This window comes from Helianthus annuus, chromosome 6 (assembly GCF_002127325.2).
Source record: "Helianthus annuus cultivar XRQ/B chromosome 6, HanXRQr2.0-SUNRISE, whole genome shotgun sequence".
Taxonomy (NCBI): domain Eukaryota; kingdom Viridiplantae; phylum Streptophyta; class Magnoliopsida; order Asterales; family Asteraceae; genus Helianthus; species Helianthus annuus.
The window spans coordinates 30920971-31035024 of record NC_035438.2 but is presented as its reverse complement, the minus strand read 5'-3'; the positions used below and the strand labels follow the sequence as shown (position 1 = coordinate 31035024).

At 39.1% G+C, this 114054-nt stretch overlaps 4 protein-coding genes, 3 long non-coding RNA genes and 1 other non-coding gene across 9 annotated transcripts; 5 read left to right on the top strand and 3 right to left on the bottom strand.

Annotated features, from left to right (window-relative positions):
* Positions 1-25435: 25435 nt before the first annotated feature.
* On the bottom strand, positions 25436-29172 carry LOC110865135 (protein trichome birefringence-like 2). Its single transcript, XM_022114355.2, has 5 exons — positions 28233-29172; positions 27009-27201; positions 26545-26735; positions 26245-26403; positions 25436-25984 (listed from the first exon to the last, which is right to left on the bottom strand). The coding sequence occupies exons 1-5, from the start codon at positions 28979-28981 to the stop codon at positions 25645-25647; spliced, it is 1632 nt and encodes a 543-aa protein (XP_021970047.1). The 5' UTR covers positions 28982-29172; the 3' UTR covers positions 25436-25644.
* An 805-nt stretch (positions 29173-29977) lies between these two features.
* Positions 29978-31370, top strand: LOC118479754. The gene is made up of 2 exons (XR_004860413.1): positions 29978-30191; positions 30777-31370. It is a non-coding gene; the product is annotated as an uncharacterized LOC118479754 (long non-coding RNA).
* A 9871-nt stretch (positions 31371-41241) lies between these two features.
* On the top strand, positions 41242-43577 carry LOC110863893. 2 transcript variants are annotated; one of them, XR_004860410.1, is made up of 6 exons: positions 41242-41537; positions 41756-41813; positions 42129-42380; positions 42536-42581; positions 42736-42810; positions 43431-43577. It is a non-coding gene; the product is annotated as an uncharacterized LOC110863893 (long non-coding RNA). The 2 variants fall into 2 exon arrangements; XR_004860412.1 differs by having other exon boundaries at positions 41363-41537; positions 42112-42380.
* Positions 43578-44951: 1374 nt separating this feature from the next.
* Positions 44952-46420, top strand: LOC118479753. The gene is made up of 4 exons (XR_004860409.1): positions 44952-45197; positions 45459-45561; positions 45720-46174; positions 46305-46420. It is a non-coding gene; the product is annotated as an uncharacterized LOC118479753 (long non-coding RNA).
* A 4550-nt stretch (positions 46421-50970) lies between these two features.
* Positions 50971-55313, top strand: LOC118479534. The gene is made up of 2 exons (XM_035974093.1): positions 50971-51433; positions 54823-55313. Exons 1-2 carry the CDS (start codon positions 50971-50973, stop codon positions 55311-55313), a joined length of 954 nt encoding a protein of 317 aa, XP_035829986.1.
* A 14272-nt stretch (positions 55314-69585) lies between these two features.
* On the bottom strand, positions 69586-70737 carry LOC110944559 (F-box/kelch-repeat protein At1g23390). The gene has a single exon (XM_022186219.1). It carries the CDS (start codon positions 70735-70737, stop codon positions 69586-69588), a length of 1152 nt encoding a protein of 383 aa, XP_022041911.1.
* Positions 70738-82009: 11272 nt separating this feature from the next.
* Positions 82010-83635, bottom strand: LOC118479752. Its single transcript, XM_035974482.1, has 2 exons — positions 82357-83635; positions 82010-82120 (listed from the first exon to the last, which is right to left on the bottom strand). Exons 1-2 carry the CDS (start codon positions 83525-83527, stop codon positions 82083-82085), a joined length of 1209 nt encoding a protein of 402 aa, XP_035830375.1. The 5' UTR covers positions 83528-83635; the 3' UTR covers positions 82010-82082.
* Positions 83636-113682: 30047 nt separating this feature from the next.
* On the top strand, positions 113683-113789 carry LOC118480005. The gene has a single exon (XR_004861646.1). It is a non-coding gene; the product is annotated as a small nucleolar RNA R71 (small nucleolar RNA).
* The last annotated feature ends 265 nt before the right edge of the window (positions 113790-114054 follow it).

Below are 114054 nucleotides of genomic sequence, written 5' to 3'. Positions count from 1 at the left end.
ATTTGAAAACAAGCCCTATGTGATATAATCACTTATTGATGAGGAACTTGATTTTCATATGCATGAGGGCACAGGAGCAAGTCCGTGAACAGGTCAGTACTTTCGTACAGCAGAGAGACGAACTTGACTCCCGGATAGATGTGATATTTTATCACTTATTTGTTTGGACATGTGATTGTTTATCACTTATTGAGGTCGAATGCAGTATGTAATATGTACACGTATGTATAGTATCATGGAAGATCTAGACTTGCGTCCCCGTTATTTTTCGGTAAAAGATACAACCATGATACCCAGATGATAAGCAGCATAAAGACCGAATATCTCAGAACCTCGGCAATCTATCAAACGAAATTTCGGTACTAAGACCATATGCCAATGAATAGTTCCCACCTGGTCTTCAGTCGATTAAGATTTATATCACCTTGCACACTTTAAAATGATTGTGAGCCTATCGATACATCTTATATAGAGCTGCTTATCGTTTTTCATTTAAGATTTAAAGAGGTTTGAATAGACCACTGATGTACTATCATTTTCTCTTTTGCTCTCCAGGAAACTCATTTTTGTTTTTCTATTGTTTTTGTGTTTTTGAAATTTTTCGATGTTTTTGGATTTTCAGATTTTTGGATTTACTCCCCCTAAAATCAACAAACTAAGATAAATTTAAAACACAAAGATATTTACAAAAATGATTTTCCGATGTTGGTTTACTCTTGCTTGACCTTGATGCCGTTTACCAAAATTAAGTTTTAATCAGAAAAGATTTATCGAATTTTGGAAAAGTGAGTTGGCATGTCGGTAAGCGGTGCGGACCATGACAACATTGATGAGTTTCATATTGAAACAATCACGTGTGAGGTGATATACGAGATCAACGTGTCAGGCCAAAGAGTGATGTACGAGATAATAATAATTCAAAAAGCAGCTTAAATATCGACAAGTACAGGAGAGATTAGAAATTTAAAATACGTATCCTGCAAACGTTTCGTGCATTGCAAGGAATCTAAGCACTCTCCCAACTGGATATCCACCCGGTGTGGACTTCAAAGTCGAATTTGCAGCTACTGAGAAATCTCTTGACAGCAACAAGATCATAAATCTCCGGGTCCGGCTGGTCTTCAACATTGCACCAGCGAAGGTCTCTGTCTTTCTCTTTCAGAAATGGTGTGCGGATGTTCAATCTATCCCAAGGCTTCTGCACACATTTCATTGTATTCTTTCCTGAGGACCCGATCAAAAACCATAATGACCAAAATTTTTTGGCACGTTCTCCATTTGGTCGAATTTTGCAACTTCATTCAAACATATTCTTCTATCAGACATTTTTGTCTTCTTTTCTTCTTCCCTCTCTCCACCCAAAGGCAACAATTTCTTCTGTCGCCTATCTTGTGCAAGGACGCTCCACTATCAACAATCCTATGGCTATCGATAGTTCCTCCTGGAACTTCCTGCACACTCACTCAGAGATTAGTTGGAGAGGGGGACCCAAGCCTTCATAGACTTGGGTTGCCCCTGAGAATCAAGAAATGTAATTTCAATCTCTTGATGATTTGGAAATTTAACGCCTCCCCCTGAACCTTCACCTGTTTTCGGTTTCCAAGCTTGTTTCTGTTTACCAGATTGTGTATTATGTACAATTTCTGGTTTTAAAGGTTGTGACAAACTAGGTTTCCTTTTAACAGTTTCCGGTTTTAAAGCCTTTTCGATCACCTTTACATTTTTACGTCGTTGTTTTGTTTCTTGTTCTTTAATAGTGCGTTTATCATGTTTTGGAGAAACAGGACGACGTTGTGAGTGACCTTGTTCAGAGGGGGTTCTTTCAACAAAATTTGGTTTGGGCGAGTTTGTGCAGTCTTTAATGATGTGCCCAAACTTCCCACATTTGAAACAAGTTCTCCTTTCAACAAACTTAGGAGAATTTGTTCGACTAGCAGATGTCGAACCTGTAGAACCTCAGGTACTTGCTCTTTCATCACACCCGTTTGTGTGTTGGGTGTAATTGTTATCGCTATTACGTTTCAAAATCTTGACTTGTTGTACAAAATCGGTGTTTGATTTGTTTTCAAAAGTCTCAATTTTGTCCATTGTGACACCCCGTTGAATCACGCTAGCTTGGCAGTGACTGCTTCAACTTTCGGGACGAAAGTTCTTAAAACTTGGGGATAATGTGACACTCGAGGTTTTTCCGAACGATCACCTTGTAATATTTTGTGTGTATATAAATATTATTAAATGGAAACGTGATTTTTACTTGATATGTGTTGTGTATGTATTATATATATTTATATGAGAGCCGAAACCACGACCCGAGACCATGACTCGCAACCGGGCGGTTGCGAGTGGGCCACTCGGTCTCGAGTGGGCCTTTGGGCCGTAACCGGTTTGGGTCGAAACCCCAAGCCCAACCCGAAACATCCCCTTGTATATATATCCCACCTTTCCCCCACTTCTTCCATTTTACACACACAAACACTCCTCAAACTCTCTCTCTACTAGAAACCCTCAACAACACACCCCAATCCCTTCCTATTTTCGGTTCAAGCAAAGATCCCGGACAAGAAACTCGGTCAAGACTATCACTCGGACATTCCATCTTCTCGGTTCTCTTTTCTTTGTTTTCGGCTCCTCCTTTCATAACCGGTTAGTGCTATCTTTTGTGTTATCTTTTGTGTATAAGATTTATATGGGTTAAAGGAACTAGAAATGCTTGGTTAGTAGTTTTTGGTATGACTTTTAGGTTGATTTGTAAAAGTTTGACACTATGTGGTTACATGTTTAGAAATGGTAGTGTAGGAATGTTCATGCCAACCAAAACTATGTTCAAGATTATAAAATGAATGCTTCATTGTTCTTGCAAAATGATGTTGTTAAATATGAGATTTCGGATATATAATGCATGATTTCTTATTTTGCATCATGATCTTGTTGTAAATATGTAATTTTTGGTTCATAAATGTGTGATTTGTTATGGTGAAAACCCTAGAAAAATATGAAGATAGGATGAACTTGTTTGAATATGACTTGAAGATGTAAAATGGCAAAGTTTGATCTATCTTTACTAGTATTCAGCTTTGGCAAAGTGTTAGTGAAACCTTATTGGTAGTTTCCTAAAATGGGCCTGAATTCTTGGTACAAAAGGGACTGATGCATCTGCATCATCACGTGTACATGAAAGTGACAGGTTACGACTCGCAACGACAGCCTTCCGACTCGAAACCGCACCGTTGCGACTCGCAACCAAAGCATGACAAGTCGAAACCACGTGATTGCGACTCGAGACTACGTCGGTTGCGACTCGCAACCACAGCATGATGACTCGAGACCACGGTTACGACTCGCAACCACAGCGTGGCAGGCCGAAACCACCTGGTTGCGACTCGAGACCAGCTGGTTGCGAGTGGGCTGTCCATTTTAGTTATTGGGCCATTCTGTGTTAACTTGGGCTATCTGTTAAGTGGACTATGTGTTGCTGTTTGACGGTGTTACTGTTAGGGCCGGCCCAATAACCCCATGACTATTACTTGTATGCATGTTATGTGCCTGTATATGTTTTTACGTGATTGCTTGTACACCGAACCTGACCTATACCGGTAACCATGTTAGGACGTGGTGACCAACGTGATTGACAAGTAACCTAAACCTACCGAGCAACCCAAGGTGAGTTCACAACTTAAAAGCATGCGTCCCGGTGGTTTGGGACACGAGACTAACAACCCTATCCCCTGGTAAAAGGGGATACCATTTACATACCTTCCCTAGTTATTGGGAACAAAACTTACTTTTCCTTCCCGGGTATTGGGAAACCTTTTGGTTAATTACTGTTTATACGGATTGCAACTAACGGCACTAAACGAAACTCTATCACTCAAGTCCCTACTACAAATACCGATTAGTCGCCGGGTTAGGCGAACGGGTTATTAGTTGATAGCGCTATTTAGGTGTTTACCAGCCTCACACCGTGCCCTGGTTTGGGACGGGCGTGAACTAATGTACTCAGAAATTCGTCAATGATGATAGAACATTGACATCGGGGCATCCTGCGGATACGCAACGGTTACCTAGTGTTCGGTATTGGAAAATCAGTTTAGTCGCTAACTTTTGGGGTAGCTCCCCAGGGCATGTATAAACGGATAAATTAACCGGTGAAACAATGTTTTTGGTAATTAAAACTGGACAACTAGTGGACTCACTCAGCATTATTGTTGACCCCTTACTGCATGCTTTGCAGGTAACCCGTGACGATGGAGCTTGCTGCTTGGGAACGTGTAGTGTTTGTTCACCCTTGTGTTGGGTGTTACCTTAATTTGAAATATGAACTTTGTTTTACTTATGCTTCCGCTACTTATTAACTGTTTGAACTTAAAACCTTAAACTCTGAACTTGATATTTGCTATGCTTATGAATAGTAAGTATTACTTTTAATATCAACTCAAGTATTCGGTATAATTGGTGGCTGGATCCTGGTCGGTCACGCCCTCGAAGCGGGTGCTATCCGCAGGTGGATTTTGGGGGTGTGACAGATTGGTATCAGAGCCATTGGTTATAGTGAACTTGGTTTTTAAAAAGGGGAAAATCTTTTTGGAGAAAACCAGACTATAACCCGTGACTCGTAACGACACTACACTCCAAGTGCAAGGCTCGACACATTTGACCTCATAGCTCGGACCAGTGTTTACTTGTTTGCTTACTTTATGTTTCCTGATTTGCTATACGTACTAGTATGCTTAAACTAGATAGATACACCTCTCTCTTCTATCTCATTCTCGCTACACTACGACATCACACTCATACTGTGTTTTCTGGTTATGAAGACAATGAGTGGACGCGGAAGAGGAAACATTAACATGACGCAGGCTCAGTTCACTAACCTGCTCAACACAGTGGCTGCGGCTTTTGCAGCTCACCCTTTAGGTAAGCTCGTTGTTTTAGGATGTTTAGGTCCTACCGCCACATCGACTTTTCGCCTCTAAACCTATACGCTTCGCTTCTCACGAACAGGTCAGCATGCACCTGCGCAACCACCAGTGTGTACTTTCAAAACTTTCATGGATTGCAAGCCTCTCCCTTTCAACGGCACTGAGGGTGCCATAGGTCTTCTGCATTGGATTGAGAAAATCGAAGCTGTCTTTGCTGTTTGCGAGTGTCCCCCTGCAAATTGGGTGAAGTTTGCTACTGCTACGCTTGAAGGAAGCGCGCTTTCTTGGTGGAAGGCGCAGATTCAGATGTTTGGGTTGGAAACTGCTAATGCTACCGCATGGGAGGATTTCAAGGATATGATTAAGGATGAATACTGTCACCGGGATGACATCCACAAGCTTGAAAACGAGTACTATGAGCTCAAGATGGTTGGGTCGGAAATTGAAACCTACACTAAGCTGTCTAACGACTATGCTGCTCTTTGCCCAAACATGTCACGACCAATGTACCGAAGGATCGAACTGTACATCAAAGGTTTGGCTCCAGAGATTCGAAGCCATGTCACTTCAGCTAACCACACTACCATTCAGCCAATTGTTCGGCTTGCTCACAAACTTACTGATCAGGCTGTAGAGGAGGGCAGGTTGCCCAAAAGGATCAGTGCTACGGTCGGAACTTCTAGTGACAGCAAGCGTAAGTGGGAAGGAAGTCAAAGCAAGGATGCTAACCCCACTCAGGCCCCAGCGCAGCAAAGGAAAACCGAAAACAACAAAGGCACCCAGCAACAGGGTGGCTATCGTGGAAACCACCCCAAGTGCAACAAGTGCAATCGACACCACAGCGGGCAGTGTGTGAAGGGCCAGTGTCAGCGATGTAACAAAATGGGGCATGAGGCCAAGGATTGTCGAAGTCAGTTCCCAGCTAGACAGAATCAGCAACAACCCCAACAGCAACAGCAGCAGGGAAACAACCGGGCATGTTTTAAGTGTGGAGCTGAGGGGCACTTTAAGAAGGATTGTCCTGAACTGAATCAGAACCGCAACAACAATCAAGGAGCTGGGAACAACAATCAGAACAACAATGCTGGGAATGGCGCTAGAGGAAGAGCATTCGTGATTGGAGCTGGTGAAGCAAGGAATGACCCCAATGTCGTGGCGGGTAAGTTCCTACTCGATGATCGTTATGTTTCTGTGTTATTTGATTCCGGTGCCGATGCTAGTTATGTATCCCTACGTATTAGTAAGAAGCTTAAGCGTCCGCTTTCGTTACTAAGTTCTCCTCATATCGTCGAGTTAGCTAATGGTAGAAACATCGAGGCCTCACATGTTGTCAAAGGCTGCAAACTAGAGTTGTCTGGTCAGACATTTAGTATCGACCTTTTCCCTGTTACTCTTGGAAGCTTCGACGTCGTTATTGGTATGGATTGGTTATCCAAGCATCGCGCTGAGATCCTCTGTCAAGAGAAAGCAGTTCGTATTCCTCGCCGTTCTGGCAAACCCCTCATTGTACAAGGTGGCAAAGGTGGAGAAGTCTCCGGCATTATCTCGTTCTTGAAGGCCCAGAAGTGTTTACGAAAAGGGCACACCGCTATCTTAGCACTTGTTACCAACACGCAGGAAAAGGAAAAGAGGATTGAAGACTTTCCAGTAGTACGTGACTACCCCGAGGTATTTCCTGAGGAATTACCTGGACTCCCTCCCCATCGTCAGGTCGAATTCCAAATCGAGCTAGCTCCCGGAGCAGCGCCTATAGCTCGTGCACCTTATCGACTAGCCCCCGCAGAATTGAAGGAACTCTCGACGCAACTACAAGAACTTTTGGATAAAGGATTTATCCGTCCTAGTTCATCACCCTGGGGAGCACCGGTACTCTTTGTTAAGAAGAAGGATGGCACGTTCCGAATGTGCATAGACTATCGTGAGTTGAACAAGGTTACCATCAAGAATCGTTACCCTCTCCCGCGAATCGACGATTTGTTTGATCAATTGCAAGGATCAAGCTACTATTCTAAGATTGACCTGCGATCAGGCTACCATCAGTTAAGGGTCCGTAGCGAAGACATTCCCAAAACCGCATTCAGAACTCGTTATGGTCATTATGAATTCCTCGTTATGCCCTTTGGAATGACCAACGCCCCTGCAGTGTTCATGGATCTTATGAACCGAGTATGCAAACCCTACCTCGACAAATTTGTGATCGTGTTTATAGACGACATCTTGATCTACTCGAAAAGTCAGGAAGAGCACGAACAGCACCTACGCCTTATCCTCGAACTCCTTCGCAATGAGCAACTGTATGCCAAGTTCTCGAAATGCGACTTCTGGCTTCAAGAAGTCCATTTCCTTGGGCACGTGGTTAACAAGGACGGAATCCACGTCGACCCAGCTAAGATCGACTCTATAAAGAATTGGCCTACCCCTAAGACTCCGACTGAAGTTCGCCAATTCTTGGGATTGGCAGGTTACTACCGCAGATTCATTCAGGGATTCTCAAAGATCGCTCAACCCCTCACTACACTCACTCAGAAAGGCGTCACCTACAAGTGGAACGAAGCGCAGGAATCTGCTTTTCAGAAATTAAAGGATAACCTCTGCAGCGCTCCTATTCTATCGTTACCTGAAGGAACGGACGACTTTGTGGTTTACTGCGATGCGTCTATTCATGGGCTCGGTTGTGTGTTGATGCAACGCGAGAAAGTTATTGCTTACGCCTCTCGACAACTTAAGACACATGAAAGGAACTACACAACACACGACTTGGAACTGGGAGCAGTGATATTTGCGCTTAAGATATGGAGACATTACTTGTACGGTACCAAGTGCACCATTTACACCGATCACAGGAGTCTCGAGCATATCTTTAAGCAGAAGGAATTAAACATGCGTCAACGTCGATGGGTTGAACTTCTGAATGACTACGAGTGCGCCATCAAGTATCATCCGGGCAAGGCCAATGTCGTGGCAGACGCCCTCAGCCGAAAGGACACTATACCACGGCGCGTGCGAGCATTACAACTTACTATCCAGTCTAGTCTCCCTACCCAGATTCGAAATGCTCAGGTTGAAGCTCTGAAGCCGGAAAACATCAGGGCTGAGTCCCTGCGAGGATCGAGACAGCAACTAGAACAGAAAGAAGACGGCGCCTACTATGTGGCAGGGCGCATTTGGGTCCCACTTTACGGAGATCTACGAGAGCTTGTGATGGACGAAGCTCATAAGTCCCGTTATTCAGTACATCCTGGTTCAGATAAGATGTACCACGACTTGAAGACCACCTACTGGTGGCCTGGCATGAAAGCCCACATAGCGGCCTATGTTGGCAAATGTTTGACCTGCGCAAGAGTCAAGATCGAGTATCAGAAACCAGCAGGCCTACTACAGCAACCCGAAATCCCGAAATGGAAATGGGAACAGATTTCCATGGATTTTGTTACAGGGCTACCTAGATCTCAACGCGGGAATGATACTATCTGGGTGATAGTAGATCGATTGACTAAGTCTGCACACTTTCTGGCCATTAAGGAAACAGACAAGTTTTCTACCTTGGCAGAAATCTATTTGAAGGAAGTAGTCTCCAGGCACGGGGTGCCAACTTCTATTATTTCTGACCGAGACGCTCGTTTTACTTCCGAATTGTGGCAAGCTATGCACAAATCCTTTGGCTCACGTTTGGACATGAGCACCGCTTATCACCCGCAAACGGATGGGCAGTCTGAACGCACCATCCAAACCCTGGAAGACATGCTTAGAGCATGTGTGATCGATTTTGGCAAGAACTGGGAGAAGCATCTGCCGCTGGTGGAATTCTCCTACAACAACAGCTATCACACTAGTATTCAGGCGGCACCTTTTGAGGCATTGTACGGTCGTAAATGCCGATCACCTCTTTGCTGGGCGGAAATAGGTGACAGTCAGCTCACAGGCCCAGAACTAGTGGTAGATACAACGGAAAAGATTTCCCAGATCAGGCAACGCATGGCGGCAGCTCGTGACCGTCAGAAAAGCTACGCTGACAAGCGTAAGAGACCGTTAGAATTCCAGGTCGGGGACCGGGTTCTACTAAAAGTCTCACCCTGGAAGGGTGTGGTCCGTTTCGGTAAACGGGGCAAGCTGAATCCACGGTATGTTGGACCATTCGAAATTACCGAGAAAATCGGTAAGGTTGCTTATAGATTGAACCTGCCTGCGGAGCTGAGTGCAGTGCACAACGTTTTTCACGTATCTAACCTGAAGAAGTGTTTGTCGGATGAGACACTTGTGATTCCTTTTAAGGAACTGACGATTGATGAACAGCTACACTTTACTGAGGAACCGATTGAGATCATGGATCGAGAGATCAAAACCCTCAAACGTAGCCAGATACCCCTTGTGCGAGTTCGTTGGAACTCACGGCGCGGCCCAGAGTTTACCTGGGAGCGGGAGGACCAGATGAAGTCCAAGTATCCCCAGTTATTCCCAAACGAAAACCCCAGCACTGAAGCTACAACCGAATTTCGGGACGAAATTCCAAACTAACGGGGGGATGATGTGACACCCCGTTGAATCACGCTAGCTTGGCAGTGACTGCTTCAACTTTCGGGACGAAAGTTCTTAAAACTTGGGGATAATGTGACACTCGAGGTTTTTCCGAACGATCACCTTGTAATATTTTGTGTGTATATAAATATTATTAAATGGAAACGTGATTTTTACTTGATATGTGTTGTGTATGTATTATATATATTTATATGAGAGCCGAAACCACGACCCGAGACCATGACTCGCAACCGGGCGGTTGCGAGTGGGCCACTCGGTCTCGAGTGGGCCTTTGGGCCGTAACCGGTTTGGGTCGAAACCCCAAGCCCAACCCGAAACATCCCCTTGTATATATATCCCACCTTTCCCCCACTTCTTCCATTTTACACACACAAACACTCCTCAAACTCTCTCTCTACTAGAAACCCTCAACAACACACCCCAATCCCTTCCTATTTTCGGTTCAAGCAAAGATCCCGGACAAGAAACTCGGTCAAGACTATCACTCGGACATTCCATCTTCTCGGTTCTCTTTTCTTTGTTTTCGGCTCCTCCTTTCATAACCGGTTAGTGCTATCTTTTGTGTTATCTTTTGTGTATAAGATTTATATGGGTTAAAGGAACTAGAAATGCTTGGTTAGTAGTTTTTGGTATGACTTTTAGGTTGATTTGTAAAAGTTTGACACTATGTGGTTACATGTTTAGAAATGGTAGTGTAGGAATGTTCATGCCAACCAAAACTATGTTCAAGATTATAAAATGAATGCTTCATTGTTCTTGCAAAATGATGTTGTTAAATATGAGATTTCGGATATATAATGCATGATTTCTTATTTTGCATCATGATCTTGTTGTAAATATGTAATTTTTGGTTCATAAATGTGTGATTTGTTATGGTGAAAACCCTAGAAAAATATGAAGATAGGATGAACTTGTTTGAATATGACTTGAAGATGTAAAATGGCAAAGTTTGATCTATCTTTACTAGTATTCAGCTTTGGCAAAGTGTTAGTGAAACCTTATTGGTAGTTTCCTAAAATGGGCCTGAATTCTTGGTACAAAAGGGACTGATGCATCTGCATCATCACGTGTACATGAAAGTGACAGGTTACGACTCGCAACGACAGCCTTCCGACTCGAAACCGCACCGTTGCGACTCGCAACCAAAGCATGACAAGTCGAAACCACGTGATTGCGACTCGAGACTACGTCGGTTGCGACTCGCAACCACAGCATGATGACTCGAGACCACGGTTACGACTCGCAACCACAGCGTGGCAGGCCGAAACCACCTGGTTGCGACTCGAGACCAGCTGGTTGCGAGTGGGCTGTCCATTTTAGTTATTGGGCCATTCTGTGTTAACTTGGGCTATCTGTTAAGTGGACTATGTGTTGCTGTTTGACGGTGTTACTGTTAGGGCCGGCCCAATAACCCCATGACTATTACTTGTATGCATGTTATGTGCCTGTATATGTTTTTACGTGATTGCTTGTACACCGAACCTGACCTATACCGGTAACCATGTTAGGACGTGGTGACCAACGTGATTGACAAGTAACCTAAACCTACCGAGCAACCCAAGGTGAGTTCACAACTTAAAAGCATGCGTCCCGGTGGTTTGGGACACGAGACTAACAACCCTATCCCCTGGTAAAAGGGGATACCATTTACATACCTTCCCTAGTTATTGGGAACAAAACTTACTTTTCCTTCCCGGGTATTGGGAAACCTTTTGGTTAATTACTGTTTATACGGATTGCAACTAACGGCACTAAACGAAACTCTATCACTCAAGTCCCTACTACAAATACCGATTAGTCGCCGGGTTAGGCGAACGGGTTATTAGTTGATAGCGCTATTTAGGTGTTTACCAGCCTCACACCGTGCCCTGGTTTGGGACGGGCGTGAACTAATGTACTCAGAAATTCGTCAATGATGATAGAACATTGACATCGGGGCATCCTGCGGATACGCAACGGTTACCTAGTGTTCGGTATTGGAAAATCAGTTTAGTCGCTAACTTTTGGGGTAGCTCCCCAGGGCATGTATAAACGGATAAATTAACCGGTGAAACAATGTTTTTGGTAATTAAAACTGGACAACTAGTGGACTCACTCAGCATTATTGTTGACCCCTTACTGCATGCTTTGCAGGTAACCCGTGACGATGGAGCTTGCTGCTTGGGAACGTGTAGTGTTTGTTCACCCTTGTGTTGGGTGTTACCTTAATTTGAAATATGAACTTTGTTTTACTTATGCTTCCGCTACTTATTAACTGTTTGAACTTAAAACCTTAAACTCTGAACTTGATATTTGCTATGCTTATGAATAGTAAGTATTACTTTTAATATCAACTCAAGTATTCGGTATAATTGGTGGCTGGATCCTGGTCGGTCACGCCCTCGAAGCGGGTGCTATCCGCAGGTGGATTTTGGGGGTGTGACATCCATACCCTTTGATGCTACAAATTTAACATCCTTGCTTCTCTTCTGATAACAAGCTCCTTTTGTTTCAGCCTTAGCCTTTGGCTTTGGAGCTTGCTTTGGAGCTCGTTGTTGTTGTTGTTTACCCTTAAAAGCAATTGGTTGTTGCTTTGTCGGTGATTTCTGATTTCCAAATTGTTTTCTGATTTCAGCCTTTGGAATTGGATCACATTGAGTTACAGTAACTCCAGGGATCGTCTTTCCCAAAAACTTGCTTGTGTTATCTTCAAAAACTTTATCAATCAAGGATGGATTGACATTTTTAATTGGAAAATCATTGTTTGAATAAATTTTAACATCTCCGACCAAAGTGTACAACAAATTATTGCTTTTAACAGCAAACACACTTTCTTTGTCATTCTTGACATCTTTGACAGGATTTATCACTTTCTTGGCAACAGGTTGCACGGCAGGAGTAGGAGGATCACAAAGAATATGATTCTCTATTGGAATTTCTACTCCTTTCGTCACATCAAGTGATTCATCCTGGTCACTTACATCTGATTCATCATCTGTAGAATCATAGTCCTCAATGGTTGGAGGACTTTGATTTGAAGCACATGATGACTTTTCTTTGTTATCAGATGAGCCCTCCGATGAATTGTCCGGTTTGAACCCTAGGCCAGTAACAAATTCCTCAACATCAAGAGGCACACTGGGTTCATACCGAGGCATTTCCTCTTCATCGGGCATTTTGGTATAGTTGTGTCTCAAAGGGGGTGGACACGCCTTATACCCTACGCCTTTCACATTACCTTTCAGTTTTTGAACGTCTATGATGTGATCGAGCACAAATCGGGAGTTAGAATAACTCTCCAACTTTTGCTTGATAGCATCATGCTCGCATTTGGCAATGGCTAACTCCTTTTTGGTTTCCTCAACAAGATTAATATAATCGTTAATACTAACTTGTTTATGATAAACAACTTTGTTCAATTCGGAAACACTTTTCTTTAGGGTTTCAATTACAGATTTAAAATCCTTTTCGTTTCGAGTTAACACCATGTTTGCCTCTTGGCACTTGGACAGTTCAATAACTAAACTTTGATTGTGACTATGAACCGTTTCAGATTCACGTTTCAATTCATCACATTTAAGTTTCATATCGGCACAATCACTACATATGCTAGGAGTTTTAGCTTGAACCTGACTTGTAGAATCTGTGACATTAGCCACAAACTGAGAAGAGAAAGATCCATCTTCAGTGAGAATCTTCTCCATTTCGCTCGATGTAGCATCAGCTTTCTTGATCAAGTCAGATTTTTGACCTTTTGTCTCCTTGGCATCATCCGACAAATTATCAGCTTCCGAATCAGTTCTTTCATTTAAATCTGATTCTTCATCCGAACTGCCACTATATCCTGAACTGTCATCATTTCCCAAAGATTCACCATCATTGACATTCTTGACAATTTCAGCATAGAACGCAGTTCTTGTTTGATCACCGTTTCCCAACTGTATGTCCGGACCACAATCGACACTTGGATCAAATTGAGGCTGTGTTGGGGAAACTTGGGCTTGTAGTTGGGTTTGATTGAACTGTGGACACGGAGAAGAGCTTGTATTGGATACAAACGCCGTTTGAAGCTTCGGTTGCTGAACAGAACTAGAACTAGCTGAAGGACCAAAACCAGGCAAATACATTTCTGTGTTTTGAGTAGGTGTAATCCTTTTAGCTTTCCGAATTTCCTCTTCGTTCTTGTGCTCCAACTTCTGAATGAATTCATAGATATTAACATTGACAGCATCTAAAACGCCCGTATGCTTTAAAAGCTCAATGAATGGGCTCCACTTTGGAGGTAGAGCATCAGCAAACCGTGCTACCATTTCCTGTTGAGAGACAAGAACACCACCAGAATACATCTCACACATCAAATGATAATAACGAGTAGTTATATCATTTAGGGTTTCATTCTCTAAGAAGTGAAATGATTCAAACTTCTTCTTCAACAAATCATGATGTGTCTTTCTGGTAGCTGCATATCCTTCTCCTCTCGCTACCACAAGATTCTGTATGTTTTGATTTTGATTCGACAGCAATGCCCATTGACTAGCACTTATTGATGGCTGTGGAAACATACTCTTTGCCCAAGCTGCAGCGGAGGTTAGCTCTTGACTAGATTGTGAGTCAATACTCCAGTCCCAAGGACTTGTACAACTCATTTTGATGAGATACTAATTGAAAACCTTCACAAATGCAAACTGTTAAATTCAAACAGACAAGAATCAAAAGATCAAGACTTGTTCGAAGGATCAACAGTGTTCGAAAGATCACTGTTGAGTTTCGAACAAAGACTTCGAAAGATTGACTTCGAAAGATTGACCACACGAAGGATCCTTATCTTTCGAAAGATGATTTCGAAAGATTCTCCTTATCTTTCGAACACAGATCTCGAAAGATTCACCAACACGAAGGATCCTTATCTTTCGAAGAGTAACAGTAGCTTGAACGATGTATCCTTCGAAAAGATTCCTTGGCTCGAAAGATAGAACACAGGCTTCGAAAGATGTTCGAAGGATGGGTATCTGTCGAACCTCCTTGATCGAAAGATGATCTTTCGACTTCGAAGGATGTCTTTCGATGAGCTCTGACACACTGACACGAAGTAGACGGGTAGGTGAAAAAGGTGATGGGTTGGTGAAGCAACTTTCGGCAGAAGGGATGTCCTGACACAACTTTTCTACCAACTTTGAAAATATTACCCAAAATGGACAACCCTATCCAGAAACCGGTCACCGGAATTATGACCGGAATTTGGCCGGAAATCACCAAAAGCCTTAAAAACAAGTTTTTAAGTTACCCAACCCAAACTTGAACACTCCCGAAAGGTTTAGAACGCGTTTTTCAGTTTAAAGATGCAGGAAAACCACCAAAAACAGGTGCTAAACCAAGTGTCCAAACACACCAAGAACTTGAACAAACCCGGTTTTAAACAAGGTAAAGAGCCACGGCTCTGATACCACTTGTAGGTCCCTCTCGGAGGATGACGAACCTAAACCTTGTTATACAAACCCACTAGCGAGTGCGGAATCCAAGCTAGCAAGCAAACCGGGATGAAGCAAGTAGAAAGACAAACACACAAGGTTCACCGATTAACACCACTGTATTAATACGTATGAAGGTTCTGGTTACAAGCACAATGTTCACAAATATGTATTGCAAACTCTCACTATGTGTGTGTGTGTTTCGGACAGAATGCTCTCAACTATCTATCTCTCTATGTGCATCTGTCTTCTAACATACACTGCATGGGTATATATATACCCAGCAAAGGTTGTCTTGGCCGAAGGATCCGATAGATGGTCGAAGGATCATCTATCGATGACAAACCTGTCGAAGGATCAGCATTCATCTCGAAGGATGATCTGTCGAGCATCCATCGAAGGTTCATCTTTCGAGGAGATCGAAGGATCCACATCATCCTTCGATCTCTTATCCTTCGAGACAGACAACCAGTTTACTAACTGTTGGCCAAGTCAAACCAGGAGGACGGTTGACTTGGTCAACTTACAGGACTGACAAGGACATCGTTTACATCGTGACCGAATACAGACAAAGTACAGACACAAGTGCACCAACAGTTACTATATCTGACGATAAAAACTATGTGTTATATAAGATTTTCGATAATTAAGGCTAATACTCTTTTTATAGACAAAAATTCTTTTATAAAAAGTTTTAATTAACTAACTTTTATAAATCTTATGTCTTTAGAACTTGATTTTAGGGTTATTATTTGTTTTTTTCATTGATCATACATCTAGAGTCAAAGTATATCTTTCCTCGGGATCGATCAACTTGTGATCAATCGATCTGTGTATGGACCACGTGCTTTCTGTTGTGAGAATTCTTCCATGGAGTTTGGTAAATACTTGATCCATGGTGTGGCATCGATCATAAAGCTTATATATTGATTTCTATCTTTTGTTTGAATTAGTTGAACATGCCTTTTGTCTTTTAGACATTGTTGGAGCAGATTTTGAGCATGTGATCGTTTGTAGTTTAGTATTTAAGTTACACACCGATATTCTTCATAATCATAAAATTATGCATTTTAATATGTGAACATGTATGCAGAAATAATATCGAGTATTGCTTGCTTCATAACCTCCTATGATGCAGACTAGAGAGGTTGTTTAGATACACATCATTTGGCATTTAACTATTGTGTGTTATTAGAAGATAACTTATTATCTTAGTTCTCAAAAACCCCAAGTTATATATTCTATCTAGATCAAGTGTTTGAAGCAAAATAATATGAGGTAAGTAGTGACATAGAAACGCTAGCTTGTAATCTACGCTTCAATATGTGTTACTTCGCACAATCATAATTAACTGTGGAACTCCAACGCGATTTACATTTCGCCAACTCAGCTCAACATTAACGTAACAAAGAAAATTGTGATCAATATTCATTTGGTCCGATAAAAAGTTTCCATGGTTAGTTTCAAGTCGTCGACCTTTCATATGTTGATATCTTCATAAAGGTTTTACGTTAAACAATCATGTTTCCTCCCAATATAATTGCATGGGAGTAATAATATAAGTAGTATACTTTAGGTTAGACATTAATTAGCTATTAGACTATTAAGTACTAGAGTTTCTTATGGTTAAATGACTTCATTGTCAATATATAATTCCACTGTATATATGAGTTTGATTCATCAATAAATATCGTGAGTTTTACTCTTTTCCCCTTCATTGGGTTGGTTGAGCCTATTCAAACAATATATTGTTAAAAAAGGATTTTACAAAATTATGTAATTGCTAACATTTTTACATTTAGTCATATGATATCTTAAAAAATTCAGTATTGGAGTGGGGGATGGTCTATAAAGGGAATGAAGTCCCACCAACACATGCACATGAAAAGAAGAGAACAGAATCATGAGAAAGAATGGTTCATACATCAAAGTGATTGTTTTCACAACCAAATGGACACCAAATCTTTAGGGAGTTTGGACAACAGTCCATTTGACAAAAATGCCCTTAGGCTAGAGGGTGTGGGATACCCCCCTTGGGCTTTATAAGGACACCTCAGCGCCACGTAGGCGCCACGTCAGCCAAGGGGGCTTTATAAACCCCCCCCCCCCTTTAACATGGAGAGTGTGGTGATAACCCCTAGGGGCGCTATAGAGCAAAAAAAAAAATTGATTGGTGCAAACAAATGGGCCCCACCTAATAACCCCCTCCTCCTCGTTACCATGTTCGCGAGTGATGTATAGTGCCCCATGTTAATTGGCTGGGTGTGGGTGTATAGCGTCGGGGGCGCTATAGCCTCTAACGTGGCGAGGGTGGCGCCCCCCACACCCTCCGGCCTTAGGGCTTAGGCCCCACATATTACAAATTCTATATGATCATATTTACATATCTTTATATCTATAGGTAGTACTATGTGGGAATTTCATGAGTATATTGGTATGTTTTTACATGCATATTTGGAAATGGAGCTATAAAAAAATAGTAATAATAACAAAAACACAAAATCGGATGACCATGAAACTATGAAAGTAGAATGTTAAAAAGTAATGATTATGTCCAAATAGCTCCCCCACTTTTTCTTTTTAGCTTGTAACCTGAATACGCTAGAAAGGCTCCCATCTAAGTTATATTATTTTATGTAACTAAAAAAGAGTTTAAACAAGTGGTCGAGTGACGAAGAGAATCAAACTAGAAAATTGTATTAAATTACACTAATGTAATTAGAGTTACATAAGGTGTTGTTTATATAGACCATGTTATTACACTTTGAGTTTTTATACTACTATCTAGACTAGACTGGTCTAATGTTTTTAGAGGTTTTAAGCGAACTACAAAATATGGGCCTTTTCAGAAAACTTTTCAATATAAACTCATCTTTTACGCCGGCTTGAGACTGACAACTATAAACTAAAAAAAGTTATAGTTTGCGTTGTTAATTTTATAGTTTATATGTTGTGTGTATAAATATAATATATGTTTATATTAAATTTATTGATGCGAATTATATAATGAGGTCATGAGAAATGAGGATCGTAGCAGAGGATGCGTTGAAAGTAGACGACAGTGTTCAAGTAAAAAGGGTTCTTGGCCATTAATTCTTCGGGTTTGGGCCTAGATGTTTTATTTGTTTGGGTCATGATGTCTTTACTTTGTTTATTCATTTAGACTAAATACACATGTAATACATATATTAAAAAAATTATGGACACCTATTTTTTGAAAGCCCTAAGCCATTGTATAAACTACTAAGCCTACAGGGGCTCTGACTATCATTAAACATCATCTTATTCTAGTAAAGAGAATATCATACATGTAACCTTTCATACAATTAGAGCATCGATGATATTATCTCCTTAACTTGGTCATTACCAAGGTCATATTATGTCACGTACACAACTTATTGTTAAGGACAAACTCAATCAATGCACTTATCCTTACAACTATTATTACATTTTACCTAATATGTATTTAATAATAAAGATTTTGAATAAATTGGCTTACGTGGCATCCAACGATATCCTTGCACAAGGAGACATTTTTCTTTGAGATCACTAATTAATGCAATAGTACATTCAAGTGAAAAACGTCACTCTATTACCACTTTTTACTTGACTCCTTGACTCCTTGTTTGGATGCAATAGTACAATTTCATGAAAAACGTCACCTTATTGTCATCTTTTTTTCCTAAATTCCTCATGGTGCTATATGTTTCTCTCTCCTTTCTTGAGCATCATGCAAGTCTCTCTCTTCTCATAAGCATCAAATGAGACTTTTTTTCCATCTCATTCTTTTAATATACTAAGGTGTCATTGAGTGTCTAGTGTTGATCAATTCTGTTAAAACATAATTGAAAATATGTAAATAATACTTGTTACAGGCTTACAACAGACATGTCAACAGATAGTCCAGATACAGATACAACCATGGAGTTCGACATGCTAATCAGCGTGATCTGGTTCCCGTTTAGAGTGTATGTTCTTGATGGTAGTACTGAATTCTTAAGGGTAGAGAATTCGTGAATGGTGAGAGAGAGAAGGGGAAGAATTTGATGTTAATGTTATGAATGCCTAATCCTAAACCCACTCTAGTAATCTTCTTAAATACACCCAAGGGGAAATCTTATTAGTTAATAAGGGTAAATCGGTCCATCAACCATTACCAACTAATATATTATAAGGTTTTAATATATTTTGATCAATATTATGATAAATGATAATGATAAATACATATTTAATCTTCCATCTAGTTTTATGAAATATACGTACAAACACATAAAACTCAAACATATAAAAATATATGTACATATGCATGTATGTATTGCACATCACATAATATACATTTTGTTTATCACCCCTTGATATCTTAATTGTAAAATCCTCATCAAACATTAGATATTATGTTCTGACCAGTCAAATACAAAGAAATATGAGCCGGAAGAAAATAGTATAAGTAATCCTAGTTGTATACATAAGTGATTAAGACTTTTTGAAATACTATACATGACCTAGAATTTGTTGTTTTCATATTTTTTAAGTTGCCCAGTATGATTATGGACAAAGGCATGCATATAATATGAATATACATAAGCTAAAGCAACTGAGCAAGTGGAGATTTATGTAATTCATAAACCATGATTTAGATTGGGGTTGGAATGTTCCCCTTTCCACTATCGCATGCTTAAGGAATTATGTCCATGGACCATCTACATATATAGCATTGCATTACATGATGATGATGATAATGATGCACATAATGGTGTCTCTCTGGTCAACTAACACAACTAATTGTTTCACCTTCCTTAAATTTTGCAATAGGGACATCCCCACAATCATAAACTAAGTTCTTAATGAGTTGCAAATAGTTTCTAAATCTTTCTAATTATATAATTGCCAAACTTTCATATATTTTAGCATACACTTATGACATTAGCCAAAAGGTGGTTTAATTAATTTAGTATGTTAAAACTTTTACTTTTTATGGTTTTAACATTTTAAATGTATCCAGAAGATGCTATGATCATACCATAAAAACAAGAGATCTATGTTCACATTTTGTGTCTTATATTTGTCTCACTGGTATTTTACGGTTGTAATATATGTGTGTATACACACTATATGATAATGATATAAGGAGGATAAGAAGGTAATTTAATACATTTTTAAGACTTTAAGTAATTATAAATATTAAAGCATACGGTACAATCAATTAAAGTTAAATCTTCTTAGCACATGCAAATTTTCTCACGATTTTTAAACAGCTATAACTTCTTAATATGTTAATATATATTTTTTTTTTAAATTACACCATAAAAACGATAACTTTTTTCTTTAATTTGAGTATGTTGTTACTATAGTTTTAATGTTGTACTTCTCATATAAAATGTGTATGTTTATGAACAATAAAGCTGTCAAACTAATTTTTTATATGTATTTAAATTTTTAATCGTTTATCTACATATCTATATGGGGAAAGTGAATACGGTGCTGTTAGACACCTAAGCTTTTACGCAAATCCCATCAAAACTATGTAGTTTTGATTAAAAATATCCTTTTTATAAGTTCTCAATTAGAAAACATGTTATACCCGGTTCATAAATCACGTCACTGTTCCGTGCTTTCGAATTTCTAGGGCGGCCCTCAAATCTTATTCATTTGTTCATGGGTGTATTTCAAAGGTATAATGACAAGTCATGTATCATTCGTCAACTTTTAAATTTGTTGATAGTGTTGGAAATTTGTGAAAATAGCATTTTTCACAAATATAGGAAAATGATTTTTTCCTATTTTGGACTAGAAATAAATATAATAAAATGAGCGGGTTTTATGTATTTATTTGTGGATTTGTGTTCTATATCGGAAGAGCTTCGCAACGAACTAAACCACGTCCAAAACGGAGCTAAGATGAATGAGATATCGATGCTCAAAAGTTGGTGTTTGAAACTTGAATGCTGAAATAAGTGGGAAAGTGGCACCTTGTCCCACATCGGATGAGAGATGAAACTTAAAGGGGTATTTAAGTGGGAACTCTCCATCCTTCTTGTTTCATGGAATCACTCACTAAGTGTACTCGCGAAGGGTGCGGAGGGTGCTCCACCCTAACTCGCACTCGCACACGCGCGTGGCGTGGCGATGAGGCGCAATGTGGCGCTTTGATGGCGCACTTTGCACTTCGCCCGCTTGAGAGCCGCCTTTGTATTTTTGACCACGTGCGCGTGGTGGATCACAGAGGCTGCAAGGACCAAGTGGTGAAGTGGCGTGCAGGTTCGAGGGACGTGGCAGTCCGCGCGCGAGTACACGTGGCACGAAGTCGCATGGTGGATGGGCCCTGATGTGACGTGCGCGGCGCACCAGCGTGAGCCAAAACGGCGCGACTATGTGGCGTGCTCGTATAGGCTCACAGGTGACGTGGCACACGCGCGCAGGCGCGCATGGACCTGAGTCAGTGTGACGCACGCGCGCATGGCAGTGAGCCAAAAGGACGCAGCGCGTATGAGGATGCAGACCTGCGCACACACCAGTGTGTCTTGCGCGCGCGCGCGGAGATGCTTTCAGTAGCAGTTAATGCCAGTGCAGTTACGTTTCAGCATTCGAAACTGACGAAGTTAATGCGTTTGACTGGGAATTAAATGACGAATTAAAGTGCATTGAAGACGTTTAATGCAATTCAATTCTCCCATTTAATTCTTTTTCAGTTTCGACTTCAGATTTGCAGTATAAATACGAGGTTCCTGTGGCAAATCAGATACACCGAATTACACAGCAATACAATCCTTCTCTCTGAATATTCTTCTCTCATCTTCAAGAATCAAGGTGCTCGTTCGGGTTGGAGTCAAGACCGGCAGTGCAACTGCTCACGCTGTTGTATCCAGGAAACAAACGTGTTCTCCTGGGAGACACGAAATTTGTTTTAAGGGACCCGTGTCTAACACACTGATCTAAATTTTGCAGAACCTTGAATATTCTTTTAAGATGCTGTCAATCTGCCTTGTAAGTAGTTTCACACGTCTTGGTTGCAATACGATTGAAAGAAAAAGATAATTGAATTGTTAGATCATGGTAGGATTTTGGGGTATTTTGTTGCCATCGAGTGTTCTAATCAAAACTACGTAGTTTTGATGGGTTTTACGTACAAACTTAGGTGTCTAACAGCACCGTATTCACTTTCCCCTATCTATATATAGGTTATGGGTAGGTAATGTAATTACTTACACATTAATAGGTTACAACATAAATTTTGTTTAGGAATCTCATGAGAAATATACGTTGCATCTCTATCAATTTCTTTTATTTAAAAAATAATAATTGAAAATGAATGACTTAGTTTGTTTTATGTATTCTCACAATATTTAAAACTTTCTTTTTTGGGCAATTGGATTTTAACACCTCAAATTTTGAAGAATTGGCCGATAACACCCGCAACTAACACTTTGATCTATGACACCCAAAACTTTTAGTTTTGTTTGTCATTTCACCACTCAGTTAAAAAATGAGTAACTGAGTTAGTCTTCCATCCTAGCTGGCATCATTAATCCTACATGGCACCCATGACGTGGCAAACACATGGAAGTTTGTTAGTGTTTACGCCTATGTGTCAAGACTTATCCTACGTGGACTTATTGACATGGAAGTTACGTGGCAAAGCTCATTTCATCTCCCCTTTAACAATGAAACACTCAGTTACACCTTGCATGTCTCTCTTTACATCAGAAACACCAACCACCACCAGTTTCACCACCTTTCACCACCAACACAGCCACCCATCCTCATGTTCATCTCTCTCTCTCTCTCTCTCTCTCTCTCTCTCTCTCTCTCTTTCTTAAATACTACCACCACAACAGCATCACATCACCTTCATCGTCGCCGGCATACCTCCACCCCCGCCACCATCACATCTTCAAACAACCCTAACTCTTATCGCTCGTTTTCCAGTTAATGTTCAAACAACCCCAACCGGTGAGAGATGTACCCCGACGAGGAAGGTTGTAGAGTTGGGGTTCGATTTCGACGAACACATCCACCGATGAGAGTTCTTTGGGTTCGATCCCGACTGACAGATCCAGCGATGAGAGTTAATTTCATTCTATTCCGACTAACAAGGGTTCCGGTGATGGTGAAACCCTAGTTGTTGTACATAGGCGACATTTTGGTTGAAATCGGAGACAGAGATCGGGTTTCCGGTGATCATTTTATTCATAGATCTAACAGGTATATCGATTTCTCTATAGAGGAGGCGTTTGTTTGAGTGCTCGATTTTTCAGATGGGTTTGCTTTTCCGGTACCTCATGACGGCGATGATAATGGTTGTGGAGGGAGGGTGGGTGGTTGATGAAGAGGGTGGGGTAACGGCGGATGAAACAGAGGGTGGGGATGGTGATTCCGAGGAGTTTTTGAGTGTCGAAGAGTGATTTTGCAGTGAGGAATTGGGTGGGGTGGTGGATTATGGCTTCGTTGAGGATACCTGCGGCTTTGTGGTTGATGAAGACGGTGGATTTTGCAGTGATGTTAGTTGTTATCATTTGTTGTGTTATCATTTTTTTTTAATATTGTCAAAAATAGTCCACGTAGGATGCCGCGTAGGATGGAAGACTAACTCAGTTACTCATTTTTTAACTGAGTGATGAAATGACAAACAAAATTAAAAGTTTGGGGTGTCACAGATCAAAGTGTTAGTTGCGGGTGTTATCGGCCAATTCTTCAAAGTTTGAGGTGTTAAAATTCAATTGCCCTTCTTTTTTGAATATGTTTTAAAAAATAATAATTGAAAATGAATGACTTAGTTTGTTTTATGTATTCTCACAATATTTAAAACTTTCTTTTTTGAATATGTTAAATGATCACATTATATCCTCAATTATTCTCAATCACTCAAATAACGTTTTTTACAAAATGATAATTCTACTCAGTTAGAAACATGTTAATAGTTTGGGTTAGAGGTGCACAAAATAATTGGTTAACAATTGTAACTGGTTATTAATCGAAACCGTAACCGGTTAATAACCTTTTGAGGAATAACCGATTATTTTTAACCATAGATTAGTAACCGGCTAAAGATTTCTTTAGAAATAACTAAACCGGTTTTTAACCAATGTATCGGTTAACCGAAAAAAAAAACCTAAAAAGTGATAAAATTTGAAAATAACCGGTTAATTAACCGAAAATAATTGGTTATTAACCGAACTAATTAAAGTGAATAATCGAACTGATTAAAGTGAATAACCGGTTATCATAATAACTGGTTAAAGCAATAACCTGTTATAGTAAAAATGAGAAAATAACCGCCAAACCAGTTAACCGAACCGGTTACTAAAATTAACCGAAACGTACACCTCTAGTTTGGGTTATAACTCAGCAATCAACCATCCATGAGAATCAATATTTCAAGATATTGGGTCTGTAGATTTAATAAAAATGTGAATCTAATGACAATGTGTTAATGGCCCATTTCAGTGTTGGCCCATGTGGTAGTGTAGTTCAGCACTAGAGAACTCGTCCGTTTGAGTATAAAAACAAGGCCCAACCCATCCATGCATTTTTCGACAATATTTATGATCTTAGCAATCTGAGTTTCAGTGGCGGACCTAGAAATTATTTGATGGGGGTGCGGATGAGTGGTTCAAGCATATTTTCAGAGGGTGCGATCAAGTTTTTTGCCTAAAAAATACACTAAATTTGTTTTTTCAAGGGGTGCGCCCGCCCACCCTGGGCTTAATGTAGGTCCGCCCATGCTGAGTTTAATGATATCATTTAATTGATTTGACATCATGCTAAGATTTCATTAACATTACTTCTATATATGAAGTGCCAAAACATCGGTTTAGCATTAATCAACCAAACAGAGTCTTGTCCATGAACATCGGTTTAGCATTAAACTTGTTCACGAACACATATCGAACGGAAAATTCTTGCATGCTCGTTCATCAAGGAATTAAACTTTTTCACGAAGTGAAGTTTCTAACGACTGTACATAAACTAAGCAAATCAAAACGACCATGAACGGATGTTAACAAACATATTACTGAATTAATCGAACGCAATTGAATGCATACGACATGTGTTCATGTTCGTTAATATAAATAATCGAACAAAATTCCTTTGTTGTTCGTCTTCTTTCATTTACTAAACAAACAAACGAACGTAAACAAACTTCCTGCCGAATGGTTCACGAACGGGTGAAATAAGATAAGCAGTAAAAAAAGAATCTTCGGCACACAAAATTGTGACACTTGACGCAAAAGTTACTTATTTAATAGATATAGATGAACCATTTTTAGTCCATTTTAAGCAAGGATCTATTGACAAGCTTTTCGATTATATATGATCCTATGTGCTTCTTCTTAGAGCATTTTCAATGGGGTCTTCACCAACGAGGACACGCAGGCGCTGCGAGGACGAACCCCATAAACGCACCCCTTTTCCTCTCCTCTCAATCTCCAACGGATGCATTCATCCGCACATATGGTGCTTCTCTCCCTCTTCTCCACATCCGCCGCAATAAGCCGACACATCCCTCACTCTACTCACGTGGGCTCTGTTAGATAAAAGATCAAATGCAGCATCTATTTTCAAGATTAAAAAAAAAAAGATGAAGATTCAAACTCCCTTTGAGCCTATTATCACACTAAAAGCCACCTACCATACAAGCTACCCCTAACATGTTAACAAACCCAACATGAACTGAAGCTCCTAATTCTCTCAACCTTGCAAACGAAAAAGCCCTAAACTTTCTACTATATTCGCACTATATTTCATCTTTTCCAAGATCCTCTTCCGACTTTCAACAGAGACGCATATAACAACTCATTCCAAGTGTCCGGTACACCAGGCAAACACCAATGGCTGCAATCTTGTGCAGCGATTCGTTGCTCGGGTGACAAGCTTTTGTAAACCGTTCTGTATATCGACGGGTGACCGTCTTTCCTGTAATCCGTTAGTCTGCTAATGTTGAGATATATCACAGGAGTTTTAATCACGCGCAACACGTTGTCAAAAGCTCGCATCTTTGATGGGTAACTGGTCAAATGACTTGTATTGAAGATCGGTTCGGTTTCTTTGTGACACTGCCCTCCTGAATTCCACTGACCTCCCCTGCAAACAATGGTATCACATGCTTAGTAACTTTGACTTAGTCAAACCTAGTATCCGTTACACCGCTAAATTGTTGTGAATTTTCTTATTGAACTTAAACCATCATTTTCTTTGTGAAGTAAACGCCGTACACTTTAAATGCAGTCGTCAATATTCGGTCGAACTTGTTAGGTTTCACATAAATTTTGAAGCTCAAACCTAACCAATTCGACCGCATTTATAAATAAACATAACTATTGTTGAAGAAAATATTAAAATACCTAAAATGAGTGAGTGAATAGCCTCTAAAGATAACTTGAGTTTTCCGCGTGTCAATGTTCTTATCTACCCATTTGGCCCATGTGGAAAGAGCCCTTGTGTATGCGTCAAGAGCCTTGAGTCTCGGGTAAACATGGTTACCTTCCTGGTAATAATCTTCCCTGTTAGCATGAAACAAAAGTTAGTTAGACTGTTACGAATTTACAAAAGCAGTCCTCAAACTTATTACAGTTGTCTAGTAACGACTAAAGTAGTTATTATTACATGTGACAGATATAGTTATTGAAGGTATTGATTCTCACCCTCGGGAAGTTTTCTCGTGTGTCCACCAATGTCCCGTGTTGAAGATCAAAATATCAGCATCTTGATACATGGAAGTCGTGCGATCCATCAAATCTAATCGTAGCGTCTCAAAGGAACCGTTTTTACCTTTGAAAGACCATTCCCTCACTAGAAATGGAGAGCACACAAAATCCACCGTACAATTATAGTCCTACACAATTTATCATTTCTTGACTCACTACACAAAGTCCAAAAGCAATTTGACTTTCAAGGTCAAATGCTCAAAGTTCCAAACTGCAAACTGGTATAAAATTTCAAAAACTTTCAAGAAAAAATCAATATCACGTCAAAATTTAATTCGACATTTCATTTAGAAAACGATTGGAGCTAAAATCCAATAGAAATCAATGCCAATCTGAAGTTGAATGTTTGTAGATTTGAACTCAAAAGTCAAAGTTTTCAAATTTGTAGCAGCAAAGCTTACCTCAAATCTAAAGGCATAAAATCCCTTTTTCTTGAATTCTTTTCTTCCTGATATTTCATACACCGCTTTCTTGTTGTTGAGAGAATGTCGGAGTATGCAAACAAGTGATTCCCACATGTTCCTATTCAAGGAGTCCCCGACGAAAACCATTTTCTTACCTCTGAGTCTTTCCAAAAAATCGGTTGCATTTAAACTGCCAAATCATCATTAAAAGGACATGAAGTTAGGACATAGTTCAAAATGTGATACATTGATTAGTAATCACAAGTTTTAAAAGTTAAATACTCTTTAATTAAACATAAAGTAAATCTTTTACTTTTAAGAATCAAAAATGATTTCTCTTAAACTAAAATCTGATAACTACTACTGATTGATTACTATTGCTATTTGCACCTACAAAAAAACATATATAATTGTCAATTATGAACTTGTAAAATATCATTTTACCTTTTTATTAAAAAGAAAACTTCTTGTTATGGAAATAAAGAGAGTGTCTTCTTATTGCCATTGAGTATATAATGCTATAATGGGGTGTGAAAAAGCGTCAAAACCGACTAAATAGTCCAAACTGGAGAGAGTCTATCAGTTTGACGGGTTTGAGATTCAAACGGTTTAGTTGGGCTAAGTTTAAAAATTTTCAATTTCAAAACCTAGAAAAGAAAGACATTTATTTTTCAAAAAAGGTTGTATGATACTAGTTGCAATTACAAATTTGACATGTTATCCTACTTTTGTATACAACCATTTTAGTCTAACAAATAATTAACTGCCTACTACAGTCAAAGTTTTCTTTTTTTTTTTGAACAGCCTACTAAATCACCGGATACGCATCCTGGGATGCCCTCAATCTAGCAAATGCATCCCCTCCTCCATAACAATCAGAGTTGGATGCATACCCGAGCCACCAGTTTCGGGGAAAACCCGCCCTCCCGAAAGCCCACTCCGGTAAAACCCGGTTCGGCTCGGTCTCAAACTGACGACCTCTAGAGAGGACTTGCCAAGTGTTGCTAGTGGGAGTTGAACTTGAGACCTCAAGGAGAGAAACCAAGTGACTAACCACTAGACCAGTTTGTGAGGACAAAGTCAAAGATTTCTAAAGATTAAACACAAAACCAAAATTATACATCAAACCCCAAGAAAATTAGCATGCAAGTTGCAGTTTTTAAGCATTTAACATCATAATCATGCAATTAAGAAGCATTTAACAAAAATCATGATCATTACCTTGGGATTTCACATCCAAATGGCTGCCACCTCCATTTGACAAACTCATCATCTGGTCTCCTATTAAGATAGCAATTAAAATCTCTGTCTACATAAGGGCATGAACCAGCTGGATAATATGGTTGTGAATCATCTCTCACCCATCTTCCATCAAAGATATCACAATCTTCAAAAGATCTTGAAACCTTACCACCATCTTGATCTAAACCATCTGATTTAACACTCCCATTACCAAAATCTTGAAAAACTTTCACTTTCCCTTCAATTGGGTTCATACTAATTGCACCAAAAGTCCCATTTTTCACATCATCTTTAAGTTTTACCACATGGGTATTCTTAAAGTCAACAACTTTAGTAGTAATTTCATCAAAGCTTCCATTTTTCACATTGTTAGTGACATTCCCTAAATGGGTATTCCCTTTTCCATCAATACCCAATAATCTTAATCTAATATCAAGATTAGAACCATTAGAATCATTAGATTCAGCCCTATTTTCACCAACCATAGGTTTAGGGTTTTGTTCAAATTGGGTAGAATTTTTTATAAAAATTCTATCATTGCTGGTATTAAACCCTTGGAAGAAAAGCTTATCTGAATTGGGATTCTTGAAAGAAAAAGTGGAAAATAATATAAATAACAAAATAAAAATTGAAACAAACCCTAACCCAAATCCAGAAATAAGCTTCTTTCTTGGAGATGCACTATTTGGAAAGTGATCTGAGATTGCAACAAGTTTCTTTAGGTTCATGGTTGACCAAAAAACATATATGAACAATTGAAAAAGGTTTTAAAAAATCACATAGAGTGGCTGGATTTGTGAGTGAAGATGGTGTTTAGGGATATGAAAATAATAAGTAAATAAAATGTTGTTATTAAAAACTCGAAATGAAATGAGTGTTTGAAAGAAAGTATGAAAAAGAGTTGTGTGTTTGTGTTGGAGACATTTTGCAGATTGCAGGAGCAGAGATAGGTTGCATGCAAAAATGGGAGCAGGGTGAAATTACAATATTACCCCAAAGTAGATACGTACAAAGAGGGTTACTTAACAATAAAATCTTTATTTACGGCGTGTTTTTTGATTATTTGGCACGTTAAATTCAAATCAAACCGAAGAAAGATCATAATTCTTAATTATGATAATTTATGTTTATTTATTATACCGGAGGTGTAGCGTTTCAAACTAAACTGAGATGATTGATTTGAGATCTAAATAGTTTGATTTTTGTAATTTGATACTTTAGTGGCTCTGTCCGGTTTGAAACTTGAAAATAGACGTGTAAACCGAAATGGCTATTTAACATTTATTGTTTATATATTTCTTTTCATCTCCGAATATAAAAATAAATTAAAGCTAATGGAACCATTCAAACAAAAATAGATTGGTTGGTTTGAAATCCAAACAGAATGGTCTAAGTTTAGTTTTCACAACATGCTCCGGTATGAAATTCGAACCATCAGTATGGACAGGGGCGGATCTACATTGAAGGTTACGGGTTCGCCCGAACCCACTCGGTTTCAAATTATTAGTAGAAATGGTAAAAGAGAATTCTGGCTGAACCCATAAATAAAATTTGCGATGAACCCATTCATAAAATTGTCTGATAGCTGAGTGGTCAGCGCGCCTCCTTTCAAGGGAAAGGTCACCGGTTCGACTCCTCCTGTTGGAGTTATTCTTTGTTTTTTTCGCAGTTTTTTTTTTTAAATCCAAAAAAGGACTAGGGTTTTCTAAACTTTATACCAGCGCCCCATACCCCTTTTTTGAAACTTGCTGCTCTCCTTCTCGCATATCAGACCCCAAATGCCCCCATTCTCTTTCTTTTGTGACTTCCAAATCCGAATCCCTTAGACCCTCACTAAAATTCATCCGAAATCCTTCATAAAACTCGCTGCTTGCACATTGGTTCTGAAACGAGGAGACGGTTTGACTTCAATTTCTAACCATTCTTGAAGAATGAACGGTAAACTGATATTTCTTGCAATTTGTGTACTTTCTTTCGTTTTCTTGATAGTTTCATTGAATGTATGATGTTAAATCTTAATATGTTGTTGAACTTGAATGATTATGTAAACTTAAATGATTTTGTGAAGATTCTTGAACTTGAATCAATGATTTTAAATTGTTGAACTTGAATGATTATGTGAAGATTATTGAACTTGAATGATTTCAAATTGTTGAACTTGGATGCTTATGCGAAGATATGAATATGAATTAGACATTTAGTGATGTTGGTTTGTAATTTGTTGAAACTTGAATTCGATATTTAGGTATGAAGAAAATTGACAAGTTTTTACAAAGAAAACCATCAAACCTTGAATCAAATGATACTCAGGTAGTAAACCGTCGAAAATAGATTTAAAATGATGTTACATTGGGATCCTTCCGAAAGAAAACCAAACTGTCGAACCGACCCGAATTTTACCCGAGCCAAACCATCGAACCGACCCAATTTTTTTACATATGGTCCTATGACATTAGAGTATCTAAAAACAATGAACCCACTGAAAAAAATTTCTGGATCCGCCACTGAGTATGGATGACATAGGTGCTTGGAAGCTCCTACTAAACTAAGCTGAAATAATAACAAAGCTACACCAGTGACTAGAAGCTGGAAGTTGGATGCTCATATTACTGTACATAAATCAGGTCTTGAACCTGCAAGGTGAAAGTGATGAGACCTTGCTCAAAAGTGAATAAAGTAACATTAAGACAAGCAATCTGACATTTCTCAAAAAGGCAAGGCTGCTCGTGCAAGCAACATCACCTGGAGATAAGACTTACAATGACTAGAAGGTATGAGTTGTAAAGGAGGCTTCTTGGGCAGACCCCTCTGCCTATAAAAAGAGGCCTCCTTCAACTCTAAGAGTATGCTCACTTCTCTCTCTCTCTCTCTCTCTAAAACTATTCTCTCGCATTCATGCTTAACTCTAAGAGATCTCGTTATTGATTCTCACGCCAGAGTCAAAATTCGGAAGGTCACCTCTCATGTTAAGGCTAACAGTATTCTTTGTGTGTAGATTCTGATCAAGAAGCCATTTGTCGGAGTGGATCCTGAACCTTCCCCTTACCATACTCTTATTGTTTTAACAAGTATAAACCAAACCGACTATATAACCTTTATTATTTATATTTTTTTTAATTCGGTATATGTGTTTCTTTCTATATATGTGTTACAACTAGTAGATGCTGCGGGCCAATTGCCGAATAATTCTCAATCAATTAAAAAGAAGACTACTATAATTTTGCTATGAAAAAAACGATGATAAGACCGTAATTTTGGGCTCAGGGCAAAACTGTAATTTTTCAGAACTAATGAGCCAGTGTTAGGCAGCCAGAGTTATGCGCCGCCCGCGTTGCGGGGCGCTAAACCGAGTATTTCTTAGGTTAATAGCATGTACGCCTTTATGTCAGTTAGTTATACATGCTACCTATAGCACGATATCAAAAAAGATACATCAAGTTAACCAATTAAAGAAAACCAGTAGCATAGTTATGATAAAAAAAATTAACTAAAACAAAGACAAACGTGTAATTTAAAGTTGGGGGCAAAACAATAACTTGTCAGGACCAATTAGCGAGTGCTTGGCAGCTATTTGGCATAAATAAAAACAAAATTAAGTCAACAAAGTAAAATAAAACACTACCATGGTTTTGCCAAAGGAAAAAAACGATGGCATGATTGCAACTTTTAGCGGAGGTAAAATCATAATTTTAAAATGGATGCAAAATAATATTTTGAATTGAGGGCAAAACCATTTTTTTTATTTTGAAATGGGGCGAAATCGTAATATTTTAGCTGCGGGAAAAATCGTAAGTTTTAGCTGGGGGCAAAATCATATTTTTAAACTAGAAATGAGGGCAAAACCATAAGTTTATTTTGAACTGAGGGCAAAATTGTTTTTTTTTAACTGAGGGCAAAATCGTAAATTTAAGCAAGGGGCAAAGGCGAAATGTTATTTTGAGTCGAGGGCGAAATCGTAATTTTATACCTGGGATAAAATTGTAATTTGGCATCACCTATAAATAACTATTATATGAAGAGAATCCTGTTCCCCGCCTACGTCAGCAGCTTCTAAATGTTGTAGATAAAATTATTAAGTATCTTTATCATTTCAAAGACTATTATACAAACTAATTATTTTGAAAGAATTGATAGGTATACAACATAACATCTATTATCTATATTATTATTCATATATATGTATTATTATTATTATTATTAATTATTATTATTACTAGGTTAGAACCCCATGTATTACACGGGTTGAATAAATGTAAATTTATATGCTAAGTAATTAAAAAAGTTATATGGTTAAATAACTCTTGTATTGCATAAGTTGAAAAATATAATGTAATCAGCTAAAACATATAGTCGCCAACTATGTGTTTAAAAATAAACTTTGATATACTATTTACTTATTATAACATTTACTTTATATTTATTTATTTTAAGTTAGAAACCCGTGTATAAGACGGGGTTAGATTAATGAAATATTAAATGATAAATAGTACGTGTAGATTTTATTTGATACATTATTATATCCAAAGAATACATTTTATATTATTAAGCTATTATGCTCGGGTCAAATTGTCGATGTTTTTTTGCTTGGGTTATTATTTTCTATAAAAATAGAAATATACGAAGAAAAATTAAATAGTAACAAAGTTAAAATACATAAGAATTTGTTATTTAACTAATGTATCTAGGTATCGTTCAGCTAAATTTATATTTTTTCGTTTTTAATGTCGTAACATAATAATTCACCACTTACAACAATTTTATCTACATTTTATAATTTAATATTGTCCATTACTATATGTTATTCTAATCTACAATATTTGTGAGATTCTTCTTTGAATACATTCATCTCATACTTTTTAAACCGATTAAAAATCAAAACCAAATTATAGTAATATTGTCCATTACTATATATTATTCTAATCTACAATATTTGTGAGATTCTCCTTTGAATACATTCATCTCATACTTTTTAAACCGATTAAAAATCAAAACCAAATGATATTTTATTATTTTTAATATGTTAATCAACTGTATAAATAAAAGTATTATTTATAGTATAAAAATAGAAATATATGAAGAAAGATTAAAAAGTAACGAAGTTAAAATATTTAAGAATTTATTATTTAATTAACATATCTAGGTGTCATTAAGCTTTTTTTTTTTTTCGTTTTTAATGTTGTAACATAATAATTCATCATTTACGACTATTTTATCTATAATTTATAATTTAAACTAAAATAATAATTATCTATAAAAGATGTCCTAATATGATGACAAGTGTCTATAAAGTGGTTTCTTTTATTATATAGTATAGATTATTATTATTATTAATTATTAATTATTAATTAATTAATTATTAATTAATTTCTAAAACAATGAGAAATAGTAATTTTCTTTGTTTTTGTTTCGGCCGCAACTTTTCAAACCACTTAATTTTTTGGCCCATATTAGTAAAAGTAACATTTGTGTTTGTCTTTTGTGGTTTTGTTTTGATTTTTTTCTTTACAGGCTAAACTTTAGAGTCTTTTTGTTTTTTTAGTTTTGTAATAAAACTTTGATTCTATTATATATTTGTCATAAGTTAAATGAGTTTAGTTTTATATTAGTTTTTTTATGTCTTTTTGTGAATTTGGTCATTTAGTTGCTACTTAGCATGATTTTTGTTGGTCATATTTGGTCCCTCAGGTTTTCTGTTACTTCGGTTAATTACTATTTAGCACGGTGTTTGATAGTCTTATTTAGTCCCTTGGTTTTTTACCTCTTCGGCTTTGTAATACGTGTCGGTATAAATTCGAATTCCTCTACTTTTTACATCACATTGTGTTTTTATTTCACCTTTTTCCCGGTTTTGGTCATTATTGAGCTGCTACTTAGCATGGTTTTACACCTCCCAATCCCGCAACGTTGGTTGCACGGTTTTACGACCCGCAACGCTGGGGGCTTAAGACTAGTTATTTACCCATTATAAATTAACAACATTGTGATGCATAGAGTAGTTGTACTCTTTGCTTAGGGAGGGTTTCAAAAAAGTTTAATATAATTACAATTTTAATCTAAAACTATTTTGATTTTTTACTTTTAACCCCAAAGCTTTCTATCTTTGTCAATTTAACCTTATAATTTTTTTACTTTCTATTTTGGTACCCTATACTCTACGTATTTCACAAAAATTCCGTTTTACGTTTTGTTTTAAATTTTGCGATTTAACACAACGCAACGTTCATGTGTGGTTCAACGTTTTTACCTTTTGTTGCTTCGTTCTAAATTTTGCGAGTTAACATTACGCAATGTGCATGTGTTGTTCAACGTTTTTATGGTTGTCTAATTTTTCCCGCTTGACAGGTTCATCGTGACGCACGGGTCCTAAATCAACTTAGTTATTATTTTCTATGTTTTATGTTTCGGTCTAATTTCTCCGCATTAACACGTCGCAACTTCAGTGTTGGTGGTAGTTGGTGGTGTTGTGGCCTTAGTGCTATTGTCACGGTTTTACGCCTCCACCGCAATGTGGGGATTAATACTAGTTATTATTATTATTTTAAAGAAAACAAAATGAAAGGGGTGTTTTGACAACTAAATTCGGTGACCTTATGTGGGGACGACACGTGGATGTTAGGACGATGAAGGTACAGACATATGCTAACGAGTGCACGGGCCATCGTGTGCACAACAAAACATGCTTGGTTCAGTTCCATCGATTGTCGGTCGCAACCTTTTTCTTCACCTATGTTACCTGCAATTGCATAAAGTCCTTCAGTTATTCTATATGTTACATCTTTTCCCACTCAAGTTTCAGAAGTTGCAAATGATATACATCAGAAAAGATTTATTCATAAGTTTCACCATTATTTAGTTTTTTGTTTCTCTCCATATATCAAGGGCTAGAGATTTAGGAGATTTTTCCTAAATGAGTTTGGTTGTTTTACTCTAATGCAGTTTTATATATAACATTTTTACCCCTGTTGTTATTATTATTAAACAGAATTTGAGAAAAACCATCAAACTAGTTGTTGGAGTCTGTTCTCCCTTAAGGTTAACAGAAGGTCTGATTAGGCTGAAGGGTATGGGGACGTTCATGGTTCGCCACATAGGACCATTAATAAGTGCTACACCGCCCCTATAATGATTTATGGTGGTTGATAAGAATGGGTTGTAAAAGCAGAAACAGGCTTGATTTTATTAGAAACAAAAGTGATAGTGGCCCGATTCGAGAGGGGCAAAGTCTACGATTACAAAGGTAAAATGAACATAAACAACTTGAATAAAAAAGTGATGAACAAGCCTGGATTTATAATATCCAATTTCTAAATTAAGGTAGTGATCTGCTCCCTAATTTCCTGTGATTGATTTGACCGAGTATAATCAGCCAATTTACCATCAATTGTCTTGACTGAGTGGATTCAACCAATTCCCAAAAATAACATCCAGCTGTCCCATATTGCCAGCTGTAACCCGATTCCTTTTTCTTGAATACACTTTCAGTGGGCCTTTATCATTACTTCCCTCCTGGTAAAACGCCTTGTCCTCAAGGCGAAATGCAGGAAATTGCTCAGCTACCAGATCATAGGTTTCCCATGTAGACTCTTCTACCGGACGGTAACACCAAGTGATCAACAGTTCCAGGTTGGGGTGGTCAGCTTCATAGACCCAGCGGTAAGTTATGACGGAGCTTGGTTGCAAGTCAATTTCCCAGTCTTTGGTGATGGGTATTGGTGCAGTTGGAACCGAGGAAAAAGAACCATGGGCAGGTTTAAGCATTGAAACGTGGAAGACTGAATGGATTTTAGCTTCGGGTGGTAATTCCAACTCATAGGCAACTGGACCAACTATTCGTTTAATACGATATGGTCCAAAAAATCTTGGGGAGAGCTTCTCGTACCGACGTTTGGCCAGACTTTTTTGACGATAAGGTTGAATCTTCAAGAAGGCATAATCGCCAACCTGAAACGTGAGTTCCCGACGCTTCAAATTTGCTTGGTTTCGCATTCGATCTTGGGCCTTTTGGAGGTTTTGTCGTAGCAGCTTCAGCATATCATCTCGATCGATTAACTGCTGTTCCAGTTCTGCATTTTTAGTTTCCCCTAGAACATAAGGAAACAATGAAGGTGGTTCCCTCCCATAGACAACAGAAAATGGGGTTGTACCGGTAGATGTGTGATATCCGGTGTTATATGAATATTCGGCCCATGGTAAGTAAGTACTCCATTTGGTTGGTTGTTCACTAGCAAAGCAACGTAGGTAAGCTTCTAAGCAACGATTTAGAACTTCGGTTTGGCCGTCCGTTTGAGGGTGGTAACTTGTGCTCAGTTTTAACTTAGTCTGGCTCAATCAAAACAGTTCTTGCCAAAAGTTGCTAAGGAAGACCACATCTCGGTCTGAAACGATGGAACGGGGAAAACCATGCAACCTGATTATTTCCTTACAGAATAACGCAGCTACTCCTTTGGCCGTGAAAGGATGAGATAAACAAAGGAAATGACCATATTTGCTTAGACGATCCACCACAGCTAGAATAGTATCGAAACGACTTGATGGGGGTAAACCGACAATAAAGTCCATGGAAATATCCTCCCAAATTCGATTGGGGATGGGTAAGGGCTGAAGCAAACCGACTGGAGACAGAGTTTGGTATTTCTGTTGTTGACATATCACACATTGTTGGACAAACAGCCTAACATCTTGTTTCATCCTGGGCCAATAATAACGAGAAGAAAGACATTTATAAGTTTTTAAAAAACCCCCATGGCCACCACTTGGGGTGTCATGCACTTCTTGTAACAGCTTATGTCTGAGGGAAGACACCTCTGGTATTACCAAACGCCCTTGATAAAACAGAAATTGGTCCACAAAAGAGAAATCAGTGGGTGACAAAGGATCCTCCAGTAACTTCTTGATCAGATCCCTTGTAAATGGGTCGGCTTTCAGCCCTGCTTTGATATCAGCCACCTCAACACAGTAAGGAACAATGATTGTCAATAACTCTCCAAGATGGGGTCGACGAGACATAGCATCCGCCCCCTTGTTCTCTTTTCCAGCCTTGTGAACAATGGAAAAATCGTAAGGCATGAGCTTAAGTAGCAATCTTTGTTGCTCGGTAGTGGTAATACGCTGCTCTAGTAAAAACTTAAGGGTGTAGTGATCAGTGCGGATGAGAAAATGCCGACCCAACAAGTAGTGGCTCCATTTTTGTACCGCCAGGACTAATGCCATCAGCTCCCTATCGTAAGCCGATTTAAATCGGTTAGATGGGGAAAACCCTTTGCTGAAATAGGCCACAGGGTGGTCCTCTTGAGATAATATTGCTCCTACTCCATCTGATGATGCATCACATTCGATAACAAAGGGTTTTGAGAAGTTTGGTAACCTCAAAACAGGTGTAGTCAGCAGCGCCTGTTTCAGGTCATTAAAGGCCTTAAGGGCTGCCTCCGACCAAAGAAACCCGTCCTTCTTGGTCAATGCAGTAAGCGGTCGAGCTATAAGTCCATAATTTCGGACAAAGCGCCGATAATAGCCTGTTAACCCGAGGAAACCTCTCACCTCTTTTACTGATGAGGGAATGGGCCATGACTTAACAGCTGAAATCTTTTCTTCCTCCACACTAACTCCTTCCGAGCTGATTACATGTCCCAGAAACACCACTTGTTCTTGCCCAAAACAACACTTCGAAAATTTTGCAAAGAATCGGTTGTCATGCAGTAATTTTAGGGCCTGTTCTAGGTGGAACTTGTGCTGCTCCATACTTGAGCTGTAAATTAAAATATCATCAAAGAACACAAGTATAAAACGTCGTAAATAAGGACGAAATAAATCGTTCATAACAGCCTGAAATGTGGAGGGAGCGTTAGTTAAGCCAAAAGGCATAACCTTAAACTCGTAATGACCTGAATGGGTACGAAAAGCTGTCTTTTCAATATCCGGGGTCGTCACTCTGATTTGATAATAGCCCGAACGCAAATCGAGTTTTGAAAATACCTTAGCACCATACAATTCATCAAGTAACTCGTCAATGTTAGGTATAGGGTATTTATCGGCTATAGTTATCTTGTTAAGGGCCCGGTAATCGACGCACAATCGCCACGTATTGTCCTTCTCCTTCACTAGTAAAACTGGGCTTGAGAAAGGACTGGTGCTTGGTTGTATAAAGCCAGCTGCCATTAATTGCTCTACTTGTTTCTCTATCTCAGTTTTTTGAGAGTAGGGGTAACGGTAAGGGCGAATATTAGGTGGAGTTGAATTTGGCAGGAGAGGGATTGAATGATCTTGTGATCTAGCCAGGGGTAGGTCTTGAGGCTCTTCAAAAACAGCAGTGTATTGTGTGACAATAGGCTGTAGTGGGGCTGGTATGCAAGGTAAAATTTCTGGATCAATGGCTAGGTGTTGAAAGCTAGATGATTTTTGGGGCCCATATGCGACACCTTGTAATTTGTATCGCTTCCCATCTATTGAAAAAATCATGAACAACTCTTTCCAATTAGCTTGAATTGTATTTAATGTGGCTAACCATTGAATACCCAAAACCAGATCCGCTCCACCAAGGGAGAAAGGATGGAAGTCTTGAGTGATCTTGAGATCATTAACCTGCACAGCAAGATCTTTGCAAATATGGCCACATCAGATTACATCCCCATTACCGATTTGGACACCAAAAGGTTCTACCGGTTGAGAAGCCAGCTTAAGTTCACTCACCAATACTTCGGAAATAAAATTGTGTGTAGAACCACCATCAACTAAAATTAAAACTTCAGTAGAATGAAGCATACCTTGGACCTTCATCGTAGTAGGGTGTGGCTTGCCCAAGATAGCATGTAGACTGATTTCAGCAGTCTCTTCCTGGTCAGAATCAGGGCTGGTTGGAATAGTTATAGGTGATTCATCAACATCATCTGCTTCCAGAGCCTTGAAGGTACCGATTTTGCAACGATGACCCGGCCCGTATTTATCGCCACATCTGAAGCATTCACCTTTTAAGAATCGGGTTTGTTTCTCTGTCTCAGAGATTCGGTAAGTATTTTTTGGTTGGGTTGAGGTTTGGGCTGAAGTGAAGGTCATTGGCTTGGAATCCGGCTGTGAGGATTTCGAGGATGGGGTCCAAGAGGTGCTTTTTCCCGGGCGGTGAGGGTTGAGTTTAGATTCAAACTCCAAGGCCAGGCTCATAGCATTATATACTGTACGGGGCTTGTGAATTCTTACATCGGCTTTTAATTCATCTTTAAGACCATTTAAGAATACCCCCAAAAGACAATGATCGGGCCAATTTGAAACCCGAGAGGATTTCTTAGCAAACTCCTGCCGATATTCTTGGACCGACCCAGTTTGTTTGATGTTACAAAGGAACTCATCTGGGTTTTGGAACTCTGCGGACCAAAATTTGTGGTAAACGCTTGAACCAATTCTTCCCAGAAAGTGACAGGTTGGTCGTTAGAGAGCCAAGAAAAGAGGTCCAGGGCATCACCTTCTAAGTTCATTGAAGCCACTTCAACTTTCTCCTCATCAGGTATTTGATAATACCTGAAATATTTGTCATCCTTCAACAGCCATCCGCGAGGGTCTCCTCCGCTAAAGATCGGGAAATCGATTTTGTTGTAGGGCCTATATGGCTGTCGACCCCTCCAAGAGTTTTCCCCTTCATCATTCTTGCTGCCTCGAGGTCGTTCTCCTGCCTTCAGGGCTGCTATATCTTCCTTCATCGTTTCAAATGACTCCAACTTCGCGGCTAGGGCAGCCAATTGAGCTGCAATGGGGTCGAGTGGGTTTCCTTCGCCTGAGCTATTCCTGGTTTGCACCATTTCTAATTCCCGACAATGGAACCAAATGATAAGAATGGGTTGTAAAAGCAGAAACAGGCTTGATTTTATTAGAAACAAAAGTGATAGTGGCCCGATTCGAGAGGGGCAAAGTCTCCGATTACAAAGGTAAAATGAACATAAACAACTTGAATAAAAAAGTGATGGACAAGCCTGGATTTATAATATCCAATTTCTAAATTAAGGTAGTGATCTGCTCCCTAATTTCCTGTGATTGATTTGACCGAGTATAATCAGCCAATTTACCATCAATTGTCTTGACTGAGTGGATTCAACCAATTCCCAAAAATAACATCCAGCAGCTGTCCCATATTGCCAGCTGTAACCCGATTCCTTTTTCTTGAATACACTTTCAGTGGGCCTTTATCAGTGGTTCGTGTGGATTAAATTTTGGCAACCGCGGACCACCTATTTACATGGTGGTTCGTGTGGATAAAATCATGGCAACCGCAGACCACCTATTTACATTTTTCTAGATTTTGACAATTTAAAAAATAAATTAAAATAAATAAGGGGATAGTGATTTGGGTCATGATCACACTCTTAGAATAGTGGTTTTAGATGGTGGATTAGAGGTAGATGACATGGTGGTCTTGAAGATCATGACCACAACCTTCAGTGTTATCAAAGTCTGCTATGGTCTTTGCTTGTCTAAAGGGTTGTCGGAAATTGACTAAGTTTTAGTGGAGTATGCATGGGATGATCTCGGTTTGTGACCAACATTACAAGTTTTGACAAAAAACCTACTTGAATACCTTGTTTCTTGTCAGTCAAATACTCCATACACTTGTAAAGAAAATTGCCTCCATTTCTTTTTTTTTTTTAATTATAGATTTCATTTGCTTTATTCAACATAAACCAATACAATACACCAGGTTGCAATGGTAATTCACACCAAGATATTACCTTCCATCTAGCCACATCACAGTTAACCAGAAGGTGGTTAGGGTCTTCAATGAAATTACCGCACATAGACCACGATATTGACACCAGTGGGATTCCTCTATTTGAAAACGAGACCAAGGTGGGGATTATACCCAAACATACAAACAACATGAATGCTAAATGTTATTTGCACCATATCCCGCTCTTTAAAATATTAAACATCATATATTAAACTTTATAAAATAAAAACAAAATAATCTATCTCTTATATTAAAGCAAAATAATGTTGACTTTTTGACCTGTGGCAATGCTCTTTGGCCAGAGAATTGATTTTTGAGCGCCATTTATCTCAATTCTCATTCAATTCTCTTTCAATTCATATATGCGCCTCCTTCCTCGTACGCCACTTCCTTCCACAATACGATTCACAAACCCTAATTCATCAATCGTCGCTCTTTTCCTCCCTAGGTTTCTTCCTCTGCCAGTTTGTTCTTCATTAATCGCCGCTCTTTTCCTCCCAGCAGTCCCTCCATAACAACAATCGTTACTCGAATTCGTCTCGATTTGTTCTCCTATTCTGATGTTTGGCATCCAGGTAACAATCATTGTATCATTTATTTTGAATATGCGATCTTAATTCCATGTTCTGTTTGGAACCCTAATTTCATGTTGTTATTGTACGATTATCTCAATCCCTTAGAACCCTAACTTACATCTCATCAGTCTATGTTAGATGACACGTATTTTAACATGTATGTTGTAGATTTGATAGCTTTGTTCTGTTTTCATCCCTTCATTGGCAATGCGTTTCAGGTAACGGATTTTGCGTTTTCTCTGGGTGTTGTCGATCTCCGCTTCCTGATTTATACAGGTATGGTTGGTCTCTTTCATGCATTATCCCTTTATTAGGTGGTAGTTTTTTTACTTTTATGATTTCAATCCCTTGATCTCTATTACAGAACAACCCGATTTCAGGGTTTTAGGGTTTAGTTTATAGCTTTTTTAAGTGTTTCAATATGGTGATATATGATGTTGTGCTTTCCGGATTGTAGTGTTTTAGGGTTTTAGTTTTTAAAATGATTAATTGATATGTTTAAACTCCAACATGTTTAAGAATAAATTTCATTGTCGTTATTACAGGCAAACTGATTTTGTATTATGTTGACAAGATCATTTTATGTTATAGGAGAGAGAAAGAGATGTGTTAAGAATCTCTGAGCCACCACAGCTAACATCGAAATTGTCGGCGAACTCTATCTCATCCAGTAAGTGAGGATAAACGATGGCCGCAATGGTGGCTGCATTACGGTTCCTACGATGATGATGATGTTTATTGGTTGAATGTTTGAAGCTTATTTGAGCGTGGTAATCATCGGAAGAATCGGCCCCACTGCCTCGGTGTCATATCCGCCGTATCTCCTTTCTTTGCCGCCTTTTGGTAATAATATTCTTTCGCCAATTTGTTGAATTAGGTCATTTATTTTTTCATATGACGGGTATGCAGTTTGTTTTGTGATTAAAGTAGATTGGTAATACTGTTCAGTTAGTGTTTTTTTTGTGTTTCATTCCAAATATTTTCTTATTTTGCTTCAGGCTACACGAATGTTGCAAATCTTTATTTTGAGATAGCCTATAGCAGGTAATAAATGCAATGCTTTCCATAGCCAGTGCATTAGTTTTTCTTTCTTAAATTTCATATAGTTTTGGGTTTTGTTTCTCTACTCTTATATTGTTAATTTTTTCCCTTCGTGTAACAGTCTCTTTGGCAGGTAATTAACCATGTTTTTATACAGGCTTATCTTAGTGGAATTATTGTATACCTTTCTACTCATGGTTTCAAGCAAGCAATGTTGCAACTACTGTTATCGGTAAGTTCACTTTTTATGTCTATAAACGTATGTATCAATTATTTTAGTGGTTGGGTAGCTTGGTTATTTCAATTATTTTAGAGGCGGTTTCGTTTGAAGCTGATCGTCTTTTTACGGGTCGAGATAGGCTTTGTTGGACAACCCTGAAGAACTTCTAATAATTATTGTGTTATTTTCTTGACTTACACAAATTGGTGTCTATTTTGACAATCATATATTTACGTAATATAGATATGGTTATATGGTTTTTAATATAAAACCATTACTTGCATAAACGTCCTGATTTGTGTTTACCAGGTCAAACAAATAAAATCAACTAATTAGTCGAACGTGTATCCAAATACATAAACCCCCTCAGATAAATTTATTTGGTTGAAAATAGATTATTCTTAGTAATAGTATATTCTTAATAAGTATATTTCAACACATTTGTTATTCATAAGATAAAAAATGTAGCCAATAAAGTTTTGCAAGTTATCATCAATAAAATTTATCCGTTATCTAATTTATTCATCCTTATTTATAGATAATTAATTTTATTGAAATGTAATAATGAAATACTGATTTGTGTTTGCTTGGAGTGAAGAGGAACCACTAATATAGACAAATTCTTGAAGCAGGTGATATTTTGGATTGTTGATTCGCATGGTCAAGTCTTTGATATTGAGAATATTGTTCGCTATGGATTGCGAGTTGAAGGAAGAGATAGTGTACGGACCATGAGAGTTGAATATCATTAAATTAAGTATGTTCATCTATATTTTCTATCAGTCAAAGGTGGTAAAATCGACAGACCATACATATAGGGTATCATTAAAGTTGGTAAATATATGGTACGTGCCAAAACGGGTTGAGTTAGGTTGGCCTAAAACACTTTTTGCCCAAAACTTTACTATCTTTTAATAATATTAGGCCGCAGTTTCATTTTCCCGTTTTGACCCATTAGTGATAAAATATGATCTTGAATCGATCCGTACATTAAACACCTCATATGGGCACTTTTGTATCAAATCGATAACAACCGCCCATTTTTAGTCATTTTTGTAAGTCCACTAATCATCATTTTGATATGTTAGATATGTTGGGTTGCACCATGGCTCATGCTACTTGGAATATCTAAACTTTTTAGGCATCGTCAAGGCAACGTTATTTTGATGTCATGGTTTGTACGGCTCAACTATATGTTTCAACGTTATGCTTTAACACCAAGTTGGCTTTGTTTTACTATGATGTATAATACTCATATAAAAACGCTGACATTGTTTACTATGATGTAATAATACTCATATAAAATCACACAATCCGCATTTGACGTTACACTCTTTGGTTTTAACGAGTCTAAAATTTAGTTTGAGAAAAGTAGTATCTATATATTATACTTACATACTTATTAACATTTTGTTTTTGTGCAGTTCGCTGTTGTTGGGGTGCATTCTGCCAAGTCTGATAATTATTGGGCTGGTTGTCAGGCCTTTCGTGGCCCAGTAATAGTCCGATAATTAATTGTTGTTGGGTTTCCTTGGAGTTGGTGTCTGTGGATTTGACACCGGGTATGGAAAAAACGAGAATTGACCATAACTGGGTCGGGTTTGGGTATTGACTTGAGGCGCCCCTTTGAGCGTGCGTCACTTAAGGAATTTTTTATATGCCGATAGATTGTCAAGATTTTAGGATTGTTAGCATTCTTATAAAGGGCTTTTTAGTTTTACCGCTCTTTGTTAGAGGGAAAGAAAGTGAAGTAATAAAAAGTTATCTTTTTTCCTTTATTATCTCTATAGAAGCTACCGAGTTGAAAAAATTGTCATTGGGATCTCAATCCCAGACTTAGCCTGATAAGAAGGTGAGAATTAACTTTATGTTATAATATGTGCTAATTTTCCTGTTAATTGGTAATTATTTGTTTTACTGTATTACTAATCATGCGGTTAATGTACCTTTGCAGCCTTCTGTTGAGTCAGGGGACAATGGGAATAGTGCAAGTCAACCTGTTAATCGGTCTCTTACCGCTTTGATCCCGGATGTTATGGATCCAGCAGTTGCTTATTTTCCCCATGGTTATGCTTCTTCTACATATTACTACGAAGGTAATTTTATGGAAATTTAAATTATTGAAAGCTAAAACATGTTATTGTATAATGCTATTAAAAATTGGGCAACAAAAGTTTTAGAATTTGATCAAGAAACGTCGGTTTTTGAGCAAAAGAAAGAAGAAGCTTGCAGTTTGTCACATGATCAACAAATAGAAATTGCAGCTGTTCATCCCAAAGAAGAACCTTCTCTGGGACTCGAATGCTCTAAAAGTAACGGATTTTCTGCTGAACTTTTAAACATTGGATCTATAGCTTTCGGAAAACTTTGGTGCAATAAGCAGGCGATATTCCCAAAAGGTGTTGTGGTTTCTTAATCTGCTTTTAGTTTTTTTTTAAATTAGGTAGATGTGGTAACATTCATGGGTTGGATAACGTACTTTATGGGTCAGGTTGACCTGAATCTTTTTTTGCTGAATATAATTGTAATAATTACTGTATTTTAAAATGATTGGAACTATCAACTAAAATGATTTTAAGGTGTTATAAAACATTAGGACCTGTTTAAACTATTTTTCTTTCTTTTTTTCCATAGTTTGTGACTCTTGTGAACGTTTGCAGGATACTGAAGCCGAGTAAAATATTACAGCTATCTGAACCCTTCGGTGATGAGTAGCTACATAGTAGAATTCATGATGTCGGGCTTACTGGACATCTATTTAAGGTATGGGCTCGATGTCATTTATGTCTCTTCCTTTTGCGTCTTTTAATCGATTCAAAAATTAACAAATTAACCATTAAGTATATTTTCTAGTAATTATCAAATTCATTTTATGATTTACCACTCATTAATATCTCTATTGTTTTAAACTAAAATTTCAGGTTTTCTTGGAAGAATTTCCCGATGAGAGCTTTGTGGACGTGTCAGCAGAAAAATGTTGGAAACTTGTGCTGCACGTGCTTAATCAAGAAATCGCAAAGCTGGCTAGGGATGAGCAATTGGTATAAAATACCGTCCCGATCCCGATCCCGAACTTTTTCGGTACCGGAAACGGTATCCACTTTTTGGCATTTTCGGTATCGGTACGGTACAGTATCGGTAAAATACCGAATTTTACCCTCGAAATACCGATACCGTACCGTACCGACATATTTCGGTATCAGTATCGGTACCAAGTTTACACAAAATTCGGGATCGGTAGTTTTCGGGATCGAGACGGTATTGGGACGTTATCGGTATTTGCTCATCTCTAAAGCTGGCTAATCGGGCCTTAAAGCCTCTTTATAGCATCAATGGACTTGAAATGTTTGGGTTATCTTCTCCCCCCATTATGAAGGTATATGGTTTTTTGAAACACTTATATGTCCACATTTTGGAAGCTTTAAATGAATAATTAGTTTTGAAAATGATAACAAAAATTGTGTTATTTCACTAATATTGTTGTTCAATAACGTTGTTTGTTTCAGGCGATTAAGGCTCTCGATCCATAGCACAGATGTTTGGAGTACTGGAGCAGCAAAGGTAAAGATCCTATAAATTGAAGTTATAGGATCTTTACCTTTTCTGTTTAGAAAAATTTCTAGCATACATCTTTGGTTCTTTTTTTTACATTTATTAAACAAAAAAAATAAAGGTTTTTTTTTTAAAAATTACATATGGGATTCTGAGAAAAGTGTACATATCAGTTTTGATTGATTATTTGTTTTAACCCAAGCCCATTACAATAATTTCCTATGTATGTATATGTATGTAAAAGATACAAGGCATATCTACATTGTGTATGTAATTATGTATGTATGTATGCATTGAATCGGATGTTATAGTTCCATTTATGTGACCTAAGACGGATCAATAGACAATCTGACCCCCATTTAGGCCCATTGGGCCAATGTATAAAAATTAAATCTTTTGCCCCTTTTTTTATTTTTCGAGCAAGTACCAGAACTACAACAAAGAATCTCAATTATTTGGTGTACTCTCTATCATTTTCCTTAATATTTCAACGTACATATAATTAAAATATTTACGTCAACAATGTTAAAGTAGTTATTTTCTTATTAGCCACCCGTGTAACACACGGGTACTTAGACTAGTATTACTAATAAAACCAAATAAGAATTTAGAGTCAATACATAATGTACATGAAGAAACACCAATCTAATCTGATTAGATTAGATGGATGTTCAATTGGGTATGGGTTAATCCGATCTTCATAAGCTCTAAACCTTGAGTAATCTGCTATACAAACAAGATCGCAAGACTTGTTACAAGAAGGAATGGTTAGGGGTTCTTCTCGTAACCACCGTCCGGCTTGAGAACAAGTATTTTCTCTAGAGAGAGAAATAAGTGTAAGTATGAATGAGAGTCGAGAGAATGTAGAGTGATTTCACCTTGATGGAGTGTGGTATTTATAGCCGGAATGATGGAAGAGGATTGGTCGAGACGTCGCTATCAGGAATATCCATTTGGTCCCTTCTCCGATGACAGTTAGCGTTCGCAGAGGTGGAAGGACGTCCAACGAGCTTTGGTTGACCACGCGTCGCTTTCAGGATGTCCTTATTGTCTCTTCTGTGTCAATCGTAGTGGAGATTCTGAAAGATGTGAATTCGTGGCGTGTGATTGGCCAAAGTTGCTTTCACCTACACCTCTTGTCTCCTCTGCGATAATTACTAGTGGGAGATCACCTGGTACAGCGATCTGCGGACAACCATTGGCTACACGTCGCCTTCAACTTCTTTCTCTCATACTTGCGGGCATGCGGATGGAGTACTGGACGTATTTTGTGTTTTGTATCTTCGTACATGATGTTTGCAGGTGGGGACCCGTGAGTTTGAAGGGACTTGTTTCTTCATCATTTTGCTGCGGATTGTTTTCTTTCAGATGGCCGTTTGAATTTTTTAAAAGATTCCCTGAGGATAAAGGGTTGGTAAGAATTAATGGGACACCTGACTAACAAAACAACCATACGAGCAAACAGAGTGAAAGTCTTCCAATATATCCTAAGGCTCTTAATTGAAAATAAAACGCTAAAAAGGGTAAAATGGAAACAGAGAATAAATAAATCTTTAAATTTTATAATTTTTTAACTTCAATGAGTTGTTACTATAAGACCATCCGTAATGGTTAATACTCTCTAAGGGGCATTTTCTATCACATCAGTATCATAACTTCACTTTAAAAGATGTGTAATGTTAAGGCCTCTTAATACTCTTTCAGTTATTACTTTCTAATTTTTTTTTCTTCTCATTTGGCGTTATACTAGAAATCCACTCCCTCTTCATGCCCCCTATGACACCTAGAGAGCGGTATTGAGGGAGTTATTAACCTCATTCACGTCCCTATAAGGCTATGGGGTATACTTTCACGCCCCTTAACTACACGTAAACGTCACATCACCTATTTGACCCTCTTTCACTTCACCTCACAACAAGGAAATGGTTTAACCCTCATTAACGCCCCTTAAATTAATTAAAATACATATATATAGCATGTTGTGTGAAGAAACACTGACCTTAACAGCACCAATGACTTCGATGATTAGTGACTTGAACGAGTGGCTGCAAAACAGAAACACCGTTAGGACTCGTTACAGGAATGGGGTTATTCCTGTAACCACCCTCCGGCGTGAGAATAAGTATTGGTTCTTGAGAGAAGTATTGGAGAGGAAGATATATGGGAATTAGATGATCATACCTTATGCATTCGTCTCTATTTATAGGTTTTCCATTAGGGTTTCCCTTATTCCAGGATACGTTCCGATAAACTGGAGATTTACACGATCTTCCCAAAAAGTGGGAGATTTAGTTGTGTACCTTCCATGTAGATATGGAAGGTTCTAGAATAAATGTTTGTATTCACATTAATATAAAAGGTTGTAACCGGGTCGGGTGACCGATGCGGGTCACACCTCGTCATGTCCCCCCAGTCCGAGCTCATGGAGGGAGTCCATTAGGTCGGACTAAGAGAAAAAGAAAAAGTGAACTCATGATGATTTTTACAACGACCTTTGGAAAATACGGCGAAAATACAGGATGTGACAGTTGGGTCACCATGTTAGTGACAGCTGTCTTTTCCCTTGGTGGACACGTGTGTCGGTTCGCACACATTTTTGAATTTGAAAAGTTTCCGTAGCTTATAAAGAACGATGCCTTACGTAGGAGTTCAAAAATCCTTCCCCAAATCACTCCATCGTCACTCTCTCTACTCCATGGCTTCGAAAACGAACGAATCGTCTTCCACCACTGCCACCCCTACGGACATACTATTTTGCAAATGGGGCGTAACATCCTTCAACAATCTTGTTCATGATTACGGTATTAGGGCCGAGTGGAATCCTGTTTTGCCGTCGAAAACCGACACTGCCTTCCCCCTGAAGGTGGGTAAAATCACTTTATTCAGTGATTTTTTCAAATTTTGCAATTTCCGGCTACCCATCACCAAATTTTTGAAATTGGTGCTTGATTTTTACCGTATCCACATTTCTCAAGTACATCCCCTTGGCTTGGTAAAACTTCGACAATTCGAGTATGCCTGCATAGCGCTGGGCCATATCCCAGAACTAGTTGTTTTTAGGGCTTTCTTTGTGCTTGTGTGGAAATCCCCTTTCTTTACTTTTGATCGGAGGGATACAGACGCATCATGCCTAAGGGAGATTCCCACTAGCTCTAGGGACAAGGATTGGAAGAAAAAGTTCTTCTATCTGGACGCCGTTGCCATTCCTGGGGAGATGCACTGGCAAGAGAAAGGACCGAAAGATAAAGTGAAGGATGATGCTCCTTCTGAGGATTTGTACGCATCGAACGCGCTATATGTGAAGTTATGTGGCCGCCCCTTTGAGTGCACCATCATTCCAGAAGGTGCACTGGTGATGGCCGGCATGAGTCTGTTATGGCCGGATATAAAGCGTTATCCCTCATTTCAACGGGACGATGGAGGTATGCTGACATCATCGTGCCTTGTTAACCTTTACAGTTTGTTTTTTGTGTATTTATTATTATTATTATTTTTTTTAAAATCACTTACTTCGCGCAGGGGAGTGGGGTATGTTTGACTTTATTGACCCACCACGGCACCTCGCGTTGAAGTCTGCCGACCGTATGTTGGACGAAGGGGAGCCTGATGTGCTGAAAGTGCATCTGGAGCAATTTCTTCTACCCGCTGTACCAGCGGACCCCTTGGCGTACATTGCTCCCCTGTCGGGTATGACGAACTGTCGTGGCGTCGTCGGAGAAAAAACCTGCCCGAATAAAACTGTCCGGGAAAAAACACACAGCAACTCACGGGAGTGTGCCCACAATGGAGGAAACGTCCAGTATGGGGCGTGATGTTCCCTTGGTCTCCGACCTGACCAGTCCCGGTCGTGTCTCGAAGAAAAGAAAAACCTTCGTCGCGCCTACTCTGAGCGCGTTTAAAGCGGTGCAGGCTGCGTGTGCTTTTTCACCAGGTATCTATTGCTAACTACCCTTATAGCGTATTGGCGCTCATGTTACTAACGTCCTTCTATGCTTATGGTGTAGGTACCTCCGTGGGAGTGTCATCCGGAGTTGTGACATCCACTATTGTGCCGACCGTAGCGGCGTCATGCCCTGGTATTAATGTTAGCATGTCTACGGGCCCGCAATCCTTAGCCTCCGTTGCTCCCGCTGTGAGCTGTGTCATGCCTCTCCCTAGTCCTACAGTATCGGTAGCTGTATCTGTTGATCCGCTATCGTCGCTTCGATCAGGCGGTCCTGACACACCCTTACTTGACTCGCCCAAGGGCATTTTTGTTGGTGTTGACACGAATGCTGCTGCCACGTCGACCGCGCATGAGGCGACTAGCGTGGGTGGTGGTGACAATCGAGGGTCAAGCAGCGGTATTGCTGACGACGGTGCTCGTTTGATTGACGACCTATTTATACCCACCGTTTGCTGGGATCCTCATGCTCAGGATAAACGTTACAACCTCAATGGAAAATTGCTGAATCCTCCCGGCTGATCTTTCCTCCTGTGGTTCAACATTGGATCGAGAGGGCGTATCCACCTGCCGAAGCGGCGTACGTTGAGGGGTTAAATAATGAAGATTTGATGAATTCTTCCATATCAGATTCTGTGACCTTACCACGAAGGTTGGTAGAGATTCGACGTCGGTGGATGCGTGATAACACCCAACTTCATGAGGCTCGGGCGACTATTCAAGAACTGAGGGACGACAAGGATCGCCTCGAAAGTCAACTGCAAACTGCGGGTTTAAAGGAGGCCCGATTTTTGTCGGAGAAAAACAAAGCCGAAGAAGATTTGCGAAGGGTGACCAAACATCTTGCTGAGGAACGGATCTTATGGGCCCGCGATATGGCGGAAAAAGATCGGGTTTTGGCTCAGGCGAAAAATGTGCAAGAGGAGTTGGAACGTAAGGCTGTAGCGGAGGCTCATAAGGTGAGACACGAGTTGTCAGCCCAATTGGAAAAATTTCGTGTTGACACCGATTTTGTGTCCCAGGTTCAGGAGCGATACCAGGATTTGACAGCTGAAGTAGAAGCTTGCCATACCAAAATCCGACTGATGCAAGGAGAGCTGGAGGAGCGTGAAGAAAAACTCAAGGAGATGCAGGATCATTGTGTCACACCCCGATTTCCACGTGTCTCACCGGTGGGCCCGGTGGGGGATTACCGTGACGATGTTGGCAACAATATAGTCAAACCACACAATTATATAATGCACAGCGGAAGCATAAGATAAATATAAATTTCAACCTCTGATTGAAATATCAAAATGTATTACAGGGGTTGGATATATCCACAGCGGATCGTAAATAAAAGTAAAGTATTGTTCCATTAGATACTGCAATCAAGCTTGCGAGGCTTATCCCGACGCTAGGGAGCTAATACCAGCCAATTACGTTTAGGTACCTGCACTTAATCTTTTTGGGGAAAATACGTCAGTTTACACTGGTAAATACATTCAACTGACACATTTGAAAATGTTTATTAAAATTGATTTGAATGCACAAGGCACAAACTCTTTTATAACTTGGGAAAATTCATAATGATCTTGTGAACGTTTTACATGTTCTTTTATGCGTTCAGTAGCCCGGGTCGTGCCGGGTTAAAGATTTATAGACACACCACGTTTGCGTAAAACCGTAGTACAGAAACCAACGGCTACGTCTTTTAGTTTTAATGTCGACACTTTATACCGGGTGTACGCCTACACCGGGATGTCGATGGTCGTGGCCATTTCGTAAAATGATGCCGAGGATATCCGGGACAACGGTCATTAAACCCCCCAAAGGCTTATAAGCAACAAAACTGTTTAAATGAGCCAATCATATTTAATCAATTAACCACCTAAGCGATGGAAGTATATAATGCTCAATCAAGCGGTATTAATATACCGTAACCCAAGCCCATATAGGGGAAATAAGTCAAAAGTATTTACCTTTGCAAGTATTAATCCTTAATTTAGATCAAGTCACCAATAGCTTTTACTGGGGCTCCTAATCTGGAACGAAGGTTTTAATTAACCTCTTAGAATCCTAACGGTCCTTATAGTAGCCGTAGCTTAAACCGGTTGATTCCGATATATAGATATGGTTAATTCGCACGAAAAGGCGAAAACCGAGAATGGAGTATGATTTGGACCCAACAAGTTCAGAGACTTGTTTTATTTGGGTTTATTGTTCATACTCTGGATTTTGGGGTTCAAATAATATAATTTGACCCATATCGGCTATTGCACGAAAACTAGTTCCATGAGCCGTACCGTGTGCGCAAATAGGCGAAACGGTTAACCATAAGAGTCGTACGCTTATTTCCTAAGTCAATATGCCTTAAAAGTATTCTGGTATCAGTAGGATACCTTCCGTAATGCCCGTAACGAGTTTAAGTTTATATTATGCCCCGTAGGGGCTTTTCGGTCATTTTAAAGACTTTAAAAGGGATTTTCGAGTTCTACAGGAAATCTGAGTTTCCCGAACAGCTTACAAAGCTTAAAATACTTTATTTATTATTTAAAACTAGTAGCAACTGGAATCGGGTCAAAAGACCTTGTAGAACTCCCGTTTTGGCCAAAAAGGGCATATTCGGTATTTACCGAACCGTAGCCATAACCGCAGGTTATGAGCAAGGTAAAAATTATTAAAAATCTTTAAAATTCCCAAAATATTCTTTTACCACAGTGGGTAAAAGTTTTGGTGACGAAAACTTGGGTTAGATGGGCGTTATGCTAATTGCGCCGTTAATTACAAAACTTTCTTAAAAGTGCGCCTTTTAGCATAACTCTCATTCTAGACCTCGGATTGACGTGAAACTTTAAGGACATGCTTATAATTTAACAAGCAAGGTTTTGGTCCGTTCACGTGTCCGAAATACTCGTTTAAAATTTTAAAAGGTCGTTACGGTCAACTTTTAGGCGAATGACGGAAATACGTAAAAGACTCGGATAACTCATGAACCGACCACAGAGGCGTATACCAACATGTGACCTGGTCCTAAGAGAGTCCTAAGGTATCTTTATACCTCACTAAAACGGGTCAGAACTGAAGTCAAAGCAAAAGTCAAACTTTTGCGACTTTCGGCTCCGAACCGGTTCTATATAGTAAATGATCGATTCAAACGAGCGCAAACATGTTTATATACTTATTATCATGTTTTATGATTGTCAAAACAGGTTCCATAACATATACATTACAGATTATGCTTAGATCGCTAAAATAGCTTTCTGTTGACTTTTTAACCGCACGTTTGACTCGATAATTGACATAGTTAGAGTGGTGATCAGGAGGAACCATTTTAGAGGTTTAATACCCACATAAATACCAACTCATAACCATTTTTGATTCGTCATAAGACTGAACCATTTGCAAGATATTGCAATGACAACCGTTAGTTACGACGGTTGCGTTTATAGGCTATAACTATGGAAATGTGAAACCACAAAGGTTGAATTACTTACAGAAGCTTAAGAGAAGACTTAAGAACACAGGGGAAAGCTTTAGAGCTCTTGGAATGATCAGAGAAGTGAGTTTTGATGTTGTGAATGTTATGAGCACAATGGTGCTATTTATAGCCAAGAACAAGGCCCTAAATCATTACACAACATGCTACTACTAATCATGATGATGGGTAGATGTCCCCTGAGTGATATGGGTCAATTGTAGGGTGCCCATGCCTCTTTGATTAAGGTTTGATCGTTCACATGGTCCAAAAGCCAAGTAGTTACCATATTTCTGCATCTGGGCACTTTACGCGGCCCGCATGGGACTTTCCATGCTTTTTAACGCGGGTCGCCTAAAGTTCAAATAACAGACGCGAATTAGAGGAGGCTCGCGGCCCGCCTCAACTTATGTTGAAACTTCACGCGGGTCGCCTAAGGTTATATTTTCTGAATTTTTCAAATCTTTTATAATGATTACAGAATCGGGCCATTAATAACGAAATCTTTCGTAATGATTCGCCTGACCTTTCGGATTTGAAGGGGTAACTTTGCGGTTTGGCCCTCGGTTATTTACCGATAGGGGCCTCGTGTTAATTACCCGCATTATTAAGTCCCCGGTTTATTTATTAATTATATTGGAAAGCCTTAACTTTCACTGTTTACGCTTTTAACCCTTCTTTTACGAATTCGATCGTAACTTTCTCGTTTCATATCGAAACCTCGCGAAATTCATATATATTATTTTAGTGAGGGTATAATACCGTTACAAAGTCTTGGGAACGTTAAAGGGTCACTCAGAGGTATTATTAAACATGTTGACACAGTTAACCCCTGTAGTTTGTAATCTCTCACTTTCTTCCGCGTTTTAGTTTTGTACGATCTATAATTTATTTGTTTGAAGGTTTAAGCATTATTTAGGGATACTATACAGTATATTCACCCTTGTTGACATTTATAACCCTCGAATTTACATATTTTCAAGGTTTGTCAAAATTAGTCCTTTATTTATTATAGATGCCACGTGTAAACAATTGACACGTGTTAACACATCATTGGACACAAAATTTCGAGGTGTTACACATTGTGACTCCCTTGTCACTCAAAACAACAAACTTGCTGCATCGTCGTCTTCGAAGTTAAAAGAGGTGGAGAACGCGCTGGCACAATCCAATGCAGAAATCGATGATTTGACCAGCCAGCTAGCGGCTATGCGGGGAGACAGGAATTGGTTGATAACTAATGGGCTTGTGGGGGCGTTCGAGTATCTGCGTGAATCGTCCCATTTTACTAGCCTGATTGACCGTCTCTCCGCAGCTGCCTACCAATCGGGGCATCATGACGGTGTTCATAAAGGCTACATGGATTGCCAGCAAGTGGAGCGAGTGCCGCTGGATTTTCAAGCTATCAAAGATAAGTTGCAGGCTGATATGGCGAGTGCCCTTGAAGCGGCGTATACCGAGCCTCTACCGTGCTATGGCGACCTAATGGATAAAGTCAATGAGGATGGAATAGAATCGCTGCGTCTGATGCTGGACCCCGCGGATGAATCCGAAGAAGAATGACTACTCCGTTATTCGTTTTGTTGCTTGTTGTGTACTCTTGTTGCCTTGTTAATGACACTGTTTGAATTGGGTTTAGTGCCCATTTTCTGTTTTGATTTGACAGCTAAATTAATGCAGATGTCATGATTTCTGACACCGCCGGCTTGTAAAATATGGCTCTGTGACTTGTGATGATTACTTTTAATTAATACATCTGATGTCACCACTGTCAAAACTTTTTAACTACTGCTATAAATTCACCCCTCGTTTCCATTTTTGGTTATGTTTGTGTAATGGAAAGAAAACGGTACAGGCAAAGACTTTCCGAAATCTTCCGGGTGCTTGATGCTGCTGATGGCCTGCTGATGCTGCAACATCCGGTAACAAAATCGATGCTTAGGGGGAGAAGACCCATCCCAAATGCTGCTCCGGTTCGTGCCAACCGAGCATGTCAGAGCCTTGTTATTTTGGATCCTCAACCGGTGGATCCCGGAGTGCAGCTATCGGCTGATGTGCTGACTGGTTTAATTCCGGTGGACCCTGAACGGCGATATCGTCTGACCTACCAGCGCCAGTCCGGTGGTCGGACGAGGAGGCAGCAGATGGATGGCTCTGGCATGGTACCCCCAATGGTTGGTGGCTCAACTGATCATTTGGCCGTCAACCTTGTGGTGGTGGTGGATGATGAGGTGGGAGTGCGTACCCCTGCAGTGGTGATGGCACCCAGCCTTCCTCAGTAGGTGTTTGTGAACATGTTTTGTATTTTGGTTCCCTTATGTTTGGTTTTTAGAAACAGGGACAAGTACTTGGTTTTTAATTTTTTTTTTTTTTTGAGATAGGTCATGTATATGTGATGATGCCTATCTATTTTTGAGGCGGTTTATGTATCTATTACCAAGATACCCGCCGTAAGCGCTTGTTGTGGTTAACCCTATGACTTATAATGAAAGATATTTCGTGTTTAGGGGTTTTGTTTTTGTTTTTACCGGTTAATGCATTCATCGTGCGGTGGTAACTTTTGTAGTAAATGAACTTAAATCTTTATTAAACTTGCATGAAGCAAAAAAGAAAAACAGAAAAAAGTCCCATCACGGGTTACAAGTGTGAGTTGGAGGAGATAATTAACTCTTGCTGTTAGGAGCAAGGCATTACAGGTAGCATTTCTTCAACTGGGCGATGTTCCAACTGCGCGGGACCGGCGTGCCATCTAGTCGGGACAGGCGATAGGCCCCTTTACCCAGGTCTTCATGGATGACATAGGGGCCTTCCCAGTTTGGGCCCAGTTTTCCCGCTGGTTCCATTCGGCTTGCTTCGTTATCGCGCATGACGTAATCGCCTACCTTGAAACTTAGTTTAGCCACCCGTTTGTTGTAATATTTTTCCAGCGCTTTTTTGTATCGTGCCTCGCTGATGGCGGCCGCCTCGCGCCTCTCTTCCAACAAATCTAGGCCCTCTCTCAGCGATTGATCATTGTTGTTGTTTACCTTGAGACGGCGTAATGACGGCAACCCTGCTTCAGCAGGTATCATCGCCTCCATTCCGTAGGTAAGGCTGAATGGGGTTTCGTTGTTGCTAGTCTTGGGCATTGTTCGATGTGCCCAAAGGACATGTGGTAACTCTTCCACCCACGAGCTTCCCTCGTGTCCTAACCGCTTTTTAATACCCTCTAGCAAGCTCCTGTTCGTCCGCTCCACCTGCCCGTTACCCTGTGGGTGTGCTACCGACGTGAAGATCTGCTGGATGTGGAGGTCGGCGCACCATTCCTGGAAAATTCTATCCGTGAACTGCGTCCCATTGTCACTTACCAGGTAGAGCGGTAAGCCGAACCTGCATACAATGTGTTCCCAGAGAAACTTTTTGGCGTTTTCCGCCGTTATCTTAGCCAAAGGTTTTGCTTCCACCCATTTGGTGAAGTAATCAACCGCCACGATTAAATATCTTAACTTCCCGGGAGCTGGCGGGAAAGGTCCCACGATATCTACGGCCCATTTCTAAAAAGGCCATGCTGATGTCACCGGTACCAGGCTATTTTTGGGCCGAATTGTTTGAGGAGCAAACTTCTGACAGCTAAGGCATCTTCGAATTCTCTTACAGCGTCTTCGTGCATCCCGGGCCAGTAATACCCTCCGCTACGAATTTTGGCCACCACTGCTCGAGGTCCGGCGTGTATGCCGCATATACCCTCATGTATTTCGCTGATGAGGTATTTCGCTTCTACTGGGGAAACACATCGCAGCAGCGGACCTAAGTAAGATTTTCGATACAGGACGCCATCGTTGACTTCATATGGCAGCGCTTTCGTTTGTACCTTTCGTGCTTCGCCCTTGGCGGGGGGTAGCTCGCCTGTTTTAAGAAAAAGTAGGATTGGGGTATACCAACAGGGTTCTTCTATTGTGACAGCGGAAACGCTTCGTGGTTCGATTGAAGGCGTCTGTAATGTTTCAACTTTGACTTCCCTTTCCATGCCGGAGGTGGCGAGTTTGCTTAAGGCGTCTGCTATCTGATTCTTCCCTCTGTGCATGTGGTTAAGTGTGACTTTGTCGAAGGAATTCATGAGCTCTTTGGTTTTTGCCAGATATTTTGCCATTGCCTCGTCTTTTGCTTCATATGTTTCGTTGACTTGATTGTTGACCAGCAGCGAGTCGACGTACGCGTCTACCCTGGCTGCCCCCATGGATTTTGCCATTCGCAACCCTGCCAGTAATGCCTCATATTCCGCTTCGTTATTAGAGCACTCGAAGTCAAAACGTAAGGCGTACATTAGCCTGATTTGATCTGGACTTATCAGCATCAGGCCTGCCCCGGATCCCTTTCCACTAGATGATCCATCTGTGTATAACTTCCAAGTCTGCCTCGCGGTGCTGGACTCTGGTATATCTTGGATGACCGGGTCTGTAACAACCTCTCCTTCCGGTATTTCGGCTAAGAACTCAGCAATTACTTGCCCCTTAACCGTCGTTCGTTTCTGATATTCGATATCTAGGGCTCCCAGCTTGATAGCCCACTTGGCCAACCTACCCGAGACCTCCGGTTTGTGCAGGACCTGCTGTAGCGGATAGTTGGTTAAGATCTGTACGCGATGTGCCTGAAAGTACCTTCTTAATCGCCTCGTGGCGTGTACCAATGCTAAAACTAGCTTTTCCAGCGTAGGGTAGCGCGTTTCAGGCCCTGCTAATACCCGGCTTATGTAGTATATTGGTGTTTGTTTTCCTTCCCGCTCAACCATGAGCACGGCGCTCACTGCTGTGTGGGCTGCCGCTAGATACATTTTTAGCACTTCACCGTGTCTAGGCGCAGTCAGCGTGGGTAGCCTTTCTATGAAACGCTTCATTTCCTGCAGAGCTCGTTCCGCTTCGCTGGTTCATTTGAAATTCTTTTTGTCGAGGCAATCTTTTAGCGTTATTATGAATGGTAACGATTTCTCAGCATGCCTTGCTAAGAACCTGTTGATTGCTACCAGTCGTCCATTTAGGGCTTGAGCTTCCTTCAACGTTCGGGGAGAAGGCATTCGCGATATGGCGGTTATTTTCTCTGGGTTAGCTTTAAAACCGTCTCGGGTGACTACTACCCCCAGGAACTTCCCCTCTTCCACCCCAAACGAACACTTCTTTGGGTTTAACTTTATGTTGTACTCTCTGAGCCGCTGGAAAGTTTCCTCTATATCTGCCAACATTTGTTTTTCTTCGCTGCTCTTGATTACAAGGTCGTCTACATAGACTTCCAAATTTCGCCCGATCTGTGTTTCGAACACCTTGTCCATGAGCCTCTGGTAGGTAGCTCCTGCATTCCGTAGCCCAAAAGGCATTTTGGTGTAACAAAAGATGCCAACATCGGTGTGGAAGGCTGTTTTCTCTTCATCTTCTTTGGACATTTTGATCTGGTGGTATCCTTTATACGCATCTAAAAAACACTTGTATCGATATGGCACCAGGGAGTCGACCTTTAAATCAATCTCGGGCAACGGGTACGCGTCTTTTGGACACGCCTTGTTCAGATCTTTGAAGTCGATGCACATCCGCCATGTGCCATCTGGTTTCTTAACCATGACCGGGTTAGACACCCAAGTATGGTACTGTGTTTCCCTGAGGATTCCAGCTTCCACTAACTTGCGTACTTCCTTAACGACCGCTGCCCGGCGATCCGGGGCCATGCTGCATTTACCCTGGGCGACTGGCTTAATGCCTGGGAGCGTGGCGAGTTTATGTTCCGCTTTATCGCGGGGGACTCCCGTCATATCGGCGTGCTCGAAAGCGAAGATGTCTGCGTTTCTTTTTAACAATTGCTTCAAATCGCTCTTTAATTCTGGGGACAGAGTGTCGCCGATGGTGACCATTTGGTCCGGGTGGCGTGTGCTTAATACCCACCTTTCTGGTCCCGTGGCCCCCGCGGGCCCTTGGCGACATCGTTTGGTATCCAATATTTCTCCAATTCTATCACGAAATACGGTAGCGATACCTTGTGGTGTTGGAAACTTCATAAAACCTCTCGCCGTGGAGACTATGGCGTCTAACTTTCCCAGGGTGAACCTTCCGATAATCACATTGTGGTAGGACTCGGCGCGGACCACGAGGAAAGTTAGTAGTATTGTTCTTTCTTTGGGTGCTTGCCCGAAAGTTACCGGGAAGGTGATTTGACCAATAGGATCCACCTTCTCTCCTGTGAAACCTTTAATAGGGGCATGTACTGATTCGAGCAGCTTTTTATCTTCTGGTTGCATTCTATCAAAGCAATGTTCGTAGATGATATCTTCTGAGCTTCCAGTGTCGACTAGGATTCGCCTCATACGGTAGTCCCCTACCGCCGCGGAAATGATCAGGGCGTCCGTGGTAAGATGCAAATCTTCCATTCGTGGTTCTATAGTCATTGTTGCCAACATCCAGGGTTCGAGCGTGGAGAAACTCCGCTTCGCCCCTCTTCTTATATCGGCATGAACCATGTTCAACTCGCGCGGCCTTTTTCCTGCCGCCTTATCGTTCTCCTCCACGACCACGGGCGGGCCTTGTTTGATATCTCGCACTAGGTGTGCCAATTTTCCTGACTTTACGAAGTATTCGATCTGTTTCTTAAGCTGGAAACAATCGTTAGTGTCGTGTCCGCTCCCCTTGTGATACTCGCAGTATTTGCTCGTATCTTTGTTCGGGTTGTCTTTCAGTGGTTTTGGTGGATTGAGCCTGAGGTTTTCTGAGGCAAGAATCTCTGCCGAGGTCTTGCTTAAATTGGGATATTCAGACCGAGGTTTTGACGTCTCATTCCTTGAATAGGAGCTCCGGTGTCTGTCATACCGCGAGTCTTTGTCGTTTCGCTGATATCGGTCTCCCCTGTGCTTGCTCTTGGACCCCCGGTGATCTTTTTCCTCCTGGTTTTTTAGGGCTTCTTTCTTTCTGTTAGCCGCGTGGCTGGCCGCTACCGCTTTTTCCTGTATAACGTATACTTTGGCTATCCGCAGTATCTCGTCTATGGTCGGGGGTACCCCGTCCCTTCCGTGCAATGTTCTCAGTAATTCATCATCGTTAACCCCTTGGAGGAAAGCTCCACATGCCAAATCATTGGTGACGCCTGGTATCGCCAGGCTTTCTTTGTTGAATCTGATGATGAAGTTTTCTACCGTCTCATTGTCTCGACGACGGATATGAAGGAGTTCGTTCCTATCTTTCGTGTGTCGGCGCTGCTGACTGAACTGCAGGATGAACTTTGACTCCAAATCTTCAAAACTATCTATCTCACCCGTGGGTAAGCTGTCCCACCATACTCGCGCCGCTCCCACTAAAGTTTGTACGAACATCTTACACCATAGGGGCATGGGCCAGCAGGCCACTTCACCCGCGCTCTTAAATAAATTAAGATGATCGTCCGGGTCAGTGAGGCCATCGTACTTGCCGACTGTTTGGGGCATCTTCGGTTTTTCTTTGATAGGGGCTTCAGCGATCCTACGCGTGAATTTGGATCGGAATGTTGCATCTACTGGCTTGTACGGCTTGGTTAATTCGTCCTCTTCTACATTCACCGGCTGTGTAGGTGGGATGTTCACACACGGGGCGGGACCTGTTCCCAGACCGGAGTTTTCCAAAGGAGTCATCCGGGGTCTGACCGCATTTTCTCTGTTGTGCACAGGTTCAGTTGGCGCTTGGGTATACATTGGTTGTGGCGTCGGAAAGTTCCACCACGGCGGCATGTAGGCCGCGTATGGCGATTGAGAGCTTCCTTGCGCTGTTCCCTGAAGCGGATAAGCTGTTCCCCCGTATGAGGGTAAATACCCAAAAGGGGGCGCGTAGCAATACCCCGGGAAATACATTTGATTTCCTGGTGTAACAGGGGCATTCATTACCCCGGTTGGCATGATGACCGGCTGATGAGGTGGGGTAGATAACGCCGCCGTAAGCGCGGCTGAATACAACGGTGGCATTGGATTAGAAACCAACGGTTGGTAGTATTGGGGAGTATTGGTTTCAGATACTAAGATACTGGGACTCGCCGAGGTGATGACGGGAGTGGAGTAAAGGCGTGAAGTCTGTGAAAAAACAGCAGTCCCTGGGGCAAAGGCGCTACCGCCTGTCCCCTCCGTCCTCCCAGGTGGTGTTTGTGAGGGCATATAGAGGAAAGGGTTTGTAACCACGGCCTGGGAAGAGACGGTGGTGATATTATCAAAACCCGGTGGCGGCCCTTCCGCCTCGAACTCTGGATCTAACGACCTGGTGACGGCCGGGGACGATAGTGGAGTGGTTCCGCTTCCCGCCCCCAGCGCCAAGTTATTATTTGTCAACGTTTGACCAGCCATGTTCTGATCACTTGCCATGAAGTTCTTTGTCGCTAATATGGTCCCACGGATGGCGCCAATGAAGAAACACTGACCTTAACAGCACCAATGACTTCGATGATTAGTGACTTGAACGAGTGGCTGCAAAACAGAAACACCGTTAGGACTCGTTACAGGAATGGGGTTATTCCTGTAACCACCCTCCGGCGTGAGAATAAGTATTGGTTCTTGAGAGAAGTATTGGAGAGGAAGATATATGGGAATTAGATGATCATACCTTATGCATTCGTCTCTATTTATAGGTTTTCCATTAGGGTTTCCCTTATTCCAGGATACGTTCCGATAAACTGGAGATTTACACGATCTTCCCAAAAAGTGGGAGATTTAGTTGTGCACCTTCCATGTAGATATGGAAGGTTCTAGAATAAATGTTTGTATTCACATTAATATAAAAGGTTGTAACCGGGTCGGGTGACCGATGCGGGTCACACCTCGTCATTGTGTGTGTGTAAATTTTGCAATGCTTGATTCCCTCCCTCTCTCTCCTAGTTAACTTCTTAACATATGAATCTTTTAATGCCTCTTAACACCCTTCAAGCGGTGTAACAAGTGTTAACGGATGCCAACTAGGATTAACACCTATAGATGTTAGAGTATACCAAGTGGCCTAATGTCCATTACACATGGCCTAAGAAATAATCATGTGTTGTAAACAAATCCATAATTATACGAGAAAATTACAGAGTATGCCATTGTGTTAACGTCGAACAAAAAAAACTTGCGGATCAAAGCTAGATCGAATTTGTGTCAATGGTAATCAGTCACATAGCTGGAAACGGGGGAAGAAGTTGATACCCATTTATTTGTTTATGATATTGAAGTTGAGTTTGTTTTGTTTTCATTACTTGATGTTCTTTTTCTCCCAATTCAAAAGCTTTTGTTTCGATTTGATCAATTAACTTCTTATCTCAAGAATAAAACTATGTGTTTGTTTTAGACCGTATGGTGTGGTTGGCAAGAGTAAAGGCATAAATCTCTATCACGTAGACGGAATATAGACATTAGGAGACTTGCTCCCTAAATTACAAATTGCAAGGGGTGGGTGAAAGGCAGAGAGAGCAAAGGTAAAAGGTGAAAAAGTCAAATGGGTGTGAGTAAGGCGTTGCAACGGGAAACGTCCAAGATCAATGTGGATAGGGCAACACCCATGAAAATCTTGCCATTGACAAGGGGCAACATCCAAAATCAATGTGGACAGAGTGGTGGGTAAGAAGTAAAGGGGCGTGTCCCCCCTCTCCACGCCCCACACCCCACACCGAATGATCTTAATACAAATTAAATTCCGTGACCTTTTGGATATGCCATCTCTTGGTGTTGAGTTATTTATTTATGGATTTTAATTTTAATGTATTCATTTTTCTTGGTGGATGATGTACTCGTTCTTTCGTTTTCACCGATAGATTTTGAAACATTAACAGGTGGTAGGTAGTGGTTACGACTTTATGACTAAGAGTCTGCACTTGTTAAACTCAAAATATTAGTTTTTTAACGGTGAACGAATCCTTCAAATGAGCTACTGACGAAATTCACTACATCGGGATACACTCGCCTTCGAACCGGGGAAAACCCTAACCTATGGCCGAAGCCCGTGAACACTCGCCCGAAGGCACGACAGTGCGGTGAGGTAAAAACCGCTCAGTTCAAGGATCGAACTAGCGATCTCCACCTTTTCTCCTAGTCTCCCATCATCACCAGGTGCCGCAAAAAATAATGGGGAGGTCAGTAATTAAACTTTGGTCCCTTAGAACACCAAGTCTCTCCCTTGCGACTCCACCGCCACCTCATTGGCAAACTCAAAATATCAATATTAGTGGAATCTTTAACTATAAAATTACTAAACTTTCAATTTTATTTTGGGTTATTGGATTTAAATAATCCTAAGTTTCACCTGTTGGCCGATAATAATCCCAACTTTAAAAATTCTCTCGAATAATCCCAACTTGTAAAAGTTTGGCCGCCATTGATCCTTTTCAAACATATAAGAATTTGTTCTCCTCAATAGATTCAATTACACCTAGAGACTCCTTAATTGGTTTAAGTGCACCTATGTTAGAAAAGGATCAATAACGGCCAAACTTTTACAAGTTGGAATTATTGGAGGAAATTTTTAAAGCTGAGATTATTATCGGCCAACAGGTGAAACTTAGGATTATTAAAATCCAATAACCCTTTTAGTTTTTTATTATAAAACTTTTGTGAAATAACTTAAATTAATTAATAAAAAAAGTTTATCAGTATGTAGTATTTTTTTTTCCACCTCTACGTGTTAGGTTAATGTATAAAAAATATTAATTATGTTTTATAATTGTCTCATTTTAAGTCACTTAGTTGTAACAATTTATAGGAAACTAGTATTAAGCCTCTGCGTTGCAGCGGTTGTCGTAAAACTGTGTTAAGTAGTAGCAATACTATACCATTGTCAGCGACCACCAACACCGGAAAAGCTCGTAAAAACAAAATAAATCAAAACGGGGAAAAAATAACGTCGAGTGAAAAGCAGACGTAAAATTTTTGAATCACGCACGCTCGTTGCTGAGAAATTAAACCGAAACGTAAAACATAGAAATCAATAACTAAGTCCATCCAGGTCCCGCGTGTTGGACGAACTTGTCAAACGCAGAAAAATAGATCTGGCGCAACGGGCCAGTCAAACGGGAAAAATATACGAAAAAATGTTGAACCTCACACGCACGTTGCGGTGCGTTAACTCACAAATTTTAGAACATAACGAAAAACTTGGGAAAGATGAAAAGTATGGTGGACAAAATTTGAAAATAAAAAAGAGTTGGGATTAAATTGCAAAAGATGAAAAACTTTAGGTTAAAAGTAAAAAAATAAAGGGTCTAAATTGCAAAATTGAAGTTATTTATTAATTTTAGATAAAGATAAGGATAAAAATAAGTGATATCTATATGTTGGTTAGTAATTAATATTAATATTAAAAGAAATTTATTAAACAAATATAAATAAAATTTATTAGATTGAAGGAGAAAATGACATGTGACATTATTTGGAGTTTTTTTATAAGTTAGATTCAAACCAATGTAACAATATTAAATCTTTGATTAAAACAAAAAGTTTTGTGATGTTAGTGAAAAAATAAAAAAAAAAATATTAGTTACTGCTAAAGGTGTTTACATAAAAACGATAAGTTTAATTATTTATGTTTTAATGAAAGAAAGAAAACTTAGTTACTAACTACTAAGACCATGTGTAATGGTTAATGCCCTCTAAGAAGCATTTTTTGCCACATCAACATTATAACGCTTCTACAAAAAATGTGTAACGGTTAATGCTCATTATATTATATACTATTAATTTGAAACATTTGTGTGCATCTTTGGTTGTAAATTGTGCTTAAATGGTTGTACCTTAATCAAATATAGGTTGTAAGTTGTGTTTAAGTGGTTGTACCTTAATCAAATAATAATAGTTTCATTACATTACCAAATCCAATCTGTTTTGTATGCATGTATGGTTGTAAATTATGCTTAAGAGGTTGTACCCTAATCAAATAATGGTTTCATTATCTTACCATATTCAATCGGTTTGATCCATTCAAAATTGTGTTGTTTTATTTGTAAATTATTATTATTTATAATAATCTAATTAATTTAGCCAAAATCTTGTGTAAATATAATTAGCATCATAATGCAATGGTTGTTTTAATGTATATATTATGGTTTGTATAGTGGTAATGATATATATTATACATAGATATAGATCACGATGAACCTGTCAGACAGGAAAAAATAGACGAGGGTTCATCGTAACGCGCGAGTCCTAGATCAACTTAGTTATTTTATTCCATATTTTACGTTTCGGTTTAATTTCTCCGCGTTAACACCGCAACTTCAGTGTCGGTGGTCGCTGACAGTAGTGTGGCATTAGTGCTCGCCCATGCCGCAACGCGGGGCTACTTAATACTAGTTTCATTCAATACTTACCATTTTTTTCCTCCTCTTTGGGCATTATTCTAGAAATGCCCCTCCCTTTTCATGCCCCTATAATGCCCAAGGAGATGGTACTAAGGGCATTATCAAACTCTTTCATGCCCTATAATACCCATTACGTGGCCTAAAGGTGTTTACATAAAAGCGATAAGTTTAATTATTTATGTTCTAAATATACAAAAGAAGCTAACTTAAATTTCGTAGTAAGTTAATGTACAGAGTATACTTAACGTGCAAAGTGTTAAAGGTAATTATGCATAAAGCAAATAACAATTGAAATTACGCATGAAGGAAATAAAAATTAAGCATAAAAAACTACACCAGAAGGAAATTAAAATTACACAACCTAATAAAATCATTTTTACACTCTACAGGTTAACAACCCTTTACTACGCATGAAGTGAATTAAAAATTACACAACCTATTAAAATCATGGCAAATTGGATTTAAATAATCCAAACTCACTGTTATTGGCCAATAATAATCCCAACTCATTTAATCACCAATAATAATCCGAACTATTTACTTTTGTTTGTAAAATACTCCCAGTTAAAAAAACACTAACTAGGTTAAAAATTTGCTGATGTGGCATCTCATGTGGCCCTTTTAGCTGATGTGTCATATGACGTGGCAGTTGATGTGGCATTTTTTGATGACGTGGCAGCTGATGTGGCAGTCTACGTGGCATTTTTGATGACGTGGCAGCTGATGTGGCAGTTGATGTGGCATTTTTTATGACATGGCAACTGACGTGGCAGGTGACGTGGCAAGCCACGTCAGCAAATTTTTAACCTAGTTAGTGTTTTTTTAACTGGGAGTATTTTACAAACAAAAGTGAATAGTTCGAATTATTATTGGTGATTAAATGAATTGGGATTATTATTGGCCAATAACATTGAGTTGGGATTATTTAAATCCAATTTGCCTAAAATCATTTATACACTCTATATGTTAACAACCCTTTCTATTTAAAGTTTAAACCTTTTACTATTAATTTATTTCCACAAGGGAATGTAAATTATATCTTATAGAAAATAACGATGCTAAGTTAATTCTTATATGACGATACTAATTATATGAGAAAACTAGGAATTTGACCTGACGCACGTTGCGGCGGCGTCAAAAGTTAAAATATTTCGAATTTATACCGTATATTTGACATTACTTGTTTCCGAATAAAATCAGGTTGCTGTCAAATGAAAAAAATATATTATATTTGACCTGACTCGCTTTCAAACACAGTTTACGTACGTACAAAAAAAGTATAAAAACATATTGTATTTGACCAGACTCGTTTTAGCAAAAAGTTTATGTCAAAATGTTAGTCGTTTACGTTGAAATGTGAATTAACCCAATAGGTACGTCAATACTGCCATACGCCGCGCGTTACGGCTGTGACATCTTAGTTGTTTATAGTTATCGGCACGTTATGTGGTGCATTAACCATATGAAAACACGTGTTTCGACGTATCCGATCTAATTCGGTGTAACCTATATAAGCATTGTAATTACAATGTAAAATGATGACATTAACGTGTGATGCCCACATATGACATTACGCGTTTTTGACTTTAGTACACACGGTACGTTCGTGACACTAATATCATTTGAAATAGATAAAAATAGAGTATATCTCAGTCGTCGTTTTGCTGTGTAAAGTTGTAACAGTAATTTTGACAACCATGTAAAATCGTAAAAGTAATTTAGACATTAACATCGTTAGGCATAAATGTAAAAAAAAAAGTATATTAATGTATGACAAACTACGGTCTAAAATCGTAAAAGAAATTCAAATAAAATGAGACGTCAAGTTATTAACTAAAAAAGTTTGACGGATCAATGGTATTAATTATCAAAAGTAAGAAGTGAATGTATAACTTACTTGAAAAATATGGGTGTAGGTATTAATTTATAAAGTGTAACCAACTTTTATTTCTAAAATCCAACCTATTTTATATATATTATTGGCCAAGCTTGATAAATAGTGTTTGGGTGACATAGGACTAATCCTTATTTTTTTTTATACCAACATTTGGTTTAATAATATATACATTATATATTGAACTTAATGAAAAGAATATTGGTTGGTGAAATGATTATGGCCTTTTGCAACTACATATCTTGCTTTCACCACACAAGTTCAATTCTTGGAAGTGACTTTCTTTATCTAAATTTATCATTATGTTAAAAACTTTTACTAAATTTATTATTTTATTAAAAAAAATTAAAACATATACGCATTCCTTTAAAAAAATTATTTATATTACATCTTTCTCAATAAACCATGGGTTATAAATGTCATATATTTAATTGTTACAAAGGTTGTACGACGTGCTTATTTTTTCTATCTTTGTTTTGATAAAATATTTTTTTCGAAAGCGAGCGAGTGATATACAATATTTTTTTACCCTAACCGAATCAAAGCGATATTGTCCGAACAACATCGCTACCTATATTGATTCTTATGGTTTTCTTGACATCTATACTGTTGTCGAGACCGATCCAATTCCGACCGAATAACATTCAAACCGGTAGTATTTTCGTTTTTACCGTTTTCGCAAGATGTAAAAGACGTGCCGGTATCATTTTGGTCATATTATATTTTTTTGGTTTTTATCTTTTGGTTACCGAGTGCCAATACTGAATCGATCACGTAATAAGTCGAACTAACTCCAACCAAATACCCGCCGCAGTGCGCGGGACATTTGACTAGTAAATATTAAACTATGTGTTAAGAAAAAGAAAGGGAGGAATCACATAATACTAAAACCTACAGTTCAGGGAAAAAAGGTAAATCAGGAGTCAAACTCCTGACCTCCTATTTAGCTTGAGGCAGGAGAACCGACAGACCAAACTCCAATCTTGATATTTCACACTAAAACATTGTTTATATAAAAGCAAAGGCGGTGACTGTGATGTAACAGCCACCGATCTTTTATTTTAAGATATAGAGTAATTCTGAAATTAGACAAGTTTGGCTGGAAAGTATCCAATCTAGGAATCATTTTTTACTTTTTAGTCATCTCCAAAATAGCCAAGTTAGCCGTCAGCTAAACACAAAAATCATGAGCTAAGCCTTCTAGTTAAACCGTAACAATAGCTAAAGCTGAAGTCATCAGTAATCGGTTTAGTTTTAGTCGGTTAATTTATCGGTTTTCGGTTCGGTTAATTTCGTTTAATAATCAAACCAAACAAGGGCAAAAATATTTACTTAGAAATACATCAAACGAATGTATAAATACATGAAAGGAATGTATAGATAAATGAAATGAAGGTATAAATACATGAAATACTAGTATAAAACATGAGATGGAGTTATAAAAGCTAGAAATATATAAAAATATAAAAGGGTTTGGTTGATTTCAATTCGGTTAATTTCAGTTAAATGGTAGTACAAAAATATAATCAATAACCGATTTTCGGTTAATTTCAGTTGAGTTTTTACACTTTTACTCAAACAAACACATCACACCAACACCAACAGTCCAACACCGATTTCCACCAAGTCAACACACCAAACCACAACTCACCGTTTCACAACAAACTTCCAATCCTCTACCCTCACCGCTCGTTGCAGGTCCTCCACCCCCACCACCGAGCACGTCAACACCACTCTATCCATAACACCACACTCCCCCACCGTATTCACCACCTTGCGCCACCTACATCCACCCTTATCCCCAACCTCACACACAACAACCTCTCCATCTCTCTCACCAACACACATATACACCACATTTCCCCCCATAACCACATCAATTGACGATATTACCTCATCACACCTCCTCAAATCCTCAACTATATCCACCGGCATCTCTCCGATCGCCTTCAATCCAAACGATTCACAATCCACCTCCCACACCTTCACACCGGTAACATCCTCAGCTTCACCTAACACTCCGATCACAATCAATCTTCCGGTTAATTTTCCGATAACCGAATGATAAACGTTACGGTCCGGACGCAGATCGTACGGCCCGGACCACGTGTTTGTACTCGTATCGAACGAGTACGTCATGCCGGAGCTTTTCTCCATAACGAACAGATTCGGATCATCGGAAGCAACCGAAAGCCAGATCGATGAAGCGGAGTGGTTGAAACTGAAAATCCTAGGCATCGGATCCGATTTGATCCAGGTGTGTGACTGGAGGTCGTAGATCTCTACAGCGAGTGGATCATTTTCGAAATCGTACGCGCCGCCTGCGACCACCACGCGCCGGCCTACGACTGCTACGATTGGATCGAGACGCGAGACTTTCGGTGCTGACACGTGGTGCCACGTCAGATGGAGTGGATCGAATGAGAATGAAAAGTTTGTTGGAGAGAGTGTGTAGAGGAGGTTAGAGTGAGATGATCGGAGTGTGGTGATGTGATTGGTTGTTGGAGATCGGGTATGGATCCGGATCCATTTGTTGGAGTCCGGGTCGTAGGCGTGGGTGGACGGGTACGGGCACTGGTACTGGTACGAGTGCCGGCTGCTTTGTGTGTGTAGGACTAACCATGGTTTAGGGTTGGTGGAGGTTCGGAAGGTGGATGACACGCTAGCGGTCCAGGCTTTTGACACATGGGATAAGGGGATGAGGTGGATGAGTGGGATGTGAGAGAGTATGGCGTCTAGTATGTCGCCATGGATGGGTGGTGGTTCGGTGGAGGAGTTTGTTTCGGTGTAGTTGTTCATGAATGTAACTAAACGTCAGAGGGTGGTCACAGAAAGAATCGTCTTTGTAGCGAGACTAACTAGTGTTGTTTTTGTTGGGTTTTACTAGCTTGCAAGTAGAGGTCTAAGCTTGCATCAATTTATCTATAAGTGTAGGTTTTTGAATGAGTGAGTAAGCAACTCGATTTATATTGCGTACAAGCAAAACAATGAGGTGGCTTGATAGAGACTTGTGGAAAACGGACAATTATTTGTGAGTTGGTGAATTGTATCGAGACTTCAGAGCAATCTAATTAATTATTTTCAAATATTTGTTTTTTCTATTGACGTAGTTAATATCCCGATATATCATTGATATCAGTACCGATAATATCGGTCAGGATATCAGTACCGATAATATCAGCGATACTGACCGACATATCACTCATTTTCTTGATATCAATACATTTGTTTTTAGCTTTACCATTTGTCTTTCTTCTTATTGCTCCTATTAGTGTTTTAACTATTAATTATTAGTTGTTATTGTTAAATGTTAGTGTTAAGTCTTAGTCAGTTCCTACTTGATGCAATTGTTAGTGTTTTGCAAGCTGCAAAAAGTTAATTTGTCAATGGTAGGAGAGTAAACTGAATTGTTAGTGTTTAATTGCTATATATATGTAAATTTAGAATGATATTAAAATTACTGATATCCCATCGCGATAACCGATATCTCAAATATCGGTTCTTAACCAATATCCGATATTTTACCGCATTAACTACTTAGTGTAGGCATGTATGGACCTTATTTAATTATGGTAAGGGTGATTGGGGCGTAAAGGGTGTGCGGCACTCGGTAGGTGCGGTAACACCAACGCCATTGATGCGGGTAGGGGTGGGCCGGTAGGTGTACGCCTGTGCGGCACTTGTTGAGGCAATGGACGGGTCTTTACCATTCCTGAGACAAAATTCCCTTTCTTTCAAGTTAAAGGGATGATGGTATTTGCGGGTTTTGCCTCTATCAATGAGTGTTTTGAGTGAAAATGAGGTAACGTTGTGTGATTGGGTAAACAGGTAAGGGTACGAGGGACTTAGGGTTATGTCCTTACTACCCTTAAATAGATTTTTTGTAAGATCACCCGTAGTGGGGCGTGGTTTTAAAAAAAATTAAAAAAGAACGCCATAAAACGCCCGGGGACCATTACACCCGGCGTTTTTTAGCGTTATTTTCGAAAAAAAAAAGTCGTTTGGCGTTGTTTAAACAACGCTTTGAACAAGTTTCACCAGCCAATCAAATGGAGACACCTGTAAATTGTGCCGGAAGGAAGTCTGGCCGCCTGGAAATTGTGCCGGAATGGCTTTGTGGTTAGCCGGAAAACCTGCAACTTTGGTCCCTGTAGCCGGAAATAAACGAAGAAGAAGATGGGACGCAGAGGAGGTTTAAAAGGTTTGGTTTTGACAACTTTGGTCCCTGTAGTTTAGATATAGTTTTAAAGATGAAGATAACTTGTAGTTTCCTTTTTTTTTAAACTTAAACTTTCACAAAGGGACCCGAAATATGTGTGAAATGAATCCCAAAGCACATGTGTGATACCCGAAAAATATCATAGGGACCCGAAACATAGCACTTGTAGTTTCCATTTTTTTTTAACTTAAACTTTAATAATTGGAAGGGGCGTTATTGGAATAATACCCCACTTTTGGAATAATACCCCATGCTGACTGGACTGCCACGTGTCGAACAATGCCCCATGATAAGGGCATTATTTTATTTCACCACTACACATCATGGTCTAAGGGGATATGCTAAATAGTAATACAAACAGAGAAAGTTACTGGTTATAATTGGATCTGGTCATAGTGGGTGTAATAGATCTTTTAAATTTACTATTTCCTTAACTACAACTGTTTACCGTTGAACATCATCAAATAGTCCATTCATTATTTCCAATCCTCAACATAACAATTAACGCAAAATCTCTTTAAACTTGCTTCACGTTTACCGTAGTCGTTACTAGTCCTTTTTTTTTAAAGGTAAATTTCATTAACAAAAGGTTGGCCCAAGCCAGGCCGACACGAAGACAACAACCACTAGATTACATATTTACAAAAGAACACCATTCCCCCAAGGAGTCTCTTTGTGTTTCGATGTGTTAACATACCAAAAAAATCCCAAGGTCTTAACCTCACCAGTTATACTTTCTATCAAGGCCGGAGTGTTAGAAAATTTAGCTTTATTCCTAGCCCGCCATAAGCTCCAAACAGTGATTAAGATGATACCGTGAACCGCATCCTTATTTTTCTCCGAAGCTCTTAGATCTTTGTGGATGAGGAGGAGATCTTTAAGCGAAAAAGCAAATATGTTGGGAATCTTGCACAAAGAACTAATGTCGTTCCATATAATCGAGGCGGTTTGGCAAGCAATGAAAATGTTATCTGAAGATTTTTCAAACGAGTTACAGAACGGGCAAGAAGAGTCTTCAACCTAAATATTCCTTCTTTTCAACGCTACCGCTGTTGGAAGTCTGTTCATCTCCATTCTCCAGGCATTGATGTTGCATTTGGCGGGAACCCATTTACACCAGTCCAGAATGAATCCGTTTTCCTGCGAAATACCTCGTCCGAGACTCCGAGCCATTTCGACCGATCAAAGCCAACCGAGATCTGGACCTCATTAATCAAGGAGCAAATCTGGCCGAGACTTGACTGCAGATCCGGATTGTTTAAGTCCGATTTCTAGCACCAAACAATCACTTGCTCGTTTCCTTGTATCCGTAATTTTGTCCGCCACCCTGCATTTTTTTCTTCGATTCTAATCTGAACAGGTCCGGGAATCTATCTTTGAGGGGTTTGTTAATTATCCACTGATCTAACCAAATGCCACATCTTCTCTGTTACCCACCTTTCCTTTTATGAAATTCCTTAGCGGGAGCCCTCCAATCTTGGTATTAGAACAAATTCTAGCAATGTTATTGCAAACGCCGTTGAGAGATTTTTTAAAAGGAATGCATTCCTATCCCACCCTTGTCAAGTGAAGAGCGTCGATAACTCTTTTCCATAGATTGTTTTTTTCCGTTTTGTACCGCCATCCCCACTTAGACAGAAGAGACGTGTTAACCTCTTGCAATTTGTTCAGGCCTAAACCTCCTTTCTTCTTGTGACAAGCAACTCTATCCCAAGCGACCCAATGCATTTGTTTAACTTCCAAAGAACCTCCCCATAGGAACTTTTTAATCATAGATTCCAAGTCGGCAATGACTTTCTTAGGAGCTTTGTTGAGCGAGAAATAGTAAGTTGTTACTGGTCCTAAGTTCATATTTTTGCGGGTAAATAACAATAAAATTTAAGAATTTGGGATTTACAAATGTAAGAATTAAGATTAAAAAGGTACCGTCACACTTATGTTACACTTATTTTATGGCCTAGAAACACAATAACTAAATGAAGCCTGACGAAGTATATTAATTAATCCATATAACCAATCTAGTTGGGTAAAAGAAGGAATGAGACATGCTTGGTTGGGTTCAAGTATGGGAACAATCTGGAATCTATTATGAAAACCAAGTAAGAAAGCTAGAGGAACGAGCAAAGAAGCTATATATCTATATAGGAATGGGATCAAATACAAACACTTAAGTTTGTAAGAACCATAAGAACCAATACATAATTGACAAGTGTCCATCAATAAAAAATTAGTTTAGGGGTAATTTAGACTTTTTGACTATATTTATTTATAACTAATTAAAAATAATTACAAAAAATATAATCAGCACAACACTATATAATTAGCACAACATCATTAATCGTTCTTCATTATCAGCACATCGTCCTCGAATCGTTCTCCATTATCAACATAAACGACATTAGCACAACATCTTCAATCGTTCTCCATTATCAGCACACCAGATGTGCTGATTATAACTACTTTTGGTGTTTGTTTGTATTATTTTGTAATTAACACATAATCAACACCTTATTAGCACAAATATAAAACACCTTTTGTTAACTTTTTTTAAAAAACACTTTTATAAATACAAAAAGGTATAGCAATATGGTACTCATATTAAAGATAAAAAAATACTTGATTTTATGGTATATATTTTTAAAAAAAATAATGAAGTATATAAAAGTTATTTTAGTTTAAAAAATCTTGGTGGAATTTGTATTTAATAGAAAATGGTCAAATGACTAGCAATTTTACAAAATTACCCCTAATTTGTTAGTAGTAATTTTTAATTATAAGAGTTTTATTTATAATCAATATCAACCCTTGATTTAAATTAACAATGGTTCAGATCTGTTCTTACGGTTCTTATAATTAGCACTGTTTGTACAGGATCTCAACCCTATCTATATAAACATGTTCTTTATACGTAACATTGTATAAAGTTATATCAATGTTCTTGGGATATACATACATATGTAATGGATAATATGCATCGTTTTTATCTATTTTGTATGCATGCGAGTCTACTATATATAGAATATTTGTAATTGCACATTCGTGTATGATTTCCTTACCTCTTGTGTATTTAAGCTCTAAAATCTGACTTGTTTTTGGATTTCTTTTCATCAATCATGTTTCATTGTTACTCTGTCATCTTGTTAAACTGATACTTTTTTTTAACAGTTGGAATATTTAAGTAAATTTCTATTATTTCTAAAATTGGCCTCTAATAATTCCTACTAGATATTATTGGCCATTGGCAGTCTCATCTTTTTTTATTCCACCTGACAGTCTCACCTTTCAACTATTTTTCCTCCACCGTTTCTCAGTTAAAAAAATTTAACAAAGTTAAGTTTTTTTCCGAATTACAAACTGATGTTTTAGGGCTTTTGATCAGAACCATGATATACGAGTCGAATGATGTAAAACTTACCTGGAAATTGTGCTCCAAATGACGAAAACGGTGCTTCAATTCGGGTATTTAAAATTCCAATTAACAAAAATCAAGTCATTTGGAGCACCGTTTCGAGGTAGTTTTATATCAATAGACTTGTATCCTCGTTCTGATCAAAAGTCCTAAAACGTTAGTTTGTAGTTCGGAAAAAAACTTAACTGCATTAAGTTTTTTTAACTGAAGACCGATGGAGGAAAAATAGTTGAAAAGAGGGACTGTCAGGGGGAATAAAAAAAGGTTGGACTGCCAATGACAAATGACGTCTAATACAGATTATTAGAGGCCAATATCCTTCTAAATTTTATGTTTTTAACAATTACAACAAATTAAATAAAAGTGATAAATTACATACATATAATTATTACTATAAAATATTTGAAATAAAACTTAAATAAAAGCATACATATATACATTACTGTGAGTGCATAATGTCTATCATTTCCGTCAATCACGTATCGTAGTAGAAAACTGATCAAAACAAGGTTTTATAATGTTAAATATAGGAGAATGGCAAACTAGTAAATAAGGAGACCATCCTTATGTCTTTGCCTATAAATAGGGAGTTTATGTTTCATTTTATAATTTTTGCACATTTGAGGAGCTTTAGAGTTCTCGAGAGAGAAAGTCTTGTACAAGGTGATTCAAGGTGTTGTATTTGTCAAATCTTCTATAGAATCATCATCATATTATCTTCTTGTGTCCGATCCACATACGTATACAGATTCCGCACGTGATACGTGTTCTTCGCAATTGTCGGGAGTTTGAATTCGATCCGGAAACGAATCCACAATTACTATAATATATTCGAAATAAAACTTCAAAAAATAACTATATAGTTAATATTAGCGTACAAAATATAAATATTGATATCTATATCTATAATCTATAATACTATATAAAGCATTTCGTATGTACAAAATGGTAAATTCTCATCAAATTTTAACAAGACATATGAAGGGTCAAGTTAAAATGGCTAACTTTTTGTCATTTTCTTCCATTCATACTCATCTTTACTTGATCAATGACATTTATGTTTAATAAATCTATACTATATATTAGATTATTTATAAATAATAAAAAAATAAGCTTATGGATAATAAACTTATCACATTCATCAAGAACATATATTCAAAAATACATTCTATTGTAGTTGTGTATTTGGACTAAGCACTAACCAGTGAACCAAATTTAATCAAATTTAACATGAAATGTGTTTTGTAATTTTAGAGACGTTAGGTAATAATTTAGATACAAATTGCCGACTCTACCGCAACGCGCGGGTTTCCTACTAGATAAAAAATGTTGCAGTATACTACATAATGTTTATCATAAGGGTTTCCTGTGCGTTGTAGCCGTGAAGCGTGAGTGCTTTTATATATACACACACACACAAGGTATATACGATTTTTTAACGTTTTTAGGTTTGAATTATGTTCTCGGCCCATATTGTTGACTCCGTTGCAACGCGCGTGTTCCTCACTATAATATCATTAAATAGAAAAGTTCGTTTTTCATAGTACAAAATATAAATATAAATATAAATATAAATATAAATGTAAATATAAATATAAATATAAATATAAATATAAATATAAATATAAATATAAATATAAATATAAATATAAATATAAATATAAATATAAATAATATCATTATAAAGAAAAGTTCTTTTTTCACGTATACTTCGGATAAACAGTTATATCGTTCGTGGCCAGATTCTTATATCATACCCATACGCCATACCCAATCATATAGTCGAATACACATCATAATGCCCATTCTACATAGGGGTGTTCATCGGTTCGGTTTATGGTTTATTTGATTTATTCGGTTTTCAAAATTTTATACCCCAAACCAAAAACCAAACCAAATTAGGAATATGCAAACCAAACCAAACCAAATTCAATTCGGTTTGGTTTCGGTTAGAAACCAAATTTAAGCAAATTATACCTAAGTACTTTTTTTCCTAATTTATATTTATGTTTGTGTTCTAACTTCCGAACATCAAATCAGCAACGAATTTAAACATAACAATATATAAATAAAAAATGTAGCAAAATAAAACAAACATATCCATAAAATAGTCTTACACACAACCACAAAGTTAAAACTTCAAAACATAGATCATAGAAACTATAAATAATCAACAAGTCTAATGGCACAAAATATAAATAATTTTCAAACCATGGGGATACATATAATTAGATAGTAGACTTAGTATTTTGGGCTAATAAATTGTATATAGTTTATTAACGTTAATATATTTATTTAATAATTAATGTTAGTCTAAAATTAAACAAGTGTATAATATATTTTTACATTTAATATTGATTATAAAAACAGAGACGATTACAGATTAATAGCAGGTAGACGAGCAACAAGTTGCGCCGCTACCCCCTTCTGAATAGCAAACCCTACCCTGCTAAACACAAAATTCTGCCCCTTAACATGCGTGGTGTTACTGCTTACCACCTGCTGAACCCGCTTGAGGAACCGCACCGCGTCAGGGGCGAGAGCGCCAAAAGTATCGAAAGCGAACGGAACGAACACGTGCTGATTCTCGATGCAAGCTTTTTCATGCTTAGCTACTTTGGCCGCCTCTGCCTTAGTTATTGCTTGGCCCGCCACAAACCTGTGGTCCCTTAGCCCAACGAGGGGGGACACACCTGTCAAATCAACACACGCGTGTTTTCCTCATTCCCATCCAAAAACAAGAATGTCAGCGGGCCGTAGGGTAGATCTCCCTTCTAATGGATCAGTCAAGAAGTTCACCGGAGCTTCCTTTTTTGCCCAGATCCCTGCCCGCTTAAGGACATCATAAAGCACATCACGAACTAAATCGTGTCGATATTTAAATCCTGGTAATTCTTTGCAATGGATTGCATGCTCCCCAAAAGAATCCAAGCAAGACTTCCGACATACAGGACACGGGTCATCAACCGGGAAAAGCGGTACCATCAGCCGGTACTTGAGGATAACCCGGTATTCCACAGCCGACATACATTGATTAACGGTTTAATCGGTCATCCAAATAAACCAAATTAAAAAAAAATGTGGATCCAAAAACCGAACCAAAACCATATTTATAATTCGGTTTCGGTTAGAAACCAAATGTAAAACCGAATTTGTTGTTCAGATCATTTTTTCCAGTTACAGTTACAATTCGATTTATGGTTTTTTCTAGAATACCCCTAGTCCTGCACAATGTTCTGAATATTCATGTCAAAGATTGAGTTTCTTAATATTAGTGGCTAGACATGAGAGGTGGACCAATTGCCTTTTATTAGGATGCAACGAAACCACAAAACAAGATAAAGATCTTGTACAACGAATGATTCACATGCACATACCTTTTGTTTTCAGGGCCACCTCGCATTATTTGACCTTGATCCAAATATATGGCTCATGTTTGTGTAATCAATCGTATATCTCTGTAGAATACATTACAAGACATATATAGAAAATACAGAGAGCTAAACTAGGAAACTAGCAATCCTAATAATGAAGGGATATGCACAATAGAATAGAAGATATACATCACAATCTACAGCTAATATATGTATCGCTAACAGGCCCCCTCAGTTTGAGCCGTAGCCGGACGAAGGCACAAACTGGAACGAAAAGGAGTGAAAAGATGCTTCGGCAGTCCCTTGGTAAAAATATCCGCATACTGATAATCGGCAGGAACATGCAGAACACGGACGTCTCCAATGCGGACCTTGTCACGGACAAAGTGAATGTCTAGTTCCACGTGTTTGGTTCTTTGATGTTGAACGGGATTCTGAGTTAAGTAAACGGTTGAGACGTTATCACAGTAAACAATGGTTGCCTGTTTCGTAGCGACCCCAAGCTCGAGGAGTAAGTTGCGTATCCAAGAGGTTTCGGCGACTGCATTCGCAACCCCACGATATTCTGCTTCGGCACTAGATCTTGAAATAGTGGGTTGGCGTTTGGAGCTCCAAGAAATTAAATTTGCGCCCAAGTAGACACAGTACCCGGAGGTTGACCGTCGTGAGTCCGGGCAGCCCCCCCAGTCCGCATCAGAGTATGCGGTAAGAGATGTGGAACTAGAGGGGGAGAGATAAAGACCGAAGTCAATGGTTCCTTTAACGTACCGAAGTATGCGTTTGAGGAAAGAAAAATGTGTCTCCCGGGGATCATGCATGAAAAGACAAATTTGTTGAACGGCGTAGGAGATGTCTGGGCGAGTAATAGTAAGATATTGCAACGCACCCGCGAGGCTGCGGTAGAGGGTGCCGTCTTCAACTGGAGGACCTGAGTCTGCACTTAACTTTGAGCCGATTTCCACAGGGGTGGTGCAGGGCTTGCAATCTGTCATGTTGGCACGCTTTAAAATATCTGAAGCATAGGAGGATTGAGACAGGAAGAGGCCGTTCGTCTTGTGTGTAACCTTGATGCCAAGAAAATGATGAAGCGAACCGAGATCAGTCATTGCAAATTCTTTGGATAGGACCTGAATAAAGTGTTGTAGCAGACTCGGTGAAGATGCGGTAAGAATGATGTCGTCGACATATAGTAGCAAGTAAGCCATTTGAGTGCCGCGTCGATAAATAAACAAAGAAGTGTCACAAGTGCTACTTTGAAAACCGCATGTGGTGATGAAGGTTGCAAACCGGTGATACCATGCACGGGGAGCTTGCTTGAGACCGTATAAGGACTTTTTGAGCTTGCACACAAGACGAGGGTTGAAGGAATCCACGAAACCCGGGGGTTGATGCATAAAGACTGTCTCATTAAGGTTCCCGTGAAGAAAGGCATTCTTCACGTCAAGCTGATGAATTGGCCATGCCCGGGAGACTGCCAGACTAAGAACGGTACGAATGGTGGTGGGTTTAACCACAGGACTGAATGTCTCGTCACAATCAACACCCACTGTCTGACTCTTACCATTAACCACAAGGCGCGCTTTGTAGCGCTCTAAAGTCCCATCGGAGTGAAATTTATGCTTATATAACCACATACACCTAATAACCGGAGCATCGGCAGGTCTCGGGACCAACTCCCACGTTTTATTATCTAATAGCGCTTTGTATTCAGCGGCCATAGCTTGTTTCCAGTTCGGAACAGACAAAGCGGAAAGGTGAGATTTTGGTAATGGTGAAGGGGTAGTAGAGGTCACGGTGTTAAGGTTGAAAGGGACGCGAGGTTTGGAGATACCCGCACGAGCACGAGTAATCATAGGGTGTGTGGGTTGAGGATTGGGAGGTGGTGATGGGCTGGCAGGTTGATAGGCTGATAGGCTGAGGGAGTTGGAGGTGTGTGGGAGGAGTGGGCCGAAGGGTTTGGGCTGGGTGTGGATCGGGCTGAGTGGGCTGAGGGGTCGGGTGAAGAGTGGGTGGGTGAGAAGTTGGGTGTGGAATGGGCCGAATGGGCTGAGGTGTTGGGTGAGGAGTGGGTGGGTGGTAAGTTGGGTGTGGGATGGGCCGAGTGGGCCGACTTAGTGGGAGTAGTAGAGGGGAAAGCAGTGGGAAAGAAAGGAGTGACCGATGGTGGTGGTTCAAGGAAAGAGTGGTTAGGAGGCGGTGTAGAGGGTGAATGAAATGGGAATTTGAGCTCGTCAAAGATTACGTGTCGGGAAAAGATTACCTTCCCGGTGGAGAGCTCAAGGCACCGGTAGCCCCGATAGTTAGCGGGGTACCCTAGAAAAACGCAAAGGGTGGATTTATGGTCAAGTTTGTGAGGGCGGGTGTCGGTTGTGCTAGGATAACAAACGCATCCAAACACGCGGAGGTGGTCATACGAGGGGTGTCGTCTATAAGCATGGCCATAGGGGTTAGGTTGTGAAGGACTTTGGACGGGAGAATGTTATGAAGGTAACACGCGGTGTGGAGGGCTTCCACCCAAAAGCGAGAGGGTAGAGAAGCGTGGGTCAAGAGGGACAACATGATGTCGTTAAGGCGACGGATCATGCGCTCGGATTTACCGTTTTGCTGAGATGTGTGGGGACATGAGAATCGAAATTCCATGCCGTTTGTAGTAGCAAAGTTTTTAAAGTTATGATTATTGAACTCGCCACCCATGTCACATTGAAAAGCTTGGATGGACAAATGAAATTGAGTTTTAACAAAGTTATAAAAGGTGACAAATTTATTAAAAACTTCGGACTTATATTTTAGTGGGTAAACCCATGCATATTGGGTGAAATCATCAATCAAAACCATGTAGTATTTATAACCCGCAGTGCTAAGTAATGGTGAAGTCCAAAGATCACAATGCACAATAGAGAAAGGTAAATGAGTACTAGTAACCGAATCATAAAAGGGTAAACGCTTATGTTTGGACAACTGACAAGCATGGCAAACAAAAGAAGCATCTACTTTATTACAAGGAATCAAATTTTTTGAAGAAAGAAAATCAATCACGTGTCGGCCAGGATGACCAAGCCGATCGTGCCAAAATGTAGAAGAGGCGGTAGCAACAAACGCAGCAGCGGATTCATTGGTAGTGAAAGGGTATAGATCGCCAGAGCTATTGTGGCGGCTCAGGAGCATACCATCCTTGAGATCCTTCACAGAAAAACCGTAAGGGTCAAATTCGACAGAAACAAGATTATCTCTAGTAAATTTACGAACCGATATTAGATTTTTAATAAATTTTGGGTTGTAAAGGATGTCATTAAGTTTAAAGGGTCGGGATGGTGAAGGTAAGGTGGTGTGTCCGGATCCGAGAACTGGAATACGGTTGCCATTACCAACTAATACGGACGCTATAGGATTAAACGTGGAAGGGGTAGAGATATTACCGTGCTCTGGCGTGATATGAGAAGTGGCCCCCGTGTCCATATTCCAAAGGTCCTGCGGCTGCGTGATTCCGAAAGCCGCAAAGGCTTGGGCCAAGTCTGTGGGCTGCATAGGGTCCAGTTCGGTGATGTGGGCCTGGGCCGAGGAGGGCGGCTGCTGTTGTGTGGACTGATGTTGTTGCTGGGTGTTAGCAGGTGGTGGGGTAGGGTAGGACCAAGGGTTTATCCAAGATCCTTGGGTAGGAAAGGGACAAGGTGGCACCATCCACTGTGGGGAGCCATAATAACCAAACGGACCTGGTGCTGGAAAAGAAGGAGCCGGCTGGTTGCGGGTTTGATACGAGTATTGTCCTCTGCCTCTTGTTTGGCCACGACGATAAGAGCCGCCCCGCCGGTTACGGTTGTCGCGATCACGGGGCTCCCGAGTGTCACGGGGGTCAGACCGGGGAGGAGCAGGGGGTGCTGAATCGACGGCGGCAGCCACGACGGGAGGAGAGACAGCAGCACGAGCACGTTGACGGCTTTGTTCCCGGAGAAGCATATCACACGCATCGGCCCAGGAGGGCAGTCGCTGAACAATGAGGGCCCCGGTCATATCAAATTCCGGGGGTAGCCCACGGACCAGTTTCAACACAAGCCGTTTTTCAGGCACCGGGCAGTCAACGGCGGCCAGTTGGTCAGCTATCTCCTTCAATCGCTGAAAGTAGGCTTCAAGGGAAGAGCAGGATTGAAGAGTAAGGTTGGTGAAATCTTCTTCAAGAGTGGCAGCCCGGGAGTCTTTATTGTTGAGAAAATGGTTTTCGAGCCGGAGCCAAGCCTGACGAGCCGTGGATCCGGGCTGAAGGACCTTGAGAAGGAGATCGTCTGTTAACGTGCCGTAAATCCATTGAAGAACCACGACATCGATCTCCTTCCAGGAAGCTAGGGATGGGTCATTATCAGCGGGTTGGGGGGTGTCATCGATGTGATCGAAGACACGGTAAGCAGTAGCGTGGAGATGAAAGAGGTTAACCCAGGACGAGTAGGAGACCTTTTCCCCGTCAAGAGTTCGAATCTTCTGTTGAATGTTGTTGACGGAATACACGGGGTGTAAGGGAGTTGGGGGGTTCGAGGTTTTTTGTGGGTCAACATCAGCGGTTGAGGATTTTGGTGAGTTGGTATCATCGTCTCCCATTGAGACAGAAGGAAAAAGAACAAAGTGTCCGGCGAGTAAAAGCCCGAGGGCAGCGGTCGGAGTAGGAAGACCGAGGTCTTTGACAGGGGCGGCGACCGAAAAGGGGGATTAGGGCCCAGAGCGTCTGCGCTCTGATACCATGTAATCAATCGTATATCTCTGTAGAATACATTACAAGACATATATAGAAAATACAGAGAGCTAAACTAGGAAACTAGCAATCCTAATAATGAAGGGATATGCACAATAGAATAGAAGATATACATCACAATCTACAGCTAATATATGTATCGCTAACAGTTTGATTGTTATCTACTCACAAATAATTTTGGTACTATTTTCATATAAACATTTTTAAATCAAATTAATAGATACTTGTTCTAGAATATCCTGTTATTTGTTGATGATGATAAAAGTAATGTTATATATCTTTTATTAAATTTTTCTTTGTATGAAATTTCCTAGTGTTGGTTAGAATCATATTGTTGTTGGTAACCTAAGTGTTTGAGAATATGGCCGAGTGAGATTGCTAACGAGTCTTTTTAAATTGGTCTTAGTACAAAAGTAGTTGGTATTATTATCTTACTATATATCTTTTAAAATCAAATTAACTAGTGTTATGCCGCCCGCGCTATGGGGTCAGAAGCCGAATATTTCGTAGTATCATAAAATGTACGCATATATTTCGGTTACTTGTACATACTACTTATGACATGATCTCAATAAATATACATGGAGTCAATCAATTAAACCAAAACACGACTATAGTTTTGTTTAAAAAAAACGAAAACAATGGCAAGCTTGTAATTTTGAGCTGGGAGCAAAATACTTATGACAACTGTTTGACACAAATACAAAATACATTTAGTTAACCACATAAAATAAAACACTACTATAGTTTTGCAAAAAAAAAAAAAAAAAACAAAAACAAAAATGATGGCAAGACTACAATTTTTCACTGTGGATAAAATCATAATTTTTTAAAGGGTTATTGGGGCTTTTAATAATCCTAGGTTTCAACAGTTGGCCGATAATAATCCCAACTTTAAAAATACCTCCAATAATCCCAACTTGTAAAGGTTTGGCCATCATTGATCCTTTTCAAACATATAAGAATTTGGTCTCCTCAATAGATTCAATTACACCTAGAGATTCCTTAATTGATTTAAGTGCACTTATGTTAGAAAATGATCAATGACGGCCAAACTTTTACAAGTTGGGATTATTGGAGGGAATTTTTAAAGTTGAGATTATTATCGGCTAACTGGTGAAACTTAGGATTATTAAAATCCAATAACCCTTTTTTGAATGTGGGTAAAATCATAATTTTGAATTGAGTGCAAAATCGTAATTTTAAGTTAAGGGCAAGGCCATAATTTAATTTTGAACTGGGGGCAAAATCATATTTTAAAATTGAGGGAAAAATCGTAATTTTGAGGTGGGGGCAAAAGCATAATTTTATTTTGAACTGAGGGCAAAAACGTAATTTAAATTAAGAACAAAATCGTAATTTTAAACTGAGAATAAAATCGTAAATTGGTTAGACCAATGGAAAAGTGTCAGTCAGCTGAATGACACTGTTCCACTAGCCTCAAATATATCAAACATCAAAACCACTACAACACATGTACTTTTGATAATGAAATCTACGCTCAATTATACTTGTACTAACTTTAAAAATGCAAAAAGCAAAAAACAAAAAGGCCAACCGCCCTTTTCCACCAGTAGAATTAGAATGGTGGAACTATTCGCCCACCATTTTTGTATACGTAGGTAAATAGACACTTGCATATTTATTATTTAAACATCACTTATAAAATTAGTAACTATTTATAGAAAAGGTAAATAGGTACTTGCATATTTATTATTTAAACATCACTTATAAATTAGTAACTATTTACAGAAAGAAAGTGTCCAAAATAGTTTTTAATTAACTTATATAGCCTATTGTTAAGATTTGCTTCTATAGTGCAAAATAATTGGGAATTTGAGTTTGTAGTTACATATCTCTTTTTCAATAAATCTTTTTTTTTTTTTTTTTGCCAAATAGAGGTTCTCCTTTATGCATTTAGCTTTATTAATCTCCAATCATTTTACACTCATTTTATTTTAGAGATAGGGTTGCTGCAGATTTAAAACTCAAACCAACAAGACTAGAGAGTTGTACAGCAGTACAGTTTGCACGTCAGATTTAGAATCAGTTGAGCATGTTTTTTTGCGCCGCACTGTGGTGAGAGCGGTTTCTTTATTGACATGATGGGATCTTACGGGGTTGGATAGCAGAAGTTGGCAAACAGTAAAAAGATTATGTATGTCATCATCTACAAGTCTTTTGTTTTATTTGGAAGGAGAGAAACGCCAGGATTTTCAAAAAGGTTAAGAGATCAACCAATGTTATTGTGGAAGAGATTGTCGCGAGATCTTTTGGCTGGATAAAGAACACATGCAAGCATTCTAATATATGTTGGGATATTTGGGTCAAGTCCTCTTTTTCTGTATAACAGCTTGCCAGGCCCTGTGGTTTACTATATAGTTCTTTTGCTTGCTGGAAAAAAAAACAAGAGTAGAGAGGTGGATGTTTTTATTACTTTTATACTTGACTTAAAATGATCTACACTAAAAGGTTTTTGAATCTCGTGAATGTTAGAATCACCATCATCATCATCATACTCAATAAATCTCACCAATAGCAAAGTTAAGGTAGGGTCTGAAGAGGGTAGATGTAGACAACCTTACATCTACTCCGTAGGAACAGAGAGGTTACTTCCAGTGAGACCCCCGACTCGATTGTAGTTTTGTATCAAGCCTTGGACCTAAGACACATAAAACGGCACAGGGACTGATTGGTGCATGTACCCTCGTGTCTTTTGGTTTATCAACGTCACCACATGATGCATGATTAACCATCCGCCGCTTTAAACGTTATTTTCACGAAATTAGTAAAATAACGTCAAATTAGTACCATTTCACTTTTGCCCCCCGAGCGCCCACACATATATACATTATATGTGCACACCGCAAGCGGGGCATTTCATGAATGTTAGAAGGTTTTTTACTAATTATCAAGTGAAAAACCATCAAAGGTATGTCTAAAAATTATCTGCTTGATAATTAAGCTACCAATCTTAGTGTAGACTTAACTAATTCCTTAGATTGAGTTATCAAGTGTTATGGGGTGTGTTCATGAACTAATTCGTTAGATTGAGTTATCAAGATAAAATGTTAGGAAAATTTCTTGAACTTAATTAGAAGATTCATTAATTCTAACAACCAAATTCACAACCAATAAACATGATTCAAAATGGAATTATCATATAATCACACTACTAATGAGAATTGAACAAGAAGAATGAACTTAAAAACTCTAATCAGAAACCTAATCAGCAAGAAGAACGAAAAGATGACGAATAAAAGAGTCAAAATGCCTTCTCATAAACCCTAATTGACAAATGCAGACCCAATCTGACCGAGAACGAAGAAAATGAATTACTAGTCCAGCGTATCAAACATCCGGACTCTCATCCTATTCCTTTTTTTAGTTAAGCCCAATTTGACTTACAGTAGGGAGTTGGGTTATAGTTGGTTAGGACATTAACCCATCCCCCTGTTTTTTATGGCCCATCTTGACCTCTTAGATTAGATAAACATTTTCTTAGTTTACCCATCTAGACCTCCTTCAAAATAATACCTAATCCAAAATTACCCAAGAGCTTATATTTAAAGTCAAAAATGACCCAAACCTAAGGGTTTGGGTAAAGATTGCTAGGCCTAAAATATATACATCTTATTTTTACCTATTCCTTTCAGTTTAGAAAGAAGACAGTTTTCACTTAGTGTTTGTTTCATAATGACAATCAACGAGAGTTGTTGTCAATCATTATCAAGGTTGATTTGTTCTTGAGGTAACCGGTTTTCACCCATGGTTAAATGTATACGACATTATTCAAGAGTTAAAAATATGGACCGGATAAAACTTTTAATCTTAGATGGTGATTGAAAAAATTACAAGCAAAACCACGAAAAAATATTATTTTGTCAAATCTGCCAAGTTTATGGGTATTAGCACTAGTTTTAATATATATCTTTTAAAATCAAATTAATAGAAACTTGCATATTTATTATTTAAACACTAGTTTATACGTGAACTAGCTTATAGGCCCGTGTATTGCACGGGTTAAATATAAAAAAATAGATTGATTAATATTTAGATTTATAGGTGTTATAAACACGTATATTACACGTGTTAAATATATATATAAACATTGAATCATAAACTTCTATATAATCTTTATAACACTGTTAAAGAATGTACAATATTACTATCTTATATATTTATAATTCATTCATGAATTTTATCACATGGGTTGAGGAAATATAACATTCTTATAAAATTGTGTACCACCGCTAATAAATGTAAACTCTAAATCTAATGATATTATAATCATATCACACGTTTGAATATGTGTATTGTTGATGAGTATATCAATTGTTATATAAATTATAATATTATTTAATTTTTTTGTGTGATACATTCAATCATTTTTTTGTTTATAAGATTTGTGTGGAGGTACTATATTATAGATTAAAATTATAATATTATTTGTATTATTAGATAACTTCTTTATTATAATAATTATTTTATAATATGTATAGTAATTAACTAATTATTCTATAACTAGTGCTATTAAATCCGCGCGTTGCGCCGGAAATTCTCACGTTGTGCGGTGGATGAGTATTGGTTCGTTTAACTACGGTACCGACACTTGTTATAGCAACTAAAGAAAAAACAATAGAGAAAAAAATTTAAAAACAAATCATTTTATAACCTAAAATATACCAATACGGCGGGAATTTGGTCGGTATCGATTTGTCTCGTTACGCCACCTACAACTGTTACAGCAACCCATAAAGAAAAAAATCTTGATATGACCAAAAAATACCGACACGTGATTTACATTGATAAAAAAAAATCTTGATATGACCAAAAAATACCGACATATGATTTATATCGATAAAAACAAACGCAAGTAAAACAAGATATATATAAAAACCAGTAAATAACACACAGACAAAAAAAAAAAAACTTTTAAAACCAAAAATTACTATCCATTAAGTTTTTTAAAATCAAAATCACTATTCATTCAGTTTAATTTTTATTAGTATATAATATTAGTAAGTTTGACCAATTCTTTAAGAATAAAATTAATTGATATATATATATATATATATATTAAAATTAAAATAAAATTGAGAGAATTTATAATAATAATAATAAGGATAATATATTTATCAATAAAATAAACGTAAAATTGTAAGGTTGAAAGAGAGATTATAATATAATACTATTTTTAATACAATTGAGAATTTTTAAATAATAATAATTATATATACATACAAATTCAAAGAGGAAGTAAAATATTAAGGTTGAATGAGAGATTGCCATGTAGCATTAATTGGAGTCTTTTATTAATATTTAAATTTATACTGAGGTGAAATCATATGCAGATATAAAAAAAACTTTATATGCGAATATAAAAAAAAACACTACTTTACATGTGAACTTTTACAGACGTGAAATCATATTTGAAAAAAAAAATGTTTTCTTTTTACGATAGGGCCGCTACATATTCAACTTAAAAATACATTTTTAAAAAATTTTATCTATACTATATTATAATGCATGGGGGATAGACATTTTAAGATTTCTAAAAATAAGAAATTTTTTCTCTTAATTTATAAATAAACCCCTAAAATAGGGTAAATTAGTCTTTTAAACAATATTTATATTTTAATCCATCATCTTATTACACTAAATACCTAGTTTTAATATAATTCTAGGTACTTAGTGACACTTTTCTCCCTCAACAACAAACTTATAATTCTTTTACGTATTCTTCTCATATCTTATAAACTAGGAGAATTGGCCTGTGATAATCCCAACTAGAGGTCATTGGTCATTGACAGTCTCATTTTGAATATTCCCCCACTAATCCCACCTTTCACCTATTTTTCCTACACCAGTCCCCCGTTAAAAAACACTTAACGAAGTTAAGCTTTTTTTTCCCAAATTACAAACAGATTTTTTAGTGCTTTTGATCAGAATGACGATATAAGTCCATTGATGTAAACTTACCTCGAAATGGTGCTCCAAATGACTTGATTTTTATTAATTGGAAATTTAAACACCCGAATTGAAGCACCGTTTTCATCGTTTAGAGCACCGTTTCGAGGTAAGTTTTACATCAATGGACTCGTATCTCCATTCTGATCAAAAGCCCGTAAAAAAACTGTTTGTAATTTGGAAAAAAAAAACATAACTCCGTTAAGTTTTATTAACGGGGGACCGGTGTAGGAAAAATAGGTGAAAGCTGGGACTGGTGGGGGAATATTTAAAGGTGGGACTGTTGATACGTGGTCGAAAACCGGTGTTCGTTAATGTTTAAGTTCATGTATTTGCTTAACTTTTAATCTCGAATAACCTAATTTTAATGGGATTTGTGTTTTGCAGGTCTTACGGAGTTTAAGGAGCTATTTGGGAGCTTTACGGAGCACTGGGAGCGAACGGGATCAACCGGGGATGTGAAATGAACAAAACCGGGTTAATCACAAGGATTGGATGTGTTTTAGGGGATGTTAATGGATTTAAAATGAGTATATTGGAAGATGGCATGATAGAGGGCTGAATTACGAGTACGTGGGCGAAAACGGTGAGTAAAACGGAGCTATAACGAAGAAGTTATGAAGAAAACAAGAAATCAGGAAATCCGCATTTACAGGGGGCGTCGGGGACGCCCTAAATGGCCGTCGGCGACGCCCTCCCGATTAATATGTCGCGAAATTTATGTTTTAATGTTTGGGGACGGGTTGCAAGGTTTCGTTTGACCAATTTTCGGGGGTTACGAGTTGGAGAAGCTGAAAACACTATCTTGGAACTATTCTTGATCATCTTTTTCATCCCTAACCCATCTCTAACACCACCACTACTCTCCTTCACCTCTAACCCTAACCATATCACCTTCACCATCATCATCAAACCCTCTACCATCATCCCCAATCGATTCTCCACCAAACCCTAACACCTACCCTCCATCATTCCTCCAAGACTCAAGGTCATGGCGCCATGTTCGTGCTCGTCATCCGGTGATCGCGTCCATTCAACCATGAGCGGCTAGTCTCATCGGTTTCACCCCAGTTTAGATTGTTGTAAGAATTCTAGGGTTTATGCATTTGTATTTTGATTTGATTTTGTGACAAGTTGTTTAGTATTTGAACCCTTTGATAATTGTCGTGCATTTGAATTGAATTTGTGAATTGTCGAATGATTATAAAATTTGACTTTGCGAAATGAATTTGTGCACTTATGCCTTATCTTAGGTTAGGATTTACATGCCTGAGGTAACGAAGTGCATTACGGTCCGTTGTCTATGACGTTGATAGCAATTGGCACCTAAGCTTCGTGATAGTAATCCGTTAATCACTATATGCAATTGAATCAAGTTAAAACATGTAGGAACCCTAGGTCTTGCAATAATCAAACCGGGTGTGGAACTTGTCTCTAATTTCTTCTTTTAATCATTTAGTAATTTAGTTGCAATTTTAGTTAATCACAAGTGTTTTAGATAATACCAATTGTCAGGTCACTCCGATTTATTTTCCAACCAAATAAACTTATAAAAAAATTAGCAATCTTCATAATCACATTGTACATTTTTGTAAATAGTCTAACTAGTCGAACAGGTCGTGCGATACTGACCACATGCTCTTCGTGGATTCGATACCCGACTTACCCTAGCTACCTAGGTTTAATTGGGTTTTTGACTGATCGGGACGACACGGTCACGTCAATTGGCGCCGTTGCCGGGGAGCTAGTACGCTTAGTATTTCATTGCTTGTTCGATTTTAGTTTAGTTTTTTTTTTCTTGTATTTTTATGATTTTACTTTGGGTGGTCGAGCTTGTTTGTGCAGGTACATGTTTTGCAGGTACCATCTTTCAATATGAATTGGGTAGATGATGATCCCTGTGAGTGTTGCGGAAGCGAAGAGCATTATTTAGAGGATTGCTCTATTTTCTACAAAAAAGTTCAAACTTACAAGGATCGGGAAGACTACCTCAGCGGATTGTACGGATATGGGAGGGCGGATTGTGAAGATTTCAATGGTCCATCCTCACATTATCCATACACTAGACCACCACCACCACCAAATTATCAAGACTATTACTATTCAGAGATGGATTACCATTATGAGCAAGAGCGGGGTTATAACAACTATGAACCCGAATTGCCAAATTTCTCAAGTTACCGGGAGGAGTATGATGATTATTATAATGAATACCCTCAACCGGCATCCGAGGAACCTCAAGATTTAATAAGTTCCAAGCTCGATGCAATCATGAATGCCATGAATGCCATCATGTAACGCCCGTCTCAATTTATCAAGATTTTAAAGATAAAATACACATTTTAATGCTAAAATGTGACTTTACAAAAACTTGTTATACCAACATTCCCAAATGTTTACAACATTTCAAAAACAAATTTATAAGTGTTTACATGATTCACTTATACAACACAAATCAAGAATTGACGCAGAAGCTTCATTTAACGTGTGTTCGGTTCTTGCTCGCCGCTTGATCTTCATCCGGGACTCTCGACGTTCACCTATGATCAAAACCAACTTAGAAGTCAGTTTTGATAGTTAAATAACAAGTACAACAAGGTAATTGGGTCAAATAATCGAAATAAACAAAAAATCCAAATTTTCAACATTTTAGGCCGTCGCCGCGCGCGACGGCCAAAGGCTTTGGCCGTGGCGCGACGCCACGGTCCAATTTTGACAGAATGTGTGTTGCTGGTGCTGCATATTCCCAGCCAAGCTTGATTTCACGAAAACGAGCATAACTCCTTCGTCATTGATCCGATTTACACGATTTTTTTTCCTACGCGTCCGTAATTTAATTCTCCATCTTATGGAGTTAAAATCCAACATCCGGTATAATAAATTTTGAGACTTCTAAGCCTTCGACTCATTACCTTTTTACCAAATTTTAACCCGTTTATGCATTTATCAAACAAACATATTTGTTTGATCCTTATTTCACATGCACCTCTTCAATTTAATATTATCTACCATGTTAGGTTCTAATCACAGGTTTCTTACACAATTTAAACCCGTTTTGACTCGTATGCTTATTTTGACCCGTTAAGGGTATTTACGCATTTTTAAGACTTTGACTCGCCAAAATCAAACTTTCCACTTACATACTTGTCCAAAGTAATCATTTAATCTAATTACTTGTTTCAAAACAACCTTTTAAAGTCGTTTGCTTGATATACCTATCAAGGGCATTTTTGTCAACTTCGCTCCATCCTTTACAACAAAGGACTTCATTGAACCTTCAACCAATTCAATCACTTAACTTCAATTTTAAACACACATACCTGACTCGGATCAATATAATGACCCGTTTCGATACCTTGCCTTAGTAGCCGCTAAGCAATAGCGATGTACATATCCATCTGATATTTATTCCTAAAATCATATAGCTCAACAAACCATTAGTCAATATTGTCAAAGGGTGATAATTTCACCTTTTGACCCGTTTGATCTAAAGGACCATGAAACTCTATGAGATGATATTTATTACCATCTTATCCATATGACTAACTCCGGTTTACACCGTATAGTCGTTTTACTTGTAAATCATCTATTGATTCCTTTGACCCATTATAACCCATGTTATAACGTGTCTTTCCCCAAACTAACGGTTATTGTCAACAAGTGACCAAAGTATCATTTTACTCTTATTATTTGCATTGGTTTACCATACTAGGTAATTATTAAAAACTCGTTATCTTTTAGTCATTTCATGACTATCTAACCATATTAGCTCCTTTTTATCCTTTCAACATGATTCATGACCATTGTCTTTTGTTCCGGACGACACTTGTCGAGTCGGAACATCATAATTTAAACAAGACTTATCATTCATAACCTATAAAATTAATAGGCATTAAATAATTAGAGTGTAAGCTTTACTTACCAATTATGCTTTTCCGTCATTCTTGCTTCGTTTGACCCGCTTCGTTCCCATGCTTTCACCTAGCTTGTTAATCGTCAAACTATCATTGTAAATTGTAAGATGGTTAGACTAGTCATAATTATTCACAACTATTCCATCCTACGCTCTTTATGTCAAAATTATCATTTGATCATATCATTGGCCGTTTTGACTTTAAAAAATTCAAACGGCCTATTAACACAAATAATTTACACGAAGTAGCTCAATTACTCGTTTAATTACTTAACCAATTATCCGGTATCGTCATTCTTATGTCACCGGTTAAGTCACTTTAACACATGATGTTATCAACATCTTTCTAATCAAGAATATTTCATCCTTTTATCATATCATACTAAACTTATTTTTTATTAAGTATGATTATATACTCGAACACATAATTTGTTCAAGTATTTCCTGATTACTAACTAACATGATGATTCTAATCGCAAGTTTAACACTAACATCATCATATCATAAAAACCCATTTCAATCATGTATGAACAAATACCTAATCATGTAATTTGTTCAAGTACCTTGTTTCTACTATCAACTATGATGATTTTAAACACAAACTTATCATCATCTTCACTACATAATCAATACCCACTTGTCTAAGTGTGGTGAATCCTCAAATTATTCAAATCATAGCAATTTTACTCCAAATTTATACTTAGGCTTTGTTTCTAAGCAATTACACTTCATTAATTCGGCCATAGCCTCTACGATTCATGCATAGATCGCATCATGCAAAGTTAACTAATTTTCACAACTTCATGAATGTTAGAAATTCGACATACCTTACGATCCCCTTGACTTGGTGATCGTTTCTATGTATTCGTGCCTTTGATTCGAGCCCGATTTGGCCTTCAATTTTGATCATATTGCTGAATTTAGGGTTTGAGGAGAAACCCTGGTGTCACCCCTGTATTTAATTCGAACCAGACACACACACTTGTGTGTGTTTGGTTTTTAATTTTATTGTTTTAATTATATTAAATTCCAACCTTGATAACTTTGGTCCCCCATCTATTATTTTGTTCATTTTTAACTAGATCACCACCTAATTGTTCTTAACATTATCCCCACTAATTAACTAAGTTAAGTATTCCTAGTTAATTTAGTGGGTTCGGGGAACTTATGTAACACCTCGTAAAAATCATGTCCAATGATGTGTTGACACATGTAATGAACCCTAATAAAGTCAAACGTTGACTATGAGGGACTAATTCCGTCAAAAATCAAAAACCTTGATTATAAAAGGACTGAAAGTGTCAACATGCCTAAACTAGGCCTCTGAGTGACATTATACGAACTCCGTATTCTCAAATGAGCCACTTGTTGGACAAGAGGAGCCGTTTTCGTAATTATTTGAAAGTTTGCACGACGAAGGGTTAAAAGTGTCAACATGTTAATTCTTACCTTTGAGTGACCTTTTAACAAACCGAGAGCTTCATTATATTTCATCATATTCTCGGGAATGCCAAATATTGGCTATGCAAGGTTTTTATGCCAATAAGTGAAGCTACGCGCAAGTTTGTGAATTAGAGGGGTTAAAAGCGTCAACATGTTTAATTATACCTCTGAATGACCTTTTAACGAACCCGAAGCATTTTGATGTACTTCCATACTCTCGAGAATGCTTAATATGAGCTTCATAGGGCTTGGAAGCTATTAAATGACGATATGCGCAAGTTTACGCATTTAAGGGACCAAAAGCGTCAACGTCGGATAATGCACCTTTGAGTGATCTTTTTTGCGAATTGGAGCATCATAATAAATGAGCATACGCTCGGGAATGCCTAGAATGGGCCTAGGAAGATTTGATATCGATAAATGTTATTACGCGTTGCTTTACGCGTTAAAAAGGACTAAACGCGTCAACGGGTGAAACTACGCGTTAAAGGTCTTTTAAAGGAACCGGGAACTCTGCAATGATTAATCATACTTCCGGGCATGCCTAAGATTTGTCGCTTATTATAATTATACCTTACATTATCATAAAACGTAATATACATGAAGTTTTGGACCATTTACGTCACATTCGGAAGTGTAAAAATGATTCAGAAAGAGACAGGGACTGATGTTATAAACATTTGAAACCTGCTTAGGCTGGTTGGGCTTAACCACGGGCCATGAGCCCAATGGGCTGCATTTTTCGTGGGCCAACTTAAATAAACAGCAACATTATATGCTGTTTTGAAAATATACAAAGAACATGGACCAAAGCAGTAAAATGCCAAAGTTGTCGCTGGGCTGTCAGCGCTCGCGGGCCGCGTAAATTTGGGCCTGGGGCGTACGCGGGCCGCAAGAGCCCGAATCTGCAGATTTGTTTATTTTTTTTATTTTCTTGCTTGGTGACCACTCCATTCACTTCTAAACCAATCCAAATCGATTTCTTGGGCTCCAAATCATAGTTACAGCTGGAATACCACCTGTAATAATCTTATGTGTTCCCTAAACACTTGTCAAACATCTAAAGATTCATCAAAACCTATAAATAGATGAGTTTCATTCATTTTTCATTGCTCATTATCATTCTATCATTCTAACTTTCGAACTTGGAGCTCCTGAACTGAATTGGGAACTTATTCTTAGTAGAAAAGATAGCTAGGACCTTTTGTAAGTGTCTTAGCCCTCTCTATAGTTCAGTTTTATGTTTTAAAAACCGAAAAGTCAAGTTATCGTAAATTAACTTTGACTTTCGGTTTAAACTCATATGGTCCAATCACGGTTCGAGACGAATGTGGTTATATGACCATAGTTAGGTAGGTGATTAACCCTTAAAAGGGCACCTCCTAATTCCTTTGTTTGCTTAGTTAATTGTCGGGTCAAACCATCTAGTTAAAAAGTCAAACTTGGTAGAATTCTAAACAATAATTAAAACCAATGATGCATAGGTTATAAATTATATTTTAATACTCTAATAGCTTTGTACTTATTATTAGAACATGTCTAAGCATGTTCAACCCGACAATTCTGAGTGTAGGGTCGGTTCGCAACCGAAAGTCGCAAAAGCTTGACTTTTGCTTTGACTTTCAGTTCTGACCCAATCTAGCTTAAATCCTTTATGTTTTAAGCTTCCATTAGGACCGTATAATGTTGTAGTATAAACCCCTAAGGTTATAATACCTGGTCCTTAGTAGTTTGAATTATATGCTAGTTTCCGTTATTATGCTTATAAATGCCCATTTTGCCCTTTTGACATATGAATGAGGTTTTTAGAAGTGTGAGAGGACAAAAACCTTTGTTATTGATATATAAGTATGTCCCGAAAATTTCACATCAGTTTTTGGTCTCAAACAGGAGTTATGCTCAATATCGTAAATAGAAGCTTTTATTAATTAAATTGCGATATCTTGCATAAGGCATGTTTAAACTTGGATTTTGACCCAAAACTCATTACCTACTGTTAAGATATTATTTTTAGAGATTTTTGGAATTTAGGATCAGATTATAAACTGATCGTATCATAGAGTTCTTGTGTAATGCGGTAAATGACGATAATACCCTTTTCATGCATAAAATGAGATTTATAAATGATTTGAACGCCAAAACTTTTTCTACTGATTCCATACATTAAATAAATTATTTTGAGCATTCAAAACTGATCAGAATCTCAGATTTCCATAAAACACCATAATTATCGTCAATTAGCGATTTTTACGCTATTTAGGTGCATGGTATGGTTGTAAACCATAATTAACACCTAAGACTTTTTACCTACTGATTTTTCTCAACAAATTTTAATATCATTACAGTAGGTATAATTCATGAACTCAAATTCCAAAAATGTCCTTAAAAGCATATGTGAAATGACCAAAATACCCTTTCGAGGCATGGTTTGGTCATAAATGGTAAACCTCATATATGTATGATATCTTACTGATGTAATGTGATAAAATAAATATTTTTACTGATTACCAAGGACCAGAACCTCAGTTTGCTTTAAAGCCTCTTTTATCAAGGGTAAAATGACCAAAATGCCCCTACGGGACTTAAATTGGTTTTAATTACTTTTTGGGCATATATGTTAACATCTTACTGATGTATTAACATATTCTAAGCATAATAACATATGGGACTTGTATATGGTTCATTTGGTTGCCCGTTACGCGTTTACGCGTTCGGATCGGTTTATGTAACTAGTTTACGTAAGTTTACCGAAACGGGTTTAACCTTATCATTTTTATCTCAAAATCCAGAATGTGTTTAGTTTACCCATATTATACAAGTCCTCGTACTTGTTGGGTCTAAATAACATTCTATTCCGGTCATCGCTTAATCTAGCGTATCGTAGCGCTTTAGATACTTTAAGCTAGCCGGTCTAAGTCTACGACTTAAATAAGACCGTTAGCATTCTGAATTGGTTATAGATTACCATTACTCCAGACTAGAGCCACCCGGTAAAAGCTACCTGCATTTAGATAGATTGGATACGACTGATGTGCGTGAAGTGTGTTATATTTTTGATGAGTATTTAAGCCCTTTTTTTACACTTTTAGCCAAGTTTTAAATTTATAAAACACGATATTCACTAACACTAAACACACATATGGGCAAGTGCACCCATCGTGGACGTAGTATAGTGTTGGTAAGATACCGAGGTTGTCCAAGGACACAAGAGCTTTTAATACCGGTTTATCCTCAACGTCTAATCAAATCAAAAAGTTAGAAAAATATTTTAAACTAAGAAAAATAAAAACTAACTAAATGCTGAAAATAAAAATAAAATAAAAACAGATAGACAAGATGAATCACTTGGATCCGACACGTGTATTAGTATAACCTTTGATTATTTTTGCACTTTTGCACTTGTTTAAGAGATTATCTTAGTTATTGTAGTAGGCCCCTCTTTTGAAGGCGACGTTACCCTCAACCCAGTAGTTTGAGTCAGCAAGGATACAATCCTAAAGGGTCGGATTATTGAAAGATAATGAATTAAGTTATTAATGCAAATTGTGGTAGGCCCCGCTTCTGGCGGTGACGTTACCCTCGGCTAAGTAGTCTGAGTCAGCAGGGATACAGTCCTAAATAGCCGGGTTATAGTATTAATAGTAGTTAACTTATGAGGGGGTCAAAGAGTTTGGATCCCCGCCATCCAATACCTATGGGCATTGAAGGAGATCCTACTAAATTTGACCCAGGTCCCAAGCAGGACCTCTAAACGCTGAACAAGGGCAAGACCCTTACCAAACCGTTCCCTTAACCCCCGACCAGGTAGCCAACATACCTCCATATAGACCGTGGAGATATGAATGGTGAAAATCTTTTATTTTATATAGACAGTAAAATAATGCCAAGACACCACGGACAAACGATAAGGAAAGATCACCTTCAACATAAGTAACTAGTTATTAAAGTCATTAATACAAAACCAAATAAAAAGTGCAAAAGATTAAAAATAAAAAGTATTATACTAAACACTTGTCTTCACCAAGTGATGTAAGAGACTTAGGCAAACATGGCCTTGATTGTCAAGAACTCTTACGATCAATCTTGGATCCCGAGACGACTCACACACTCTACGATGGACAATGGATGATGGTGGTGGATGATGGTGTTATGGTGGTGGTGGGTGGTGGATGAAGTGTGAGAGATGTGGTGTGCCAAGGGATGAGAGAGAATGAAACCAAGCTCCTCTATTTATAGGCTGAACAGAAGGCTGGACACGGCCCCGTGTCCGCTGGACACGGCCCCGTGCCCGTCTGACATTCTCTCTCTTCATTAATTGTAATTCGCAATTACAATTAATGCGCCTACTGTACTTTCACCACGCCCCCGTGCCCGCTGGACACGGCCCCGTGGTGGGCAATGGAAGCTTCTACTTGTTGGGGCTGGATTTTACTATAAATGATCCTTATACGTGATCCTGACCAGTGATCCTTGTTTCTTTGGCAGATAGTGATCCTCAGCCAGACTTCAGGATCAGGATCATGGGACGATATGGTGATCCTTACACTAACGGTCACTTCCACTTGTTACAAAATTGTTTTGCAGGAACACCTAGCAGGATATGCCCTACACATCATGATCCAGGGACGCGTTTTCACAAATATGGCAAGAGCTAAATTGGAGATAGACGTTGTACCGGATATGGAAACTTAGCTTGATTAATGGGCAGCAATTTAGGCTAGATTATCTTTATTTCTAAAGGGGTAATGAGCTGATTAGTGGTCTATCTACCTAAAATAAGTTACCTACACATGTATAAATACCACTCTTCCTCATTCGGAAGAACACACACAACATACGACACAACTCTCAACACTTAGACACTCAGTGATCCTTGTACTCAGCTCATTATCATCCGAAGTTGTAACTACATTTTTATTATATTGAAGTTGGTGATCGGTAGTTGCCATCACCCGAGGTTTTTTATGCCGGAGATCATACATTGATCAAGGGCTTTTTCCTCGTATAAATCATTGTGTCTTTGTATCTTTATCACAGAAGTGATCCTTTACTTTCATAGCTAACCAAGCATCATACCCCGTTTACATAAAGTTTGGTTACATTATCCTTGTGTGATTTTTGACCAAAACAGTTTGGCGCCCACCGTGGGGCAATTGGTGCTTCATTCATAAGAAAATCTTTTGTTCGAAATCATTTCAAAGAATTACATGGCTTCATCATTGAAGAACACGTCCACGGCGATGTCTGCGGTCACCTCATCACAGATCACCTTGCCTCCTCCACCGGCAGGATCTCAGAAAAATACTGAGAAGAGATCAACTCCCACTTTCTCTAAACCTCTATCTTCTTCTGCTATGAATTCTTCTATTCCCAGTACTAGTGATGTATTTGCTTTAATTTTGCAGATGAAGGATCGTATGCAGCGGCAAGATGAAACCAACGAAAGGATCCTCAGGGAAATTGGAGATCTCAAAAGACAAAAGAAAGCGGCAGAGGATCATTCTCCACTGATGCCCAAATCCTTGAGCTTCGATACTCCAATAATCACTTCCCAGCCATCAGGGATCCCGGACGTACAAATCATAGGGGAGTCAAGAGGATCACGTTTCAACTCGGCAGCAATGACTCAGGCATCAGATTCACATTTTCAGCCAATAGGATCCTATCCTCAGTACATGGGATCCTTCATGAATCCGGGAGCCTATCCGGAGGCACAACAGTTTCAAGGATCCTACTTTATTCCAGGATCATTCCAGGGCCAAGGATCCTCCTTTGTTCCAGGATCATCCCAGGTTCAAGGATCCTCCTTCGTTCCAGGATCATCCCAGATACCAGGATCCTTACAGATGCCAGGATCCCTAAAAAGTTTGCAAACAGGAAGTCTAGATGTCCATCAAGGGGACTTCATTCCAATGCAGACCATTGCTTCCACTGGTCCCTCCGTTGTCCCAGAATCCCAGCAATGTGGATTCCCTAACCTGAACCCAATGGGAGGTAACACTTTAAATAATTATCCTACTACTAACCTTGGATTTATGCAGGATACAGGTACCAATCATGTTATGGCCAGGGAACTACAGAAACTAAAGGACATGATCTCAAGTGTTCCAGGGGTAGTCAAGCCTATCCCAGAGATTGCAGATGGAAGCCACAAGGTATCACGCTTTGCACCACCAATTTGTGATGCAGAGGTGCCCAAAAGGTTCCATATCCCTACCATGAAGCTGTATGATGGCACAACGGATCCAGAGGAGCATATAGCACAATACAGGGAAAGGATGGAAATCAATCCTATCCCAGAAAAGTTGAAGGAAGCATGCCTATGTAAAGGATTTGGATCCACTCTAACTGGATCAGCTCTTAAGTGGCTGCTAAGTCTTCCCCCTTACTCTATTACTTCATTTGCTAATCTAGTTAATTTATTCAATAACCAATTCTCTTGTAGTAGAAAATTTGAAAAATTAACCAGTGATTTGTACAGGATAACTCAAAATAATAATGAATCATTAAGGGATTATATAACTAAATTTAGTAAAGAATCCTTGGATATTCCCAACTTGGATATGGCTACGGCTGTTGAAGCCTTCAAAATGGGACTTCTTAAGGATTCATTATTCTATGATGATCTTGTTATGACACCTTGCAGGAATTTAGATGAAGTAAGAACTCGAGCACTCAGGTTTATCCGGCTAGAGGATGACAAGAGGATCCAGGAGAGACAAGTAGGATCCTCAAAACAAGATAAGCAAGGATCCTCCTTCAAAAACAACAAGTTCAAATCCTACCATAGAAACGAGAACAAGAATGTGCATGCTGTCGACCAAGAAGAGGATGATGAAGAATATCCTCCAATCTCAGAATATTGTTTTTCCGTTGATAATCATGAACTAATCCTTGCAATGCAGAATCTAGGTGAAAAGGCTAGGTGGCCCAGGAAGAATGATAAACCATCCGGGACTAAAGACAAGTCCAAATGGTGTGCATACCATGAGGATTTCGGGCATCTAACTGAAGATTGCATAGCCTTAAGAAAAGAAATTGGATACCTGCTAAGCAAGGGGCATCTAAAAGAATTGCTGGGGAGAAAAAAGCAAAGGACCCAGGATCCTGAAAGGATCCCCGAAAAAGCCCCAGCACCTCCGGCAAACGCACAAGTGATCAACTTCATATCCGGAGGATCAGACATTTGTGGTACATCCTTTTCAGCGGCCAAAAGACATGCAAAAGAATCAAAAATGGACAATGGAGAAAGGCCTATTAGAACATCAAGTGTTTCAGAAGGGAAAACGATAACCTTTGATGAGGATGATCGCATTAACATCCAGGATCCTCATCATGATAGTTTAGTTATTACTCTCTTTATTTCTAACCATTTTGTCCGCAGGATCCTTATCGATGGAGGGAGCTCAGTGAACATAATCCAGCTTGATGTCTTGAAGAAGATGGGAATCCCAGAATCAGACATCACACCAAGATCCTCCGTGCTTGTAGGATTCAGTGGAGAAACGAAGAAAACTCTGGGGGACATCAAACTCCCAATCTACGTGGAAGGATTACATAATTACCAAAAATTTTGTGTTATTGACTGTTTATCTTGTTGCAACGTTATCCTTGGCAGGCCTTGGATACATGACATGAAAGCAGTTCCATCTACCTACCATCAATGTGTGAAGCTCCCTAGCCCATGGGGGATAATCAAGATCGACAGTGATCAGCAAGAGGCTAAGGATTGCTATACCTCATCCATGAAGCCAACCTCGAAGCCAAGGGAGCAATAGCAATTACAGTATCCTCCGAGGAATGTCTTGGAGGCAAGGGAACAAGATGTAGATGAAATCCTCTTGGATCCTAGTGATCCAGAATCAAAAATCTATATCGGATCAGGGATCCTTGGCAACATGAAAGAAGACATGATATCCTTCCTCAAAAGAAGAAAATCTACCTTTGCTTGGAAACATGAAGATATGACAGGTATATCTAAGGATATTATTACTCACAAACTTGGCATTGACAGGTCTATCAAACCAATCCATCAAAAAAGGAGGAAGTTTGCACCAGAAAGGAATGCCATTATCCAAGAAGAAGTAGAGAGACTACTTCGAGCAGGTATGATCAGAGAGGTAAAATATCCTAAATGGTTAGCCAATGTGGTTGTTGTCCAAAAGAAAAACGGAAAGTGGAGGGTATGTGTCGATTTCACTGATTTGAATAAGGCATGTCCCAAGGATCCTTTCCCATTACCCCACATTGACTCCATGGTGGATGCAACAGCGGGGCATGAACTGTTGACCTTTATGGATGCATCATCTGGGTTCCAACAAATCCAGATGGAACCATCTGACCAAGAGGATACAGCCTTTATGACCCCAACCGGTTTATATTGTTATATTGCCATGCCTTTTGGACTAAGAAATGCAGGTGCAACATATCAAAGGCTGGTAAATATGATGTTCAAAGATCAAATTGGAAAAACTATGGAGGTGTACATAGATGATATGGTGGTCAAGTCAAAGAAAGCTGAGGATCACCTAAGGGACTTGGAAGAAGCATTCGATATCCTTGATAATTATAACATGAAACTAAATCCTTCAAAATGCCATTTTGGTATTAAGGCAGGAAAGTTCTTAGGATACATGGTAACCCAGAGGGGCATTGAAGCAAGCCCGGAACAAATCAAAGCATTAATAAATATCAAATCTCCTGCCAATGCCAAGGATGTTCAAAGACTAACAGGCAGGATAGCAGCTTTGAACAGGTTCATATCGAAATCCTCAGAAAAGTGCAAAGAATTCTACGATATCCTAAGGAAGAATAAGAAGTTCGAATGGACTGAGAAGCATGAGAATGCTTTACAAGCCCTAAAAGAATATATGTCCTCAGCACCAGCATTAGCAAAGCCGGAAAAAGGAGATGTGTTATCCTTATATCTGGCGGTATCCTCAACCACTGTAAGTGCTGTCCTTGTTAAGGATCACGAAGGTACACAATATCCTATCTACTATGTAAGTAAAAGTCTACTTGATGCCGAATCCAGGTACTCACACCTCGAAAAACTCATCCTTGCATTAATCATGGCATCCACTAAGTTAAGGCACTATTTTGAAACCCATACTATTGTTGTTAAAACTAATTTTCCAATTAAGAATGTCCTCAGGAAACCGGATATGTCAGGGAGAATGGCTAAGTGGGCAGTGAAGCTTAGTGCCCATGATATAAGATACGAACCAAGAACAGCCATTAAATCTCAAGCACTAGCTGACTTTGTGGCTGATTTCAGTAGTGATCTACAAAAGGAAGCAGAATTGGAGGTCCAGCAGCTGGATGAGACCAAGGATCCTTGGATCCTGCACACCGACGGATCCTCAAATATCAAAGGCACAGGGCTAGGGATCCTACTAAAATCGCCACAGGGGGACATAATACCCCACTCCATAGCTTGTGAGTTCCAGGCAACTAACAATGAGGCTGAGTATGAAGCCTTAATTGCTGGCTTACAAATTGCTAAGGATATGGGGGTAAAGTATCTTAAAGTATATGTAGATTCATTATTGATCACTAATCACTTTAACGGATCCTATGCTGTTAAAGGTGAAAAACTAACAAAATATTTAGAGATAGTCAAAGAATTGGCACTCTCTTTTGTTTCTTTTAGCTTAACACAGGTACCAAGGGAGGATAACACGGAAGCTGATGCATTGGCCAACCTAGGATCATCCTTGAAGATTCCAGAAGATATAAGTATCCCTATCATCCATATCCTGGCTCCTGCTATTGAAAATCAGGTGGCCATGGAAATAGAAGAGGATACTGCAATGATCCCTAGTGAAGAAGCCCAATCTTATTCAGGATCATGGATCTCACCAATCATGAGATACTTGCAACATGGGGAGATTCCAACGGGAGAAAATCCTAGAGCTTTCAGGATTAAGGTATCTCAATTTGCAATCTTAAATAATGTGCTATATAAACGATCCCTTGCAGGACCATATTTAAGATGTATTGAAGATCCTGAAATTGAAGAAGTGTTGAGAGACTTCCACGAAGGAGATTGTGGAAACCACACTGGGGGCAGGGCATTATTCTCAAGGATCCTTAGAACAGGATACTACTGGCCAACCATGAAAAGGGATGCTATAGAGTATGCTAAGAAATGTGATCCTTGCCAAAGACATAGCAATATCCTTCACCAACCAGCTGAATTACTACACCCCATACCATCCTCTTGGCCATTCATGAGATGGGGAATCAAGATGATAACATCAACACCAGTTCATCCACAAGCCAATGGTCAAGCAGAATCATCCAATAAGATCATCATCAACAATCTGAAGAAAAAGCTAGGATCCAAGAAAGGGAAATGGGCAGAAGAATTGCCTTATGTGCTATGGGCTGATAGGACAACTCCCAAAAACGCCACTGGTCAAACACCTTTCTCTTTAGTATTTGGGGCAGAAGCAGTGATCCCAACAGAAATGGTGATCCCAACTGCTAGAACAAGTGCTCGTGATCCTGAAGAAAATGCTGCAACTCTAGCTCAGGATTTGGATACTGTTGAGGAAATCAGGGATCTAGCCAGAATAAGGATGGCAAGCTACCAACAAAGAATGGCTGGTGCCTACAACAAAAATGTCAGGATAAGGAAGTTCCAAGTCGGAGATATGGTATTAAGAAAAGCATTTCAAAATACTATTAATCCTGCTGACGGGAAGCTAGCACCAAAATGGGAAGGTCCCTACTTAATTGAAGCCGAAGCAGGAAAGGGGGCATACAGGCTGCTAACCATGGAAGGGAACTTGTTGCCAAGAGCATGGAATGCTGTTCACTTAAAGAAATATTTCATGTGAACATGATCCTTCATGCATGTGATCCTTACATTGGAGTATCCTTGAAGGATCCCGGTGCCATTGATGATCCTCATTCTGGTAATATGCTTATCCTAAAACTATTGCATTTTCTTACTTTTTGCCTAAGGATAAGGATCATGTATCCTTCATCCTCTACTCACAAACCATTTGAGTTATGATAGTTCAGGTATCTTCAGCAAATCGTCAAAGATCTCCAAAAGCACCACAGATCCTTGGGTACAACCCCAGTTATCCTTGGGATTATCCCCAGTTTCCGCCAGCAGCGCACGATGATCCTAATATAGTTCATGTCTTTGGGATCAGTACCCATTTTCGGGGCTGGCGACCTCATCGTACTGGCTATACTTGGGATCCTACGTATAATGGTGGACGCACCATACATCCGTTCCTAAGGTTTCTAACGTTTTCACGTTAGCTAAGGTTTTGACATTTTCATGTCACTAAGTTTGGATAGTTGCCAGAAAGGGCCATACTCCAGTTTACATACGATCCTTTGGGCTTGTCCCCAGTTATCCCATGGGCTTGTCCCCAGTGATCTTCCGGGATCATTCTCAGTTATCCTACGGGCTTGTCCCCAGTGATCCTTTGGGATTGTCCCCAGTTACCCTTTGGGCTTGTCCCCAGTTACCCTTTGGGCTTGTCCCTAGTTACTAACTTATCTTTTATATTGGCTTAGTCCCAAGTTATACTCCATTTTTCAGGTTTTCGAAGTTAAACAATTAAGGATCCTTAATCCTTATTGTTCATTAAGATTTTTACTTATGGTTATCCTGATTAAAGGTTAGGATCCTAACTTGGATCCTCAGGTATGATCCTTAACTACTTTTAATTTCATTATTCATTTGAATAACCTTTAGACCTTGACAACTGAACCTATGATTCTTAAAATAAACTATCTTGAAAACTTTCGATTATAGGATATTTGATCCAGGATCATATCCTAAATTTCTTAAACATAATTTGCTCAACTTTTCAAACAAGCATGTGTCAAAACAATTGAAAATCAAAAAGGATAATAACACAAGATAAGCGACAGAAGTTTAAGATTTTATTTATTAAACAAAAGGATCTTTAACCCTTTCAAAAAGTTGTCAAAATTACCTACCCAAAGCATCTACCAGCAATACGTGGCCCGTCCGCTGGGGTAGGTAAAGGGTGTCCATGATAATAGGTTCAAAAGTATTGCAGGGAAATTAAAAGGCGGCAGGATCACAACGGCTTCATCCCCCAAACAGAGGATCCCTCCACCATGTGTAATCCTACCTATTGTTCAAAGGATCCAGGATCCTTAACCCTAAGAAACTATTGTTCAGAGATTACAGACCATAATTGTTTCAAGCATCAACAACCACAAAAAACCACTACCAATCCTAAAAAATTGGGCTCCGGCCTAGTCTCGAAATATCCATCATCGCCCAATCATGCAGCTTACTTCTTCGCTGCTCCATCACCACCAGCTTCTCCACCCTGATCCTTGTCAGCATCACCTCCCTCCAACATTGGGATGTCCTCAGCATCATCATCATCTTCCAAGTCCGCCAGCCTTGCCTTCCAACCTTCAACGTCCCATGAGCTTTTGTCAAAGGTGGGATCCTGAGCCTCCTCAGCCATTTGAAGTTGGATCTTGTACATAGCAATCGCCGCTGAAACCTTGGCATCTTGGGTGATCTCCTGCTTCTCATTATCCATGTCAATCAGCCTTTGAGCAGCTTCATCTTTGGTAGCTTGGAGTTCCTTCTCAAGATCCGCTATCGTAAGATCCTTTAATACACCCATTTGCTGAAGGTCGGCAATCTGGCTCTCCTGATTTTCAACGTGGCCAAGATAAGTTTCAATCTCAGCAAGTTTCTGCAACAAAAAAAAGACAAGCTCAGAATCAGGTGATCCTCAAGAAGGATACTAGAGACAGATAACCAACAGGGGCAGTGATCCTCACCTCGTTCACATAATCAAGAAATTGCTGACGAAGGAGAGGGAATCCTTGGAGTTCATCGGAAGCTTTCCTCTTTTTTCCCTTGCCCCGAATGGACGCTTTAGGAGCTGAGACTGAAGGGCTGGCAGCGGGAGCTTTCTTCTTTGAGGAAGTGACATTGGCAAGATCACTGATCCCAAACTTGGAGGCAGATTTAACAGACCTGGCAGATTTTCCGGCACCTACACAATTCGAAAACAAGATAAGTTCCCTTGTTAAATTAAATACTTTCACATAAAACTTATTTTTTATGAGGATACTTACTTGACATTGTGGCAGACGCAGAGGATATCTCTTGAGAATCTTGGATAATAATCTGGAAGCTTCGAACTTCAGGATCAAGCTTCTTGAAAGCTAACACTCTTTCTTTGGCAGCAGGGGTCAACTTTAAGTGAGCAACAGAGATAGCTGCAAAAAAGAAAAGATATCAGTGATCCTCATCATAAGAGACAGTACTGATAGTGATCCTTTAAGGATCCTCTACCCTACCATGAGTGGCCCATTCCTTGGGCAGATCCTTCCCATCCGGGATGGAATCCCTCTTAACAAAGAAAAATCGACGTTTCCAGTTGGTATCATTCTTGGTAACCTTGAAGATTGGATGATCCTCCCCAGCTTTCCGTTTCAACAAGTACCGGTGAGAACCAAAGGTGGTGAGATCATAGAGCTCAGCTAACTCTGACATCCCCAAATCAATCCCTTCTTGCTCGATGATCCTCTCGAAGGTATATAGAACCCTCCAGATCATCGGCATAGCTTGGATATATGAGATGCCGGTAAGAGAAAAGAAGGATTGGGTAAATGTCGGAAAAGGATATGAATACCCGATGAGGAAAGGAGTAGCAGGAAAGGCCACCCAAGTGTCCGAAACCAAATCACTCAAAGCAGTAGGATCAAAAGACTTAAAAACAACATTCGCCGGGAAGCAATGGCGAATCTTGTCTATCTGGATATCGGTAAAACAGCACCTCTCCATAGGAGAATCCTTGATAATCCCCTGGCTTTTCAAGGGACTATCCTTCTTAGAGCCTTTGTGCGGTGAATTCCGAAGAAGCATATTTTGAACAAAAAACAGGGTAAAAGTAAGAAAGAACAGAGCAAAGAAGAGAAAGAAGAAGATAATACCTGATCAAGAGTCTTCAATGATGGTTATAAAGGGAGATACTTCGAATTTAAATACAAAATGATCCTAACCCTATCTCCTATTTATAATGATGATTTGCAGGGATCGTCACATCAGTGACGTAAATATCACAACGGCTAGTCCATATGTAACGGCTAGTAACCCGGAGTCGCCCGTTAGAGATAAGCTCAAAACAAAATATAACTCATCTATTTACAATTAACTCCTTATATTTTGGGGGCAATTGTTGGGGCTGGATTTTACTATAAATGATCCTTATACGTGATCCTGACCAGTGATCCTTGTTTCTTTGGCAGATAGTGATCCTCAGCCAGACTTCAGGATCAGGATCATGGGACGATATGGTGATCCTTACACTAACGGTCACTTCCACTTGTTACAAAATTGTTTTGCAGGAACACCTAGCAGGATATGCCCTACACATCATGATCCAGGGACGCGTTTTCACAAATATGGCAAGAGCTAAATTGGAGATAGACGTTGTACCGGATATGGAAACTTAGCTTGATTAATGGGCAGCAATTTAGGCTAGATTATCTTTATTTCTAAAGGGGTAATGAGCTGATTAGTGGTCTATCTACCTAAAATAAGTTACCTACACATGTATAAATACCACTCTTCCTCATTCGGAAGAACACACACAACATACGACACAACTCTCAACACTTAGACACTCAGTGATCCTTGTACTCAGCTCATTATCATCCGAAGTTGTAACTACATTTTTATTATATTGAAGTTGGTGATCGGTAGTTGCCATCACCCGAGGTTTTTTATGCCGGAGATCATACATTGATCAAGGGCTTTTTCCTCGTATAAATCATTGTGTCTTTGTATCTTTATCACAGAAGTGATCCTTTACTTTCATAGCTAACCAAGCATCATACCCCGTTTACATAAAGTTTGGTTACATTATCCTTGTGTGATTTTTGACCAAAACACTACTGGTTTGTCTTTTCTGCTGCTTCCTGGGCACGCCCCCGTGTTCGCTGGACACGGGGCGTGTTCAGACTCTGTTTCTTCTCCTTTGCTTTGGGAGGTGCCGTTGAGGGTCCGGGCAGTCTACTTTTGTTCCTTTTCTTGTATTTATGGTAGAATTAGTTGTCTTTTTGCTTCTTTTGTGATTTTGAGCTCATTTCATCCTGAAAATACAAAAGGAAGACAAAAACACTCTTTTTCCAACATTAGTACTTAAAAAGGGTTAGTTTTATGCCTTAATTGATGTGATTTATATGTTGCATTTTACACACATCAAATACCCCCACACTTGAACTTTTGCTTGTCCTCAAGCAAAACTCTTTAAATGTGGCTTACACTCCAAAATGGAATAGGTAGAAGAGAAGTTTTTAGCTTGTCCTAGAGTGTCGGGAATCCAAGGTCTTTGTAAGTTTTATTTTTATTTATTTACAATCCTATTCGTTATGATTTATTTTGAACGTTTCATAAGATAAATTACTTATTTGGGCATAGCATGCCTTATTAAAATTCCATTTATATACAAGTTCACATACCTCACGGGAGATCACTCAACACTCGGCCGAAGGTGTATATTTTAGTGAATCACTCGAGAGCGGCACGGAACTTACGCCTTCCATAGGCTTGCCAAGCAATCAATCCTCCTCCTTTTTAACTTTTTACCTTTGTAAATATCAAGAGGACTTTTTGGGGTAAAGGGTTAGGCTTGGGTTAAAGGTGGGTGGTTGGTTAGTGGTTAGTAAAAAGGGCGAAAATCGTAACAAGCGTCGGTTTTCGTGAAATACCTTGTTTTTAGTGACTTTTTATTTTTTTGAAGTATTTCTCCAAACAAGCTTTTATATAGCTTTTGTTTGTTTTTGACTTCATCACTATATATATATATATATATATATATATATATATTTTTTGATCGTCACATAAAAAGGTGAGTTTACGAAAAAGCGAGCTTGTTACTAAAATAAAGGGTGAAAAATAAAAAGGTTTTTGGTGGGTAAAAAGGGTTTTGGGGTAATGAAATGAAAGGTTTAGGCTCAAAGGGGCTATCTAGGGGGATTTTGGGTAGGTAAAAAAATGAAAAATAATGGTTTTGAAAGAAAAATGGTTAGTCCTAATGCCTCCATCATTTACTTACTTGGGTTTAAGTTGGTAAGGACCGGGAATGTATCGTCGTGGCAAGTTCTAGATTTGTAAGAACCGAGCGGCTATTCACACAAGAAACGAAAAATGAGCATTTAGTCTAAATATGTATATTTTTATGCTCAATAAAGGCTCAAAACTCACTTTTGTGGGAATGGGTTTTTTAATGTGACCAAGTATATATAATCAAATTTTTAACTAGACTTGTTATGCCGTTTCATAATTTTCTTATGTTGGTTCTTTTTTTTATCACGACGCTATCGGTTGTAAACTTGTAAAAATATAACCTTTTTAGAACTTGTTATTCCCAACTTAAACTAAGACAAGTAAATAAAAAAAATGAAAAAGTTTTTGAAAAAATTTGGGGTGTTTAGCGGTTCCAATAGAGTTTTGTGTAAGGCTTGTGTTTAGGATTTTGCAAAATTTCAAGGTTTTAGCATCCCCCCCACACTTAAATTACACATTATCCTCAATGTGTCCAAAAATAAAGTTTTTGGTTGATTAGAATGTGTAAAAGTGAGTTTAAAAGCAAAGTTTTGTGTTACTGGCATCCTGGACACGGCCCCGTGTTGACCGGGCACGGCCCCGTGGTCAAGTGCCAGTAACAAAAAATTAGAGAATTGAAACAGAAGCCTGGACACGGGGGCGTGTCCGCTGAACACGGCCCGTGTCCAGTTACCTGAACTGGGTGATTTTCTGCAGGGGGCTCAGCACGGGGCCGTGTTGGTTGGGCACGGCCCGTGTTGAGCCTTCTGTGATGGAGATTTTTGTCGGGTTGCTCTGTTCTTCTTGCATGGTTCCATTTTTCTCGTTCCCTTTTTCATCCATTACCACCATGAGTGTGTTTTATTCTGCAAAAACTAAAAGATTAAACTAAACTAAGGATAGTTCCGCGGAATGCCTCCGTGGTGCGCCACGTTTATAAGGGTCCTTGGCTAGACCCGAGTCGAGGTTATATATCTTCTGAGTGGGATGCCTGGCTTCCCATGTTACACCGTCGGAGAGCGGCATTCAGGCTCGAATCAATAACCTTCATGTAATTGACTGGGTCGTCGTCCTCTATTCTCTTCCCAACTCCGAACTTCACCTCATCATCCCCATACCTCAAAGTGAGTGTCCCGTCATTCATGTCTACCTCTGCTTGTGCCGTGGCAAGGAAGGGTCTCCCTAGTATAAGGGGGACCTCGGTGTCTTCCTCCATATCGAGTATGACAAAGTCAACTGGATAAACGAATCTGCTTACCCTTACCAAGACATTCTCGATGACACCTTGTGGGAACTTGACGGATCGATCAGCGAGTTGTATGCTTATTTTTGTAGGGCTCGTGGTTCCCAAGCCAAGCCTTTTGAACATTGATGAGGGCATGAGGTTAATGCTAGCCCCTAGGTCGGCCAAGGCATTGCGAACGGGTGATTCCCCTATTGAGCATGGAATCGTGAAACTTCCGGGATCGATTTTCTTTTGGGGTAGTTTATTGAGTACGAGGGCAGAGCATTCTTCGCCTAAATTAACTAGTTGCAAATTTTCAATTTTCTTTTTATGGGTAAGGAAGTCCCTCATAAATTTAGAGTATTTGGGCATTTGGGTTAGGACTTCGATAAAAGGAATATTGACATGCAACTGTTTTAACAGACTTTCGAATTTTGCGAATTGCTCATTGGTCTTTTGACGAATTAACCTACCGGGGTACGGAACTCGAGGAGCCTTGGTAGGCTCTGGTGATGGAGGAGAGTTCTTTTCCTGCAGAGGTGTTGGCATCGTTTCTTCCGTAGGTGGCGGTACTTCTGCAGGCCCTACGGTGCGGTTTCGTAGTGTGATGAGGTGAACTTGCGCCTTTGGGTTTGTTTCGGTATTGCTAGGTAATGCGCCTTGCTGTCTCTCGGAAAAGTTTTGAGCTATTTGATTTATTTGTTTTTCTATGTTTTGAATGCTAGCTTGTTGATTCCTAAAATTAGACTCTAATTGTAGAAATCTTTCCGAGTTTTTCTTATCAGTGTTAGAGACGAGGCGAGATATAGTATCTTCGAGCCTTTCTCGTCCACCTTGTTGTTGAGTGAAATTTTGTGACTCATTTCTTGATTGCTGAAAGTTTGTTCGTTGGGTTTGTTGGTTACTACTATTGCCGGGTTCCCTCCAACCAAGGTTTGGGTGGTTTCGCCATCCTTGGTTGTAAGTTCCCGTTGGAGGACCTGACGGCCTAGGTCTATTATCAATGTAGTTTACCATTTCTTGTTGATCGTCCGTTTCTTTCATGCAACTCCAATTTTCATGTGACCCACCACACCCTTCACAAGCCATAACCGAGACGGTTTTTGTCATTTCTAATTTTTTTATTTTTGAAGAAAGGGCCTCGATTTGGGCTTGTAAAGAAGTGCTTTCGTCGACCTTATGGGCGCCCGGGGCGATAAACTTATTTCCCCGGGGGGTGTGCCATTGAAAATTGGTTTGAGCAATTTCCTCAATCTGATTATATATTTCATGTGGGCGTCGGTTACCTAAAAGTCCCCCGGAGCTAGAATCAAGTGTCTGCCTAGTGTGTGGCAACAATCCATTGTAGAAAGTGGATACTTGTTGCCATATTGCGAGGCCGTGATGGGGACACTTGCGTAATAGCTCCTTGAACCTTTCCTAAGTTTCATATAAGGATTCCTCATCCTCTTGTGAGTATGTATTAATTTCAGTCATTAATTTAGCAGTTTTAGCAGGAGGGAAATACTTATATAGAAATTTTTGGGCTAGTTCATCCCAGGTGTTTACCGAACCAGCTGGGAGGGCGTTGAGCCAAGCTTTCGCTCGGTCTTTTAGTGAGAATGGAAACATACGGAGGCGGATGGCGTCGTTTGATGCTCCATTGATCCGAAAGTATCACATATTTCTAAGAAATTAGTTATATGTAGATGGGGATCCTCGTCCGCAAGCCCGTGGAAGGTTGCGGAGTTTTGGAGCATTTGTATCA

Coding starts and splice junctions, on each gene's coding strand:
- LOC110865135 (XM_022114355.2), bottom strand. CDS start 28,981: ATGAACCTAAAGAAACTTGTTGCAATCTCAGATCACTTTCCAAATAGT. Junction 26,736..27,008: donor TTTATGCCTTTAGATTTGAG/GTAAGCTTTGCT, acceptor TAAATTGTGTAG/GACTATAATTGTACGGTGGA. Junction 25,985..26,244: donor TATTCACTCACTCATTTTAG/GTATTTTAATAT, acceptor CATTGTTTGCAG/GGGAGGTCAGTGGAATTCAG.
- LOC118479534 (XM_035974093.1), top strand. CDS start 50,971: ATGCGTGATAACACCCAACTTCATGAGGCTCGGGCGACTATTCAAGAA. Junction 51,434..54,822: donor CAAGGAGATGCAGGATCATT/GTGTCACACCCC, acceptor CAAAATTTCGAG/GTGTTACACATTGTGACTCC.
- LOC110944559 (XM_022186219.1), bottom strand. CDS start 70,737: ATGAACAACTACACCGAAACAAACTCCTCCACCGAACCACCACCCATC.
- LOC118479752 (XM_035974482.1), bottom strand. CDS start 83,527: ATGGGAGACGATGATACCAACTCACCAAAATCCTCAACCGCTGATGTT. Junction 82,121..82,356: donor TCATATCACGCCAGAGCACG/GTAATATCTCTA, acceptor TTTTCTGTGAAG/GATCTCAAGGATGGTATGCT.